The sequence below is a fragment of the Indicator indicator genome, chromosome 11, assembly GCF_027791375.1.
Source record: "Indicator indicator isolate 239-I01 chromosome 11, UM_Iind_1.1, whole genome shotgun sequence".
Taxonomy (NCBI): domain Eukaryota; kingdom Metazoa; phylum Chordata; class Aves; order Piciformes; family Indicatoridae; genus Indicator; species Indicator indicator.
In genome coordinates, this window is record NC_072020.1 from 23360418 (window position 1) to 23504596 (window position 144179).

Consider the following 144179-nt stretch of genomic DNA (forward strand, 5'->3'; position numbering starts at 1 on the left):
CATCAAAAGTTGGCAGTGTGTTTGGAAATAGCTCATTGATCTCATCTCATAATTTTGGGACCAATACAATGTTTATTCCTAGGTTATGCATCTATACTGTCAAGCATGTGTGGATCTCAGACTATTCCCAAGACTTAACTTTCCCATAATTCATACCACAAATCCATAAACTAATACCAAAGCATTATTTTAGCATGAGTGCCAGGAGGTGGGAAAACTCTTACTGTACTCAGAAACACTGATTATACTCCCTGGCTTTGTATGGGCCAAGCTTTTGTTCAGGCAGTCTGCCTGGCCTGCACCCAGCCAAAATCAATCGTAGTGGAGGTTCATCAGCTAGTACTCAGAGGGTGTTTTTCCTTCTAACAGTGTAGATTGTTTAAAACCAAGATGCAAGTGGGCTATATACAAAAGTATAGATGGAAAATTTGTGGGACATGTGGCTTAGGGTGCGCATGTGTGCAGTCAAACCCACTTTGCAGTTTGTAGTCTAGACATGGCCTTATGGCTTGGATTTGGAAACACCAAACCTCACAAAGATGAAAGTAGTGTTTAATACCCTAAGGCAGATGGGTTGGAATGTGGAGAAAACCTAATAATGCAGGTTACTTTAAAGTCTGCAGTATGACTGTGGTCAATCCCGCTTTTTTAGATGGGGAGGGGGAAATTTAATCTCATCAAAATTTGGCAGGTACAATTCAAGATAAATAGTTTGAACCTCTGGTGGCTGTGGTTTGGAAGCAAAATTAAGCTTCCAATAAATTTCTGTAAATTTTCTTTCTGTATGTTCTGCTAAACACAACTTCTCTCTTGGAGGCAGCTTTAATAATACAGTGCTTTTCCTCCTGAAAATTCCCAGCAGTCTTTGCAAATGACATTTGTTCCAGATCACCCAAATGTGATTAAACTGCATGGGGAGCAACAACCATACAGAGAGACACAACACATACCTTGGACCATGGAAGTTTTGGCTAAAAACACTACCTTGAAAATCTATCACTGCTAAAAGCAGAGTGCTTTTTATTTTATCTACATGAAACAGACAGGAATATGAATTTTTCAGTTGATTGTAAACTTTTACCAGTCTACTAAGTGCCTAGGAAGGTAGAATCAGTGAAATTATTTGATTGGGACTGGAATAATAATAGTCAGGGTGTCTTAAAACTAATGTTAGGCTTTCCTTGCCAGATATATCTGGATATTAGTTCCAGCTCCCTATGTTTTGCATGCAGATGAGGTAGTTGTTGGGTACAAAGCCTTAATGAGGCTGCAGACAAAAGCAAAAGCACTTTCCTACAAGAGGGTGAAGAACTGAGTGTTGCTATTAATCATTTGCAGACTGGTATGCTCTGTTAAAAATAGAAAATACTAAGCATAGCAGTAATTCAGAAAGAAGTACTGTGTACAAGCAATCAATGGAAGTAATAATATTAAGTTCATGTGTATGTTAAGATCATGAGCTTTGTCACTACAGTGGAAATAAAATGGAGGATACAATGAATGCTCATTTTGTTAGCTTACAAAACTTTCGTATAGCATTATATTTTGGCATTAGGCACGTGCAAAGATCCAAAAATGCTCAATACAAGTTAGAACTCAAATGTCTCCTTCTCCAGAAGAAAGAACATTCCCAGAGTTCAAGAGAAATTGTGCACAAGTGAGGCAGGACCTAGCTTGCTGAGGAGTAGCTCCACCATCCATTGAAATGCTGTTAGTTAAGACTTGAAAAGTATTGGCTTAGTGAGTGGTATTAGAAATATTAAATCAAATTGAAACTGCATTTTTGTACATTGAGACAAAGGTATCAACAAAATTGCAACGCATTTCACCAGAAGAAACAGATTGCACTGATTCTTGTTTTATGTACTCCATGCTACCTCACTCCTGCCAAAGGGCCAGTATATCCAAGCATTTTTAATAAATTATCAATAAAAGACTTATGGACAAAGCACAACTCATATGGTACAGATAAGATACGTGTATATGAAACATTTTTAATTGTACATTTTCTTTTCCCCTTTCTAATTGTAAACTATAACCTACATGCTTTCCTCCTTTTCTTTTTCTATGAGCTTTTGGAACAATTCTCTTAAAACTGGACCTTTTTAATTTGAAAAGAAAGTACTGATAACAATTTATGTTCTTCTTTGGAATCTATTGTTCAGTAAAATTGTATTTTCTTTTCCACACACAGTCTACTGGCCAAGTTGTGTGTTGTTCTGCGCCACGGGCTGTAAAGTCTTGTAGACAGTATTTCTTTGTTTCCAGGTTAACTGTTTAGAAAAACAGAAGGAAAATACTCTATTTTTAAGTTTATAGAATGCAAATTTTTCTTGTTTCTGAGATTGTATTTGCAGGACATTTTGGCTGAAGTCTTTAAAAGAGCCAGAGAAAACCAGCTGTCCAGTCCGTTCATGGAGATGGTTTAGTTTCTACCAGCTTTACATTCATCTGAAAAAGAGCCACTAAAACAAGGCACTATTTTTACTGCAGCCTTCGACTCTGAGGCTACAGAAGCCATAAAAAAATGGGTAAAATATTAATTCTAAAGGCTACATACAGGGCAAAATATTTAAATGTTATTTGTTACTCTTTTTTGAAAATGAAGAGATTCAATTTTACTGCATTTCCCAAAGCTTTTTTTAATATTGGAAGGCGATGGGAGATGGTGAGATGATTATATACAATACATATCGAGGTACTGTACTCCATAGCCTCTATGCTATGAGCTTAAACCTGCATGTTATGAAGCTAAAAAATGTGTTTCAGAAAGGTACTAAAATGTGAAGGAAGCCTTTGGCAGATGCAGGATCCATTTCTTCTGCTAATTTGGACATTGCTGATGTAAAGAATTTATATCTTACCTGTAGTCTGATGGTTTGGGCTTTCATTTTTTTTCGGCCACAAAAATATTTCTCCTCTATAATACTACATGGTACTTTCCCTTTTAAAGGTACAGGCACATTAGGTTTCAGTAATCTCTAAGCTGTCTTATTTCTCTCCCATTTATCACTGTTCTGTCTCTCAGACAGCTAGGAAGCTACTCAGCTGAACACAAAGGAGTTATTTTTGTCTCTAAGAATATGGTATGAGGCTCGCTATACACAGAGTAAAAAACATCGAGGCATTCATGACAAAAATCTAATTTAAGAACAGTGCTGTCAAATTCTCAGCAGTATAAAAGTGAAGAAAACCTTAATAAAAACAGTTATATGTGCCCCTGTCTTTTACAGGTTGGAAAAGACCTTCAGTATCATCAAGTCCAACCATTAGCCCTTCTCTGCAAAGTCCACCACTAAGCCATATCCCCAAGCACCACATCTACATGGCTTTTAAACACATCAGGGGTAGTGACTCAACCATCTCCCTGGCAGCCTGTTTCAATGCCTGACAACATTTTCAGCAAAAAAAGTTTTCCTAATGTCCAACCTAAATATCCCATTGTAGAGGTTCCCCCTAGTTCCTACTGACTCAGCAGATACAGTTTGGCACCTTGTGCAACTGAGAATCAGACCATTGACTTAAGAACCAGCTTTAGACTTGTAATTTTGAAAAAGTATTGAAAGTGTTGGCTTAAATACCAAGAACTTACGAAGCTTTTTGTACAGACAGTACCATAACCTTATTGCCATGACCTCTTTCAGTTTAACCAACAGACACATAATGAACGACAACACTACAGGAACCACAGATTCTAATTTTATTTTCTTTTCATGTCTTCCTGTCTTATTATTCTGCTCGTAGAGAATTTGAAGTAATATTGTATACTTTTGTAAACACAGAACCAGATTCCACTCAAACACACACCTATAACCCTATTCAGTAAAAAACTTTAAATTCTCATCTGGCTTTCTGTGAAGTTTTTTTCAGCCTGTCACGTTTCCTTTCCCTATTGTTACTACAGACTCCATGGGGTACTATAAATGAAGAATCACCAGAATTCTCCATTGTAAGATCTTCCTTTTGTGCTGGCTTTTGTCCTGGCAGGAGATAAACCATCTTCTTCACTTTGTCTGGGACACAGATGGGTATGGGCAACATTCTTCCACTGTTGAATCATTAATCAAAACGATCTATTTTTCCACTTTTTAGTGGCCTCTTTTTGTCAAAATTTTGTTGTTGAGTAGACTGTTGAATATTTTCTATTTATATAAACCTGACCTTTTCCTAAAGCAGCTTGAATTGATTAGTTTAGTGTCAATATTCTCTAAACTATGCAGTTTTTCTACTCTTTTAATAAAATATGGACACTTGAGAGCTTCCTGCCTCTGTGGCTCATTGAAAGACAAAAATGGGCAAAATGTAACCCAGCAATAAAGACCATCATTTACCATGATTTTTTCCAGATATGGCATTTTGGTAGAATTTAAAATTTGTCTTTGAGCACTCAAGTACTGAAAAAAAACATAAAATTGTGAGTTTTGAAAATCCATTGTTGGTATCTGTGAAATAGATGCAGAACCATTCCTCATGATTTCAGGCATCTCCTAAAGGGTATGTTGTGGGACCCCATCTGGTGGATAAATATAGTTAAAGCAAATATTTATATTTGCAAACAAGTTTGGGGTGGGGTTTGGTTTTTTTTTTTTTTTTTTGGTTCTATGATGTTCATATTTGCTCCGATATCTGACAGTTTCCCCAGCCTTATCTAGTTTCTTACTAAAGGAAGAAGTATTATTCTGATGCTAATCCTTCACAAGCATGGCCTCTAAGTAACCCAGACCATGAAAGACCTTTGTGCTTGAAGTACTGAAATGTAGCTAATGTTGAATGTTGATGACACCCGTGGCTGCATTTCTCCATTAGCATTAAAATGAATGTGCTTCTGGACTATTTGGGAGGCTTTTATTCAAACCTCAGTGCATACGAATAGGTTGCTTTTGAGTGAGTTCAAAGTAGAAGATATACTCGGAAAGCACACCTCATGCTCTCCAGCCACAGGACGAGGCTAGAAATACCTTTAAGGAAACCTTCCTGAAATATGTGGTTGTGGATGTTAGGCTCTCAGTGCTAACTCTTTCATGCCACAAATCCTTTCTCGTTCGACTGCCCTACTTACTAACTTAGCTATCATTCATCACTTGAACCTACCTGCAGAGCAGGGACAACCTAGATGGCATTTGTGTATGTTGCACATTTGCTTAAAAAAATGCATTTTGTCTGCTACTTTTCTGTTTCTCATGAAGCAAATAAATAGATAGTGTCTTAAAAAAATATTAAAAGAGAATTGAATCTATGTATAATTATAGCTGATGTGCAGAAAATTTATAGACCTTTTTTGAGTTTATCCTCAGTAAAACCTCACACAATCATCCCCGTTCTATTCCAACAAAATTAGTTTTATAGTCTGGACTTTCCTACATCCTAAATGTAAAACTCAGGCAGTGTGTTAGGAACAATTATCAGAATCACTGTATCTCTAATGAGCTATGATACATTGCTGTAAGCTGGTTTCTAGGTTAAACTTGGCTGTAAATTTGTAAGCACACACAGCCATGTAGAACTTTCACCTTATATGATACTATATATATATACACTATATATTATACTATATCTATATATATATATAAAATATATAAGCTGTATGTTTAAAACAAAGGGGCCACAAATTGTTGCAATTCAGAGAATATCAGTATTCCTGTAAAGAAAGAATATCACATACTGAAAATGTTTTCACTAGACACAATTTTTACTCTTATGAGGCCAAGATTGTCTTAACATCAAACTTAACTATTCCAGCTTTGCATTCACTTTTAAGATCAGTATTTCCTGTCAGACTGATGCTTGCATTTAAATAGAGCTTTTGATTTTATTTTAAGAATATAAGAAAGACTTTACTGGGTCACACCATTGGTATATCCAGCCCAATTTTCTGTCTTCAGGAGTGGCAGCAGGAGAGCCTACTAACAGAGAATAATCAGCTTAGGTGTTTTCAGAGTCCACTGACTTCCCATGTTACATCATTGTTGCATTAGGGATGTGGAGATACATCCCTACCTAGTGGTGATATTTCCCAGCTGTCTGTCTAATCCCTTTTTGAACCTTTTGACACTCATGTGATGACAAGTGCCAGCAGAAAATGAATGTAGTAAAACAAGAAAGAGAAATAAAATCTTGGTGTGATGCACAAGTGACATACAATGCAATCACTCACCACTCACTGTCTGATGCCCAACCAGTGATCTGCTTCTCCCAGCCATCTCCCCCAGTTTATATACTGAGCATAACATTCTATGGTATAGAGTATCCATTTGGCTTAGTTCAGGTCAGCTGTCCTGGCTGTGTCCCCCCCAGCTTCTTGTGCACCTGCTTGCCGGCAGATTATGCAAAACTGAAAAATCCTTAGCTTAGGATAAGCGCTGCTTTGCAACACCAGTATGCTACTGGCATTATTCTCACACTAAATCCAAAACAGAGCACTGTACCGGCTACTAGGAAGAAAACTTACTCTATCCCAACCAAAACCAGAATATGTGTTTAAAGAAATGCTTTGTTTTATCTCTTTCAAGCTGATGATCTATTACTTTTATTAAGTTTTCATATTGCAGGATATAGTCAACGTAAGTTCTGCCTCTACCTTATTCACTATTTTTATGACTTTACAACCCTTCATCACTTTTCTTCACAGCCTTCCCTTTTTCACTGCTGGAGACTCAAAACCTCATAAGATTCAATCCCTTATTTGTTTAAGTTGCCCTTAGAGTAACATGTTTTCACACACCAAGACGCTGCCAAGACTTTAAAAAAAAGTTGAGAACTTCTTAGCAAATTCTGGAATCCTACTGCCTTCCAGCTGAAAAGAAAACTGAAGGCTTCCATAGTCTCAGTCTGATAGTTCTAGTAAGACAGCTTACTTACTGCTTATTTCTAAAGTTTAAAATAAAATTTAAAAAATCTGGAGGATATGGTTTGCTTTTTCTCCTTACTAATTTTAATCTGCTATTTGATATAAAATGATATATAACATCAAATTTTGGAGTACCTTATTTTTGCTGCAGCAGGTTAATACACTTAGCTGTGCTTCAGTAACACACTTTCCTCTAATGTGCCATTTGGTTATTCCTTTAATGCATTTGTCTACCTACAGCTCCTTTAATTATGTTAGGCTCCTCTGGAATGTCTTTAAAGTTTTCCTCAAAGACTCTGAATCATATATATTCATTGCTTTCTCTGACATTCAGTATTTCTCCTGCTTTAGCTACTTACACTGAATATTGGTTTTGAAAACTTTCCTTATCACTCTCATTTGAGAGGTATTTTATCCACCTCATATGTTAGACGTTTAATTTTGCATTAGTAACAAGTATTACATACAAGTACAGAAGCTTAAGGCCACAGGTAGCTATCTTCTTTTCTCCCAGAAGGAAAATACAAGTATTGTGCTGACTGTTACTGATTTATAGAACACAAAGGCCTCATTCATCCTCATTTCAAGGTCATCGCTATGTGATCTTCTTTGAACAACTTACAGATAAGCATCAAGAACTGCTCCTGAATAACAATTACTAAACTGTCAAGGCAGTAATAGTATGATTGAAGAGAGCACCCTCTAAATGTAACATGTACTAAGGAATGTGCAGAAAACTTCCATGCCTTACAGTTGTGATAAAATGGGACATGTCATTTTTAATGTAACGGTGAACTGGATTCCTGATTGGAATCAAGTCTTAAATGAATGGCTTATTTAGCCAAGAACAGAAGGGTTTTGACATTTTTAATAAAGCAGACTGATGTGCAGAAAGCCCAGAGAATATAATATCTTTCTTTGGCTCCTTTGTTCCTCTGTGGGAGGCCACTGTATAGCATTCAAGGAAATTCCATGATGCTGCTGAGTTTTATGAGTAGATTGACAGGATGCAGTTTGGCACAATTGTCTATTACAAATAGCAGGGGTGGCAAAGATCCAAACTGACCTATACTTGTAGAATAATTTGAGTAATTATTCAGGGATCATAGTGCAAACACATTTAGTCCTTTACTTCAATGTGGAGTTCAAAATTCTGCAAAAACCTCATAGCATCCAAAAAAATCATGAGTTCCCTGCTGCACACGCTGAGTAATAGTGTGGTGAGGTACCACATCAGACTGAGACAAGAAGATACACACAACAAGGTTCTAAAGAGTGATAAACTGAGTCTGTTTAATTCCTTGATACATTTCATAGAAGTAGGACACATATGTGAAAACTGGATGGTAAAGATTCCCATGCCCGGTACAACCAGGAATGTCATGTATACCAATTAAGCAAACAGAAACAAGAAAATAGTTTGTATGTATTTTTGAGGTGCATAGAACTCACAATGGAACAGGTTTCCAGTCTGAGTGCCAGATAAGCACAGCCAGAAAGGATAATTGATTGGTTTTATGCACCATTGCACAGTGTCTAAAGGCATTCATAAATATGGTTGATTGCATTTTGAATATTGCCAAAATGAATACAATCCCCTCACTGTTGAAAGAGATCATAACATTTTTATTGACAATTGAGACCTTTGAATAATACGTAGTGCCATCACATCTTTTATATAAAATTAAGACTCATTTATGTCAAAAATAAAAAACAGATTGCACAATCCGCATAGTTAGGATTTTGTCAGCATTTTTCAATTAAAATTGCTAATTTGTATAAATTATGCCTTTGTCATATAATTATGAAAACACATTCTCACAGAATGGACATGGGACTCAGTTCAACTTCCAGTCTGCATGTCTTTTATGTTCTTATAGTCAGCTAAATGCCTTCTCAAAATTAGATACAAAGGAAATTCTTATAGGACAAGAGGTAATGGTTTAAAACTGAAAAAGTGTAGATTTAGATATTAGGAAGAAATTGTTCACTGTGAGGGTGGTGAAGTATGGAACAGGTTGTCTAGAGAAGTTTTGGAGGCTCCAAGCCTGAAAGTATTCAAGGACAGGCTGGATGGGGCCTTGACTGACCTGATCTAGTGGAAGGTGTCCCTGCCCATGGCAGGGAGTTTGAAAATAGAGGATCTTTAAGGTTCCTTCCAACCCAAACCATTCTATGATTCTTTGTGAGGCTGAGAGAATAAAATAATATTCCCATTTAAATATTGTCTCAAAAGTCTGTATTAAATACAGAGACGTCTTTCAAGAAGACAGATTCACTTTGACAAAGCACAGGCTGAGGAAGAATATGTTCTGTCTCTGAAAAACATTCACTTTTTAGCCAAAATTTGGAAAAAGTTATTTCAGAATTTCAGGAGCATGGAAGCAATCACTATATTCTGTGAGTGTCCCAGTCCAGCAATCATAGAATCATAGACTGGGTTGAGTTGGAAGGGACCTCTAAAGCAATCAGTGCATTATAGAAGTGTCACATTGTGGTGTTGTCAGAAGGGCTGCAAAGGCATATCCACACGGGCTGTTCTGCAAGGGCCATGAGGCCTGACTTCCTTGCTGAGGTGACAAGATGCTTTGAGATGATGGAACACCATTTTGAAATGTTACCATGGGACACCTCAGATACCAGGTCCAAATATTCATTTGTAGCATTTTTTAATTTCTGTGAGAATTTCCCAGAAGTGCTCTCTACCTTTGTTGAAGCTATTTCCAAAACACTAATTAAGATTTTGGGGTTTTGGGGACAGTATGGGAGAAGATCAGAGAAAATTGTTCAGGATATGCTGTTTAATTTTAGTGCATACATTGTAAGCCAAAGCTGTTTATGTATGTGGTTAGCACGGTAATAGAGAGGTGAAAAAAAAAGCACACACACCAAAAAAAAACCCAAAAAACCAGCCCCCCCAAAAAACAAAAAACCAACCAGAAAGCCAGTTGCAATCAATGGCAGTTTAGCTTGTTCATATTTGTGGTGGGGTATTTTTTGCTAGTGATTTTTTAGGATAAAACAGTATTTAACTACAATCCTGTCTACCAAAAAGTTAAATATTTGGCACTGCTTGCTAGTAACCTAGCATTAGTGTTAAAAACAGTAAGATTTACTGGCAGCTATTAATGTTCTAATAATGGGTGTATTAGACTGCTCTGAGAGTTAAGATGGGGCTGTATAAAAAGGTTGCAGATACATATCCAGCTCTGACCAATGCACTGTCAGACACAGGAAATCTTGATGAAAACTATCCCAGTGCAGACTGGGCAATATTTTATTCATGGCCCTAGAGAATTCACCTCAAATACTGTGTTCCACCTCAAATACTGGGTTCAGTTTCGGGTCCCTCACTACAGGAGGGACTGGAGCATGTCCAAAGAAGGGCAACAAAGATGGTGAGGGGTCTACAGCATGAATGAGGAGCTGCAGGAGGAACTGGGATTGTTTAGCCTGGAAAAGGAGGCTGAGGTGAGACTTTCTCACTGTCTGCAACTGCCTGAAAGGCGATGGTAGCAAAGCAAGGGGTCAGTTTCTTTTCCCAAATAACAAGTGACAGGCCAAGAAGAAGCAGTCTCAAATTGTCCCAGGGCAGGTTTAGATTGGATACCGGAAAAATTTCTTCATGGAAAGGGTTGTCAAGCACTGGAACAGGCTGCCCAGAGAAGGGGTTGAGTCAGCTTCCCTGGAGGTATTAAGACTGTAGATGCGGTGCTTAGGGACATCATTTAGTGGTGGACTTAGCAGCTCTAGGTTAACAGTTGGACTCAATGATCTTAGAGGTCTTTTCCAACATAAACAATTCTAAGACAATATTTTAATCAAGGCATTTACATATATAAAGTATACTTTCAGAAAATGTTTTTTCTGTCTTTCAAGCTGAAACCAGAGAATAGATTTTAAAGCTATTCAGATGTCTACAATTATGAGCAAGTGCCTAATGTCACTTTCTAAAATACACAGCATGAATCAGTTTTCTTAGTCAATCTAATTGTTCAATATTAATTGCACATACACATTGTCATGGAAAGTTATTCCTACTTATCAATAAGCAAACACAGAACAGGGGCCTCCTTGTATCAATAACCATCAACCAACAGCAAATCTCCTGTTTCCTCAAGGCAAACAATCAGATAGCTTTGACACCTACAGCTACTGGAAACATCTGTCTAAGAAGGAATCAAACTAGTGGGATCCTGGAGAACTATAAATACAGTAAATGGATTGAAAATACTACAGCTGGTGCTCAGAGATTGTACCGTTATGAAGTACTACTCTTTGCTAATAAAAATCTAGAACTCACCAGAAGTTAGCTTACTGTGGATTTGGAGCAATTATCAACTATATAAAGAAGAGGTGAAAGATGTATTATGGATTAAAGCCATGTTTGTACAGCAGACTATATGGAAGCAGAATAGCTCTTTAAAATGAGAATTCCTTTGAAGGCATTAGGGTTAGGGCATAAATAATGTCAATACCTATCTATGTACACACCATGGCTCTACATATCATTGCAAGATGATACTATGAGAAATGAGAGAATGGACATAAGAAAACTTTAATGTAAAATTATTAAACTGTTCCTACAAGACAGTGAAATCACCATGGCTACCAAGTCAATCACAACTATGTAGTTGGTGAGAATCCTGCACTTCTCTCTTGCAGTGCTCTTCAAGCACCTTCTCCAGCCCATCATCATCCAATGCTATATGCTCCCTTGCTCTCAGATATTAATATGAAACAGAATCAGAAAACAGCTGTGAAGCATAATCATGCTATTTTCATTGCACTGTTAATTGACAATAACGCAAATTTATGAATGCAATTATATAAACATACAAGAAAAATACTGGACAGATCTAGGTCTGTTTCAGGCCTGTTTCTGTATGGGACATTACTGTAATGGTGGCTTTTGCCAACTACACAGATTCAAGAGACAACTAAGAATTAATCCATCAACTGCCTTTGATACACTGCTACAATGTCCAGGTGCCGTTTGATCTTAACTCTTTTACTAGCTTTAGCTACTTTTTAACATCTTTAGCTTAGATACAGTACTGAGTACATGGTAATAATTGGAGAATAAAAATAGTGTGTAAGTAATTAATTCTCACAGCTTAGGTAGATAAAGGTTTGATAGACTAAACAGAAGAAATACCAAATCAGATGAGTCAGGGTTTTTCCTGGGGCAGGAGGAGTGATGAAACAATTTCAATGACAGTTAGCAAATAAATGAAATTTATTCCTTATTTGGATTAAGATGCATGTATGCGGAAAAAAGTAATTTTAACAGTTGTGATACTGTGATTCCATTACTTTTCCCTTGAAGAAAAGCACGTGGAAGTTCTCACATGTATACTCAAACTCCTCTTCAGACTTCAGCTTTATTTTATATTTGCATATGATCATTTGCATGTATTTCACATTACAATATGAATTCACCACAGGACATGCATTTGCCATGTTATATCTTGATGGCATTAACTGAACAATCAAGTTATTACACTTTCTGTTGTTGTTACTGAGAATGCCTGTGCTCTCTGAACATGTTTCCCAAAACCCTCATGGTTCCACAGGTAGTGTTTAGGGCCAGCAACAGATACACACCATCCAATACCCAAGATAATTATTTTAGAACTTTTTTGTTTTGCATCTCTACATGGAACAGTCTTGCACCATGTAAAAATAGCCTCATTGCCAATATTTTAAGAAGACAGAATACCAGAAGTTTATATCTGGAAATTACCTTGGCAGCCATCAAAATCAAAATATTACTGGAAATAATTTGTTGAGGTTATGAAATCAGCCCAGTGACAAAGAATCCTCTTGATTAATAGCCACACTGCTATCAGGCATCAGTAAGAACAGCATTGACTTCTACATGTAGAAAGCTCTGCAGACATTATTCTTTTAAAAACAGTGATTACTTAAAGGCTAAGGTGGTCAGTTTTGTTAGGAAGCGGTATTAAAAGTCTTACATAGTATATGAAAACATGCTATGTTTTATAAAAACTCTAACCATTCAAGTTGATCACTAGCTTCAAATCAGATACATTCTCCCCAAATCCTGCTCCTGAACTTGTTAGGGTCACTGGGAAGTTGTCAGTGCCATCAGCAAGATTAATAGCATGAGTGAGAGAAGTGATTCAAATACCTGAATGCTTTACACAGGGTGGAGTATTTGAAACATCTGCACAGGGCTTGCAGCTACTGGACCTACGAGAGACCTGCACTCTGCTGAAGCAATAGCTGGAATGCAGGTGGGATATCCTACTGATCTTTCCTCAGGCATCTGATAAACACTGATAAAATATTTCCGGTAACAAGACAAAAAAAGGAAATAAGCATTTATCTACAGCATTTTGCATTCACTTCACACCTTCCCAAGTGAAATTTATTTACAACCTCAAAAGCAAGTTAATTGTACAAGTTTCTATCTAGTGTTAGTAATAACGCAGGCAACTAAAAATTTGTCCCAGATAATTCTCTTTTTTGTTGATAGATGTTCTGTAAGTATGCAGAACTGTACAAACGTGTCAGATGGAAAATAATTCTGTAGTATGATCTGCTTGCTTTGGTGAGGTTGCTTTAGATAACCTCCAGAGATCACTTCCAACATGAATTAATTGAATCTATAAAAAAAAGATGCAGTTTTAAAAAACATTCTCAATGAAAAAGCCACAAAGCACAGTACCTTTGATAAGTATTTGATTACAGAAAATAGTAAAGGAAAGAACTGTGCAGGCACCATACTGTAGTGGTGTATATTGCATCCATATCCATATAAGGGGTCAGTGTTATCTTAGTGTTTTGTTTTTCATTATTATTTTTTTTTTTTACAGTACATAAATATGCTTTAAAAAGACAGGCCTTGTCAGGGAGGTGAACTGAAAAATGTTACACTAAATCAGAGGCCAGTAAGACTACAGAGGTAAGACTAGTATGTAAGTAGTTTAAATTATATGTATGAAAATGAAAATAGATTTTACTTACAATACTTGGGACATTGCATGAAACAAAAATCTTACTATGATAACAGAGAACTGGAGACTTTCAAAGCTGTAATTTTTAGAAATTAAACAGGACTTGAGAAACAGAAATTGAATATAAGCCCTGACAAATAAAGAATGTAGTTTTAAAATCATAGGCAAAGAACTGAGTTTTGAAGATGATAAACTTCAGTGATTAAAAATGTTGTGTATTAGACATTCATTTTAGCATGTTGCATCTTTCACAGCTGTTGATCAGGTTAAGTTACAAACAGCCATTGGGCTATCAGGGTTTCAGTAAAGACCTATTGTATTGGGAAGGTTTTATTTAAAAAAAAAAATAGAATGATTTAGCCCATACCTAATTGTTGTCCAAGTGTCACTTGCTAGACTGTGATAAAACTCTTCCCACCATATTTTCCCCAGAGAGGATGGAGAATGTGGGAGACTGAACTAGAAAGCATCCAAGTCCATATACTAGTCCATATGCTATGCTGCATAAAGACAGGTGTGGCCAGCAGGTCAAGAGAAGCGATTCTTCCCCTTTCTCTGCTCTTGTGAGAACCCCACCTCAAAAACTGTGTCCAGTTCTGATGTCCCCATCACAAGAACGCAGAGCTGTTGGAGCGAGTCCAGAGGAGGGCCACAAAGATCATCCAAGGGCTGGAATAATTTTGCTATAAGAATAGGCTGAGGGAGCTGGGGTTGTTCAGCCTAGAGAAGAGAAGACTCTGGGGGTCCTTCCAACACCTGAAGGAATCCTACAGGAAGGCTGTCGCTGTTGTGGCAGACAGAGCGACATGTACACACTTGTAGTTTAAACAGAGTAGAGCCTTTATTGCTTTTAACAACACATATTTATGTTTTCTATGCTATTGTGGCTACTTCTAATTGGTTAACAAGTTGTTTTTAATATTCTTATTGGTTATTGCCACATTGCTATGGTCATAGCTATTTATGTCAAACTACACAAAGGTAAGATTCAAACTCTTTATCTCACAGTTTCCCAGGCGCTCTCCATCCTTGCAAACTATCTCTATCTCTTCTGCTCTGGGACTTTCCAAGTCTTTATGGATGCACAGTAATCTGTCCAAGGTTAATTACTTCTTAGGCAAGAGACCCATAGTCTCACAGTAGTTTCCCACAGAAGGTTGGAGAGGGACTTTTCATAAGGGTACCTAGCGATAGGACAAGGGGGAATTAAGATGAGTGAGAGTAGGTTTAAGACTGGATCTTAGGAAGTTCTTCAGTATGAGGGTGGTGGGACTCTGGAACAGGCTGCCTATGGAGGTCGTGGATGCCATCTCCCTAGGGGTGTTCAAGGTTGGATGAAGCCTTGAGCAGCTGAGTCTAGTTGAAAGACATCCCTGCCCATGGCAGAGAGGTTGGAGTAGATGATCTCTATGGCCCCTTCTAACTTATGCCATTCTATGATTCTGTGATATACAGGGGCTCAGCAAGGTATTGTGTCCTAGCATCTTTGTCCATAAAAACAGGGGATCTGTGCTTTCCCCTGGTTTTCTGTTATCACAGACTTTAAGATCATTTTGTCTTGTTGCAACTGTGTATCTTCATATAAGCAAATTGGTTTTAGTGCAGAAGTATAATGAGAACTTTTCAAAAAAGCACATATAGCAAGTAAGTCATTATTCTGAATATCCCAAAGAACAAGTGATCATTTATTCATTCATGCACAGCAATCCAGGAATGGGATTAAGTAAGTGATAGGTTACATATTTTGGAAAGGGACAACATCTAGTCAGTGTAAAATATGGTGATAGTTCAGTGTGAAGACAAAAATATTAATTTTCTGCCTGAGTTTCTTTAAACTTTGTGGAGATTGTGTCAACTTGCTGACACAGAAATAAAAAGAAAACAACTTTATTGAATTTTAAACAGTTTCTATTTAGGCATCCAGGCTGAGTTTGTAGCTACCGGTTATTAATAGACACAAGCACCTCAAAACCCCAAAACATACCAAAACAAACCTCAATCTACTTTTATATCACACACCTGTGGTGGAATGCAACACAGTATCTTCTACAGGTTCCTTCTCCATACTTTACTGAATTTGCTTGTCATATCATTTTAATTGGACTGGTTGATAAGACAATTTTATTATTAAAGTTGACCTTTTTTGATATCTTGCTTTTCACAATTCTGAAGTGGTAACTTTATCTTGATTGAAAAGACTGAACTTGGATGTAAAATAAAAAAAAAAAAAAAGTTTCTGTGTACCAGTTTCTTTTCTCTGGTACATTTTCTCTTTTTATCATGGAATACGCTAGATAGTTTTCAGAAGCTAAAATAAGTGATTAAAGACATTTCCGTTGTCAGTTTTATACTTTTAAGATGTCTTCTCTTTCTTATTTGAGGTTTCTATTTGTTTAATGTTACTTAGCTGAAATGGAAGCCACCCATTTTTTTCCATGAAAATTAGATATTTGCAATATAATACTTGTCCTGTAGTTCCATTCCTCCATCATACACATTACATCTAGTTTCAGTGGTCTGAACAAGCAAAGGCATGCACATAATTAATTCCATGAGGGACAGCTTATTCATATATTCACACACACAACTCTTGCTCTTTGTGTATCAGTTGCACATAATTTGCAATGACTATTTTCTGCTAAATTGAATACTCTGTGTAAATTAAGTTCTAAATAAAGCTCCAAGATACCAGACGCATTTTTATGGTAGCTTGATCAAACATTTTCTATTGTCCTACACAAACATAAGTGCACATGCAGACACACACTGGAAATGGCTTTATTTTTCAGCTTGTGCTATGCAGTAAAATGGTTATAAAAGTAACACAGCAACAGTCGTTTGCACATGTGGATGTCATAAACATTTTGTGGTATTTTACAGCCAAGCTCAATCAAGCACACTGTGGTGGCAATGGGCCTGTTCCAGAAGCAGGCATGGGAGACGTTTTCTCAAGCACCAAGGTGATTTGCAAGTTACCAATGACTAACGCACACGGTGTCGATTAGTTGTAAAGCCAAGTCACACGTTTTTTTCTTTATCAGTGACATATATGCATTCAGGCACATAGGACTTGTGCTTAAAAAAATCCCCAAAACCAAACAACAAACAAAACCCAACCACACCTACACATGAATGTAGGGTTGCTTTATTTTTAAAAAGCAGGTGCCGCCCAATTTCCCTCAGCCGTCGTCGTCTCAGGGTTTCCCTGAGGACACCCAGCCCCCTTCTTCCTGAGCACCAGCTCTCCGAGAAAGCGACCCTCGCTTGCCATCGACCTCCTTCCCCTACGGGAAGCCCTGCCTTGATGGCTGCCCAGGTTCGGGCTGCCCTGCCGCGGCTCGGGCTCCCGCTTCGGTGTTCGCGTGGCACCGCCGTTTCTAAATGGGCGCTAGGACTGCGCTGTCCCCGCCAGACCAGGCCACCCTCTGCCATCCCCGCAGCTCGCGCTCCTTGCCCGCGGCCGCCTAGGACCAGGACCCTAAAATGGCGGCGGCCTCCAGCACCGGTGGACAGGTGAGCGGAGCGGCGGCCTTTTCCTTCACCCCGCCCCGGCGCTCCGCCAGCTCCCGCACTGCTCCGCCGGCGCCCGCCAGCGCTCTGCACCGCGGCCGCCCCTTGCGCGGCCCCTCGCAGCTCGGCCGCCCCCGCAGCGCCCCCGGCCCAGCCCCACAGGCGGGCGGCGCCGGCCTCTCCCCCCTCTCTCTGCCCGGCTCGGGTGCGGAGAAGGAGGGGGGGAAGTTCGGCACTGCGAACCGAGTGAAGGCGTGCTGAGGTCCTCCCGCGGCGGCGGCAGGAGGAGCTAACGTCCCCCGCTCGCCCCAGCAGCGCGGGTCTGCCCCGCTCCTTCGAGAGAACCGGCCGCAGCCCCTGCGGGACAGCCTCCCCTTCAGCTCTCAGGGTAGGGGGAGGATGAAATCTCAGATCATGGAGTTTGAGAAACACAGGTCTTGGGGCACAGTGTTCTTGACTGTCGAGCTCAAAATCTGGGCTCTCTGTTCACTGCAGTGGATGTGCATTCCCCATTGGCATGGCAGGCAGCCGTATGCTTTCTGCATTTCCAGGGACAGATGTCCACACACTTGGGGTTGTTGCCCATCTGCTTTGCTCCAGATAGCACTTCTTGTGCCATCTGCAGATTTTTTTTCTGTGTAGAAAGAAAAATATGGCCATTTGTCCCAGGTTTGGCTGGGACCAAATGGCTGTTGGCTGTATCAAGCTCCTGGGCAAATGGCCACCCACCCAATATCACTTATGAAGAACAAGAGGTTCATGCACCCTGCAACTCCCACAGGCTCCTCTCTTCATCCATTTGTAAAGAGTCACAAGTCCAACGCGTTTGCAAGTGTGCCCACAGTTACTTTATGTGTATTAAGTGTGCCCAGAACATGCTGGAGTGGTTGTGCAACCAGTACAGGCCACTCCAGACAGGCGTGCCAGTGCTTCCAAGCCATTTTCTATGTGCAAAGTTACATCAGTTTTGTGTTTTAAATAGCAGTGATCTTAATAATGCTGAGCATAGTAACTTATGCATTAAAAGCATTTTTTTTCATGATAGACATTTCTTATCAATCACTAGTAAGTGAGATCTATAATGATGTTACTGGAAGTAATGTACTCTGCAAATCAAAAGTGTGTCTACATTTTTCAACATTAAATATGCAAGCAGAAATATCTGGGTGTATAATTTTAAAATGTGTGCATGGAGTAAAATTATATAAAGTTGCAGCTCTCTTGCACTGGGCTGGCTGACCTGAGTGAGAAGCCCATTCTCCCAAAAACACACTTTACTTTTTCACTTCGTGCCTATGAATTATGATTCTCCACAAGAAAAGTAGTGTAACATAATTTTTGAAGTACTTTTATCAGTTTAAAAGAGAGACTGCTAATTTAACATCTCTGTATCTGTCTTAAGACTCTGTTACAGTTTGCAAGGTTCTGTGATGCATAGAAATTGTTGTGTATACTCATTTGGACACTTGAATATACAAATGTCAAAATGTAATGAACTTATAATTATGCAGCATATGTCCTGTTTACTGTCAGGCAATAGAAAACCAGCTGAAGATCTGTGGCTTTAAGAGGAATGTGGATGTCTTTGTGCTGTATCTGGCTGGACAGTAAGTAAAATGTGTTTCTTGGTTTGGCTATTAGTAAAAGTAGAGCACACAGTAAATGGTAACATTTTGTAGAGCTTTGTACTGAATACTTTCTGAATGTCATTTTTATGTGAAAGATCAGTAAATCATATTTATATGTAGCCCATACACGTTGTCAAAAAAGAAATGGTGCAGATACATTCAGCTAACAGCTTCAGCCCTAGATGTGCAGTCCTGCTCCAGCAACCCAGAATGGTTCCAGGATCTGTAAGTTCACAGAGTTGTGCATGAACTGCTACCATAGGAGCAGAGGAGTGAGGCTAATGGACCGACCTGCCTAACTGGCTTGTAAGGCTAGGTGGAAAGAGTATCAAGGTGGTAAATCAAAAAACATAGGATCTGCCCAGTCTTAAGAACTGCCAAATTTTTGACCTCCCTGAAGAAATCTCTTATTTTTCACAGTAAAACTCACTGGTAGCACCTTTGAAATGACCTGTATCTCTGCTATTAAGAACTGAAGGGAGGGCACGGCAACATGGAGTACAAGAACACTTGATTGAGTCTGGCAGTACTGATCACAAAGCTGATCTCTGAGAGCTTCATGAAGCAGCTTAAGATGTAGGGCAGATGAGGAGAAGAAACCATGCTAAGTGAAGGAAGGCAAAGCTGTCATGAACCTGTGGGTGATCTAGGCTGATAGAGGTGTATGTTGTAGGATGAACATGCTGAGAGGCTACCATAGAAAGATGGTATGTGACAGGGCATACTTCAAAGTTTTTGGAAAGCATACTTTGAATTTCTGGCCAGGGCATAATTCCAAGTGTTACATACCTGTCTGCAGCCTCACAACTGCATTTACTGTTTGTACAGCTGATATCACATATAAAGATCTAGTGTAGTTGAATACCTCCAGGGACAAGATTTTCAATGTCTTTAGGTCCTATGGATGCAAAAAACAGAGAAGGTGTCAGAGGATTTCACTCTTGTCTGTCCTGGTTTTAGTGGAAATCAGATGGTCTTGAAAATCTGTGTGCCCACTCAGATCCCTAAATTCCATAGCACATCTCCTAATTTACACCAAGAAAACATTCAACCCTTTGTGAAAAGGACATGTAAACCATATAGTCACTGTCAAAATTATGAATATGTGTATTTTAAAAGTAAGAAAACATTCATAAAATCTAAGGGAGAAATTTAAATAATGAGAAAGTTGCAAGATGTGTAAGTATATTTTCTAAACTATACAGGAAAATCACCATGGGTATGTGAAAAAGAATTAGGATTATATATACAGTCTTAGCAAACACATTTTCTGATTTTTAAATACTCAGATGTGTGCCCTCACTGGCTTTGAAGTATTCTTTTTTGGTTGGGAATAAAAAGAAATGTTCAGATGGCAGATACAGGAGTGATATGTCTTTTCATGAAACCATGTTGAGAAAGATGATGCAAGCTGGCTTCTTTGATGACTGGAGAGAAGTGAATTCCTTTTATTCTATACAAGTTTATATAAGCCTTCAAACTTAGCCAGTCTCAGTATCAGATCATGCCTCCTTAACTGTTGGTTTGACATAATTTTCTGCTGGTTCAAAAAGGAAAATGAAAAAAAATTGAAGTCAATCAAATAAGAGGGAATGAGTTTATATTCTTAAACCACTACTGTTGAAGGGATGTGGAAAAAAGTGTACTTTTGGACGCTGAAAGCTGTCATCCTGGGAAAACTGATTAACTTAGCAGTAGGTAGGAAAAGAGTGCTGCAGGCCAAGGAGGATCGGTTCGTAAGAGACAAGCTAAGTCTAGAAGGCATACAGACAGGGCCAAGCTCTTTTAAAATGTTAGAGGAATTAAGCTCTACCTGGGGCAAATTAAATGCTTTAATACCAGAAAGAAAAAAACCCCACAAAACCAAAAAAACAACAGATCAAGGCTTGGAGATAATCAAGATGAGGTTACTACAGAGGGAGTAGAGCCAGTTAAAATGTAAATCTGTAAGCTAGGTATAGAATGGCAGTGACAAAGAACATGAGGGAAATTTTGGCTTTGCTCTCTGAAATACAGTTCAAGGGTAAACAGGTAGAACTCTACAGAGCAATTGGATAGTAGCTCTGTAAGAGCTCTGTAAGAGCTCTCAGTGTCCTGTCAACATTCATCTGCTTGTGCTTGCTACTTGTAGTGATACATTTACTGGTTACTTGTGCCAACAGATGCAAAAATATGTACTTGCAGGGCTTGATTTTATGGATTATTTGAGAAAGCCAAAAGCCAAGTTTAACAAAGTAGCAGCATGGGATAATCTAGATGATTTTCAGAAATGTAGAAGAATAAAAGGACAGCACCTCAGCTTTGTAGGGTTTGTTCTTAACAGACTTTCTTTTCAAATACAAGATCAGAAAAGGTGCCCACTCAACCCCTTTGTCTGTATTTGTGTCTGTCAAAGGAAAACAAAGACTAGTCTTCACAGCTGGAAGACAAGCAGATCATTTTAGGCTGATAGTGTGAGGTTAATTTTTATCAATCCTTTTAGTTCTTTCTGAAATTCTAGTGGAAATCAAGAACGTTTATTTCAAGCAATGAAAAATAAGGAGGAACAATTAGTGAAAATTACTTGGCAGCTCACTGATACTCTCTGGTTAGCAGGTAATTTGCTATCTGTAGTACAGTGGAAAGCTCAAAGTGCTAGACACACAATTAAACAAAAAATTCACCAGCACTTAGGAGATGGTTCCAGCTTTAGTGGGTGTGCACTTTGATTTAAAACAAGACTGCTAATGAATATGAGTAAATACTAAGTTTGTGTGAGGACAGGAGAGAAGAGGGATGGAAAAGTGGACAAAAAATGCACACTATGCACTAATACGAAAAATCATAAGAAATGTACATTGATGTCTGACTTCTGTTGGCTTCTCTGGCACTGTGGCTGGGCAATACATGCTGCACCTTCAAAGCAATTTTCTCTCTTAAGTTTATTTCTGTTGCCAGGATGCCAAACTTCTCTTCCTGTATTCTGAGCAGGGTTTCTACAAACTGCACAGTACATATGGGACTCATACTCCCTGGGAAAATAAGTGCTGTTGTGGGGGAAAAAAAAAATCAATTTATTGGTTTATTCTCATTTCTTTACCACCTGCTGCTTTGTTCCACTTTTGGGTGTGTAGAATGCTTACACTGCCACTGTCTTAATGTTTTTTTTGCATCTTTCTCTGCTGTGATTTTTCAGTGCTTATATAATATTACTGAAAAAAATAATTTATAAAGTGATTATGCACCATTAATGTTAAGATATTTGTTACTCTTTTCTTTTTTTCCTTCCACCAGAGAATTAAGAAGTGTCCCAAGTCTATCACAGTTTCGTAGGTTAAGGTATTTGTGGATTAACAATAATAAGGTAATAAGGAATTCCTTTAAAGAGCAGAACAGTGCATCTATACTCCCTGATTATTATTCCATAATTTTTCTAACATAAGGTATTATGTAATTGTCAAGCTAATAAATTGGTTTTTATTTCCAGATGAATTTAACTGACTTAAATATGACAGTTTTGAAGAAACAGTATTTTGGTTTACATTATACAGTGTAAGCAGATATCTTTTCCTTTAGATTCACATCACATTTATAAATCCTGTATAGTTAAGAAACAGGTTTTGTGCTAATACCTTAACAATAAAAATAAAGGATGAATATATTTAGAACTGAGTTATTGGCAAAATTGCCTGATAGCATACTGACAGCTGAAGTCTGGGATTGTGGTTTCCATTATAACTCACAGCAAGTGTGCCCTGCCCACCAGAGTGGACAGCTCTTGGAATGGACCAAGCAGTGATATAGCTGTAAGGCTGTGATACAGCTATAAGGTATTCTTATGCCAACTTCTGGGCTTCTGTTATAGTTTAATGTTTCAGGAAAGAACTGGACTGCAGGAAATGTGTAGCTTGTGGGTTTACTCCCTTGCAAACATGCATAGTTTATTTCCTTGTAGGCTAGTGGTTGAGGCGAGACTCCCTTTTGCCTTCCTACACAAGAGTGTTGTAGAACTCATTAACAGTGCTTCTCGCTGTGCACAGGAAATACAACTGCAATGCTAGGGCTGATGGGGTACCTTCTGCCTCTCTGCAGGCCGTTGTGTTCAAGTTATGAGAGATTTCCAGGTGAATCATTAGAGTCTGACAGCGGGTCACATGAATTTCTCTCATTTTCAGTGCACTGCGTGGTCATAAATCAGTTGCACAAACCATGTGCCTTACTTTCTGCATCTGTGCAAATCCCCATTGTCATGTTTATTATATCCTGTAGGGGTTTTAGACAATGCTCTGTCAAAATCTCCAGACACAACAGTTTCCAGCCAAGTCTAAGCACATTGTATCTTACACAAAACTATTTGACAGAACTGTCTGATTTAGAAATCTCCAAATACATAGCCAACCATTATTAAACATTTGAATTCACTCCAAACCTTCACCATTAGCCTTCACTGATAATGGGAAAGTAAAAAAAGTAATAGACCCCAGAAATTTCTAACATGCTTTAAAATAACTTCTTGTACAGTCATTTATATGACTTTCACAATGGGCCCAGGTTCTTAAAACAACAGAATTATTTGCTCAGGTAAATAAGTAGCTCTGAGAGCAGCAGAAAAAAAAATAAATTTACATTCCATGTCACTTTGGAGCACGTGTATGTGCTGCCCCAGGCTAACATCAATTATAAAACATCTTAAGTCCTCTTAATTGGAAGACCTATGCTTATCCAACTATTTTAAAAAAGAGTAAAAATGTGGCTGCATTAAAAGGTTGAATTAAAATCACAGGTATAGTAAGGCTTTCTCTTGTGTTTCTAAAGGTCACTAAAGAAAAAGAAGAAATGGCCTGATAGACTAAACAGAACTGATCTTGCTAACCATAAAAGATAAATAAATCTGCTTTTTGCAGAGATCTCACTCTCCTACCTAAGAAGTAACAAAGACTGTTCTTCTCTTGTTCTGTATAACATTTATGGAAATGTAATTTTTTATATAACCTGTGTGGAAAAGCCACTCAGTAGCTTTCAAGGAGGAGTACCAGCTAAATGTTGTAATAGGAGGAGCGTATTTTCCTGAACTCACATCAAAGATATTTTTTCCCTTAATTTAAAAATGCATTGCAATAATTTTATCACAAAAAAGTAAATTTCAGATGGTCCTTAAACCCCTAAATTTGTTAGGTAGAGAGAAATGTCTCTATATACAGTATGTGTGAGCTTCAAACTACACAAGATACAATAATGATTTTGAAGAATAGGATTTTTTAATGTGTGGAATATTGCTATTTTCTCTGAACCAGGTTGTCCTGAGGTGAAGCAAGACTCATGATATTATTTTGAAATTTCTTTTCTTAGAGGATTTCAGAGCACTTTAGGAATGGAAAAACCTGTCTTATTCTTCTTTAAACTTTCATGGACTGTTAATACACAGAGCAAAGCACATATGTTTTAAAATCCATGGCACAATTCAAGGACTGAAATCATTCCCCCACTAACAAACAACTCTGCATCACAGAAATTAAAGTAGTGTCAGGAATAAAATTCTGTTTGTTGGGTTTGCATTTAAACTCTAGGGTAAGTACTTAGGTATCATTAGTACTCCCAGTTCTCAACAACTGTAATGGTCAGCTTGGTATCCCATACCACAGACACTACCTTGCACTGAAATCAGGTGAGATCAGATTTCATAGGGACTGAAGATAGCTGTTTATTGGGAAATGCCTCCATACAGCATTTTTTTTTCTGTAATTGTAATTGATTCTGTAAATCTGATTAAATGTCGTTTTGGAAATTTAGGACAAATATGTGCTCTGTGGACCTGCTGGTGAAGAAATAATTTAAAAACTAGGTGCTGTTTTCATTCCAAGGATGTATTTCAGAAATATTCTTAAATCAACAGAGAATTATTAGATCCTACAAGGGTGTTCTCACTATTAAAAATATTTCAAATGTGAATAGGAGAAAAAACCTGAATCAGACCAGTAATTCAGTAAAATCTGTTTCCAAATACAAATTTGTAGCTCAAATAATTAGGGTAAGGCTGTACTACTTGTATTTGATGTGTAATTAATATTTCTAATGAAGGTTCTGCTGTCAAGGAATCCTTACACCAGAAGTCTTAAATATAAGAAACTACCTGTAGTTAAAGTTTTCAGGAGGCTGGTTTATGCTTTTCCAGAGTTAGACTCATATATGACAGTTTTCCTAACTCTAATTTCAGATTCAAGATTTAACTTTTTTGAGCAAGAACTACTGTTTGACTGAACTCTATCTCCACAATAATGAACTGACAGATATCTCAGGTACCAGTCTTCCTTACTTAGAATGCTGAGCAGAGGTTGTACTTCCTTTTCTGTGTATGTGTACTCAAGTTTATAAATGTGGGCAACAGCAAGTAACTTAGTGGCTGAGAAGTTGGAAGGAGGGAAGGGAAGAAGGGAGGAAGGGAAGGAAGGAAGGAGAGAGGGAGGGAAGCATAAGGGAGGAAAGGAAGAAGGGAGGAAAGCTGTGTAGTACCAAAAGGCATAGATGTATAACTAGAATGTCAAATTCTGTGTGCAGCATGGCAAAGTAATTGTCTAATACAGGCAGTCAGGTATGGTGAGAATAATTAATTATATTTCATTTTATTTCAGGTGCTCTGAAACACTTATGTGTATTACAGATTCTGTTGCTTCACAACAACCAGTTAATATCACTTGACAGAACAACGAAGGAACTGAAAGGAATTAAAAGCTTGCAGACTCTAAGTAATACCTTATTTTTGTTTTGCAAAACAGCAAGCAGTAGTTTTTTTAATGTTTCTTATCAGGATGTTTCTTGTCTGTTTCCGCATCATTTGCCCAATGGCTTTTGAAGCTAATTATCCATTTCAACTAAATCTGACAGAAGAAAGAGATCTTTAAGACATGAAAATTCCACAGAGAGTACCTCAACTAAGAAACAAACTGCCAAGTGATTTCAGAAGTTAACTCTTTCTGCTGACTAGCCAGTCTCTTGGATGAGTATCTTGGAGGCAGTCAAAGCAGCTTACTGCTGCTTTTTTGTAGGAACATGGGAGTGCAGTGAGGTTGTTGTAGAGCTGGAGTTGAGAAATAGGTGTTACTGATATTGAAGGTGGGAGTGATAGGTTATAGAACCCAAATTCCTGCCTCATTAATTCTGTTCCTCATAGAACTTACTTTCTGCATGTTTTTTTTGGCAGGCTGTGGATCACTTAGAGTCTAAGAATAGCTATAGTTTAGACATTATAACAATATCTGCTAAGTAGCATACTTTTTGATATGCTGCCTGGAAATGGAAGTAGCATGGGCTCTGAAGTTTCAAATTAAATTATACAAGACAGAGTTAGCACCAATAAGTTACAATGTAAGAACTAGCCTCCAGGGAAAGTAGGAGTATATGCTATTAACCTCTTGAAGGTGAGAAATGTAAGCAGTCTTTTTCCATAGTTCCTAAAGCAATGCCATGATAGGTCATGACAAACACTCAGTACTTAGAGAAAACAATTAATGGAGGTGAATATAATCGACCCTCTTTATCCATTCAGAAAACCAAATGTCTGATTGCAAGAAGGGAAAATATGACTAGAAAAGTACACTTCTAGCTGAACTTAACATTGGGCCAAAACTATAAACCAAATCAAGTGATTAGGAAGACAACATGCCACCCAATGATTGAATTTTTTTTCATTTTATGCAAGATTGATAAACTGGTCCATTTAAGAATGGAGTTGTCTGTAGTGATTAGGCAAAGCCCAGACAGAAGTCTTGTGTATGAGTGGTGCAAGTCATTTAAATTGGATTTTATAGCCCTACAAATTAACATAAGGAGCTTTGGCAGACACAAGGAGTTTGTTGTACTCGTTGCAACCTTCTGAAAGAAATAAAGATAAATAGGAGGTAGTTAAAATGCTGCTGAGTTATTATGCATGGCAGTCACAAAGACATAGTGAAAACTTGGTGCACATTGGACTGGCCACCACCATTGAAATGCAAGTGTTTTAAGAGAACTGTCAAGCAATGCATAGAATATACCAGTCTACCATGAGGGGAAAAAAAATGAATTGTTCTTTAGTTCAAAGATAGGAGAGTAAATGCTAAAGAGTGGAAGAAACCTTAAGTTTACAGTCACTCCTTTTGGGCCTTTTCAGTCATGAAAACATTGTCAATGTGTTTGTTTTAAATGAGTGCTCAAATTAACAGAACTCTATATGCTGTCATATTTGAAGTAAATTACAGCAGTAAATGAACAGAACAAATTTTCAGAGTCTTATCCTATATATCATATCGTATTACTATATCATTTAGATGCCTCCTTGTCATATCAGGAAATGTGAAATGGGTGTAGAGTTCGCCCTGTGTAACTTTGAAAAGGGCTGTGCCTATAACTCACCTTTATAAAACACTAATTGTTTTGGGAAAGGGGGAGTTCGCCTTGTTGTGAGGTAGAGCTGGTTTTTGTAGGGCTGGATAGTGCCATTTAATTAAAAAAACCCCAAAACCTCTTCCTAGCCTGTGATAGCTGGATGCATGCTAACATTTGATTACTTTGTAGCTCTTGGGGACATTAGAACCATTAAAGTGGGGCAGTCTAAGGCACTGTTATTGTTCACTTCAGAAGCAGCAGTCAGCTGCCAAAATGTTGCATTTTTCTTCCTTAAGTCTCTCTTCTGAGTTTTAGCCACTGCCCTGCAGTGGATTTGTAGCCCAACACTGATCTACGTCAGGCATTTAGGGAAAACATGCAGCTTCTGGATTTACTGTCTGGTTGCTCACAACTGTGGCCTTTTGGGAGATATAGAAGGTTTCTTTATGGGCTCACCTTGTGCTTACATCTCCCTGTTGGAATCCAAGTTTTTTTGTTATGTACTCTGTAAATTGCCTCACCTGATTTATTATCTGCAGCTGATAACATCTTGCTGCTACACCTCAAAAAACTCTTTTTGTTCTTCACTGTGTTTATGCCACAGTAGTTACTGTCTGCCCCATGTGGGATAGGCACACTATTTTCCTGTACTCCAAATAGAGAAAACAGACAAAACTGTGGAGGAAGAAAACATTATCCCTAATTTGTAGAAATAAAATTGCATGACCTTGACAAGAAAATAGACAGCAGAACCAAGAATTGATTCCAGGTGTTCTGTAAATAGGACCATCTTGATCTGTACAATGGTGGGATTTATTGTAAGGATGAGCAGTAGGAAAATTCATATACTCTAAAATAAATCTGCAAATCAGTGTCGATGAAGAGGGATGTGCTCCAAGTAGCATCCAGCTTCAGAAGTACTTAGTACAAACCCTGAGTTGTGGCTTGGGAAAAAAAAAAAGAACCTCTCTTGAATCTTCATTCCTTTCCACTACTAAATGTACCTGCTTTTAGAGATATTTATGAAGCTTTTTTTCTCTTTGGAATGCTATCACATATCTTCTTGACTCAAGAACAGACTTATCAGATTTAGAGCTAAAATGTTTTCTGATTAACACTTTCTGGAAAAAATAGCTATAGACTGCTTTGATAAAAATGGAACTTTCTTTTGCTGCCACCTTGTGGGCCTCTTCTTCTAAGTACACAGAATTTTATAAATTTGTTAAATTAAAATATTTTAAGTTTTCCTCTGTGTAGGAAATACCAAATGCCCGTTTCAGCCTTATTGCACCCTCAAAATAACTGCTAAAACCCATCAAGCACCCAGCCCTCTTTGGCAGTCATGCTTAACTTTGAAGAACATAAAATGGTATCTTGTAGTTTACAAATCTGTGTGGAATATATGAAACTATTTTCTTCTTCCACTCTCTCTTACTTGCTTCTGTAATACAATCTTTTCCTCCTTGACTACTAAAGCTTAGAAGAGGACTCTTTATGCTAGAGTGATTATTAGCCACAGCCTTTCCTCAAAAAGAGAAAACAAGACCAGTGTAGACCTTGGCAGAAGTTGTCAAAATTATTAATTTAAGATTTCTTTTTCTGTGTGCTGATCTGAAGGTAGCATCCTTCTGATTATTTTTACTGTCTCAGAAGAACAGCATTTGTGTAAGGAGGATTGATACCTGCCTGTCTTGCAAAAGTTTAGTTTTTCAGGTAATGTGAACCTGAACATAAGTATTTTAGTCAAGTTGCTAATAGGCTTTCAGAGCTTAGTACCTCAAGCTTCAGTGAAGGATAGTGGGACTGAGGTTCTCTGGAACGTAAGTCCTTTTAAACATTTTATTCTCAAAGTTTCTTGGGTTTTCAAACTCATCATCCATCAAAATATCAGAAGATTTGGTATTTGCATTTTATATTGTGCCTATGGGATAAAAACTTCATATCAGCTGTGATAAAGCCTTAGGTGTTCTGAAGCTCTTCAAGCTTTAGTAATCCTTTTTCCTTGTGTCTTATCTTTAAGTTGTGCCACCTAAAGTATTACTATTATTTAAAATAAATACCTAAAAAAATACAAACATAAGAAAATAAAAAAATATCTCTATCAAAAGTCTATATCTCTTGAAAAAATAGAAAAAAAAAAACATTTCAAAAGATTGGCATGCACAAGGGCACCTGGGCTCTGCAGTGAAGCCAGTTCTTGCCGTCCTTGCATAGGTGAGTAATTCTGCATGGGTAAAGAGACTCTGTTTTGTTTGCCCAGCATAAAAGCAATTTAAATTTGATAATATGTTGTACAGAATCTTTGGCTACTAGTGATCTTTCATTTTCTTACCTTGCTAAATTAGTTGTGTTTCTTTTGCTGGGTTTATTTTTTGTGCTGTTGTTTGGGTTTATTGTATATGTTTTGCAGACCTATTCCATAACCCTCTGGCACAAGACACAGGCTACCGGCTTCATGTGATATACTTCCTTCCTTCAGTACAGCTCCTTGACAGGAAGTGTAAGGATTGATTTCTCTTCTTACAAAGCATGAACAGTTGCCTTTGATTTTAATCCATTTGGAAATAGAAGTGAATTAATCTTGCCTGTTCTTTTACATGCATCTTTTGAATAACAAAAGATGTAATGAACAGATAGCCCCTTTTCCCTCCAAGATTTATTAAGCAAATAGAGTTTGCATGGCATAAACAGTTTATTGTGCCAAATACTTTTGTTTTCTATCTTTGTCTTTTAAAGTTGTGTATGGCTAACTTGTATCTTGGTGTATATATTTTTAGGTAAGACAGGTAAAAAACCTGTACTTAGAAATGTCTGCCTAAATTTGTGCATTCAAACTGATGTATTCACAGGAGTGAGTATGCTTACTGAGATACAAAAAATAGCCTCAGCTATCTACATGTTTCTGTACAGTATAAATATGTATATGTACGTTTCTAGTTGAGGTACATCCTGTCCAAGCTCTCTAATATAAATCTTCATAAATCATTGAGAGATCTCTCACAGCTTGTCTAGTGTAAATTCTACAGAAAAAACCCAAAACCAACCCCCAGCTGTCCTAAGAATGACCAGGTGATTAATCACTCAGTCCATAAATGTGCCATAGTGGACCCAGGAAATCAGCTTAGGTGATTTTTGTCTCTGGTGTTTGGAGAGCTATGTGATTGGCAGGGGACTGGAAATTACTTGGAAGCACTGAACTGTTGATTCCTGCCCCAGCGCTGCCATATAAGAAAGTAACATGGAAGAACAATGTCGTCTTGAAAACCTGCTCCCAGCCCCTAGGAGAATGCAGGACTTGAGGAAGGCTGCCACAGAACATCTTCAGTTGCTGCCAGACTTCAGTTTTGTCCTGAATGAAAGCTGGTGGATGTGCCACAGCACGTGTCAGGAGTTGATGAGGAACTGCTGGATCTGACTGCACGGACATTTCCCTACACACTCATTTTCACTGGCACCTCCAGTCTCTTGGATACTTGGTCTTATGTTACACCTGTGCTTAGCACGTCTGCCAGACTGTTACTAATGATTCTTTTTGACTAGGGAGTGATGACTGAAGCTTAATGTGCTGGAAAATATGTGTTGCATTTACAGCTCTAGAAACACTTCCATGAACCTTCCTGGACTTAATCTCCTAAATACAGTTACGCTGTAATCAGTCCTGGATTAAGGCTTGAGGCATTAATTTGTATCAGGCTGTACCCTGGACTTTTTATTTGTTGAACTATTTCTCGAATATTACAAAGCTTCTTCACCATCTGTGGAACATTACCACAGCATAGCCCTGGCTGCCTCCTTTACTCAAGACATGTGCTCACACTTCTGTTACCTCCAGGCACGACTACTGCACTTCCTTTCTAATTGGTCCCCTAGACACCATGGCTTAAAAACTTCCGTAAATTCAAATGCTTCTGCCAGAGTTACTTGGTCTACGCCTTTAGCTCACTTCTATTCCACAGCCAAAGTACTAGATTAGTATGCAGTTCATGTCATTGAAATCAACAGCCTCTATTTGATTTACTAGTCTGAAACTCTCTGTTTGAAATTTAAAGCTTTTTTTTTTTTAATTAAAGTGCAAAGCAGAAAAATCTAAGGTTTTTATTTTCTCTATAACTGAGCAATGGGAATTGAACTGGCCTTGAACAAAGACTTGGTCTTGCTTGTCACAGAGAAACAAGCAAATCGTTACTGACTTCTGCAGTAGATCTGATTTAAGCATTATGAAAAGTCTTACTTTCTAGTTTTTTGGTCTAAAACTTCTGATCCTACTGCAACCACAAGATAAAAAAAAAATATTATTGAGAGCTTCACCCTAAAGCCTTAGAAAGTATCACTCCCATGTTCACATTTTGAATTGTTGTGAATTTATGCAGATTTACATCGCTATTGTTACAAAACTCAGCACACAAAGTGACTCATGTTCTGCATGCAGATAGATAACAGCAGTCTTTTCAGGAGGTAGGAAAAAAATACTTTGTATATCCCTTTTAACAGCAGTTACACAAAGAGAAAGGGAGTCAGCGTTTCATCAGTATGACTCTGAAAGGTCTCGTATTGTGCAGTCGATAGCTTTTGGAAAGAGAATAAATTCGCCCATGAGTACTGCAGTGGGATCTAGCAAATGGACTCAACCAACCAGAAAATTGATGATGCCCTCAGGTAACTGATAAAAATTTACTTGTTTTAGTAGTAAGTATAAATATGTCAGGAACTCAACCAAACTGCTTCATAAATGAGTATAAATACATCAGGAACTCAACCAAATTGCTTCATAGATTACTACTAGTAGCAGCTACATGCAACATATGAATCTTTCTGCTGAGAATATTGTGGCAAATAATAGTTAAAGGATTGTGTTTAAAAATACCAAGATAGCTGAACAAACTGATCTTTTTTTCCAATGTATGTCTTGTGAATGTCAAGTTTTACTTTTAGTTCAATTAAAAACATCTCAGTAGACCTCTAGGCTCTAAGACAGTGATAAGCATCATAGAGTTTTGATGCCCTCTAGTGCCTTTATAATTTCTGACAGAAAGCATTGCCTTCAAAGTAGTGTTTCAAACTTTACATAGCTTGCCTAATTTTGTAAGCAGATTCCTTTTAATGCTTTAGAAGCTAAAGCTATTTTAATGAGGTCTTAAAATACTATATAAAGTAATTTTTAGAGTTCTTAAAAATTCAGATCTGGAAGACAGCAGGATTCTGGCACAAGAAAGCAGATGAATACCACCTGGAACCTTATGATTTCTACCATTGCCAATCTAGACCAAACTTTGAAATCCATACAATCTCATCTGCTTTTTTTGATGTTTTAAAGATAAGAAAATCAATATTGTGTATAGATCACTGAAATGGTAGCATTTTAAATAGTAGTGTAGATAAAGTTTGGAACAGTAATAACTGAATTAATATTTTTTTAAATGTATATATCAAAATAGTAAGGGTGAAATCAGTGTATTTAACAACTTAAAAGGCTTTGAAAAAATCATAATTTAATCATATTGAGGAAAATAAAGCATATCTTAATCCTATTTAATAATTTATTTGTTTTACTGATAATTATCAAAGTAGGCATACAATTGTCTTTATCTCTACCATGCACTCATTCACCTGTGTAGGCAGTGACATCATTTTCAGTGAAAGAAAGAAGGAAAAAAAAACCCATGGAAATGTAAGTCTATGGGAAATGGAATACAAGAACTACATAAACTTAGAAAAGAAAACCCCAACAGATATTTTTTCCACAGTCATTTAAGAAAAGATGATCTTGAACATTTTAAATCATCTGCTAGTTGATAGTTTATTTAGGGTCAACTAATCAAAATGCTGTACAGCCATGAATGTCTTAATTTGAACTTTTGTTACAGATTGTAAATTTGGAAATCAGACAAATAAGTAAGTATTTTTTTTTACTTTTTTTTTAATCTCTGAAGCATTTCATTTCCTCTTCTCATGCCTAAAAAAATACCTTAACCAGAGAAAATGTCAAGTAAAAACGAGCTTTTGACAAATGTCCTGTTCTTTTGTGTTTAACATAGTTTCAACTCTGTGCCATTCTGGTGGGAGAACCTACCTGCTGCTATCTGAAGTTTAATATGGAAAGCTATTCCCCACATTTGGAAATTGGCATATGCATATGCTATTTATTTGTAAGATCAAATGCTGATCACTAGAAAAAACATGCTTTAAGTATTAGAGAATCAGAATGGCTGTTCTGTTTTATGACCAAACAACTTGCTCCTGACTGGCTGTTCAAAAAGACATATTCTCTGGAAGCTATTATTGACTTACAGAATGAAACATTTTTAGTCTGAATTTCATGTTATTTTTATTCTGTTTGATTTCAGAGTCATAGAAATAAATGTAAAACTTAGCTCTGTTATCTCTGTGTCCACAGTGAGGCACTATAAAGGTTGCATTTTAATGTGATGACATTTTTAATGCTGTTTTTATAAATTTCCCAACTTCAGATATCAGGCTTATTTGTACTTTCTGGTTTTACCTATGAATCAAGCAATCAAGCTAATTTATGTTTAAAAATGAATTATTTCCTGCTTTCAGTGGTTTTAGCTGTCCTCACTGATGCAGTGGATGCACAATTTCCATTTTATTTATGCAGATGCTTGGACTTTGCAAGGTACCTGAGCACGTGACAAAGTGTGTTATCCTTGCTGTGTTATCCTTGCATCGTTTATCTTGGGTATTGGTTGCTACAGATACATCTTTATGAAATAAATTATATTGTAGCAGAATTAAAAGGATTTTTCTCTAACATGGAGATCAGCTCTTCACTGAAATGTTGTGTGTCTGCCACTTTTGTCTCCCAGACTGCAGCTGGGGTGGGATGTGTGAACAACACAAGCTCACAGATTCTGCATTTGGAGCTTGGAGAAGGGCTGTTTGCCTGGTGAAATGAATGTGCATTCACATAAAATTAGTGTTATGATTCCCATTGCAGCAGAGCATTAAAAGTATACAACAATTATAATTTGGGGGGTGGGGGGGTTGAGGGTTGGGGAAAGGGGGGAAAGCTGTGAAAACAAGATTTTAAAGTCTACCATAAATGTATTTTAAATAATTTTAGCATAATTTTTCCTTAATATCCTGTGATTCTGACCTTTCCCCACTTTGTTTTGCTTTATTTCATAAAAGAAAGAAACCCTCCAAAATTTAAAACTGTTCAAACCCTCACTGTTAGGGTCATTGTGACTTCTAACTTCACTTTCTACATGTGGTAAATTAGCTCTAAAGTAGCTCAGAAACATTCAGATAATGCACATTTCTTTGTTCCTTTTGCAGAGTACCATTTGAGAACCTTGAAGATGCTGTTTCAGCAAGGGCAATGAGAAGATCTCTAATGGAATTTTCCACTGTTGACTGGAACACAGTAGGCACCTGTCAAGAACGACATCGTGAAAGGAAAGCAGCACCCCATGAGAGGCTGACTGTCCAATTCAGATGAGTGCTTTCTTCCTTAGGAAAAAAATGATTCCTCTCTCTAGAGTGGGGTAAGCCTCTTAACTAAGTTATTATCTCGGTAAAACACGTGCACTAAAACATGCATCTCATTAAATGAACTTCCAGCAAAATGAGAATTAGTGTAATGTTCCTTTTATCATCAGATATGTAATACGGAGAATGAAGACATTACAAAACCAAATGAGAAATAGTGGCAATGTTACAATTAAAGTTGCTTGAATCTAATTATTAACAGAACTTTGTTACCAGAAATTATTAAAGCTAAACTACAAGCTAATTTATAAAACAAACAAAGGATAAAGGATTTCTTAATTTCTGCTGGAGAATTACCAGTGACTTGTCTTCCTCTATCAAAACAGAGACAAGAAAGCAATGCCTGAGGTTTTCCCATTTCTGAGAGGGATTAAAGTTTCTATCTGCTAATTTGTGTTGCATGAATGCACTGAAAACTCTTAGTTTTATGAGGATACTCATTTGGTCTCAATGCAGTGGAACCATAAGCTCTCAATCATGCTGAGACCTAGCTAGTGTCTGTGGCTGCTGGTACTCTCCAGGATGCAGGCCTCTCTAACTGGTCCTTCTGGAGAGACAGGACTTGCCATACAACATGCACTGCCTCAACCAAGACTGCTGACTGCCTTGAACACTGTTTCATAACCATGTGGGTCATACAGTGCTGTAGAACTTGACACTTGCAGCTTCTAAAGCATCGTACCACTAAGGAAGCTAGAGGGACATGTGCATATAGATGGAAAATCTCTCTCATCCTCCTTCCTCCTTTCTGCCAAAGACTTAAAAGTCAATGCTATCTGGTGTTATCAGCTTTTAACAAAGCTCATAGACATAGTCTATGATGTAATCATTTCATAGGAGCCATTTCACAGTCCCAGAAACTGTAGATTTTACACAGAAAGAGTTGAACTTATAAACTTTTCACTGAAAGCAGACTGCACTTGGAACCTGGGGCTAAACTAAACTAGTAAGCAATGCCATTTCAGAGTAAATTTAACTCAAGATTCTGGATCAAATTAGAGGCACAATATTTCTGGCCTGGGATATATTTCTGCTCTTGTCTTCTTTTGATTAAAATAGAAAAATTCAAGTGAAAAATTGCCTCAGTTTTCTGCTTAGAGAATGCTGCAACACCATCTTTCAACATAAAAGAATTTTATTACAGAATCTTTGTAAACAACTAATTAAACATTTTCCCCACAGAATAGAGATTTTAAATAAAAATAATACATTTTATAAGTGTTAAAGAATTTTAACATGACTTCTTGTAACCTTTTTGAGTGCATAGATGTGCTCAGAGAAGAGAGGGAGTTGATTTATGCATATAGAATCTTTGATGGTGAAAAGTCCATCAAAACCTCTTAGATGTTTTGTCTCTCCCACTGTGGCACGTAAGTACCCCAGGAAAATACAGATTAAATGAACTCCCCCCTATCATGGCATCCAGTAGCTTTTCTTTGTAATGTTTGCTACCTGTTCACATTTGTACTTCGTAAATGTTGGGTGCTGTCCAACAAGCCCCAAGTCAGTAGAACCACCAGCTGTGAACATGTCCACTTTAAAGGCAACACTTTCCATATCCTCATCCATCTGAGCTTTGTCAATAGGTTTGAGTCTGTTTTTGAGCCATTACTGAAAGAGTAATGTTGGCTATTTATATACAAAGAAATAGTCAAATCACAGAGGTAATTTCAAATTTTGCTGAGAATTCCCTTTAGTTAGAAGATGAAAAACTTTGAACACCTACCTGCATCAAAAATCTGCACACACAACATGTAGTTCACTAGAACAGTTGCTCAGGTAGTTTCAGAAGCTTTTATATATTCTTAATTCAATCAGATTTCCCAGGGTGAAGAGAGAGTCAATATTAAAAAGCACTTAGCATAAAAGCAAGTTTGGGAGCAAGAGCTATGATGCAGCAGGTCAGGCAGATTCACAGTTGCTATGTTCTGGTGTCTAGCAAAACAGCTGGAGAAGAAGTGAGACTTCCACTTTTCCTAGTGGAGAGGAGAAAAGTGTTTTGAATCACACAGCCATGAAGGTGCAAGAGTGTGTCTGTTGGCTTTGCTGTCTTGTCACTTAAAACCTTGCTTAAGGAATCAGTAAATTGCACATGAATTTTCATTCTATTCTAAGTTTCTTGTAGGTAATGTCCTGAGATGTTTCTTCCAATACATGGTTATGCAAGATTTACTCATTACCCAACGTTATTGTAGGAACTACCAACCTAGATCTTCCAACAGGAGAGCTGTCACCAGCTCAAGCTGAGGAAGGCAGCTCTGGATCCCCAGTGTGAACCAGGACCCTAACTTGGATTGCAATTGCTCTCTTCGGAGACATGCTGCAAAGACAGGGACATGTAGTAGCCTATCCTTATGACTTTGAAGCCTTTTCAGGTTAGAACGAGAACAAATGCAAGTCCATGATCTGCACCAACCATCCCATGCTTCAGACCCATTTCCAACCTTCATACTTTTTGCCTAGTGCTTGGGTTTTCCTTTACCATGAGAAAAGCATTGGCTGGCAGAACAAAAGCAGGGTTTGTGCTGTGGATCTTACTGCACCTCTGAACTCCTGAATTGTTTCTCCTAAAGGGTGAGCATTTTCAGAGGCACCCTGAAGAGCAATGCAGCCCCTATGTGCCCCAAACACCCTATGCAGAACACAGAACCAGCAGCACTTCTGCACTCCAAGGGTGGATGGTGACTACATCATGACCCATCTCTAAGTTCCAGGCATGTATCTTTTGCTTGCCAATTGCTGTGAAATGAAACGCACACACCTGAGCTACAGGAGGCCCATGGATGTCAAATGAGACCACCACCATGTCCCCAGAGGTGTTACAAATGCAGTGAACAGAACTGCCACGCAGCTCCCTTCTTGTAAAAAACTTCCCTTTATTCCTCAACATTTGCTAATCCTTGAGGTGAACACACAGGAACATTCCCTGCACAGGTGTATTTATGTATCCTCACTCTTTACAGTTTTCATCATTTTAAACAAAAACATTCAATATATTAAATAGTACAAAATTAATAGTATTTTTCCCGCTGAGGATTGTCCTTATTCCTCTAAGTAGGACACTGCCATGTTCAATACACCACTTATTCATCCAGCAGCTAGAGAATTTCAGCTCTTTCCCTCCTTATGCAGCAAGTGGTGCTTTTGGTTGTGGCATTCCCTTTGGTTTCATGAGATAGTAGCAAATCTGAGTGAACACAGCACAGTTAAGGGAAGCTATTTTCTATCTATGGTTTTAATTGGAGGCCTAAGTGAAAGCCATGTGTAAACCTCAAATTCACACAAGGTTTCCCATCTAATTTGTTGTGACCAGGTTCAGCATGAACAATATTAAGCAGTACTTATGTTTATGAAATAATTCATAAGCAATATAGTGTTCTCTGCATCTTTACCTGGAAGAGGAGACTTAGAAAGCATTATTCTCCTCACTCAAAATATTCTAAGTAATTCTGCTCTTCCCTTCACTAGACTTTCACAAACTTGGAATATTTTTGACCATACTAATGGTAACATAATTCTGCTGAGACACACATTTTACAGTCAGCTTGAGACAACTGAAACAGCTGTACCATTGAATAAAACTGCCACAAAATAGACACTATTGTTATGCACCCATGAGTCAAAAACATTTACAGCAATGTCATGACAAGTTCAGAATTCGGATGAGTACCTTCAGACACTTAACTGCTACTGAATTCCTTCAGATAAAGCTTCCTAAAATGGTGTAAAAAAGCAATTTGCCAGTTCACTTCCCAATGCTTTTAGTCCCTTCCTACCCTCTTCTTACTCCTCAGAATCTTGAACTTTTTGAAGAGCAATGTCATCTAAGCCAGTCTCACTTCCCTGTGGACTCTCAGGGTTCACAGATAGTGCTTCCATCTCTTTGGTACATTCAGGTTCTTCCTTTTGGTCAGTAGCATGATTTGGGTCCACTTCTTTGGTCGCATCTGGACCAGGATCTGACTGTTCTTCCCCTGTAGAACCACCCTCTGCTATTTGTGCCTCTTCTAAACAAAAGAGAAATCACATAATCAGTAAACACTGAACTCATCTGCAAGCAGACATTTTTGCTATTGAAGAGTTTTAAAAAACCCGAGGAAACCTTGCATCAGTTGCAGAAGCTTCACCAAAAAAGACTCAAGACAGGAGTTCTAAGTTGGTGTAAGATCACTTTGAAACTAACCCTAGACAAAGCCCTCATTGACTTATCTTCAGCCTGCTTATTATTGAACTTGACCTAACACCTCCAATGAAAGGTGGAGTACCAGGACACTTCTGCATCACTTTGGTGAAAGTGTTGGATTTTGGAACAGTGCAGTGTAGCTCAGAATGCTTTAGCTGGAGAAACTTGGGTACCCCAATATTAAAACACCCTAGACAAAAGTACACAGCATTTGGAACTGGAAGACCAGAATTCCAACCCACACAGGTGTGCTACTATGTTACAAAAAATTTTTCTTTCAGCCTCTGCTGTGACCTGTTACTATTGTTCCTTGTGGTGCAGTTAAGGCAGCATTAGTTTCATCAAGTAAATTATAACTCCTAACCTTTCTTTTGCCTTTTTTCTTGTTTCCTTTTTTCTTTGGCAGCTTCTAGTTCTTGTTTCTCATGAATTTCCTTTAGGGTCTTGCAGACTCTTTTGTGGGTAAACCAGTGTATTTTCTGGCAGTTCTGGTCGCAGTACATCACCTGAAAGTTACCAGAGCTATCAACCGATCTTCTAAAACAAATACACAATATTACTGCATTTATTAATGTGCCAAGTTAAATCTTTCTACATAAGCATTTACTGGTATTTTAAAGTTATCTGTAAGGTCACATGGAGTGATTCTAACATATAAAAATATCTATAAAAACCAGTTTGTTAACTCTGAACATACAGAAATTTTACTCTCATTTTTAAAGACAGACACTTGGAAATCCAAGGGCTCCTACTTGAATTTCAGGCATCTCTCCCAGAAGCAATCAGTTTGCATATTTTTGGTGTAGACATGCATGCATTCCTCCTGAGTCTACACAGCAAATAGTGAACCATTCAAAATCCTCAGCATCTCAGTGGCACTGTATTTTGTGATTCATTAGAGCAAATTTATGTATTCTTACCATTTTACATACTGAACATCTTTTGTCTGCTCCTTTTCCTCCACAAGTAGTACAGAATTCAGCATCCACAAAACCCACTTGGCCAGTAATAGCTTGTGTAAGTACAGAAAAAGCTGTAGGATCAGAACCCTGTAAGGTATGACAAGGAGCAGCAATGAGATTTAAAACCAACTCTGTCATGAAGAGGGACTTGCAAGAGCAAAACAAAACAACCAATGCAAGATTCCAACCAGCCAGATGCAGTCTCACTGCAGATGACATAGCAGCAAGAACATAACTAAATCAGAGGTTTGAAATTAGAGAAGAATAGATTTAGATGAGATGTTAGGAAGGTTGCTCAGAGGGGTGGCTGGGGCCCCACATCCCTGGAGATATTCAAGGTGAGGCTTGACAGGTCTCTGGGCAACTTATTTAGTTGAGGATGCCCCTGCTTACTGCAGAGGGGGTTGAACTAGACCTTTAGAGGTCCCTTCCAACCCAGGTGATTCTATGATTCTAAATCATAGAACTTCAACTAACATGCACAACTTAACACTCAGAGAGATCAGTTTTTGTATATGAAATTGACTTTGTCCTTTAGATTCTGTAGAAGGGAGGATAAAAATTACCATTTTTCTACTCTGCAGATTATTAATAATGCTATTAATGAACTCAGTGTTCTTTACACACTGTCACCTGCTTGTAGATCATATGCAGCAGGTTACTGCAGATTAGTCTCTGGGCTGGCACACAGATATGTATTTTATATGTACTACATCACACATACATACACACACATATATATATGTATATGTTATCGTGCCCAGTGTACTCAGATGCTACAGAACTCATAATCTTCAGAACAATTATTTGTATACAGTTATTTAGATATTATTTGCAGTACTTCTCCCATGCACTATAAGCAGCAAGATTTAGTATATTTTACTGGTAATCAGGAATTAAGACTATTCTTTTGGGCAATGATGTAACCATCAGAGAGAAAAACCACCAAGTTGCTCCAGCTCTAAGTAAATCTTTAAACTGTTGGACTGCCATGGATATGCATGCCCCTAACTACTATGACTATACTGAGATGCTCAGCCTGAATCCAAGTAACTGTGCATGCCAAAGGTCAAAGGCTTCCAGAGAAATAAGAATTTATGGCATCTCTTCCTTTCCTTTCTTCATAATCCATAGAAATCCAATGTAACAAACAGTATTTCTTTAATGGCAGAAAAGACTGCAAGCTCTTCTAAGAAAAAAAGGGACAGAAAGGAAAATGTTTGCTCTAAAGCAAGTCATAATGCATCATGATGGCTTATGTTTTCACACTGAGTTTATTTTTCTGGGTTAGACAAACAGTAGGGATTGCATTAAGCCTCAGGACCTTTTAGTTGACTTGGAGCCACCTGAAATGGAGACTATTTTTAATTCATTCAGCATAATCCAAACATGTCACAAAACTGTTCCGCTTCCCCTACGTTAATGCATACAACCAGCTCTCAGAGACCAGGAAGAATATTCTTAAAAAAGAACAGTAACTCCTATGTAAGATTTATGATGAAGTAATTAATAGTACTATAATGAAGAGAGTGTCAGCAAAGGCACATGAAGAAAAATGAAATTAGTTTCTTTACTTGTAACTTTGATTTCTTAATTTAGATATACAATGCTCTACATTACATCATCTTGTCTCACCCTGTGATTAAAGTGGCTCCACAGAATGTTTTTTTCTTTTCAACCCTCATGTGTTACTAACTTTTCATGTGCACTAGAAATCATGAATGCATTAAACCTAGGAAATGATTCCATCTTAAATTGAATTTAGGCATTGTGAAGAGTCCAAAATGAGTTTCATCTGTGTCTGAATCTAAATTTGTAGAAGCGAATTGGCAAAGAAAAACTGAACAGACATCCCAGAGTAGGGGAAAAAAGAAAGCTCTGACACAGAAACAAATTGTTTGAATTTTCTTTAAAAGCTGTGATATTTAAGGGTTCATTATGGGCACAGGAAAAAACTACTCGAGTATTTCTGAATATCTGCCCGCAATAAAGTAAAATAAAATGCCACTTTGCCACAGAGTTCAGGGACATCAGAAACTTTTGCTTAATGTAATACACTGCAGAAACTAAGAAACAGAAAGATGGCTTAGTTTAAAGTGAATTTCCCCTGCAAGTTGTTTAGAAAGTATTTTGTTGATAGGAGAAACTTACTATTTCAACAGGGGCAATACTTCTGACGAGCTGCTGCAACAATGTAGCTTCACAGTAAGGGAACTTTCGGATGCTTTCTCGAATTAGCTTCTCTTGGTATACAGGAAAGCCATCTTTCTCTCTCCCCTTTAAGAGACTAGAATATCAAAAACTAAATTAAAATAAATCACATAGTAAATGTTCAAGAACAAATATACAGCATGCTGGACTCTCTTCTGAAGACTGTCCTCTTTCAAATTATACAGAAGAATTATAATTCAAAATAATTAGCCAACTTCATACACAAAAGTGTGAAAAAGCAAAGGAAAACATTTTTATTCTATCGTAGCATCATTTTGAAATACAAAATTACTAAATGTATGCACTGAAACTGCTACTTACTAATTCAAGCACACAGAGAAAATAATCATCTGCAGGCTGACTAGTATCTACATCAGACTGTGGCAGCAAAATGCTTTGTTGTGCATGAAAATGAGCATTGTAAAACTGAACACTGAAGAATACATGATGCTTTACACATTCTGCTTTACTTATGCTTAATAACATGTTATAGTCCTGATGTCTCTATCTGGTTAGCTCCCACTTTTTTACTCTGGATCACTGATTTCAGTAAGTGAAAGCTGACTTCAAAATTTGTTTTCAGTGCAGAAATCCACAAATGCCTATGGGCAAAGTGATCCTTCTAAAAGCCAGGCCACTTTGGTACTTAAGTTTTTCAACTCAGTAGATTCTAAAGATATAAGTGATTTAAGCGTCCAAGTCTCGTTCAGAGCCAGTGGGATTTGCAGTTCTTAGATGCCTAAGTGTTTTTGAACAAAATGTCTCACCCTGCTTGACTGCTGGAGAGCAAAATGTCAAGAGAGATGTTCCTAGATGATCCATACTGGACACACTCTCTTCAAGCTTATTACTCCTATTTTAATACAACACATGTTGCTTTTTGCTGCTCTTTGATTGCCAAGCTCTAACCAGTTCCACCAGGGAGCTGAAGCTCTAGGAATGTTTCCTTTGTACCCCAGGAAAGGACGATGTCACTTCAGACAGAAAAAAGGGCATCAGTGCCACCCTAAAGTGCCTGCCTCTGGGATTATTTCAACATTTACTTGGCATAGCTTTTATCCAAGACAATCCAATCTATTACTACTACAGTTGTCTTCTTCTGCCCTCTGTAAGATGGTTCAGACCACTCTGTAGAAACACTTACCTCTTGATCAATCCATCTAGTTTATCCTCTCGCTCTTTTAAAAATGTAATGCACTTCTGGAAGATGCAGCTGATGTAGTGCATTTTCAAAGCAAGGACTTCATTCATATCTTTCTGTTTCATACATTTCTCACAAATGAGATCCAGAACCCTGTAACATTTCTGCAGTGCTTCCACTTCAGCCAACAGAGGGTTCTCTTTTACCAGCAACACAATCTATGAGAAAGATTGAAGAAAATGTAACCCAATCAGGAATTGATGTTTTTAAACTTGTGCATTAAAGGTTGCACAGCTCATTGTAGCTGGATTTCAGGGGTGTTTTCTCTGTTTCCATCTTACAGAGCCTTCCCCTCCTTTTTCAGTCATTATTTAGTATTATTTGGTAGACTGTAATTCACAGTTCTCATAAAAGAGGTATTTACAACTATGACTGATATTAAAAATAGTAAGGATTTTGTTCAGAACAAGAACCTGAAGAAGCAAAACCATTTCAAATGAAACAGTTACAGAAGCCACCACACGCTGTCCTGAAATCTCTTTCCCTTTGAACATCTAAAATAAACTAGACTTGTCTGACTTAAGCAGTTTTGAGGGACACATCAACTTCACCTAATCCTGGAGTACCTCAGGCAGACTAGTCAAGCACTGAACTAACCATTTTAAGAAGAAACTTTATACTCTACCTACTAAATCAGCTGCATTACAGCTTGTATGCACCACAAATACCTGGTTGGCAACTTGACAAACTCCTGCCATTGAATGGCAAGCCCAAGGAACTTGTCTTTGAATTTAAGTGTATTAATTTATCTGAACTATACTGGAGAAGCAAACCATAAAAGACATTTTCTCCAGCAAATACTAGTAAGTAAACGTCTCTTGCACATACTTTTAGAAACAGCAGCAGCAGTGGATGCTACTATGGTGAACCAGTGCTGAAGGTTAAGAAGATACATGCCGAGACAAGCATTGAGAGAACACTGAGGTTTTGTTAAGATACGAAATTCTTTTATGTCTCCAAGTGGAGTTAGGAAAAAAAGAAAGCCAAAAAAGAGAGCTACTTATGGTTATTGATGTTAAAAATAAGAATCTCTCCACTTAAAAGGTGTTAGCTCAAGATTCCGGTTTATATAAATGCTGAAATAGCTTCATTTTTTTCATCATGTCTAAATATTGAGCCTGATTCTTTCTAATTTTCAAAAGCATCTGAAATAGTGGATAATGCTCTTAGTCTTAGATGGACTCTCAGAAAAGCTGAGAGCTTTCTGACCTAAAGAAACAATTCCCATGCAGAAAAAAAAAATCACAACTTAAGTATTACTCCACCTTTACAGGATGCATGTTAGTAGTAGTAATAATTTTATGTAGCGGTCCGGCTAATTTCACTGGCAGTTTTGGTTCTTTATCTAAGCCTTGTGGTTTAGTGTAGTAGTCCAGCCTTTCACGTGGAAAAAAGTTGTTGATGACAGTCACGCAGTCATGTTGACCTAAGAGAGAGAATTAGGAAAAAAAAGCAAACCAAGAATGAAACAAAATAATAATAAAACCACCAAACCCCACTAAACAAAAAGTCAAACAAAAAACCCCAACCTAAATCTAATATAAGTAATATAGATGAGAATTACCCACAAAGGACCTTAGCCAGATACGCTTTGTACTGGTAATAGGCAATTCTTGCCATTCTTTTGTTTGTAAATTTTATGTTCAGTCAAAACTGTCTAAAGACTTTCAGCAGGGAATGACTTAATGGAATTTCATTTTAAGCCCACTCCCACATACTCTTTCCCTGGTAAGACAAAACTAGGAAACAGGTATTTATCTCCAAAGATACACTGTACTAGTAAGTCTCACACTGGTGTAAAGATTTTTCAAGAGAAGTTCTCTCCACTTTGTAATTTCAAAAATTAGTAATATTTGCCTTGACACTTACAAGTTTTCAAACCTGAAACAGACAGTAGTGTGTTAACCTAAAGTGGGAGAAATTACAAGAACAGAACATGCCTAAAATTTACCAAAAAAAAAGAAAAAAAAAGAAAAAAAAGAAAAAAAAAGAAAAAAAAAGAAAAAGGACTGTGATAAAAGTAATAGTATGAGAAAAGTTACACCCCCTTCTGGTTTTCTACATCTGACAATATGATGGATTACTTGGCTAAAGGGAAAGTAAAATTTAGTTCAAGACCACATTCTTTAAATTGATGGATTTATCTTGGCACTAATCCTATTAATCAATAGCAGAAGACACAGCCAACCAAAACCCAGCACTTTTAAACTCTCCACTGTTTTAGCAGAGACTGTTCCGAGCTAATAGAGCACAGCCTAAGACAAATGACAAGGGAAGAAGTATCCTCACTTCCCACACAGACAGATGAATTCATGTTTATTGGATAGAGAATAAAAAAAGAACAGGAACAGATTCCAATGTTCAGACTCACAGAGTAACATATCTCAGTATGCCTGAAAATATTTATTCTCTCTTGGTGAAATGCTGAGATTTCAAACAAGAATTCTCCAATGTTGGAGATAACATTTTCCCATTCACTAATAATTCAGCATCACATTGGAAAAGAGTCTCCAAATCCAAAGTATGATTAATAAGAGTGGACTTCTCTGACATATTAAGTGAATAGTTAAGGTTTTGCTGCTTGAACCTCAAGTGAGCAACAGCAATCTTTAACTCTTTAAAAGAATTGGATAGGATTGAAATTGAAACTCACTATTCAAGGAAGTAACTCTAAATGGCAAGGTAGGCTCTTGAATCCAGAACACCTTGCAAGGGAGTTCTCAAACACTTAAAGAATATGAGAAGGTTGTGTTGAAGTAAAAGTACAGGTCTTCATTTTTGGGTTTTGGGAAGGTCATCTGGACAGCAATATCTGAATCATTTAAATTATCCCACTTTTCTCCTTGCCAGAAATAGATAAGAAGTAGCATATTTCGGAACATTAATCCAGGAATCTCCCAGCAGTGTCAAAATGGGTAAAGAAGGAAAAAAAGTTTGGGAAAAAAAAGAGACAGGAAAAAGAAACATAACAACAGAAAAAGGCCTTGTTGCATGTTTTACCCAGCATCACCCAGCATACTGGAATGGCAAATCTTTCACTGTGTTCTAGTCAAGCTCAGGCTGGTAAGTACTGATTGCCTCAGAACTGGTTCTGAGACCTCCAGTTCTCTGAAATGCAGAGGGAGAAGGCCCGGAGGTGACTCATTGCGAGCACACAGTGTGCTAGCAGCAAATTTAGATGAGAGCTCCTGACTCCTAGCACTATGTTCTTTACTTCCCACAAAGGCAGCTCCAAGCATGCACTTTGTACTGCACTTCAGACACCTCTAACGTTACCAGCTTCCTCTTGCTATCTGAAAAGTGATGACATTGCAAAAACCTGCAGCCTTGGAGAAGAGCAGCATCTGCTCTTGCCAGTAAGATCAATTGTGCTTTTATGAAATAAAGCATGAGAACAGAATATGAATTGACTCTCTTACAGGATGAGATGTGGAAAAAAGCTGAACTGCATCAGTTCAGAGCAGGTCATCCAATAGCATTTTTCCAATTAAAAAAATCAGAATCTAACTTTTTACTTCTTTAGGAATTTAAGAAATGATAATAGACTTTCACCTTACCCACAAAAGCTGCCATCTGAGCTGCTGTCCTCCCCACAGAGTTGACAACATCAGTCTCTGCTCCAGCCTCTAACATCATCCAGGTGATTTCTTTGTTTCCTGAATTTGGGGGTAAAACATGGGGAATAAGAGAGAAGAAACCACAGCTTCTAATTCGTTATGCTGCAGAGAAACAAAGAGCAAATTTCTTAAAGACCAGGAACAATACTGTGGGAAATGAATGTTCTTAATGTCATTATTTTAAGAATCGATTAAGAGAAAGGCATGGTGCTGCCTCCTAATTTATGGATCCAAAGGGTCAAACCGAAGTAAAACCTAAATTGAGGCTGGGTATAAATCTGCTCTCTGTAATTCTCCCCATGGAGCTTATGGGAGTCATATGCATGCAACTACACCAGGGATCAGTCCCTCTGGATAGCAGTATAGAAGCAAATTCTACTAATCTGGTTTGACAGTTCAACATTTGCTATTCTAAGAAGAAAAACAAACCCAGTACTATTATGAAGCAGGAGCATAGAGAAGAGAACAGATTGTTCCTTTCTCCACAGCAGGAACTGGGTGTTCAGACTGGGCTAAATACCAAGTAAAATGAAGCTGAAATTTGATGGGAAGATTAGATGATTTAATTGGTGCCCTTCAGAGACTAATAAGGACACTTGTCACCACTCACGCTGGTTCTGCTTTCAGAGGTATTCTTACTTTGTCAGGTTTTGTGCATATACTAAGTACAGAAAAGTGAATATAAAAAAAAGGAGTGGTGGATGGAAATTACTGTTTCTGATTTAAAAACAAAAGCATTGCGTCAGCAGTGCTTGTGTACCTTTTGCACTCACAGATAACAGACCGATAAGTCAACATTCAGAAGCATTCACACCCAGGATGACAGGTAAAAAGCTTAGCTGTTAGAAAATGGTAAAAATCCAGCATTTCCCATGAAGCTGCAGTGATTTAACAACCTCTAGAAGTTTGTTTCCATCAATTTGCTGAGCTCAGCTCAATGTCACAGAAGACCGAAATTTCCCAGATCTTTTTAGCAAGGTTTTAGCAGAAAAAAAAAATCTGATGATCCACTTAAGGTTCATAGACACACACATGCCTTTCTTTTTTTCATACTTATGATAAAAGAACATAGAGTTTAAACTCTACCTGGGAGGATGCAAGCAGCCTAGTAAAGAAGATACTCAATCTAATATTCCTGAACCTAATCTTTTCCCCTGAAGGAAGAATGCTTTTTTATGTAGTGTCTTCTTCTCACTCAAGGAAAATTATTCTTTCTTTCATCAGGGCAAAAGAACAGCAAAATGAAAGCTGCAAACCAACACCTGAGACAGAAGATATATACAGTTATAATGAAAAAGAAGAGTGGGAAAATCGTTGTAAGAAACCACACTTTTAAAACCTACAAAATAATTTTTTAAAAACCCACAAAATAATTGCAAAAATAATGTGGGAGACAGGCAAAATTTGAAAACTGGATTGATTTAACAAGTCTCAAATACTACTAAAAGCTACTGATTTGTAGTCCTGAAACAGGCAGTTGGTTGTAGCATATTTTTGAGTGCACAGCATAATTAAATGGAATGTATGGCACTGCACAAGAAAACTGTCACAGGAGACTGAATTTTGAGATCTGTAACAACCAGGACAAAGTCCAGACAGGCTACATGCCTCAAAACACTGAACAAAATCAATTCTCATACAAAAAAGATGCCAAGCCTGAACAGTAATTCCACTGTCCTGATGATTCTACTGGCCTCAGTGTATCCACATGGTTCAGAGAAGTAACAGTAAAGCTGAATAATAAAAATACATCAATGTTTTTCTCTAAATTATTGTTTTATAGCAAATTGTGCCCACCAATGTCATAAAAACATCAGTGAGCTAAGTTTAGTGCATAGTTACCTGAAAGCCCAGCAAACATCAAGGCAGTATAGCCGTGCTCATGTTCATTGCAGTTAACATCAGCTCCGTGTCGCAAGAGCAGCCTGCACATGTCTGCCTTCCCTTTGTACGCTGCGTGCATTAGAGGGGTCATGCCATGCTAGCAAAGAAAGAGGACAGAAGCAGCATATAAAAAAAAAATTAGTTATATCTTCATACCATTGATAACTTGCACATACACATTCAGTGTAACTACCAAAGCCTTGCGTAGTATTTAAGTTAGCAACAACAAAAAAACTCATGAAATCTTCATAAAGCAAAATGGTTACCAATATGCAGCAGAATTTACATTTCCATGTCACTTTTCTGATTGTGCTGTGCCATATATTTGAAAACAGACCAGTGCTGAATAATTGAAAACCATTTATCACCAATTTGTCATTGGTTCTTGTACAAAACATTAAGGTTAAAGACAATTAATGCAGGAAAAGCTTGGTCTGGAGAATTTGTTAGGTTCCTGCGTTATTTCCTTTCTTTCCTGCCTTGCATGCTAAGCAACAGGGAAATTACACATGCAAACTTGGGCAAACCCTAGTGGAAACTTTCAGAAGTAAGATGACCTGTTAGTGCAGGCTCTCTGCCTCTCCAAGGGCAGGGAAAAGCGCATTTCTGTGTGAGAAAATTGCATGACATTCAATTTTTAGAATTTGATACACTTTTTCCAATATGCTGTTTATTTCCATTTAACACCTAGTCAGGATTCAAGTTATCTGACAAGACATAGTAATTGCCTAAGAACATTTCTCCAACACCGAATAGAAGGGAATGTGCTTTAGCTTGTCCCTGAAGTAAATGGTATTCTTTTTTTCCTTTTGCAGGTTAAGGCAACACTCATATACATGATTACTGCAGCTCTGTAACTGCATGGTAATGTGATACTCTGAAATACTGTAATTGTCAGTTTGAGCCTTAATATATTGTTTCAATTTATGATAGAAAAAATAATTAAGTTAAATCTATCAATATAATAAAACTCCTAAAGATAAGGAAAACTGGGAAAGTTAAAATAATAGTAACAGTTTTAAGCATTTTATTTTCATTACTCCCCAGCCTAACTGAAAATAATTTAAAATGATTACTTGGAGAATAAATCTTATGAAGAGTTAACTGAAGGAGTTGGGGCTGTTTAGCTTGGAGAAGGATAAGGGGAGACTTCATTGCTCTCTACAACTATCTGAGAGAATGTTGTGGAGAGGGTGTCTTCTCACAGGTAATTACTGATAGAACAAGAGGAATGGCCTCAAACTGCAGAAAGGTAGGTTTAGACTGGACATTAGGAAAAACTTTTTCACAGCAAGAGTGGTCAGGCATTGGAATGGGCTGCCCAGGGAGGTGGTTGAGTCACCATCCCTGGACATATTTAAAAGTCATTTAGATGTGGTACTTGGGAATATGGTTTTGGGGGTGAACTTTGTGGAGTAGAGTTAATGGTTGGACTTGATCTTTTCCAGCCTGAATGATTCTGTGATCGTATTTTGGAAACCCAAGATATGCCGGTAAACCGGAACATAAATTCCCACTAAAGGAAGACCTGAAGAGAGAGCTTCAAAAACATCAAACAAATTTGTGATTGTTTCAGCTAGGTTTTATTTGTGGTTCTATAAAGGCAAGTAAAGGCTTTGTATCCTAATATATAAAGTTATGTTGTATTTTTTGTTGACAGTAACTTTTAAGGGCCAGTCCCAGTCTGGAATCGGTCAGAGATCTGCCTCCTTTAGCAGGGCATTAAAGTTCCACTGTACAGGTATATGAACCCAGTAAGGTCTTTGACTGGAGAAGGAATTTTAAGAAAACAATGACTTTAAGTATTTTGAATGCTTCAATTAAAAAGTCTAAAGATTATAGGACAAAAGAAAAGATTTGTGTATTTTTGTCACTGTCTCCTCCTTGGAGAGGGGAGAACCAAGCCTTTGATTGAATTTTGGAAGTGCCAGGCTGTGCTGTGCATCAAAAAAAAATCATACCAAGCAGAAAACATGATCATATTTATTAGAAAATTGGACTTAATGTCACACTAATGTCAGCCTTCCACATTCACAGCAAATAGAAAAGGGACAGGAAAAACTTGGGGTTCTGTATTACGTCTCTATACAGAAGCTGAACAGACTGTAAATATTTTTCACAGGCTGAACACCAAAGCCAGGTCCAGCAATGGTCTGCTTTCTGGCAGGTGACAATACAACTTACTTAAAAGACTAAACTAGCAATTTATTAACTATACAGGTGAAACATTACTTATTGTTCCAGTATGGAACATAGGGTGTAGAATCCATTTTCTAGCAGCTACTATGTAACATTCTTCTGACCAAAAATCCAGTCTTTTAACCTCAATCCCTAGGACAAAAATGAGCATGTTCTTGTTTACTATGCAGGACTGTTACACGGTTTATAGGGAGCAAAATTAACATCTCCTGCCTAAGTGTTCTCTGTGACTGTGCAAGAAGTAGAGGTTGTGGTGCTTTTGGAAATTGCTTGCCACTGACCAACAAGGAGTTCCAGGCATAATGGAGTTATGCCTCATAGCACAGCCAACCCAGCCATTACTCACCACCCTTCCCATGCCTGAAACTGAAAACATACCAGAAGCAGACAGAGGGATGGGATTCCAAGAGCTAAGGTGCCCCAATGCTGCCATGGTGAGAGAGTCAGTTGAGGAAACATAATAATACTAGGGGGTCAGTGGGCTGAATCAGCCAACAAGGGAAGGAAAGGATGCGTGGGGATGCAGGAGGGGCAGATGAGTACCAGAACAGGGAGGGGTTGGACGCCACTGCATGAAGTAGGGGAAGAAAAAAGCAGGGCAGTCTATGTCTCTTTAGCACCTGGAAGAGGTGTGCTTCCGCAGGATGAATAAAAAGAGATTTATAAAGATAATCCAAAAAAGCAACCTTGTGTCTTCTAGGAACTATGGAGGAAGTTTTCAACAACACTATTTCTCAATCTCTGTTGACCAGAGGAACTGGGAGTGTGGGGTGGCCAGGGTACAAGAGCCAAGACAAGAAAAATAAGATACAATACACAGACCATGTCACATTCAGTAGCCTGTTCATATTTGGCAGAAATGTGACTACATTGTGAGCACTAAAACACCCATGCTGACTGTGCAAGCACACAGGCATGATACACATACTTTTTAAAGTCATTGTTTTGTGGATAACATGCTGCAGGTTTGCTACTGAAGCAGCCATACAGACTTGAGTTAAGAGAAAAGAAGAATCCAAGGGGGTCCAACATTCCTAGTGTTTTACAGTTGTCATGCTCACTTCACCCATTTTCTCAACTGTGGGAACTTGGACAAGATGTGGCACACATAGGCTAAAACACACTGGAGCTGCGACCTCAGGTATTGGGATATACTACAACATTGCATGTGTGAATGCCAGCTACTTAAATAGAGTGGGAAAGGGGAAGAGCTGTAAAAACCCCAGCTAAAGTGCTGTGGACACTTGCATACTGACAATGCTAAAGCATCTCCCCCTCTCCCAGCTCGTTTTGCAAGAAGGAATACAGCCCTCATTAACATGGCAAGAGTGCCTCATACTATTCTTTACATTCAGGCAGCTACACCAGTTCTATTCATCCAGAAAATTACAAACTAAACACAGACTGAAGATTTGCCTTTTATTTGAGACAATATTTGGGAAGCTATTAAAAAAGAAACAAGTTATGCAAAAAGAGCAGGTGCCACAAGGAACACTGGTTGACGTATGACTTCAAAATCAGCTCCTGGATAAAAAGGAAGAACACTACTGAATTCAGACTAACTCATCACAACTGGTTCAGGTAGGTGTTTGGAATTAGACTGTAAAAATGTCTCTGACTTTCAACAGAAATGGTACTAGTCTAGAAATAAATGGCTTAAGTTTTCATTGGATGAAAACCTTTAGAAATTTCACCTTTAAAGCATTTGAGTAGGTTTGCCCTTACCTATCTTAAACTTACAGGAAGCATGATTTTGAAGGAAGTCAATAGTTACATGCATGAATAATTTTATCTACAGCCAAGTATGAGCTAATTAGAATATAAAATACTGTTCAGTGAATGTTGATCACAGCATAGTTCTCCTCCTTTACTCCTTTTCTCTCATCCTGTTAAGCTGTTGGTTTCACATATGTAACACATGAACAGAAAGATCATCAGAGGAATATCATCTGCAGTGATGAAAAGTTAAAGTCCACATCAGTCAGCAACCTGAATTGAAAACAGATTATTCTTAATAGCTGTTGAATTTCCTTTGGATTGTGTAATTTGAAATAGTATGTAAAAACCATCAAAGGCACTACTTTTTCCTCAGTGAAGGTCAAGGATCTGGGCATTTTCTGCTAGCACAGGAAATTCACCCTGGAAGAGCAAGACATTAACTGAAGAATCCTTCACTGAACATAATCAGTATGTGTAGAACTACACATATCTCCTACACTAATAAGCAGGCTGCTGCTCTAATTCCTCCAAAGTATTCTATTCTGTAATTAGCACAGAAGTGGACTGGTTCTGAAAGACGTATTTTATTACAGAAGTGAACAGCTGAATTACCCAACAAGAGATAAAAGTAATGCTGCTAATGCCAAATATAGTTCTGTATATAAGAAGATTATAAATTACTTCAAAATTAAATTCAGAGAAAGTGTGAAGCCTTTTTTCAGGACAAGCCTCTCTGCTCGATCTGCAGAAAACAGTGGATTGTAGTACTACAGTGCTCCTCTGCAACTGTAACTACCAATGAGACTGGAGGAAACTTCCACAGCTAGAAAATCCATGTGCTTTCTCCAGACTGCCTTTCCATAATAATCTGCACGATCTTAGCCACACCCTGCAAATGGATGGAGTTAAAGTCAGCAAACTGCCAACATGGAGTCACAACACTACTTACTACTCTCCTTTCCCAGGGGAAAGAAAAATCCTGAATGCTTTCTTCCATACTACATTTCCAAATTAGCAATGACTCCAGTTAAAATATGACCAAAAAAAAAAAAAAAAAAAGACTAAGCAGTGTGCTTGTGAAATACATGTGTTTATTTTGTCCATCTATTTGTCCCAATACTGTGGGATACCTAAGCTTAAATTCCCTTTAAAATTGCCAGAGTCAAATTTAAGTTTTGTGAAAGTCTTTGTTTTCATAAAGACAGCAATTAAGCCAAAATACCTTTCCTTTCTTCAACTACCTAAATCCATAAAGAAACATTAAAAAAAAAAAAAGATTTGGTGAGAAAAGATGCTGGGGTAAAAACAGGATTGTATCTGCTGGGTATCTAAAAAGTCTTGGGCATCTGTGAAACTGATTTGAATATGTGGATTTTATTCTGTTTTCAAGTGATCTGCTGCTCCCAGTAGAGCACTGCAGACAGGCAGAGGTGAAGGGTGAGTGAGTCTTGGCACATGGCCAGGAGAAGCAAATGGACTTAGAAAAGCTTTTTTAATTTTTTTTTTAATACATATAACAGCAGAAGCAATGCTGAAATACTGTGTCAAGCTCATGCCCATATCTTTAAGGAAGAAACTGGAACAACTGGAAGGGATTCAGGAAAAAGCCAAATTAGAGTTCAGTTGCTCAAGAAACATAACTTTAAGCAAGATACTTAAAAAGTCAATGCATTTGGAAGATGTCAAAATGTGATTTGGTTCTTGTCTAAAAGTACCTAAAGACTGATGACTGTAAGTAGTTTCTAACCTAGAAGGAAGCACATCTAAGCAGTTAGAATATATGGTCAAATAAAAAATTAAAGGGACATCTTATGTGTTTATTTCTTAAGGTCAGGAAGTGCAGAATTTAAGTCTAGTTCTGGATGTTATGGATTGTCCAGCTTGTGGAAATGACTAAATTGTGACTGCAAGTTGGCTGTACCACAAACAGAAGAGAAAATTACATTAAACCTGTTCTCATTCTCTGGATTCTCACTTTTATGAAGAAAATTATTTCTTTTTCTTCACTAGTTCAGCAACTGCACTAAAATAAAAGCTTTTGAAGTCCATACAATAAAGTACACTTAAAAATGTGCTTCCTTTCTCCACAAACTTCCTCCTATCTTCAGATAGTACCTAAGGATTTTATCTTCTACTTGTCTATCACATTTGCCTCTTGCAAAACAAAGTGTGTTTTCTGCTTCTGACCTGGCTGCTCCCTCTCCGAGTATGTTTATAGTTCTGCAAAGGCAAGGCTTTGGCTGATGAGATGCAAGCATGAGACAGAGACAAGTAGTCTTTACCCAAGCTACCTGCTGCCGTTTAAGCAGGGGGACTACAGCTTGGTGGAGGTGACATGTGTCTTGCTGAGAGTTTATCTTACCTTACACCAAAGTTCATGCTAGAACTTGGAGAGATAAAACAAACTGTGCGGTACTTTAAGTAGCATTAATCTTTAAACTTAAAAAAAAAGTAAATTAAGAGCTGTTCAATATAAATTAAGAACTGTTCAAAGGTTCACTATTCACCTGCAGACTGGAAATATCTTCAGAATAACTCTGATTTCCATGAGTCTGTGTGGCAATGTTATTAAATAACAAGAAGACTTCAGACCTAGTGTTTTCCTTGCTAAACCCAGCATAATGCTTGTACAGTTTCACTGTACCTCATCCAAGCAATTGACACGGACATTCTTGCTGCCCAGTAGCCTCCCAGCCTCCTCGGTGTTTCCTTTAGACAAAAAGACAAAACAAGACACAAAAAAGAAAAAAAGATGGGTGAGAAAGTGAACAAATTGACAATTAAGAGAGAAAAATATCAGTTCCATTCCTAATTAGAATTAAAATCTTTGTAGATTAATGCAGATAACCACCAATAAACTTAGTGAAGAGGCTTAGAAATGAGTAGTGTTCTGTTCTAGAAGCTAAAAGCCAAGAATTCACACCATCAAGAGAGCAGCTGAGAGCACACACTAGAAGTAAGCATCCATTTTTTGTAAGTAACTCATTCAAGAACAGGACACTAATGTGTCTGTTCATAACAGCACCAGAATAATTCTAAGTAAAACTATGTTGAGCATTTTAAAACATTCTGTACTTTGACCTATTTTGGAGCATCTCGAGTTTAAAAGAGCTATCTAAATCCTCACAAAAGGAAATTATTCAATTAGAAAGACTTTTCTGGTCTGAATAAAACATGCTTTATAATTTACTCACATCTTCTTTCCTGTTTAAATTTGAAATAAGCAACATTCCACTTCCCAGGTCCATGGAAATGGAAGGAATTTGCTTTAGGTAATATGGAGGTGGAAAGGACATGGACTGAAGTATCTTGATAATGGATATTTCTAAAAATTGCCAAATGCATAAGCAGACTAAGTCTGAAAAAAAAATCTGGCCAAGAAAAACCAGGCCATAACGTTGTATTTTTCTATTTGCTAAAAGAATCCTTCCAGTTAACCCACAGATCCTCATTTTAAAGACAGGCTTCAGGTTCACCTTCACTAAATCATGAGGTGCTCTTCTAGCAAATTTTCAGCAAAGTTTATCTTCCAACTGCAGTTTTGGATCATTCTATTTCAAGAAAATCCCCTTTACAAATACTAGAAATAATTTATTTTCACAAAGCTTTTGGTGTCACTTAACTATACTAAACAGGTTTCTTTACCCTTTAAAAAAATTTTTTTGGGGGAAAAAAGCCAGTCACTTTGAGTCACTTCACACACTTGGCAGACCAAATAAAATATACTGACTGACAGTCAGGGCACTGCCAACTAGCTTACTGCCCCGAACAGATATATATTCTAAATATGAGAAGCTTCTTTGGACCTGGAATAGTTTTCAGAAGACTATCTCAGCAAAAGAACAAACATCAGGAAGAGCAAGTCTTCAAGGGGTCATCTTCAGAGTAAACTTTCACACAAGTAAAGCATAGCAAAACTGCATATACAAGTTAAAATTCCTGTACAGTAAAACACTGAAGGATTTCTGAAAAAGACACTACACTGATGGAAGTCAGATGGCTAAAGCTTAAAGATGGCGGCAGGCTGTGCACAATGGTGCCGTGGTAGAAGGCTGAGGGACAACAAGAACTTGAAAGAAAAAGAAGCTTCAGAGTGGCAGCAAAACAGGTTGCCCAGAGACACTGTGCTGTCTTCATCCATGAGGTTTGCAAGGCCTGACAGGATAAAGCCCTGAGCAATCCTGTTTTACCTCGCAGATGACCTGCTTTGAGCAATAGCTTGGCCTAGAGAACTCCTGAGATCCTTTCCAAACCAAATTATCCCATGACCTTAATCATAAGTTAGACAGAGGTGTCTGATTAAAGTGAGTCAAACTGATTCTGACCCACAATAAACAGATTGCTGACTGCCCTATGCTTGTGTCTGACACATAGGAACGTTTTAAAGTAACTAAGAATGAAGCCTCGAAACTACAAATAAAATTCTATATGGGTTCAAATTGCCTCACAACTACATATAGATACGCATGGAGCACGTTTTCAGTTTACCTCTAACAAACCACACTCACAATTTTCAAATACTCTTTGGAGTATAACCGTTTAGACAAGGCTGTGAAATCTGTACTGGTGGACCACGAAACCCAACTGTTACAATAAGCGTTAAAGAAAGCCTCTGAGCTATAAACACATATACCACATGACAGGGGGAAACTGCAACACTTACATGAAATGCAAAATAAAACTCGAATGCTTAAGAGCTGCACAACACTCTGGACAAGATCAACTTCTGTTCATTTAAGAACACCTCGTCTGCAAGGACATCCTGCTCTGGCAGAAGCACTGTAACAGGCTAAAGAACTGGATTATCCCCAGGAAAACATTTTTTCTGCAGAGCACAGTAACGCAAGCCGTTAGATAAATGTCAATATATTTTTACTAATATGAATACGTGTAGCAATGCGTATCCCTCCACGCCTGGCAAGCAGTCCCCTTCGGGTGGCACAGGCCGGCCCCATACAGGGCCGCAGCGAGAGAAACGCACAGAGGAACATCCGCTTTCCCTTTAGGGGAAAGTGCTCGCGGCCGGGGCGGAGGCAACAGCGCAGCCAGTAACGGCCGCCAAAGCTCCTGCCGAAGGGCCGCAGCCTGCCCGTTGCCACCGGCCCGCCGAAGCTGCGACACAACACGGCCCAGATCGTGGCAGGCGAGGGCACAGTGCTGCGCACCCTCCGCCAAGAGCAGCGCCGGCGACAAGAAGGGTAAAGTGCAGAGGCCAGGCCTGCCGGGGCAGCACTACCGCCCACCGCCGCGGAGGGGCGAGGACCAGGCCGGGCTCACCTGCGGCGATCACTCCCAGTAAATCCTTCTCCTCCGGGCTCAGGTCACCTTTCCTTGGGGGAGCCATCACAGACCCCTACCTCCCGCAGACGGTAAGGTGAACTCGGAACGGTACCTTCCCACGAAACAAGCTCAGCCCGGTTGCGACGACAGCCCAGGCCTGAGAGTACCGCCCAGAAACCCCCTCCCCGCGGCGAGCCCGGCAGCACCCACGCCCACCCAGCTCCTCATGGCGACTTCCTCCCACTGCTCCGCCCTGCCGGGGCCGGGAGTGGGGTAAACCATTCCTGCCCAGGCGTGAGGCAATTGGGTGCCGGCTGTCCCGCTTCACCGACTTCTCAGCTCGGCGCTGCCGGAGAGAAAAAGGTTTTTTTTTCTCTGTTATGTTTACTTTGAAGCAAGGAAACGGATTTTGCTTTCATGTCCCTACTATTTTCTGATTTCCCTAAGGCTCCTCCTCCGTGCCCCCCCGGGGAGGTGCCGGGATTGGTGCGGCCGAGCGGAGGAGGCGGCCGCAGAGGCGCTCGTGTGTCAATGTGTCCGTCCTTCACTCCTCCATTGTTTGCCGCTGCCTTCGTCGCTGCTGCCGCGCCTGTCCTCCCCTCCCCGGACCGCGCAACCACCCGACAGGTGCGGCAAGCGAGCAGGCGGCTCTCACGACCTGGGCGCTTCGCCCCGCGGAGAGCGCGGTCGCTGCCGGGCGGGAACGGTGCCTCACCGCCGCAGTGGGGCTGCCCTGGCGGGCGGCGTCCGTGGGCTGCTGCGGGGCAGCACCGGGCGGGCGAGGCGCGCGGGGCCTTGTGCACGGCGGCCATCGCGAGTCCGGGCATGAGATGCCCGTGAAGGAAGCCAGCGCTTGGAAATACCTCCGTGCGCTGGTTTACGCTCCCCGGACACCCTCGCCTCCCCGACCGCTGCGAGGGCCGGAGCGCCTGAGCGTCAGCTGCGGGCGCGGGGAGTCCGGCTGAAGCCCCGAGGTTCCTGGAACCGGCGGCGGTGCGGGCTGGCGCCCAGGGCTGGTGGTGCCCCCGGCCGTGCTTCCGCGGGAGCTGCCTTGCCTTTTTTTGGCATCGGTTTGTGGGGTGGGTTTTTAGTAGGCAGGAAAAGATGTTTGTTCGGCTACAGCGGCCGAATAAAGCCCTGTTTGTGTCACGGCGTTGTGTCTCCAGGAGGAAGCAGACTTTGATGGATTGGGAAGGGAAATAGCGCATTTGGAGTATTGAGAGCGGTGCCTTTTGTTAGCGCCTTTCTAAAATTAAACCATCGGTGGAAAAATTATCTTTGTTACGGATCCAACTTTCCACTCCTCCAGCTGAAGCTCTGTAGGCACAGGGATGATCCTACAGATCCCCAGCAAGGAACGGAGGCAGAGATTTAACATCCTTGATTTCTGCATGTGCTTGCAGAGTCATAGTACTTGGTGCTGGCTTTTTACCTTCCTTTGTCTTGTTCTTCAATGTTTTGTGGTTTTGGTATCTTTTTTTAAGGAAGGTATTTTTTCCTGTAACTGATTTTTTTAAGGCATAGGTTTATTAGCAAACTGATTTCTTTTCTTTGGTTAGTACTCACAGATACTTATGGCTGTTGATGTGTTGGAATCGCTGTCTTTCGTACTAGCCTTATTCTCTAGTTTCACGTTTGTCAGTTTCATGATTGACTTCCAGGAATGGTGAAGTACTGTTTTTTTGCTTCCTGGTTAGTTGAAGATCACATTCCATGAATATCGTGTATCTTCAGAACGATTTGAGTACAAAACCAAATTGTGATATGATTTTATTTTAATAAAACAGCAAGGTCTGTCTGTTTTCCCGATTTTAAAAAAATTATGGAAGTACAGGGTTGTACCACCATATAGTTTTACTTGAGCCAACAAGTGTAAACTAGATAAATTGCTTTGGGCTTCAGATGATAACAAATTCCATTGTTTTTTTTTTTTTTTTCTGGGACACCAACAATGCCTTGAAGGAAATGCCCTCAAATGTTTTTTTTTTTTTTCTGATCCAGAAAGATACCCCTGTGTAGCACTAACAGATGTCTGTCACTGGCTTAACCATGAAGGCTGAAATTAGGGTTTAAGTGGCCTTTTGTTGGTTCACTGCGGGGTGTGAATTTTACCTGCTGTGAACAAATTTTCTGATATTATAATATGCTGATAATCTCTGTGGCACTATTTAATAACAAGAGGCTACTAGCTTCTTTACATATTCAGAAAACCCCTGTCAGGCGTTCAGTGTACAAAAGTATGCATATTGCATTCCTTTTTTTCATGTGAGAATGTCAGTACTGTCACTGCACCCTAGTTCACAGAGTGAACAGCCAAACACAATTTTTCCTTGGCAGCTTTACTGGAGCTCACTTGGTGACTAAGGCTGCAGGAGTGCTCTATCTGCAAGGGTAATAAAATACTTGAACACTAGTTAAAAATGTTTCTTACTCTTATCTATGAAAGTTTTCTCTATGACCTTCAGTCCTGTAGTACGTGGATGCTTCGCAGTCTTTGGTTTATTGCTGTGAGATTGTGATGAGGTAGTGCAGTGGTGGTGTCTCCATTTTATGTATGGAACTGAAGGATGGAGCCAGCAAGTGATTTTTCCAAAGAAGTGTAGGGAGCCTGTTTCAGGGCAGGGAATGTGAAAATGTAGGTTCTGTACCTTTATGTCTTGCCCTTTAATGCATTTTCTTTTAATCTACTGTATATATTTGTTTCACATAATTAAGTTGTGAGTATTGCTATATGGTAATTAGTAATTTAAGTTCGGGGTGTTAAGAGAGTGAGAAGGAAATGTTTACTTCACTGTGTCTCAATATATTGTTTAGATCTCAAATGATAAGTATTACATACAGAAAAAAAAATTCCCTGTTTGCTCTTCAGGTGATACCTCTTGTGCTTTTGATTTGTGAAGCAGGTATGGTTTTTCCCATGGGGCTTGCTGGTTCTAATGTGTAGGTGTGCTTGTGGGAATTTATGAGGGCTATTGTAATGGATGTGTAGGTGATCCTAAACACCTGATGTTTTTTGCAGTTGTTGAGAGCAAGAGTTGTGTGAGAAAAGGATTTCTTCAATTGAGTAACATTGACTTTTGGTGAGTGTAAAGATAAAATAAACTTTTTGGGTCAAGCTAGGGGAGAAGGTAGTGCCTTATGCCTTAGAGAGTGCACTATAAAACTCTGTCTTTGAATATGGAAGAGAGGAAAAGGAAATGCTGAACTGGTTTCAAGCTGTTTTCTCTCAAATGAGTAAGTAACCTTTACTTTATGTCTTAGAGGCTTGTTTGAATTATAGCCATGTACTCTGCTAATGGTAGTATGGGTCAAAGATCCTGTAGCTTCTTTCTGTGTCTGAGCTTGGCGTGATCCGAAGCTTGGTTTGATCCACTACATTTTAGCTAGAGAAAAGCAAGAGTAGGCCAAAGAAGTACTGATTTTCCTATGACTTACTCTCCTAGCTCCCATCTCTCTGGCTTATAGCTGAGGACTTCCTCAGCATAAAGTGGTGTCTTTGTATTTTGCTTTGTATTTGATAGTCTGTGGTGGGTTTTTTGACTTTATGTAAACATTGTGCCTACAGCATCCTGTGATTATAACTTTCACAGCTGCTCAAATTCCGCCCCCCTCCCCCCGCCGCCCTGCTTCTAACTTGTTTTTGAACCTGCTATTTCATGATTTCATTTGATTCCCCACCCTCAGCCTCCAGTTCCTGTTTTAGGAGACAATGGGGTGGGTTTTTTGTAGGCAGGAAAAGCGTGGATGTGCTGTCATGCCTCTACAGACCTGTGTTATCCTCTGTCACTGTCTCTTTGCCAGGCTGAAATCTTAGGTCTGTCTAGTGGTTCCTATATAAAAGCCATTTCGTGCGGTTCTCCAGTGTGTTTTGGTAAAATGAGCTTTTGTCAAATTCAAGAATTCTTATGTCAGTGTTGCACATAAGGCTGTAGGCTGTCACCTCTATCTGTCTTGCTGCCTGAGCCTACGGATGAAGTAATTCTGATCTCTGGTACATTAAATGCCACCTGTGAACAGCTGTCGGCAGCAACTCCTAAGATTGTGGATTTTATTTCTGATACTATATCTTTTATCATGTTATCCATTTTTGATTAAATATTAGTTCTCCCCTCAACACACCAGTATGTGCTTGTTAATTTAATATAGTAGTTATCCATTCAAAGATAACTAAAATACTCAAGAACCACTCAGAGGTAACACTGGTGCATGAAAGGAAAATTGACAGATCAAAGAAAATCTATTGCTTCTCCCTAAAGAGAAGTCGGTGGAAAGCAGTAATATTCCAACAAAGCCTGAAACCCCTTTTGAACTCCTTTTACAATACTTAATACTAGCTGCAGATCTTGCAAGAGACTGCAAAAGTCAAAATAAAAGCTATTCCAAAACAAAATGCAAAGTAAAGAGTGCAGTGACCAAGGGAATAGGTACAATGGTGTAGTGGTCATATGTATGGCACCAATGTGCTCCTCAAGATTTTTATATGCTGTAAAGCTGAGAGCAGAATGAAACACTAGACCTTCAGGGTTTAACAGCTTCAGTGTTCTATGAAGTGTGGTTGTATAGTGCAGGCACAATAAAGGGAAATCATGTGTTTGTGACATATGGTTGGTAAACCTTCCAGCTTGGATCACAGTTTTGCAGTGGGTTTGGGTAGGTACAAATGGCAGGTTGTGCAGATCGGATTCCAAGTGTAGGATGTGCTTGGTGCATGCTTCCTAGGTGAAGGGAAAGTAAGAGGTAAGCTGGCCATGAGTCCGTCCAGAAGCTGAAACCTGGGTAATGGCTGATACACGTGGTAAAAGCATTTTTTTTTTTTAAATGTTTTTTTCAGTCCTATTCCTACTCCATCTTTAGATGTGCTTTTATCACTAAGTATGTTTTTAGGTAGTAAAAACAATCCTCACATTTTCCATAAAAAAATTGAATAATCTTTTGCTAAGGTCTGACTTCTGGAGAAACCAAAATACATGAAAATATTTCCAGTAGTAATTCTTACTGTAGTAGGGACTTTATGAGAACTGTTGCTACGCATCTAAGAGCTTTTAAAATTAAAAATTCATTTTTTCCTGGCACAGAAACAGTAGAGTTTTTTGTAAAAATATTGAAGTTCACTGAGTACTTCATACATAGGCATGTTTTAGAGTCTTGTATGAGGAGTTGCTCAGCAAAATTGGAATTATTCTTAGGACAGATGGAGAAGTTTTGCATAGAGATTGCTTGCAGTTATCACAGACTCATAGTAGTGGACAAAGATTATTGCTTTTAGTCAGCCTGTAAGAGGGATGGATTACCTCTGGTGAGAATTAGACTTGGGTACAGATGGGTCAGGCAAGGAAAATGCTAGACATTGTCTGGGACAGGGAGGTTGGTCAGGGACACAGGAAGGAAGCATCTTCTGTGATGTCTTGAATCCCAGCGAGTTACACCCTTCTACAGCTCCTTCAACTATTGAAGGCAGAACAATTAAATATGGCTTTAGGGTTGTACTTCATTGTAGTAACTACTATTTGATGTGTTTTCCTTACATGTGTTTTCATGCAGAAAAAAATCTAAGCAATTCAACAGTTTGTAATTTGCAAGCATAAGTGATCCTTTAATTTTAGGTTTTCTCCAAAACTAAAATCCTCTACTTCTCTATAAATGTTTTAAGAGGGAAAGTTTGTTCTGTGCATTCAAGTTACATGTTAGCCATTTTTCTTCTGATAAGGCATAGGAGTGAAGTCTTAGGAACATGTTATTGAGCATTAAAAGATACAAGGCTTGTAATTTATTTTCACAACTATTGTGTGCCTCAAGTAATAGAAAATTAGAAAACCCAAGCATGTTACTTGTTGTAAATACTCAAGAAGTCAACCCTTTAAAAAGAAGAGGACATGGTAAGTTTCTTTTCAGTCTACAACCTAATCTGTATATGCTAATATTGTATGAATTTGGTTAGAGCCTTGTGGTGGTGGTGTGCTGTGTTTCTGCAGCTCTCTGAGGATAGTCCTGAGGCCTGTGCTCTGAAGTTTCATCTCTTTTCATCTGCTTTGCCTATATTATCTTAATGCATGATTTGGTGTAATACAGACTTCAGGATCACCAAACCATCAGCCAGTGCTGTGGAAGCTTGATGTTGTGCTGTTGAATCCCATATTCTGTCTCAGAGGCGTTTTTTCCCCATGTTGTGGTAAGAAGAGGTCCCAGTCAGCATCAGGGCCACCTGAATCCTTAAGGGGCTCTGCCCTTGAGATTCATCATCCTAGGTACATCAGTCGCAGCTACCTTGCTAGCACAGGGAAATGCCTACTTCTCCTGTGTTCAAGTACGTGCATGAGGTCTTTTGGCAGGTTTGGAGTTGGGCTGTCTGTTTTGCAGAACATTATTAGAAGACTTTTCCTTTACTTAGAGAAAGGAAAACATAATTTACTTTTTCAAAGGAGCCAAAGAAAGGGCTCTGTATTTTCAGTTGTATTCCTTTTAAAATGTTTACTGGTGTGTGCTGAGAAGTGCCTTCTTCCCAGTGTATCCTGCCCCTCGGTATGTTGATTTATTGGCATTGCTGTTGTGCTGCCATGATCTTTGGTTGTGATAGTGGACTGGTTTAGTGACCTACACTGCCAAATTATAAAGGCATCAGACTCTGAGGTCTTTCCTGTGATCAAGTTGTGTGATTCTTGAACTTTTGTCTGTAAGCAGTGGTCCTCACCTCCCTGAAGCTAAATGTGTTAAGCGAAAGCATCTCATGAATAGCCTGTTTGATGCTAGAGTTAGTTCAGTAGCTTGATGCCCTCCTGGAGCTGTTTGTTTCCTGGGTTATAGGAAGGCCTGATATGTTACCTGTTTTCCTTCCTCCTGCTTTGTCAGTTGGGGACCTTTTCAATCTGACCTGGTAGCTGCTGCAAAAGCAGTGTTAGTGTGGTGTGAGGAGACAAAACAAAAATCTTTTGAAGCTGAGGGAGAGCAAGGTGTCTATATTGGGTAAAAGGGCACTGTCTTCCTAATGCAGACTAAGATGTTCCCCATTTACCCTTTTCTACATCCTTGTTATTTTTTTTTTTGTAATCCCAATATAAATTACTCAGTTCTTGTTAACAACTATGCTATTGGATTACTGAATAGCTACCTTAAACAGCTGAGAACACTAAAATTATTAATAATGGTTCATATCAACATATTTTTAATTGGAGATACCAACTCTGGTTTTGCAGCATCAAGAATACAGGAAAAATGCCACCTATTGCAAAGCCCCTGATTGAGAGTGATATTGAGTAGATTATTCTTTAAAAAAAAAAGTTTAGATTGGCATTTCTGCTACCGTTTCATTTTCTCATATGCCAGATTTTCTAGCTCTTCAACCTTACAGAGTATATCAAGCCAGGCAGAGCAATATTTGAGATAAAAATGTGTTGTTCTGTGTGGGCTCCAACAGTCAGCTCATTGACTGAGAGTTTGGTTGAAGTGATTTACTTTTTTGGGGGTTCAGCATCAGTTCATTTCTTTAAATTAGAAAAAAAAATTTCTTCATTGTTTAAAACCAGTAGCTGCTTTTTTTGTCTATTGAAGAGCTTCTCTGTCTTTCAAACACACAGGTGGTGTAGCCCTGTATGGTATATGCCCCCCTTTTTTGCTAAAAGTTAATGTAGAATTCTTTTCTAGGTCCACATTCAAGAGCCCTAGGTTAGCTGGTATGTCATTATGAAGTCCCCAGAGAAACCAGCCAAGCCTTTCATTGTTTCCCAATGCAGAAAAAAAACCATCATAAACTTTCAGCTGTCGTGTTAGTATATCTTTTAAATTTGTCACATCTTTTATCCTCATAAGAAGGATTTTAGCGGTGTTATTACTCTCCTGTGTGTACATACATATGCATACACCAACAGATATGCATCCTGTGGAATCTTTATTAGTTTATCTACAGAAGTAGGTTGCTGGTATTGGTCTTTCCAGTGCATGAACAATGATGCCGTAAATAAACAAAAAAATAGATTTCCCTATTAATAGTGTCAAATGCCATTGTGCTGAGCTGACATTGATACAGCCCATACAACTGCAAAGCAGATGTCTGCTTTTTGTACTGAAGGAAGCCAGGCTGGCTGCCCTAGTGATTTTTTTTTTTTTTTTAAAGGTACTCAACATTTTCTACTTTGAATTCCGTAACTCCTGCAGTAATGCTTTGCTTCAGAAACTGGGTTGAGTGTGGGTGGGTTGTGGTGTGACACTGAGCCTGTGCTCTCAGTGTATTTGTGGTGTGCTGGATGTCGTAACTTCTCAGCCAACAATGGAAATTCTGTGAATCATTTCAGAAAAATAAACAAGCAGATCTACTGAATTAACTACAGAACTGAATAACATACCACTAGTAATTGTCCTGTTGTTAGTTTTGGGTGTGTAATTAAACTCTTAACTCTGGCTGAGATGTTTTTAGGTGCTACTGAGCTACAGACTTTAAAACACTTTGCCAATCTGCAGGTGAGAATTTCTGTTGTAGAAACTGATAGAGGGAGTTTAATCTAGTTGAAATATGTAAAAAATGCCTAAAGCTGAATCTGTGAAGCTGTCCACAAGAAACTCTCCTAAGATCTCACCCTAAGATGGGCAAGAGGAAGATTTTAGATAAACTGCTTTCTAGAAATGTTTATATTTCTCCATTGATGTTGAAAAGAGGGAAGGATCACAGGGTCAGGCTTAGGTGTCTGTTGTCATTGATTTTTAAACTTAGGTCAAATGTACCCCATTTTGGGGTTCTAAGAGTTAGCTGTATAGTCAAGAAGAGTGGATATTGGTTGTAGCTTAGCTGATTGCCTCTTGAAATGAGGTAGGGATCCTTACAATCAATGGCATCAATTAAATTGGTTTTGTTTTTTTTTTTTTTGCCTTGAACTGAGCTGATCAGCTTCATTTCCAGTGCATGGGCACGAAGCACTTCAGGAGCTGCTGCAGTGTGTAAATGCAACTGCCCCTGGCTGTGTTTTGCTTCCTCCATCATGGAGTGAGGTAAAATATTACATACCTGCTCTGGTCTACATCTGGGTGAAACGGTTGTGTCTTCCTCAATGAATTCTACCAGCTCTTTGTAGTGTGACTATGCTGTTAGCATATGATGCTAATACTGGAAAATAGATACAAATTAGTGAAGCAACAGGCTAATTATATTTTTTTCTAGTTTGGGTGATTTATACTGCTGCTTTATCTGACTTCCTTTCATGGCAATGTTTCTTAGTTCTGAGATTCTGGCCACCTGTGTATATAAATACATTTTAGAGAACTGAGTTTTCATCTGATTGCAAATTTGATCAAAATTGCTTATAAATACATCTTTGATGAGCAACACTGTTTGCATTCATAGTGTTCATAATAGCCATTGCTTGCAATGCTGTATTTATAGATAAAACTGAATTCTGGTTAATTTGATGGGCTTTAAAATCATCTGAATCTGGATTGCCAGCAAAGACATATTCTTGGCTTTATGCAATTATATTTTCAGGTAAGTGTTGTGTTCTTCTTAAAAGAAGCAACCTGAAGTCCTCATACAAAATTAGTAACAGAACATACTGACCCAGGTTTGTCATCTTGGGATTTTTTTTTTTTAACTTCTCCTCCTCACCTGGCCTTGACAGAATTGCCACTCAGCTCTCAGTGCTGTTGTCATAGTACTCCTAAGTGGAGTATGCTGTCATGGGTGAATAATGCTTGTCTTGTGCATTTGTGGATTTAAGAGACAGGCTTACTGGAAGTACAGAGTGAGAAGGAGCTACATGATGATTATGTTACTTGACCACAAAGCTTGACTTACTGGGAGAAATTTGCCTTTGGTCTAGAGTCTGGTGTATGAAAGCAGCCTGCAGAGTTGTGTTGGTGTCAAAAAGGTAAACCTAAACCAAACCAAACACTGCCCCCACCACCCCCCCAAAACAGGGAGAAAGAAGGAAAAGGTTGTGTTGTAAAAATGTAGGTAGATGGGAGCGCTACATTTCTTTCTTGTCATACTTAACAGCAATTTTCAGCTTAGAAGGTTGTACCATCACTGTGCTTAATATCCATAATAGACTCTCCCAGAAATCCACCTAAGAGCTTTCAGGCTTCTGCACAGAGGTGAAGAGATGCCATTCTGAAGTAAGACTGGTAGGATAGCAAGTCTATGCCTCTTCTCTGCATATTCAGTCTGCAATAGCTATTTTTCTCACTCACCCAGGATAATAACTGATTGTATAGGCACCCCATGGCATAAACTATTGGGTGGGTTTAGTTGTTTTTTTCCCTTCAACACCTAACTCATGTATATGAATCAGTGTCTGCTGGTGTAGAATTGCCTTGGCTTGGTCTGAGGGGACTGGTATCCATCACTGCCTGGAAAGGAACAGTTAGCAGGTTGAAGCAATCCTAGCATTGACTTCTTTCATCCCACATTCCAAGACTTTGTTCACCAAAACTAATGTGTTCTGTCAAAACATTCAGCCTGCTCTGAACAGGAGGAGACATCTTCAGGGAACACAGGACTGCTTTTGGGTTGCAGGGAGATAGAAGTCAGTTATGGCCTCCCTTTCCATCCAAGTGAATGCTGCTAACAGCATAATCAGTATTAGCTGGTATTTTCTTGGAATAGCTGGCGTGGTGCAAAGCCTTGTGCCTTTCCACTACTGGCTCTTTGTGCCATCTCTTTTTAGTCAGGAATACCAAAATTCAAGTGTCTGGAAGCTGATTCACTTTCCTATCATGTGTTAACTTGGCAAACTCCTTTCCCTTGCACATGCTTTGAAGAAATAATTAGGGAGTTCTAAGTTAAAACTTGCTTTTCTGCTTACAGCAGTTGTCGTTCCATTATAGCCAAGGCCTTCACTGCTTTGCAAGTGTGTAGGAAGTGCTGGCTATTAATACATCCCTCCTCAGATTACTGTTCTTAGTTCATGAAATAATAAACTGTTAGCAATGGAGGGTCATTGCCTTCTGGAGAATGCACACTTAATTTTTTAAATTTATTTTTGTTGTTGTTGGTTTTAATTATTATCTTTAAGCTTAACCCTTGTAATTTTGAAGACAGTTCATGGGTTTTGAGAAGCTGCAGCGTTGTATCCTGGAGACACTGGTGATCTCTGGTTTTGCTGCTGCTGCTCAGGGCTTTGAGGTAGCAAGAAAATGGCAGCAGGACCTCTTTGGATTTTGTTGTTGTGGTATTTGAATTGTATGAATAGGGTCAATAATGTAAAAACTTTCAGTGGGCTGATAGCTTAAAAAAGGAGAAGCGGAGTAAGCTTTGCACAGAGGGGTGGTGCACTACATGATAAAACTGCTCTTCCTGCACTGCCCTTCAGTACTGAGCTGTTTTGTTGCCTTTGACAGACTTCACTGCTAAAAAATGGTGGGTTTTGGTTTTTTTTAACACATTTTCTGTCAAATACTTGCATTTATTGAAGCCCTGGTTCATGGGACAGTATAAAGTATGTCCATTAATGATTCCTTCCAGGTGTACTGTGAGCAGTGGCTGGTACAGCTGTCTCTGCCAAACATTAACGAAGGATTGAACTAAACTGCAACAGTACCTTTAAAACATGTTTTTTGCAGAATTTCAGGTATACCATTTTCCTTTAGCAATGTCATCCCTTACAGTGATTGCTGAGATGGTTTTATTTTTCAGGATAAACAATGCATCCAATGTCCTTCTGAATTCAGGAATCCTGTTCTAACATATGCAGTCCATAGAAATCGGTGTCTTGTATAAAAGAAAAACCTTGCAGTTTTTGAAAGAGTCTTCTGCTTATTTTCTAAGCTTACCTGACTGATCTCTGCTGATCCTTTTTATCCCCTTCTTCTTCTAAGAGGTTTTCCTGCTGGCAAAGCAGGCAAGCTTGGAGTTGGATGACTAGCCATCAGCTTAAAATGAATGTTAATTGGGCATGAACCGATCTGTAGCAGTACACCCTATCCATTATCTCAGGGTACTCCAGTTAGGTTGTTGTGCTTCTAAGAGAGCTCTCAACAGTGAGGAAGCCTCATACTGATACACTGTCCTTGAAGAATTGTATCTAATTCCTCCTCTTAGTTGCTCAAAGAAGCCTTTTTATCAAAAGATGACTTTTAATGTGTGTCAATCTAAGTGTATGGTTTTATTTTCTTGACTTGTATTTTCACCTGTCAATGATTAGGGTTTTTTTTCTTCTATTTTTTCTTGTTTCCACTGACTGCCATGAGTCATGCGTTTTCCATATGGCTGCTGATTACAAGACAAATCTGTTGCCCCAGTGGTTCACTTTACAGTGCTCTTGACCTTATGAAGTGCATCTGGAGTGCTTTGGTCATGAGAGGTTTCTGTCTTGTTTTTATCATCTTATTCAGCTGAGCTGCCTCCATAGAAATTCATGGTTAGTGACCTAAAAAAGACCTGCTCTTCTGAAATGCACACAGTGAGCTGGGTCTCTAATGCAGTGTGTGATTGTACATTAATTGGTAGCAGTAGGGATTTCGACTGTTTTTCAAGAAACATCTTCCTATGCATCCCAGTTTAGCAATTAGGTGATTGAAATTTATGGTACAAATTTTGAGTTTTTATTTTCTCATTTTTTGTGTGGGTTTACTAAGTTTTCAGCTGGATAACTACTCACAGGTTACACAATTCTTGGCTGGAGAGTCTTGCATGAGCACAATTTTTTATTTTTTTATTGATGTGTGGTAAGTTTAATTTTCTTCTGGTATTTGTTTGTACTTGCAAAATGAAACAAATCCCACGTATTTGATCTCTTTGTTTTCTCTCTCCCACTAGGCATACTAATAAAGGACAAGTACTTCTATTGGAGTGGACACTTACTCTTTATTGTAGAAAAATGCTGTTCTGTAATTAAAAAAAAAAAGAAAGAAATGAGAATTAAGTGCCTTAAGAGCTTCTGGAAGGCTCTTCAGGGAAAGACAGGGTGTTCAGTATGTTAAAAGCTTGCTATGACACTGGCTTAAGATACTATACGTGATACCCACTGATGACTAGGGCATGCTTCCAAGTATGAAATCACAGGTTGGGATCTAATTGCTTCATGTACTGGAATGTCATCAGCAAAATGTATCCATTACAGAATATTCATTTTTCAGCAGTAAGCATGTGGATTACCAATATCCTTTTTTTTCATGTAAATATTAAAACATGAGGTTGATTGTATTTACCCTGCACATGCTTAAGTGACTCCTTAGTTGTGGCACAGTGCCATTGAGGTTATTAGTGCAGTAAAATCAGTGAGGAGATTTTAATGTGGTGAGAGCTTGGCTCTGGCTTTGCTGTTTGGAATCAGTGGGACCTTTGGGATAAAGGTTTCAAACATTGTAATGCTGTTGGTGGCCTCTGTCAGCGAAACTACCAGTTGCCAGTTCTGCCCTTCCTGCTGGTTTCTAGCATGGTTGAAGTTACAAACCTCCAGGTTATTAGTCACTTCTTAAAAAACACAAAAACCAAAGAACCCACAGCTGTTTTAGGAATGGAAGGCAAGAGCTGAAAAATGATGATGAAATAGCATAAATTAATCTGTGGAAAGAGAACACAGTGTGTCTCAGTAAGTGCAGGGGCTTGGTCTTGTCATCTCCCAAGGTGCAGAATGAAAGAGAGAGGAGAGGTGGCTTCTTAGCATTGTTTTGGTCATATTCACAGCACTTGAGACTGAGGGAAGCAGCAAATAGAGCTTCTCATTTCCTTACTTTTCACCAGTATCAAAGTAAGCTTTAGCAGCAGGTAGCATCACTGCTGCTCTTCACATTGCAGGCTAAATCATCGTTCTGTCTTGGATATGCAAATAAAGCACTTTCCCTTCATGCTGACCAAACCTGGGAAATGTCAGCAGCTGAGGTGGCTCTCATAGCGTTAGAGGGTGTGAAAACTGTTGAAGCAGAAGATGCTTCACAGCTGTCACGGCAGCAAATGCAGCAACGGCTCAGGCTGCGTGACCAACGTGCATTGCAGCTGCTTGCCTCTTGCTGTGCCCAGGTGCTGGGAAGTGCCTGTGGAATGGCAGAGCTATGAGAGGCCTTGCAAGGACTCAGTGTCTGGGTAGAAAGTGGGAAGCCCAAGAAGGAAATGGCAGTAACTAGCGGTTGCATTGCATCCACTCTATCCTGTTGTTACCTTACATTGCTGTGTTTCTCTGTACTTGTAGTGATTTATGAGTTTTCCACCAACAGATTCTGTTAGCTCGTAATCTAGCTGCCTGGTGCCTTCCCAGGGAGCAGACAGCTGCAGGCTATGTGCTGATATGCTACTTCTCCAGCAGAATTGCAAGGGCAGCTCTTCCTCCATGCTGTTGGAGTATGGGAATTTGCTTTTAACATAACAGTTGGGCTTGCTGCTGAAGGAAGAGGAGAACTCTCTTTAGGTTTTCGTGCTAAGCCTGGAACTGCAACAGCGAGAGGATGAAAATGCCTATTGTTACTAACAATAAGGGATGAAAAAGGCCCAGTAAAGTCTTTTAATGTCCTGGATATTCCACTTTTTTTGCGGGAGAAAAAGATAGACCTCGGGGTTGGACTAGGTGATCTCTCGAGGTCCTTTCTAGCCCCTAACATTCTGTGGTTCTGTGGTATGTGGGTTGGAGTTTTTCCTTCATAGAAACTCTTCCCAACTGTGCTTTTATTTTATTTGACTTTGTGATGAGTGCTCCTGTCTTGCATGATGTCTGAGCAAGAGAAGGAGAAGGAAATTATTCCTGCCAAGCATCTGTTCCTGTGAAAGCTGGTGGTGGTGCTCTGGCAGCTCTCTTCAGCACCCCATCAAATGCCATTGGGGTGAGTCCCCTCAGTAGCACCAGCATCCAGTGGAGCAGTGCCACTGGAGCCCACTGGTGGGTTGCCACCTGCCCCCATGGGCTTCCTCACTTGTTAAAGTGCTTTGTGTAAACAGAGCCATAAGATCTTGGTAGGAAGTTTTATTAAACACTTGTTCTTCTTTTGATGTTGCCTGGCATTGATTTTTCTCTCTAACTAGGGCAGTGAAGTTTCACCACTCTGAAGCAACTCTTTTTGAATTCATCATGAGCATGTTAATGTTTAAGAATCTGAAATGATTCTGAGATTTTGGTTGAAAGAAATGTATAAAATGATGCTTAGAATAACAGCTTGGATAAAGGTTTTCAGTATTTTTATATTTATTTTTTATTTTCAGTTCAAATAGTATGTTTCCAGAACAAACATTACCAGTATTTTAGCTTGGTGGAAACTTCAGCCTTGTTAAGGCTTTAAATAATTTAGGAGTTAATCATAATAAGAATTTCCCTGTGGTATGGATAAAAGACTGCATTTTTCTAACTTGTTAAGCAAGTTAAAACTTGCTGAAGGTCTGAAGTAACTTTTACTTCACCTGTTGCTGGTTTTGTGAGTTGATTTTATTAATTAATGTTGGGTTTATTAATTAAATCTGTTATGGTTTTTATTGTGTGAGAAGAATTGGTCAGTTGTAGAAACTGATTATCATATATGTCTAGATATCTACAACTTTAGATGTCCCTCAGTTTTATTTTAACTGTTTAGCATGTAAATGAGAAGCAGTTGTAGAGGAAGCTTAAGTTGTGGACTTCAAAGACTTTCAGAAGAATGTACAAACTCAACTTATGCATTTTTAAACTATGAATCTGTTTTGTAGAAGCCTGTTTACAAGAACGGGAGTGGAATTTGGGAAGATGTTTTTAAGTCATTCATTTTTTAATTTTTTTTCTGATGAATTTTGTAGCTGCAAGTTAGGTAGCATCAGGCTTAGACTTTTTGATCTTTGTGTGGAAAATGAGCCTGTTCTGGAGTGTAGTAGCTATTCTCTGGTATCTCCTGATTGAGGCAGCCCAGCCCAGCCTCTGATTTACCTGCTTTAATAATGAGTACTTGTGTATGGAATTTGAACACATGAGTTTTTTCATAGAGGTTTTCTGGATCCTAAGGGGAAAATCAAGAATAAAGCATCTGTTGCTGAGCCTGTCTTATCTTCTCAAGCATTGGAGCAGGCTGCCCAGGGAAGTTGTGGAGTCACCATCTGTGGAGGTATTTAAAAGATGCCTAGATGTGGTGCTAATGGACGTGGTTTAGTTGCAGTGGCCCTAGCAGTAGTGGTGGGATTGCAAGCCTCTAGGTGAGTGGTAGCACTTGATGATCTCAAAGGTCTCTTCCAGCCTCATCAGTTCTATGGTTCTTTGATTCTGTAGAAGAGTTTGTGAAAGGAGTGTGATAAGGAGCTATCATTTCCACTTTTCTTGCTCTCTTTCCTGGTGGCAATTTGTATGAATCCTGGAGGATGTTGAGCTACAAGATACAAGTTTGACTGGTGGTTTAAGTTTTTTCTTTTTCCAATTACTTCATTCCTACATGTACCCACCCTTAAGATGTTTACTCCTCTGAAAGCATTATGACTTCTGTAGCTGGCATTTCACAATTTGCCTTTGGCTTTGACCTACCCATGTCCTGTAACTTTCAAATTGGACAATATAAGTAATAGTTTAAAGTACTTCATGATTTCAAGGCTTTATAGCTATGTAACACCTGAGAGGCAGATTGCACTGCAGTGCAATCAAATGTGCTGTGCAAGTTTATGTGCTGCTGCCCCAAATGTACAACTTTCAGCCACCACCTGTGTGCTGTTTTATGTTCTTGATTAAAAAACGTTTTTTTGTATTGCACCTGTTGTGGCATCAGCAGCACTTCAAAATCTCATCTGCAGTACCTGGTGTCATTGTAGTACATATACATGGCCTGTTCTATAGATCCCTGGGTGGGTTTTGCTCAGGCTCATGCTGCAGTTTGGTGAAAGTGCTTGTGCTGTCCTTGGGACAGTGCTTGAGGGGAGTGCCTTAGAAAGTGAGAGTCAGGCTCCAGCAGATAAGTGCAGTGTATTTAAATCTAAATATAGAAGAAGGCAGATCTTGTGTTATTCAGTAGTCTTTTCTGTTGCACTGAACCTGTAGTCATTATATCTGCTACAAGCTGTGAGTCCTATCTTAACTGCTTTTTTTTTTTTTTTTTTAGTAAAAAATACTCTTGTTCCCAGCTGTCTTAAAGGGCATATTTTGTATTCTCATGGAGAATAAAATCTGGTAGTCAAGCTTCAGGTTGTCCAACTCTCCTTGCAGTTTAAAAAGACTGCACCAAAGGAAAGGAGAAGTCTAGTGCTAGAAATTTACCATATAAATTTATATCTCTTATAGCAACTGGGAAACCATACCAGTATGAAGGTCAGAGGTGAAGGTCAGGTGTCATTAATTTCATTGCCTCTCAGGCTTCTGTATGTTCATTATCAATCCCAGCCCAGCGGCATGTTTGTGCTCAGAAAGAGGACAAGTGGATTAATTCTTACCTGCTGTGTAGTTTGCATGACACTTTCTTTCCAAACCTCATGGACTGCTCCTGCAGTCTGTTGAAATTAACCTTTTTAGACCCAGAACAAAGTGTAAAGTATTAGGGTCAAGCATAAAAACAATCAAAAATACCTGGGTGAATATTATGTAATCAGTCAAATACTGGAAGTCAAAAGGACAAATCGGATAAGTATCTGGAGACTGGGCTGTTACTTATCCTGAGGACTGCTAGATTAACTGCCTAATTAACTTGTAAGGTACCTCCTGTTCCTCTGCCACCAGACAGCTAAGTGAAGGAAGGAGACTGTTGAGCTATAGTGCTTTAAAAGATCCCTTGACATCATGGTTTGCCATTTTTAAGTCTCTTTGCAGATGCACAAATATTTTCTTTTTTCTTCAGAAGGCTATTTAGTGTTGCAGTTGTTTCAAAATGCTCCTTAGTCTCTTAAAACCATTAACTTTAAATCTCAGTGATTAATGTGAACCTCTCATTTTAACTGCTTGTGTTATCTTTGTATTTTTAATGACTCTCAGAAAGAAAAAGCAGTCTTGACTCTGAACTTTAGTGGCTATTTCCAGTGCATGTGGGTGGTTTTTGACTGTGGAAAAGTGGTAGACCTAGACTAAAAAGCAGTAGCTTGCCAAGTTAAACATTTGAAATGCTGCAAAAGTGGTTAACTCATGATGCTGGAACTAGAAGAGGTAGTCTAGTGAATGGGAGCATGTTGCTTATCTGGAGGATTAACAGAGTTATTAAATGAACTTCCAAGGGTAGATAGATCATTACTTGGATTGTAACTTGTAATCGATGTCACTGTTTTGGTCACAGAGCATGAGTTTCTTTTCAGTCATGGAAGGAGGAAGTGTTGGCAAACATGTACTTTTAAACTAGACCTGCAGAGACCACAAGGAAGAAATACAAGTGTCCTGGTTTTGCTGGGACAGAATCATAGGCCAGCCATAGGCTGCAGGCCATCAGCAGTTTGGAGTCAACCAGAGCAGCTGATCTGAATTGGTCACAGGCGTCTGCCATACCAGGAAGATTCAGTCATATGCCTCCAAGCATCCCCACGAGCTGCATGGGTAGCAGTGCTGTACGCCTGCCCCCACAGCAAGGGCAGAGGGTGCATCACCTACCTGGCTGGATCTGAACCTTCAGGGCTTTTTTACAGGGTTTTTGAGAGAAGCACAGCTCATCAAAGTTATTTGAGGATTGTAGCACTCTTCATCTTTAAGATAATGTTATTCTTTGAGTATACATCAAGAACTTTGTTTCACATGTTGGGATTTTACCATATTTAATGCTTATTTTGCCTTTGGCTTAACTTGTCTGTAAATACCATAGTAAAAATATATTTTTCTCCCTTTTTTTTTTCCTCCAGAAATTTTATGAATAAGAATCAGAAGCCGGTACTAACAGGCCAGCGGTTCAAAACTAGGAAGAGGGGTAGGTTACATTATATTTTTTTAACTTTATTTTCCTCTTTGTTGAAATGACTAGAAACAGGGCTGGTGGAATGACTGAAAATTCAGTAAGATTAAGGGGTTTGTCCCCTTCTTCAGCTGTGTTAAGAATGCAGATGTTATTTTTAACTAAGATCTCTGAATTTCATTGTTTTTGTGATGGATCTTAGGGCTTTCTCTAAAACTTGCATTTATTAGCTATTAAGTCTTGTGTAAGCCTCAGTTGAAAAAATAGATTCTAAGGGAGTTTATAGTATATTTACATATGTGAAAAAAAAACCCTCAGTTTAGATGTTTATTTCTGTTTCAGCTCAGAAAGCAAAATGTGAGCTCTTGTCGGAAGGCTGTGTAAAGAAAATTACCTGGTCTCTTTGGTTATAATTTTTGCTTTTATTTCTTCGACTCAAATCAGTAATGAACCTTTCACATCTAAAAAGCAATTCTCTCACCTTACTCTCCGTAAGATGCTCAGTCATTGGCCCTGCTTTTTGTGGCAACAGAGGTCAGAAATACTTATTTCTGCTCTGATGCCCGTGGCAGGGGGGTTGGAACTAGATGATCCTTGTGGTCCCTTCCAACCCTGACTGATTCTATGATTCTGTTACTGTAGTTTTATTTTTATTATTGTTAAAATAAACCAGTCCCGGTTGCGTATGTCCCGTTTCACTCACTGTGATACTGATTTTCTGTAAACATGACCAACACCGTCTTCCTTTCTGTATCATACTGCATCAATTTTAAAAGGTGCCCATTATCCTGATCATCCAGGTGTTCCTGTTCAGTGAGCATCATCCTAACATGCTTGCTCATTGTACTCAGTTTGTCATGGTTTAGGTGTCTAAGGTGAATGTCCAACAGAGAGCAAAAATATATAATGATTTGTACGTTTGTTTTCAGGGCAAAAAGAAAATTCTGGTTTCTGTGCTTAGGGGTTTTTTTGTTTGTTTGTTTGTTTTGGCTGTTGAAATAACAGATTATTATAGCACACAGCTGGGGCTCCTGTCTGTCACATAACAGACTTTTTCCATCTTGACTTTCCTGTTTCTGATCAAAAACTAGCACTTGTTAAAAATAAGAGCATTTTTTCAGTGTGGATGAGAAAACTGAAAAGAATTGGTAACCCTTCTCAGAAAATTGCAAATTCTGGCATGAGTCTGAAGAACTGCATGAGTGTCTTAAGATCTAGGATGGTCACGAAGCTTGGATGAAAATTGCAAAATAATTTTTCACTCATGTTAAAAAAAGTGCCAACTTTCCCTTGCACACATCACTTCTTCAGGTCATTTGACTGATGCAGTCTCTTAAATGGAAAATGTATGATGCACATACAATGTTTATAGCTATAACTAATTAAAAAACCCCTATATTGTTTGTAATTAAGAGTCATGATGTTCAGTCATGATGTTCCACTAATTAGTGGGATTAACTTTCTACCAGCATGGTCCAGAACAGGGCATTTCATTTTGCTACCATAGAAAATACATTTGTGGGCCTTCTGCTGAGGAGTTCAGATTAAGGAGAGGGATATAAATGTGCTTTGTGATTTCTTTAGAAGCAAAAGAAAGGAAATAAGTATCTGGGAACATGATGAAATTGAAAAGCTGTGTATAGCTCTGATATTGTATGCAGCACATCTGCAAGCTACACCTGCCTCTGCTAGCCTGTGATTGAAACTCTGCTTGTTTAGTAATTGTGTACTTGACAGCTCAACATGCTGTCATCACTTCTTGATGATGGCTTCTTACTCACCCTGTGGTACTACATCAGCATATTCCTCTTCAGTACGTTAGCTTGGTAGGAAAATGTTTCAATAAAATTATAAATAATTTTCTTGTGCAATGAGTTCACCTCTTCTTCCTGTGTAAATTTTTAGATTGTGCTAGTCAAGAAAATAAAAGGGTACTCCAGAGGAGAGGAGGACTTCTGGGGCAGGAAAAGAATCTCTTTAAAATGGCGAAGAAATATTAATCACAGCATTTGTGTTTGTACTGAGCACTGTGTACCCATGACACTGAGCATAAAATACCTTTCAGTTTAGACATGAACATCTTAAATTTTTAGACAAAAGGCATTAGGAAAAGTACAACAGGATTATTTTTAAAAGTCTTCTCTTAAGACAGAACTCTTTCTTACTGGTTAATGAGTTATCAAGCTTTTTTTTTTTTGTGTGTGTGTGTATATATATATAAAATTTTTTTACTGTAAAAATAATACATACATATTCAATGACCCAAAGTAGAATAAATTTACTTGTTCATGAGTGGAGATGGGCTACTTATATGCAAATAAGGCCACCTGAAATACACTTAACAGAAGGTATTATGCTTACTTCAGGAAAAGTCATCTTTGTTGGTTTGCTTGTTTTGAGTTACTTGAGTACCTCAGATTGGAAGACAACTGCAAGTATTTGGTAACTAATGTGGCAGCTTAGATGTGATCCCAGAAGTGTGCTTCTCTGCAGGCATTTCTCCAGAGCAAAGGCAGAGTCTTCAGTTTCCCCACTCAACCCTCTCTGGTTTGTCCACCACAAGCATGCCTTACAGATACGAGAGATGGTTACTTAAATAGCAGACTCCACATCTTCATCACATCTCAGCTGAAAGCCTGACTATTGCCAAGATCTGGGTTGGAATAAAAGCCTGGGAAGAAGTTACTTGCAATCCAGGAAAGGAGCATATGAAGTAGCTTATTAGATGAAGAGATCATAGTAGGGGAGAAGCTAGATTGGCACTGTGGCTGTGTGCATCACTTCAGGATGAGCTGGGTTTGGAAGCAGGTGTTTTCATGAGTGTATATCCATGTGTGTATCCATGGAACTGAGTAATCCTCAGCTTTGGTCCGAGGAGGTCATATACAGGGAGTGGAACAGCAAGACCTGTGGAGATGAGTAATAAAGTCAACAAGCCATTAAAAGCTAGGTGTAGCAGGGGATTTCTGGAAAATAAAGGAATATTTCATTTTTCTAGTGCTTCTGAGAGCTTGACAGCCAGCCCTGGAACTGCTGTTGGCTGTTTGCTGCCAGACTTCTTTGAAGGACCGGTTGACTACTTCCCTGAGCTTTGCAGTGGCCTGGAACACTGAGTGGAAGGGAATACTTTGTGCCTTCCAGATAGAGTTGTTACAGGGGAAGGGGATGCATTGGAAGAGGGGGAGAATGTGCAGGGTGATACACTGAAAATGGTAGCATGAGTGCACCCCAGGTACATCCTGAGGAGCAGCAAGAGAAAAACTTAACTATATTAGAAATAATGAAGTCAGTATAAGTGGGCATTGTGTGTGAAATATTAAATTGTCATAATTGTGTCTGGAGGAAAGAGATTGGGGGAAGAAAGGTTATCAGAAACCAGGGTCTTTGGGTTAGTGACTGCGGATTAAAAAACTGCACTATGAGTTGTAGGGAAAGGAAACCTTCAGCGAGAGGCTGTGTTGTAAAGTCCACAGCCTCTTCTCCTAAGAAGTCTGCAAGAGTTGTAGCTGGCACATTTCAGTCTGCTTTGGAACATGTTTAAACAAGAATTTTACCAATCCTCATTCATCCAAGTAACTTAAAGTTTCTGGATTTATCCTGTGGATATGACATGTGGAGGTTTTTTTAGAACTTACATCAACATTTGTGGCAGCCTGCTACAACAAACCAGTTTTGCTTTTTGAGTGCCACAGAACAGCTTGCAGTTTTGTTTCTGAAGTTCAGTTACTTTGACAGTAACAAGCATTTATATAAACACCCTTAAATAAAGCCAGGACTTGTTTTGTTAAGAAGCTTCAAGTGCCTGTGGTAAGCTGTTAACAGCTTGCAAGAAGCAGCAGCAGGAGGTATGGGTAAATCTACCTAGCTTTATCTGGAGGTTGCAGTTATGTCTGTTGTGGCTAATGGCCTTGACAAAGGGTTGTTGTCTGGGGGCCTTAATCAAGTTGCCTTAATCGAGTTCAACCAGGGACAGCTGTAGAACACGCAATGTGAGTGCTGCATTTCTGTGTTCCTAAGGCTGCTTAGATTTGTGAGTATGGAAGCTGAATTCTTGGTTACGCTGTCTTGGCTGGTCCTAAATGCTTGCACAAAACCTATTTTTGTTAATACTTTGATCTCCTCTTTTTCTGAAGGTTTGTCTTTTTGATAACATTGTAGATATATGACCATAGCTCTTTAAAGAAAAGCAAGACAGGAAAAATGGTGTTCCTACAGTAAAATTATGTACATATAACTGACATTCCCATTGCTCTGCTCTCAGATCTAGCAATGCATAATGATAACACACATTTGATAATATCTTCAGCAAGACAAATGAGAGTATGAAATTTGAGTATGAAAAGTTGCTTTTCCTCCTCTTGATTTAGTTATTCCCAAATGTTTGTGTGTGTTTTGGTTTGGGGGAAATGAAAAGGAGAGGGCAGCAAGGGTAAACACTGCGAAATCTCCAGAGGCCATAAAAGCCAAATAAACTTCTGATGTGTTGACCAGAATGGGAAGAATATGTTTAGATGCTGTGATCATTTCAGTTGCTGACTGATAAGAGATTTTAACAGGAAGTTTTAGAACTGACTCTCTTTCCTTTATTTCTGTTGCAGATGAAAAGGAGAAATTTGAACCCACAGTTTTCAGGGATACAATTGTCCAAGGCCTCAATGAAGCTGGGAATGATCTGGAGGCTATAGCCAAGTTTCTGGATGCAACAGGCTCACGCCTTGATTATCGCCGCTATGCTGACACACTCTTTGATATTTTGGTAGCTGGCAGCATGCTAGGTAACCTGCAGTGTACCTGAGACAGAATTTTAATGATCAGCCTTGCTTCTTTTGGGATGCTGTATTCCTTTACAAAGTAGAGATTATAAACTGTATTGCAGTTTCACTTAACTAGATGCTTCCTGCATCTGTATTGTTGATTGTAGTGGAGCAGTACCTAGGGACTGGATTCTCTGAGACATTATGCAAATACCACAAAAAAAAAAGGATAGTTCTCTGAGAATCTTTCAGTCTGAGCTGAAACAGCATAAAATTGCAAGAGCAAAGAAAGTGAGACATGACCTAGGGAAAACAGTATATAAATATTTTTATTACCATAAAAAAGTGTAATACAGCACACCAGAATATTAGCTCTCGCAAAGCTTGCTTTGTAGATGCTGTGACAAAGACTAGCTAAGAGAAGTGAAGGATAATGAGGAGTGCTTTGTGGATATTCATAGACTGTCTCCCAGGTATCAATGGCAGCTTGGGCAAAAACATACCTTTCACTTTCCTCCCAGTTTTGAGTTAGTTGGCTCTGTTTACTGGTCACATTGGTTTGATTTCTGTTTCCTTCCCCTTGGTATGTAAGAAATAATGATGTCTTTGTAAAACATGAGGGAATGCGGGAAACAACAGCAAGTGAAAATACCTTGGGAAAAAAGCTCTGAACAAAATAAGCAAGGAGAAAACTTCTGCAGCAGTGTTTTGAACATTTACATGGGCTTGGTAGGCATTACAGGGGTTAGGACGATGTTCCAAGTCCTCAGATTAGTAGCACAGTGATAACAGTTTTCCCTTTAGAAAGGGTTTAGGGTATTGTAGTGTTTAAAGTAGTAGTTAAAATATGCTAGCTCCAATCCATACTTATTTGATCACACTGAGTGCTCTCCAAACCAGCTGAGATTTCATAGTGTGAATGGAATCTCCCAGTCCTGTGAGGTGTGTGCCATCTAAGGTGCAGCAAATTGACCAGCTGTGCCTTCTGTCAGGTTCCACAGCCTTGCAAAGCTGGGTCTCTCTCCATTTCCTCCCCCTCCCTCCCCTGACAGCTCTTACCCTTTCCTTTTGCCTCAGTGATAGGAACATGAGACTTACTAGAATTACTAAATTTGATAGAATATTCTCTAATGAGAGAAATTTTCTTGCTGTTTTCTTGGTTTGTTTGCTTTCTTTAGCTCCTGGAGGCACACGCATTGATGACAATGACAAGACCAAGATGACCAACCACTGTGTATTTTTTGCAGATGAAGATCATGATGCCATCCGAAATTATGCTCAGGTCAGTGAAGGCATCGTTATTTTTCATTTGTTTATGAAGAGGGATTAGAGTGGAACTTCTGCAGACTGTCTAGGCAGGCAGTAGGCTAGTTACAGGGTAATTGAAAATCCATTTAACAGGTAATCTGCCCTAACCTATAATTTTTAGGTGAGGAAATAGGATGTCTAAGGTAATCAGCTGACAATGCTTTCTTTTACAGAAAGCAGTCTTGCTTATTTCAGTCTGCTGTTGGTTCAGTATATTTTTGGACACTATGCTATTATTTTTGTGGACCTTTTCTGTATGCAGCCTGGAAAGACTTGTATGAACATGTTTTTAGAAACACATGAAGTATATGGATGACAAAAATTAGGAAGTTCACGCCTCCAACCGCTAGTTGTATAACTTGTTAGAAACTGAGCATGTATTCCAAGAGCTTTCATTTTTTTCTGTGTATATAATACAGAATTCATTTTTGTAGAAGTAAGGCTTGCGTAAATAACCCAATGCAAATTAACACAGATAAAAAGCAATGAAGCCTAAAACATTATTGAGGAAAAGCTAATGTTCTGTAACTTTTTAATGGAAGATAATAATTATATGAGAAAATACAGTAAGAATTCTTTTCAAGGTTCAAAGCCACCATGAAGTTCTGGATACCAGTGTTGCATAAAAATGCAATACCACTGAAAGCCCCATTGGCCAAAAGTCTATTGTTACTTAACTGACATATTAATCTTTTTAAATTGGGGTTTTGGAGACCATCAGTGAAAGCATAAAAACCACTGTCCCTGCTAAAGTGTTGTAGGTAAGTTGCCGAAAAGGTGCGTGGTCGGTTTAAGAGGTGCTGGGATCAGAATCTTCATTGGTAATAAAAGTCTGCTAAATAGCAGAAAGCTTCTTGAAAAGCACAGTTTTTAATAATCCGAGGTGAAATAGACATATTTCTGGAAAGGGAGCTAATATATCTTGTATATCAGCTTTACCATCTCTTAAAAACAGGATATTCTGCTTCAGGAAAATCTCTGTTGTTGGTAGACATTGATTCTGTCTTCTTGAATTTTAATATTTTAATGGGTTGATTAAAAAAAAAAATGGCAGCAGCAGTCCTACAAGGAGAAATTTAAAGTAAAAGATTGCATGTTGGAAAATGGAAGGAAAGGCTTCAGGATTTGAAGCGATGAAATTTTCAGTATAGTCTCTGCATTTCAAACCAAAAACCACCAAAATAAGTCAACGTTTTGTAGTTGATGCCTGAAGAGATGTATCCTTTTATATAGATATAGCCTTGTTTTTTTCATGCCTAATGAGAAATAGAGCTCTTACTGTATTACAGAAAAGTGGAGTTAGGTTAAAATAGTGTTGTAAAGCTTCCTTATCTTCTAGATAATTTCTTATTGTGACTCCCAAATGAACCAGGAGTGTGGCTGGGTTTTGTTGTTTTAGTTATGGAAACAATACAAAGAGTGAAAACCCTGGGCAGGGGGAGGAAGGCAAACAAACAAAAACCCCACAAAGAAACCTCAAACCAAACAACCCACCACCCCAATAGAAAGCCAAACAAACCACCCCACAAAACCAAACTAAAGCTCACTTTGATTTTTTTTTTTTCCTTTCTCTTTCCAGAGTAGTTGCCTGTGAAGTGTCCTTCTGTCATGTACAGGGACTAAAAAAACACTCAAAATGTTGTTGGGATGTGTGAACAAGATGCATTTTCATCTTGCACCTTATTTTATCAGAATTCTGTATCTCTCCACCTCTTAGTATGGCCACAGCTTGATTTTTCACTGCTACCATTTGAGGGTGTTTGGATGCATTTTATGTTCTTTGGAAAATGAATTAAAACTTTCTGAGCTTAATTACTAACCTCCCCATCATCCAACCTGACAATAATATCATTTATTCCCCATATAAACCTTTTTACCCCTGCCAGGGCTTTTGTGCCCTTCGCTCAATAGGGAGACCAGTGATTTACTTAGTTTCGTATCTCTCCCTTTATTCATCTGAATGCACCTTCTACCTGTGCTGCTTCTGCTTTCATAATCTGTGGTTGCATAATGGAAAACAAATGGTGAAACCTGGAGACAAGTGTCTCTAAGATCATACTTGTTGTAAAAGCTTTGTCAAATGTTCTTCATCTTTCTCTGGCAGTAGTGTGTTTTGATGTAAGTATTCACATTAGTGGATTTGACAGTGATCCTGCATCTACTTAAGATGCCCATCAGTGCTACCTGACTGCCTCATTCCATCAGCTTACCCCTGACAACTTCCCCAGAGAGCTGCATTACCAGGGGAAGGTGCAGAGTTAACCTCTTCCTTCTCCTCCTCCTTTTCTGCTTTTGGTCTGTGGATAGGATGAAAAGTAGAGTAGGAATAAAATTTTGATAAACATATAAAAGATGACTCTTAAACTGCAGCAGATTCTATGGTTCAAACATTGCTCTAGGATGCAAGAATTGCAAACACTTGTATTTTTCCATGTGTGAAGAAGCTCACAGAAAAGGATCTTTCGTGGTCTGTGGATGACACAGTGCAAATAACTGCAGAAATAGCATTCTGCTGGATGCTTATTTCCTGGAAACAATGTCTAAAGGAAAACTCTGCAGTGGAATATTAGTCAGCAGTGCTTCCTGCTTTCCTGCTGAATAGATAATAAAAAGAAAAAGTTGTGTAATTATGGATTAAGTCAAAGATACTCCTTATGGATTCCAGTCCATAGTAGCAGTCCCATTTTCCTTTGCCTCTTTAATGAAAAAGACTGGCTGTAGTTGTTCCATTTTTTGAAGCTAATCTGTGTTTATCTTTAGGTCTTCAATAAACTTATCAGGAGATACAAATATCTGGAGAAAGCATTTGAAGACGAAATCAAAAAGGTAATGTTGGTGGCAGTCTTCTTCTGAGCATTCATATTATTTTTCTCGGTGTCTAATATAATTGTGTAAGTACAAATATGGTCCTGTTAGGTATTTTGTTTAGCCCTACTGGGAAAGTGGATGGAATCTACAGGTAGCAGCTTTAGTCTGCAAATTTAGCTCTGTGGGAATACTACTGGCAGCTGTTGATGTGGAGTAATTCTGAATTAATGCTTCCTTCCATTGCTTTGTCCAAACTCACCTTCTTATCCCAGGCTATTTTTGTGCAGTACTTCAGTGTGCTTTGAGGTGTAGTTGTTGATGAGAAGTGGTGTTGCTGTCCTACCAATAGAACAGTTCCTGTGTTTTTTCCATTGAAAAAATGCAAATCTGCTGCGCAGAATGTCACTTGATGTATGAACATTAAAGTACTCCTGCATTGTGGAATGAATCCTCACCACAGGATTTTTGTATTTGAGGGTACAGTTACATGCAGGAGAAAGTTGACACCACTGGCACAGTGCTCAGGATTTGTGTGTTAGACTGTAGTAGTTATTTGTGGATACTGTTTTGTGTTGTGATGCTGAATTCTAAGGAGACAGGAGAAACCTGGGTAGAAATTATTTTAAAAACAAAATACGGGTTTCTTTTGTCTCTTTTGTGTTCCTAGCAACAGATGTAAATATCTTTTTCTAGTGGCCTGAATAATAAACCCTGTGCTGTGCTGTAAGTTGACAGGCATGCTGATAATGGCAAAAGCTGTCCTGTGCGTTTGTTAAAAGTATATTTCTGTATTATTTAAACACTCAAAAGATTGCTGCAAAGGTCAAGTGAGGGTAAGTCTGGAGCATGATGCCTTGCTACCATCTCTTGTGGCTGAATAAATTTGGCTCTGATTTATATGTCCTTGCTCATATAGGAAATTATTTTTGCGCTTGTAGCCAGCATGCCTATTAACTGCTGCTGATTGCTCAATACATCATTCTAAAGACCTAAATTTACCTCTATTCCCACACAAAGATAATGTTCTTGCTGTTAATTACTATAATCATTGACATGAGAAGCGCTGACTCATAGCATTCAAGTTTCAGAGAGTGTTCAGCATATTAAGCAAATGCCGTGTCAATTCAAGCCACCTCCTCTCTCTCTGGAACTTGCTTGGCTTTCAAACCTCTGTTTCTTGGAATTCACTTTGCGCAGTTAGTGCCAAGATTAGACTGTGGTTAAATAGTAATTTAGCTCTTCAGCTGAGGAACCAGGTGCTTCTAATATAAAGTTTGGCTATATGCTAGCTCGAGAGAAAGCAGTAGTTTCAGGTACAGTGTGACTGGAGTCATGCTATTAATATAAATCTATTGAAAGCATTCTAGCTTTTGTAGCGTGGGTTAGGGTGGGCTTGTTCACCTTGTACACTGGAAATACCAATTTTATATAAATGCTTTTTGTATGGTTTCCAGTACCAGCTTACATCTTGTATGACAAATCATGAGATTACGTTTGCATAGTGGTCCTAGGCTGAGAGGAAATTTTTCCATTTGCCTTTGTATAGCTACCCTTGGCACTGATGTGAATCTGGATGTGGCTCCTAGGGACCTGGCCTTTTGATGTAGGTGCTGGGTGTACTCTCTTCCTCAGTTAATGCAGTTTGTCTGAGAATTAGAAACTAGGAAGGTGTTCGGGCAGGTTATGGGGCCCACATATCACACCTGCACTGTCATTGCCTTCAGACCCTTGATAGATGTTTTTTTGCTTACCTCTCCCCTGCTTGTATGAACCACCCAAGCGACTATCTTCTCACCACTCAGGCTGCTGGGTTTAAACTGCTTTAATCCCGGTGTGTGGTATCAAGTATGAAAGCAGCTTCTCGTAAAGAGTCCAGAAGATTGATATTTTAGCATTTCAGAAGGTGTTTCTGCAAGATTTAGTAGTTCAAAGACTACCGCGGTTAGCAGAGAGAGATGGTTCTACCTCTCTACTCCACTCTGGTTAGACCCCACCTGGAGTATTGCGTTCAAATCGGAGGCTGTCAGAACAAGACAGACGATGTGTTGGAGCAGGTCCAGAGGAGGGCCATGGAGATGACTTGGGGCTGGGGCATCTCGTCCCCTTGAAGGACAGGCTAAGAATTTGGGGGTGTTTATTTAGCTTTGATAAGAGGAGGTTCTGGGGAGACCGTATAGCAGCCTTCCAGCACTTTAAAGGGGACCTACAGGAAAAATGAGGAGGGACACTTTATCAGGGAGTGTAGTGATTGGGTAATGATTACAGACTGAAAGAGGATAGATTTAGATTAGATACTAGGAAGAAATATTTTACTGTGAGGGTAGGGAAACACTAGAGAAAGGTTGTAAATGACCAGACTGGAAGGGGCTTTGAGCAACCTGATTTAATGGAAGGTCTGGAAGAGGGGGGGTTGACCTGACCAGGTTGGTCCATTTCAACCCAACCCATTCTATCCTAGCGCTGCTTTCTCCGTTGCTGACGGCTCAGTGCTGTCTACTGATGTGACAAACTGTCAGATACTAGAGCGACAGGTCACCTCAAATAATGAAGATACAAAAAGACACCACACTCCTTGTGTGGACAGGATGCCTTAATTTTCATTTTTTAAGGTTTCCAGATTGCAAGAGGAGGAGCAGAAGCACTTGGGTTTTATCGTATGCTTTTTAATGTTATATGCCTGCTTTTGCTTGTATGTATCTTTTATGCCCAGAATTTGTACCTAAAAGACTTTTTAAAGACAAAAATAGCATGGAACAGCACATTAGGTCTGGTCTTTTGCTTATTAGGCATTCTGAACTCCTACTTAAATAGGTGGGAGTTCTCATAGCTATGATAGCAATACAAAATTGTGAGCCAGAACTGTGCATTTAATGCCTGGAATCAGTCTGTAACAAAAGCAGTAATGTCAGTGCTTGGCTAACAGCAGGGAAGCATCAGCTTGGAGAACTTTCTGTGGGTGGTTTAGTACTATTCAGAAGTGACTTGGACATTTTGTGACTTCCCTGCTGAGGTTTGTAAAATTGATGGTAAAAGAAGAGTTCTTAAAGTAATCAGCAATAAAAATCTGAAACAACAGCTTTGAACTGAACATTTTGTTCTTTTTGATGGCTCTAAGTGGGTTTATTAAAGGTTTTGATTTTTCCTATCACCCGGTCTCCCCTTAAATTAAACTGCTTCACAATTACTTCAAAGTATAGAGTAACATACATGTCGTTTTCTGCTGTACAAGGGTAAGTTTATTTGAGCTGCTTTCTAGAAGTATTAGTAAAACACAAATTATGCTAGTAGCACTAACTAGTGAGAGATAAGTGGAAGACAAGGTTCCTGCTCAAAATATACTGCAGTTCAAGAACACCATAATTCAGATGCATGTTTCAAAAGACTGGGAAGATAAGGCTGTGAACTTGAGCGACATGATTTCAGACCTTCCAAAACATTTGAAGAAATACAGATTTCTCAAAGCTAGGGTTGATAGGTATTTGGATTTCCTTCTCTTAGGAGTGGAGGTCACAGCTCAGAAGTGTGTCAGAACTGGTCTTTCATGTTAGAGTAGGCAGTGGGGTTGGAACTAGATGATCCTTGAGGTCCCTTCCAATCCTGACAGTTGTATGATTCTATATGGCAACAGAAGAAGTAGTTAAGTAGACTACACAGAAATCTAAAGCTGCCTTCTTTGGTAACAGTCTCAGTACTTACAGTGAAGAGCAGAAGGTCTAATGCAGACTTTTTTTCTTGTGGAGACCTCATTTTGGTGCTGCATTGTAGATAAAGCTTGTATAGAGAAAACTTTAAATCCACTGGCCTCTGTTTTACATGAGGCTTATGTTGAAATTCTGTGAAAATGTTTTCAGTCTTCCTATTAAATGTGGCCTTGGAGTTCCTTGACCTGCAGTATTCTATATACACCAGTTAATTGCTGCATTCGGAAATGCAGCACACCACTTGTTTGTCATCCACATCTATAGAAATAATAATTCCATTCATCTGCATCCCAAATTTGTGTACGTTTTTTGTTGTGAGACACAGATTGTTGAAGTAGTTCCATTCTTTTCTTATGAGGCAAGTCTGAGAGATTTGAGTCTGCTTAGCCTGGAGAAGATTGAGGCTCTTACTAGTGCTTATCAATAATATCTGAAGGCTGGGCCTCAAGAGAATGGGGCCAGACTCTTTTCAGCGGGGCCTGGCAACAGGCACAATCTGCACCACAGGAAGTTCCATCTGAACAGGAGGAAAACCTTTTTTACTTTGAGGGGAAAAAAATTAATTAAGAGAAGTACTTTATTGGAAAGGCTGCTCAGAGAGGTTGTGGAGTCTTCCTCTTCTGAAACCTGCCTGGACAGGATCCTGTGCAACCTGCTTTAGGTGAACCTGCTCTAGCAGGGGGGTTGGATGATAGTCAGAGGTCCCTTCCAACCTCTCCCATTCTGTGATTCTGTGACTGTGTTGCAACCATTTGGCTGAAGCCCACTAAAAAAACCCAAACGACTTGTCTGTGGTTGAATCATTCAGTCCTGTGTAAACTGTAATTTAAAGCTGGTGTTACTATGAAAGTGCTACCTTATGAACAAGTTTTTTCCTGTTCTGCTCACTGATACAGAGCAGAGCTTTTCATAAAACACTGCCTGACTTTTAATCACCTACTTTGTTAGTTACCTCACTTTTTAGAATGTCACTACATTCTGAAAGCTTTAGTTAGTGACAAGCTGCTTAGCTATCCTGCAGGAGAGCTCTCACTGTCTTTGGTAAAAAGCACAAGCACAGCAATGTGGGATATTCAGCCCCCTTGCTGGGGTAGGATTTGGTAGTTAAGAAATACCCTCAATTTGGAAACTGGATGGGAATTTTCTGTCAGGATGAGCTGTTTGGCTTTGATTGCATCTGTTGCTCATTTGGAGAAGGAAAAAGGGTGTCATGACTGCAGAAGGTAGCTGAATAAAGTGTTGGTATTTGAAGAAGGAAATGGGAATTCTTTTCTAACTCCAGAAATGGATGTCTTCAGTCTTTTTTTTTCCTTTTTTTTGTGATGAGAGTCAATTTGCTGAAAGACTTCTTTGCAGTGAATGAAGCTGCCTTTTGCTGTCTAATCTTCTTTTTTCTTATCACCCATGTTGTGGTTGCTAACAACATGTTAAGAAAACATTATTTTTTATATATATATACACATATATATACTGTTAACAGTAATGCTATTGACAAAATCTCATTTTTCTTTTGTCCTTCCTGATGGAAAGGCAGAGAGATGTAATATACTTCCTCGATATGCTTTGAAATAATTCATTTTGACATACGGAATTAAGTTGTTAAAAATAGACTTCATTGCCATTTTTAGACTTCTAAGAGGTAAATGTGTTCAGATCTTTAATTGCCATTTTTTAGGCTTCTCTGTTCAAATCTTCTAGCACTTAAAATGGTGGGATTTGTAATTTTTTTTCTCAATCTATTTGTTTTCTCTTGTAATTAGCAGTGAAAATGGCAAGGTCTTCAAGCAGCTTTTTTTCCTGGTTTGCCCTTAGTTAGCTTTATCAAGAATGTGAGAACTTGAAATATATTTCTTATTTTAGCCAATAGAAAATCTATTGTAATTGTGTTGTTTCCTTCTGGAAAGGGAACACTGGAACTCATCCTTTTATTATTTGCATGAGTAATAGTTTTTATAAGCTAGAAAATGAACTGCAACTCTATGGAGCTTTAGTCTGAAGATGTGAATGGGCAGCCTCTTGTCAGCCTGTTGAGATCAGCAAGTCTGTGATCCAGTAATTCCTCTGGGTCTCAGGCCTTTAACAAGCACTTCTATTTTCATGTGTATATTTAGAGAAAACTGGCCTTGTCTCCCTAAGTAAGGCCATATTCCATGTGCTTGTATCCTTAAGAGAAGTGAAAATCCAAGTGATCAGCGATATGGCACTGCCTTGCTTCAGGACAGATTTTTACATGACTAATTTGCTATTAATTAGTGGGACTTCTTGAGAAATAAGAAATTAAACTGTCAGCTAATATTTGTCTCTACCTGTTATCCTTGCCTATGGCTCAGTTTCTTTTTTAATTTTTTTTTTCTCCCTTGTCTGACCCACAGCTACTGTTGTTTCTTAAAGCCTTTACTGAGACAGAACAGACAAAGCTGGCCATGCTTTCTGGCATCCTGTTAGCTAATGGGACTCTTCCTGCCACAATTTTAACAAGCCTCTTCACTGACAATATAGTCAAAGAAGGTAACTTTCTGTATTTTCTTATATGAGCTTTAATAGGAGATGTATTGCAATACATTTTTGGCAACCTGTAAGTGTACAACAAAAATCAGTATTCCAAAGCAGAAGCGTTATACAGACAGCAATGGCTGACGTACTTTGTGAAATCTAATAAAAGGGCAGTCAAAAATGGGAAAAAGCAACAAAAAGGAAACACAAAACATTTATGGTTTTTGGAAGTTGTGTGTGCAAAAACTTGTAGAATACATCTGTTATTGTGATGCTATAAAAGTGTGAAGTATAACATCCATTCCTGAGGCATATCTACTAACAGTTTTTAAGGCACTACCAGTGTCTTTTGCATGTTATTGTGCAGTGGGACAGAAAGCCCCTGCAGGCCAACAGGATAGTATAGAAAGCTAAAAAAGTCAAGCTCTCATTTTACCTTCACGCCAGCAGTGATCATTGATTGATACAATTTCCCGGTAACTTGTATTTACCATATGATGAGTAGCTTGTTTCATGTTTAGGGATAGAACATCTTTCTGAGATTAGGGTGTTTAGGGAGCTTTTATTAGCTATTTATTCAGAAGCATCTATCTTGGAGTCCTGGTTTTCCAGATATTTGCTCAATAATGTCTTTCTCTGCCACTTACTATCTGCCTGGAATAATTGCAAATTCAGTTTTCATGATGTCTTTTTGTTATTAGTTAAAATGTATTCTCCCTTTTTAATAACAACAACAAAAAAAATTAACTTCATTCTCATTTGCAGCATGCTAACCATTACATCTTTTTTTTTTTTGTAAACACTTCAGAAAGAAAAGGCACAGCTGCAGCATTGCTCTGTCATCACCCACAGCTTTTGGAATTAGAATTAAACTAGGAGAAAATTAATACAAAAACATTAATCCATGTCTTCATCTGATTGCCTGCAATGTTTTTAAATCAAAGCCTGTTCCTGGTTATGGGAAGAGACATCTGAAAGCTCAGATTTTTAAAATTCAAGTAATTTGTTCTATTTAAATTTAATATTTTGGCAATACAATTGTTATTTGCAAGTTCTAGAACAAACAATTTGTATTATGAACTTATTTTTCTAGGAATCCTAAGCTTTTATCAGAAACTTACATATACTTGAAATTTTTGGTTTATATATAATAAAAATGTACTTCTGTCAGCATTTAAGGAAAAGATTATTCAATCAGTTTTCTGGAACAGGTCTTTTATGGAAGAATAATTAAAGATGCAAAGATAATTGAAAAAACAGAAAAGAGCAAGGCTTAAAATTGGCAGATCATAGAAGAATAAGGTGGATACTTTCTTTGATTTGCAAAGTAGTGCTGCAGGCAGGTGAGGTTAAAATAGACAAGGAAATATGAGCTGAGGGAGTTACTGATCAACATGGGAATTGCAACAAGAATTGGAAGTGAGCTAAGGGCAGATTGTGTGGACAGATGTGTCAAGGTGGAGGGAAAATACCTAGTTCATTTTAGGATTACCCTTTTTCACTGTTGTCATTACTTTTACTGTGATGTAGAGATGGAAAAATACCTTTGGGTGATGGCTGATGTACTTCTAGCAGAGAGAACAGTCTATGGAGCAGTGGAACCTCAGCAGGGTTAAGTGTGCCCTTGTCACTCATTCTGAAAAAAAACAGTGCAAATGCAAAGAGCAGCTAATGGGATTAATCAGTGAAATGAGTGGTTGAAGTTACTTTCTGCAAATAGGGAAGAGGAAAAAATAGGAAAAGAGAAGAGCTATTTAAAGGAAAAGACAGTGACAGCTCATGAATAGAGTATAAGAACTGGCCAATGAAAATTTGGGCTGTAGAGGTAAGTTTGAAATCATGTAGGTGGTGAAGCCCTAGAACAACCTCCCTCTAATAACAGTACTGGCATAAAACTTGTTTTGTTTTAAGCTAAAACTTGCAAAAGTATTTAGGACATGAGTATTAGGGCAGTGCTTGGTGACAGAGACCATTCTTTTCAGTTTCGGTATTGAACACATAAGCACGTGTTGAATGTGCTAAGCTCTGCTTTCAGGTTCAGAAATTCCAGGTGGAAGTTATTCTTAGGTCCCCTGTTGGTTGACCAGCCTTTGTCAGTCTTGACAAGGCAGCCTGCAGTATTGAAGATTACTGCAAATTTCACAGGGAACCTGCTAGACAACGTGTAAAATAAGCCCAAAGCAGCATTTGTAGGTCTCTCTTGACGTGACATTGTGCATCCGTGGTTCCATAGAGTTCCTTCTTTAAGGATCATGCCTTATGACTAAGCTTTTGTAATAGAGTTGTCGAAACTTTCATAACAGTCAAGATGTGTAATAAAAATGTTAATGAAATTTACACAGCTCTGGGAGTAATTTTTTCAGTTCTGGTCTGATGACTCATTTAGTCACTGCATCCTAGAAATAAAAAGAATGGATATCTATCTATGAAGGAGCTAAGAACGATGAGCCTACTTCCCACCAATAAGTCCCATCTAACTGTAAGAGCTTCAGGATTGTTTGGAGGTGAAAATTGACTGGCTGTAATAGTGTGTCATTATCATGACCCTCAATAGCACTGTAAATGTTGATAGGAGTGTGGTATGGAGAAATGTAATTGGCCTGCAGGGGACCTTCCACAAGCTGGGTCTCCATCTTGGAGACCTTACAGCTTCCTTCAGCTCCCTGCACTTGGCACTTGCAGCCAAGAAGCCGGAGCAGAGCTGTGGTGGTGCTGCTCTAGGAACGCATGGTGGAGGGAAATAGGAGGTGTGGGGGCTTATGGTGTCTTAGCTTCCCTGGGAAAGCTACAGCTAGTCAAGGTACAATTTGATTTAATGCACAAAGTTGTGCCTTGAGGAAGGAATTTTTCCACTTAAAGCTGGTATTTGTTCCTGGTCCGACTATCTACTAAATGCCTTCTGGGAGGGTGGGGTACAATCTTGAAGTTGCAAAGTTATTTAACTGTATTCTAGGACTCTCAAAAGCTCTTTGAAGATTTTTTTTTTTTTTTTTTTTTAGTTCTTATTCCTGAGTGGCCTTTATTATATTGTGCCTTCATTTCCTACCTGATGTAACATGCAATTTTTCCTTTTACATTGAACTTGCTCTGTAAATTGGGGAAGTAAGAAAAAAATAATTGCAAGGAAAATCTGTGAACAATTGAATGGAGATGGGCAACACAGAATGAAAGGATTTTCAAACAATCTAGCATACTTCAGAAGATTAGAACTGCACTAAAGGAAAAGAGCATTTCAGCTCTACCTAGTTGGTCCCATTGTCATAAATGTATTTAAATTCCATATTCCTCTAGTCATTTTGTCACCTTGTAATTCTCATAACCATCTCTAATTCACATTGAAAATTACTGAAGCATGTTTTGTGTTTTTCCTCAAAAAGGGATTGCAGCCTCTTTTGCTGTAAAGCTTTTTAAAGCATGGATGGCAGAGAAAGATGCCAATTCTGTTACCTCTGCTTTAAGAAAAGCCAACCTCGATAAGAGATTGCTAGTAAGTACAATCTGTTTTCAATAATCCTTACCTCTCCTTGGGAAAGAAAAGGAAATAAAATGCAGATGGTTTGGTTTAAGTACATTAACTCCTCCTCATGCTTTCTGAGCATTTTTAAAATATTTTGAATCACAGCAATATTGTTATGACTGTAGCACTGATAGAGGTTCAACAGTATGAAATACCACATGTTCTTTTATATTCTGTCTTTCCTTTTCCTGGAGTTAAATGCTCTCTGAAACACTGGATATGTGGAGCTTGGGAATTAATGAAATGGGTTGGGCTTTTTTCTAACTACACTAACAGAACACACCACCAGCAACTGTGCATGAGAACTTTTATTTTTTCTTAATATGTTTTACTTTGTAAATAAAATATAAAGGGTTCTGATTAGAATTTCCAAAGCAACAGTGTTTAAACAGTATAGTGAAAGCACAGTAAGCTGATTTTCTGCAGCAGTAGCCATCTGGGTAGCATGAACGGTCCTGCAGTGATGACAGCAAGACCCAATAGGAGCAATGCAGGAAGCCTTTCAGCCTTTGGACACGAAACCTGTGTTCTGGGTTTGTAGCAATGGTCGAAGGTATTTAGATTATACATGACTGTGCAGCAATGTCATGTGCCTTCCTTTCCCAGTGTCTTTCTGAAGATCAATAGCATGCTTTAATCCTCAAAAAGATTTCTGCTGTGATAATCCAATCAAATGTTCTACATCCTGTGCAGCACTGCCTGGAGAATTTCAGCTGTATTTCCTGTTTCTACCTCAATAATTTATGATTAAGCAAGCATCTTTCAAAAGTAAAGCAGCCTCCCACACCCCTTTATTTCGTATTTGGCTTTAAAAGTCCAAGTCGTAAATAAGTTGCCATAAAGCTGGGAAATTACCCTATTTATTGGGGGGGGGGGAGCAAACTGCATCTTATTTCTATTTCAGACTTGACTTACAAACTTTCAGCTGTTGCCTCATTATGCTGCTATATTAAACAACTATAAAATATCAGATGATGTTGTCTAGCACAGATGCCTTCATGAAGGTCTCCTCTTAATCTCATTTTCAGTAAGCAAACAGATTGAGGGTCTCTCACATCTTTGTTTGAAGAAAAAGAAAAACTCTGCTCTCCATCCACACAAATCACGGGTAGACACCAGCTACTGGATGGGAAGCAAATGCTGTTGAATCTTTGCCAAGACTGGGCTTTTGCTGCAGCAATTTTAAAGAACAATTTTAGCTTTCCCAAGTAACTGGACTTCAATAAATCACACTGCAGGAGTTAATGTTAACAGCGCATAGTGGATTTTGTGATTTTTGTTAAATGATGCATTAGTGGTAGTCATTGCTCAGCTGAGTAGTGACATCGGGCCAGGATGCCTGGGCAACTTAGGTTGGACAGACTGGCAGGGCATGGTAATTGTGCTTTATGTATAATGGCTTTGCTGTCTAGCCCTTTGGACTTTCTTTACAACTCTTGGAGTCTCAAAAAGGTACAGTTCATGAGGACTGTTTAGCTCAACATCTGAAGCTGATGGCTGTACAAGTACATGCACATTCTGTGGAGTGAGTGTTAGGGTTTTTTGCATAACTGGCCATCATTTTTCCCCTCTGCTCTAATGAAACACAACAATATGAAGAAAGTGCTGACTTTTCCAGTGCTGAGACAAGCATTGACTTTAAGTGCAGTACCAGGTGATTCCCACTGTTCATTGTTAAAAGAATGTTCTTTCCATTCTGTCAAGAGCCATAGTTGGTTATTTCTGTAACAAAGAGCATTCCTTTCTTTTCAGGAACTGTTTCCAGCCAACCGGCAGAATGTGGACCATTTTGCCAAGTATTTTACTGAAGCAGGTCTAAAAGAGCTCTCAGATTTCCTTAGGGTTCAGCAGTCACTGGGGACTCGTAAAGAACTTCAAAAAGAGCTACAAGAACGTCTGTCTCAGGAATGCCCAATCAAAGAGGTAAAGAGTGGGGTTTTCACAATTTTTACTTATGTAATAATAGTCCAAGACTTACATTGACAGTGGGTACAGAGGAACAGATAGGAGCACCTCAGAGATTTAATCTGCTTTTCTTTATTCATCAGTTCACTCCTAAAGCAACTAAACATTCTCTGGATTTGCAAGTCCAACTGACAGTGTGGTTTGGGATTTTTTTTTGATCTGTTACACTTGATGAGAAAGTATTTCCATTAACTGCCTTAACTATTTGGTTGAAGAGGAAGGGCAAAACATGTAGTCAAGTAATAGTAATCTTGCTAAACAGAAACATGCTAAATGCTTCCTTTTTGTTATTTTTGTTCTAATTTGTTTTTCCTTTTTTGTGTTATTTGTAAATGACCACAATTTGGTTAATCAGCATTGTTTCTGGTTGATTTGAGACATTGCTTAAGACAGCAGTTTGTTTCCTGCTCCAGGTAGTCCTTTATGTAAAGGAGGAAATGAAAAGAAATGAGCTGCCAGAGCCAGCAGTGATCGGTCTGCTGTGGACCTGTGTCATGAATGCTGTGGAATGGAACAAGAAAGAAGAGCTGGTTGCAGAGCAAGCCCTCAAACATCTAAAGGTGTGTGCATGGGTGAAGAGGGGAAGGGCTGCTATGAATTAACAGAACGCATTCTAGTTTTTACCTGTTTAAATCCAGGAGATTTAGTTTGGAGGGATGACACTGAGCACATCAAGCATGGTGTGTAGTCCCTTCTCCTTTAGTCAAATGAATGCAAAACTGAGATAGTTCAGATTATGAATGCCCTGAGGCATACAGTGCAGAGAAACATGGCAACCAGAGGTGGTCACAGTCCGCGTTCTTCTGCATTGTGCTTTCTCAGTGTGCCAGATCCCGAGAGGCTTCTTGCTTTGGAGACAATTCTAAGCAAATGTCATGCTTAGACCTGACTAGTAAGCCTACAGGAACTGCCTTTGCAATGTCTTTGCCAGAAGCAAAGCTTTGAGAACATGGTGAGGTGGCACCTGTGCTGGCTTTGCACAGAGCTGGTTAGATCCAGGCAGAACTGGAATCTGTGAAATGGCTGTTGCTGATGTTGACTGAGAGATGGATACTCAGCAACTTGTCAGCTAGCAAGCCAGGTGCTGGCCCTGAGAGCGTGTGTTGTATAGTGTGGTTATACTCTGATCCAGGTACTGTTCTAGTGGATGAGAGAATGGAATGCATAGGAAGACAGACTGTATTTTGCTAAGTGATGACAGATTGCAGTGTCACCATTACGTGTTGGTACAAAACCTCTGACGACCTTGGAGTGGGGGGAAAAAAACCCCAAACCCTAAAAACAGTGCAGAGACATCAGAGTGCTGTGGGCACCATTCCTTACTGAAGCCTGACGGAATCGTGTGGTGCAAGATGCCTGAACTGAGAACAGAGGTGGAGTGGCTTTTTGGCAGAAATAGTCCTTCTAAGCTGGTAAACCATGAGCAAACAAATACTCCCTCATAGCCAGTGCTGCAAGGATTTGCCTTAGGGCAGAAGCAATCTGTACTTTATGGCAAAATGGATTTTAAGCTTGATCTGAATTCCTTTCTTCTTCATGTTACATGCCTCTGCATACTTGGAGTTCCCACGCTGGTTTAGCTTTTACTACTGTTGTCCTTTCATCTCAATTTGGTTTCCCAATCAGTCATTCTAGTCTCTTGGGATCTTGTGTAGTCTTTGATGGTAAAATTGAATGCCTTGAAGTCTTCTCAAGTGACCCAAACAGCAGTAGAAAGATGAGATAGTTTCCAGAAGGAGGAGACACATTGAATTTCTTATTCTTTCAATGTAAGAACTGACCATATCTATCTGAGTGGGAACAGAGTATCCATTGAGATTTATTGTCCAGTCCTGCAGGGCAAATTAACAAACACTTTGTGGAATATTTGAACATTGGGAAGAGAGGCTTTGTATAAATATTGCTGGCTGGTTGCTTAGTCCTGTTCATCTTACCAACCCAAGCTATCAGTTGTGGGTGTAACCCCACTACATTAGGTAAAGCATCTTGCCTATGGAACATACCAAATGGTGGGATTTATTCTTGTGTGATTGAACCTGACACAGGTCCCAAAGCTTGGACACTGGGTACCAGTCTCTTTAATTTGTTAGATTTTTTTTTTTGGTAAGCTGTGTACACAGAAGCCCTGAAAAGATGTATCAAGGCACAGAATACTGACCTAGTTTACAGTTCCTAACAAGCCTTACTGGGTGCAAGTCTTCCTACTGGAGGTGATGGGCAGCCATGAGACAGTGCACTCAGGCAGTGCAGTGAATGTTGTATGTGCCATCTGTATAGCTGGAGGTGATAGGACGAGCTATTGAACATTGAATCTTGCAGGATAAGCTTCTCAGTGTCCCAGTAACCTCACTATGACCCTGGGCTTAGCCCCTAGGCCTCCTCCAGTGCAGATAAGAGACGTTCTGTGTGGGTGGTGGAAATCCTTCAGACAACTGGCCCTGCAGGCCAGACTGTGATGTGAGCCTCATGGCACTGCAACTGCTGACCTGCTGCTACCTAACCTGAGGCAAATGGAAAATAAGGCCACTTAGCTCAGCCAGCAATGGGAGGAAGCTAGTTTTATGGTTCCTTAGTCAGACACCAGTTAAACGTAATTTTGTCTGTGCCAGCGGAGCAGTGAGAGAAGAATGTGAATGGAGTCAATCAGATGTGGCAAAATGAAGGATTTTAATTATAAATTACTTCATGCAGACAGCAGCACTTCACAAAACTGTGGATGGGTGTGGGTTCTGCTTAGGCTGTTAAATAAATTGCAGGGTATATTGCCCTGCCTCCCTGCATCTTGCTTCCTAAGTACTGGCTGGATGCTTCAAGGGCTAAAAGGAGAGAAGAGGAAGTATTGCTACCCTAAACCTGCAGGTTGTTTCTAAACATATGGCTATACCTGCCAGAAGAGGAAAAAACTCATCCTCTGGTGACTGTATCTAGTGACTATTTGTCATAGTTATTTTGTAAGGGGTTTTGTCCTCAGGTAGTCTGCCTGCTTGGCTTCTCTTGTTACTGTGTGATTTCTTGGATTTCTCTTTCTTTAATAGCTGTTAACGATTTTGCAAAAGATGTTCTGGACCAACTTTTTCAAATTTCAGTTGATTGTCATGTGTTTTAATATTTTTCCATGGATCAAGTTGAAAAAACCCTCAGGTGTTAGCCTCTTATGGAGAATGCCTGAAGTATATATACTTTGGAACTGCTGGTTCCAAAGTGCTGCTGGTGATGGGTGGTTTTTTTTTACCTGACCACATTCATTGCCAGCCCTGGTTGCACAGACCAGAACTCTAATCCCAAGACATTGCAAATCCAGCTGGAAAATGCCAAACTGAGAGTGTTAGTGCAAACGATGAAGAAAGGCTGAGCTGAGCAGTACAAGAACCTTACAATATATTTGACTGAGGCCTCTGAAGGGTCAAGGGTAGTTTCTCTTCCCTTCAGCTCTGAAAAATGCTCTTAATATTGCTTTAAAATTAAAAATGCAATCTTAGTTGGACTTGTCAGTGGCTAAGAGGAAAGGAAATTGGAGAGATAGAGTTGTAAATGCTGTAGCTTTTAAGGAAGGAGTGAACAAGATATATGGTCCTTTAACATAGTTTTTATTGTTAAAGTCTGAAATAAGAGGAAAAGATTACATAACACAAAAGGTTGTGTTTTATCTTTTATTTTATTAATAAATTCCATGAAAAGAAAGTGGAACGTACTGCTGTTGTCTAGTCGGAATAACTTTGGCAGTTACTGCTGTGCTTTGAAAACATTGCTGGTTACCAGAGCAAAGGTTGTCCTGATACTCTGGTGGCCATAATGATCAAAAATGACAACTTCACCACCAGTTAATCTGAAATTTAATTCAGTTTCCTGGGACTTCTGAAGCCTCTACAAAACTAGAAATTTGCATTTTCATACGCTTCATCCGTGGATGTTTTATGCTACAAACATCAGTAAAGCATCACTCCTGAATCAGCAGCATGCCACCTTGTGAAATGTTTGAATAGCAGTGCTCCAAGATGTAGACTTCATAAATTGATCTTACAAAGTTCAGTATCTACAAGTGGTTCTGAATTTGTGCTCACAGAATGCAGCACATCTTACAAAAGCTCACAGATATTTATGTGTATGCGTTTAAGTAAATGTAATTGTCAGGTAAATCTAAGGTTTCAGGGATGAAATTCACAATGCATACATTTGAAAAAGTTATCTATTTCTGTTTTCAGCATACTGACATGTATTTTATTTTTTTACCTTTTTTTCCTTTCAGCAATATGCCCCCCTGCTTGCTGTGTTCAGCACTCAAGGCCAGTCAGAGCTGATTCTTCTCCAGAAGGTGCAGGAGTACTGTTATGACAACATTCACTTCATGAAAGCCTTTCAGAAGATAGTGGTACTCTTTTACAAAGGTAAAAAGATTTATCTGTTGTGGTATAGTGTGTGTGGATTCTCTGTGCCAACCAGTTACCTACCGTGTAATAGGAAACAGATGTTCTCTGGGTACTGCATATGAGATGGCTGTGTTGCAGTTGAGCTCTGAAACAGCATGTGCTTTGATAGTTCAAAGGGGCATGTGGCAGCAGGAAAAGCCAAAACAAGTCCTTCTCTCTCTCTGTTGTGTTTATCCTGTAGTCAAGAAGCATGAACAGGATCCAAATACTGTCCACAGTCTGTTCAAGTGCAGTTTAGTTTTTGTGGAAAACCATTTCTAGGAAGACACTCATATAAATTCCTGGCAGATCTAAAAAGTAGATTATATCTTGGTTTTTAAGAAACCCTCTTAGCAGGAAGACTTTGCAGGGTTAGGGTTTTGGGGGTTTTTGTTTGGCTAGGTTTTTCATTTGTTTTGTTCCTCCCTTCCTGCCAGAAGGAGTTTTCCTTACCCTTCTTTCCCTTTTCCTTTCCCTACCAATTTCTTGAAGGTGCCATAGTTTGAGAGATTTAATTTTTATAGTGAAGTTGACTTCCTCACCAGTTTATTCTGATCAGGTTGTCATAGAGACTAATGATCTTACACTGCATTTGATGGTTGGGTGCCAAATAGTTTGTTCTGACATTCTTACTATAAATAGTTGAAGGAGAAAAATCAGCAGGAGTAGAAAGCCAGTATCAATCTTTGTTCACCTTGTTGTGCCCAGGTACATGGTACATGCTCAAGGGAAACAAGTTCAGACTGTTAAAAATCATTTAATGGCTTTTCAAAAGGCTGAAGTAAGTAAATCACATGGATTTATTTTCATCCTTGTGTCCGTATAGCTTGGTCTCAATGATCATACGAAAAAGCAGTACACTTTTGTCCCTCTGCCCTCAAAATCTGCGATTTGTAAACACTATTAATGACTGAGGAAAGATTTTAAACTGCAGTCTGCAGCAAGCACTTTATTCAATTTTCTTTGGACAGGAAAGTTGGCTTTGGACATGGGGAATGAGTGCCGTAACTGCTGTGCACTCAGACCACAACTGATGGTTAAACCAGAAATAGTCTTGTGTAGGATGCCCTTCAGAATATTTGTAAATTCATTACTGGTTTAGCCTGCAAGAGCAGCCCTGACACTTCAAAGTATTTTTTTTTAATGAAATAGATTACTAAATTGTATGTAGCACTTAACATGCTCCAAGAAGTTCCCATCTACTCTGCTCACCCTATATCCTCTTGTTCTGACTCTGGAGATGTACTCAGGCAGACAGGTTAGCAAGGCTGAGAAGACTTTAGCCTCAGTACTACAGGTGCCACAGTATTGTTTAGGATTTGCATGTCTAGAAGACTGTTTGGAGCTGCCATCTGGCCTGTCAGTGGAAGCTGTGAGTTCAGTGTCCAGTATGTTCAGTACTCACCATGCCCGTATTCCTGGCTGGAATATCTGGGGCAGGTGTGCCAAAGAGCTTGCCTCTCTGCCATCCTGGCCCTGTTTAGGCTGAAGCTGGATCTGGCTCTGCTCTGTTTGGCAGATTTGCTGCTGTCTACTACCAGCTGTTTGCCTGACTTGACAGCCATGAGCTGTAGGGTCCTTCTGAGCACTGGTCACAGTGAGGAAATCATCAGCTGCATGTTTAAAGCAGCTTTGCAGTCACAGTGGCCATTAGGTGAGAACATGGTACTGTCTTCACCACAGAGAAGACTCTGAAGATTCTGGGAACTCTAGTCCTCTGCCGTGTTTCAGTGCTGGTAGATCTCTCCCTGTCCTTCTCTGCGGTTCGTAACTATTGACTAGAAACAAGCCACTGAGTCTTCTGTTTCCTCATAGTCAAGGAAAACAACCCCCCAGAAGCTATTACTGGCTTTGTCAGTGGTGAGGGAGCAGCAGACTCCTGTGGTTCCTGTGCTTTAAATGCAACCTCTATAGAAGCTGGAAGGATTTCAGGGTACCTAATGAACTTTTTCTGGTTACAGATAAAGCTATCTGAAGTAGCTCAGGATGGGCAGACAGGAGTGCAGTTATCTATTAGCACGAATGTGGACACTTAACTGCTTATTACTCATTATGAGGGAGTGCTTCCTGGGCATGAAGACAGTGGTGATAGTCAACAAATGCCACTCATGCTTTGACAAATTTAGTCCTATGACAACTCTCAGCAGCATGTCCAACATCTTGCATTTAAATCCTTCCCTTATTTCTATCATAAAGTAGCCCTTGGATTACTTTCCTGGGAATTACTTTGGAATACCTAAACACATGAACAGGAATGGTGGGGCTCATTAGCACTTAGGTGGTCTAGAAAGCCTGTGTTGTTGGTTTTTTTGTTTATTCTACTTTTCCCCCAGTGAAGGCCCAAGCTCTGTTTTCCTTTATATGGTAGCATCTTCTTACCAGTTTTGTAGTCAGTTAAAACTTGTTGATATTTGGGCCAATCCCAGGCACAAATCCAGGCTGGGTGCAGAGTGGGTTTAGAGTAGCTCTGAAGAAAGAGACTTGGGTATGTTGATTGAGAAGCTCAGCATGATTCACAGAATCATAGAATTGTCAGGACGATTCTATGATATTATTATTATTATATATTTGTGTTCCTGGTACACTATAGAGAAAAAGCTGACCACTTCTGTACTGATCCTTGGCTATAATGTTACTTTTCTGGTTGTCACTTAAAGCAAGTACAGCTGTAAATCTGTGAGCTGCATTTTGACCAAAAATGTAAAAGCTAGTTGCAGAATAATAATTACTGAGTTCTGCTAGTGACTCCTAACAGGCTTGCTAGCCTCCTTGCCTAGTTGTGCTTGCACCGTATATTGATTTTCCATGTTTTCCATGTTGCATTTTGTCCCTTAACTCTAAGTAAAATAAGCATTGTTGTTGTTGGATTACATGTTATATAATATATTCATTTGCAGAATCTCCTTTCTTTTAGTTTCTGTCCAACCTGGAAATCTCAAATGTGACATCTGGATGCTGTTGAAATTAATAACCATTCTTTTCAGGAGGATCAGAATTTCACCCTTTAAACAGCAGGCACAAAGCCTCTGTGTACTTGTGCATTAGAATTCTAGACAACATTTACAAAATGCTGAGGGGAAAAAAAAATACCACAAGTACATGTGAAATAGTGCTCTGGTTTGGAGCTGCATAATTTGGCCACAGAGATACTCTTCTGCTGTGCAAAAATGTTGTAACTAAGCTATGCAGACTGTCTTCTCAAATGCTGCAAGAATCCTGTGCTTATGAGAACTGAATCTTCTAGTTCCACTAGATACCCAGGTTTTGTTTTTACAATGGAACACAATTATCTTTAACTAGCTTCATTATTCAAGTACTTTCTTTTGGTACTGGATGCAGATTTTTCCCAGCAAAACCCGTGAAGTCTGTGTAACTGTACTGTGGGTGACATTCCTTGTATTGAAAGGACCCTTGCCTTAAGGCTTTGTCCTCCCAGCTGAGTTAGCTGCAATAGAGTTGAATTTTGCAGGTAGATTGAGTGTGGTGACAGCTGAGAGGGTGTGCTTTTCCCTGGACTGCCGGTGGCTATGCCGTTTGAGTTGAAAGCAGAAATTCATTAGAAGCAGGTGATTTATTACAAACAACCTCAAGTAAATTTCCAGTGAGCCCTGCAGTAAAGACAGCGGGCTCTTCAGTTTCTGCAGCTTCTCCCTTTCACGAGGGACGTTGCTGGAGGCACTGGCCATAGGTAGTGTGAGTGGCAGTTGGCTGCCCCTGCAGCAAAGCCAGCTCTCTCAGGCTGGCATCACCTGGGACTGCAGTGAAAATGCTGTGCACACGCTCACAGACCACAGCATTCAGCTTCAGCCATTAAAACATATCTATAATCAGCTTCAATGAGGAATAACTATCTATATACAAAATGAATCATTCTCTTCCTCCTCCTGTCGCCCCCACAGTGTTCCCACTCCTTCAAAGCAACCTAGAGGTTATAATTAACTGCACCCTGTCCTACATGATTGTTCAATTGAGCATCTCTGTGCTGACAGGAGATTTATCTTCTCTTGTGAGCACTAGAGGCATGAATATATTGCAAATAATATTGCTCAGAAATGAAAGGAGTTGGCAGTTATCCTTTTTGTAGTTGAATGCATTTTGTTCTTCTCTGTTAGTGTAGGAGGATTATTGCTATGGAGTTATATAGGCAAATTTTTCATCTTTCTGACTTGAGAACATTTTCATCTCCAAGTCACACGGTGAGATTGCATGCTGCTGTTATCATGTTTGGAGGTTTGGGGAGGGAAAGAGAAGTTGCCTCTTCCTCTTTAGCAAAAAACCCATTAAGCTTTCAGTCAGAAAAATAAATCCTATTACTCTTGGACTGAGATGTGCCTAGTTAGAGATGCGTTCTTGTACAGGATCATAGTACAGACTGTAATACAGCAGTGATCTTCTGCAGCTTCTTGTATATACAGCAGCTTCATGTCCACAATGCCTAAGAGCTAGTTTGAGTCTCAGGAGGGATGTTGCTCTACTCTTTGTTTTGTTTATATTCCATGAAATCTCTTGTGATTTTCTCTGCCTAAGAATCATAATGTGTGTCACTGCATGACTAATTCTGCAGGTGTAGTTGTGTGAACTTCAAGACTCTGTGGTAAACATAAGCTTTGTCTGTGCAGGGGTTAAACTGCAGTTTCATGAGAGTCCACATGAAATATCCTGGTTCATTAAATGTTGAAATGGCTTTGAGCTGTTGCTGAAGACTCCTGAAAAGTATTTAATGCGACAGGTTTGAAGCCTCTTCCTTAGCTCTGGTGTTTTGGTTGCATTGGAGAAAGAGTTTGCTGTGATGTGTTGTGATTTCAGCAAGCTGGGACTTTCAGGTGCCATTCACTAAGCACAGCTTTCATAGCTATTGGAAAAAAAGCACCCAGCAGCAGCACAGTCCTGTTTTCTCTGCATTTTTAGCTTACTGCCAGGTGCAGTGAGCTGAAGGAGAGGTTTTATTTTGGAAAAGTGTCTAAGGTAGCTTTCAGCCACATGCACTCACTGAATTTTTCAGGATGACTTTCATAGTCAGTTACTGTTGAATGTCTTGGGATAGTTTTGATTAAGTTCAGATGTATCCGTGATTGCTTCCATCTGTTAGTTATTCAAAAGCATATGTGAAATGTGTCTACTTTGTCTTGTTTCATCAGATATTTTGGGGTTGTGGTGTCATTTATCTCAGTTTGCCTTCTTCCCTTCCCTGCCACATCTGTTACAATCTTTAGGCTGAATCAGAAGGTGACAGTCAGGGTCAGTGGCGAATGCAAAATGGGTAGGATGCAACTAAGGACTTCAAGGAAGGCAGTGAAGAGCTCAACATAAATGTGTTGATTTTGCAGAGCAAGAGAGGGTGGTTTGTTCACAGGCAAAATGAATGGAAATTTTAATGGGATGTAGAAAGCTGTCTTTATTCCTTTTATAGAACAAATACAGTTTGGGATTTTTTTTGTTTGGTTTTGGGGTTGGATTTTTTTGTGTGCGTGTGTGTCATTGCCTCTTGCGTTACATAACTGCCAAAATGTGATTATGGATCCCAGATTTTGCTTCCATTGCCATCAATTATACAGTTATTTGACTTGGCTGGATTGCAGGAGCTTTGTTCCTGGGGCTAGAGGTCTGTTGCTAGACCTAAATTTGTATCTGTCAGAAATAAGTGTCCTTGCTGTTTGTTAAGGTTTCTTTATTCTGGAGCTCACTGACAGCTGTTTTATTCTTGACACTTGACATCAAAATGTCAGCTGTGCTGTCCATCTGAGTCAGTCCCTTAAATGGGTGGTCTGAATAGTGACCTTAAAACTCATTAGTCAAGAACAATAAAAAAAAGCTTTAGGGAAAAATGACTGCAGAAAGTCCCCACTGTCCATCTCTTAACTGCTCAATTAGGAGGTGTTTCTCATTACAGATTTCTAGACCCATGCATGGTTCTGTGATGCAACAGGAAAAAAAGCATGGTATTTCTTCTTGTGGTAACTTCTAAGATGTTTTTTGATATATCATATAAGATGTTGGGATAAAAAGATGATGAAGAGAGAATTCTCCTTTACAGAAGCACAATATTTGGTACTTTAATCCTAATACATCACACATTTTATCACATCTGGAATCTCTTCTATGCACTAGGTATGCTGTAGTTGTAGCCTAATACAGTTCATGCAAAGCTTGTTCCTGTCTGATCGTATTAAGTTATTTTATGCTTCCTTTAAAAAACAAAACCAAAAAAACCCAAACATTTCTTCTTTCATGTTCAAAATCTTCTAGGCTCTAAAAAAGAATGTATTTTTTACAAACACTGATTTGTATTTCAGCTGATGTTCTGAGTGAAGAAGCTATCCTCAAGTGGTATAAAGAAGCTCATGTCGCTAAAGGCAAAAGTGTTTTTCTTGACCAGATGAAGAAATTTGTGGAGTGGCTGCAAAATGCTGAAGAAGGTACGTGTTCATTTAAAGAACCATGGTAGTCTCTTTGCAAATCAAATGTCTTCTTTCAGATTTTAGCTGCACCAGGCATAAAGTATACAGACTTTGAATAGAAAACAGCAGGCATGACTCCTCCAGATAGTTTACAGCCATGCCTGAGCCTAAACCAGAATTTCTGCTTTTTAATGCTTGTGGTGTGTCCTTATGAAGCCCTTAAGCCATCAGGTACCACTTCCTTGTAGACAAATTCTTGAAGCTCCTGCAGAGAGGAATGCTGCACTGCTGACAGCATGAAGTACTGTGGTGTTAGCATGAGTGACCTAACAGTTTCCTGTATCAGTGTCTTTTCTGCTGTTATCTGTGCTGGGGATCTGAACACAGCATAAACCTGCCTGTGCCACTGCAGCTGAAACTGCTTGTAGCTGAGTGCTCAGGCTAAGATATGTGGTCTATATTTACTGCTCTAACAGAGCTCCTGGGGAGGGGAACTGGTTTCTTCAGTCCATAACATTTTTTCTCATGTTCTGTATAGGAAGTTACTTTTGTTTGTACTGAATAGGTAAGTTGTCTTTTTTTGCCTTGAAAAGCAATTCCAAGTCAGTTGAAAAGATCAAACCATATGTTAATAGATAGAGATATAATTACTAAAGCTCATTTGCCTCCATTTAATGTAAAATTGATTTTAGAAATTTGGAGAGAAAAATGTAGTAAAGTGTAGGGGCAGATAAGACTTTTGCAGCAGCTCACACGTGCAGGTAGCAGTATAAAATGGTAGCTCCTTTCACACTTGAGCCTTTGGACTTGCACTCTTGGTCTAATTAAGCATTTTTCCTTTTTCAAGTCTTCTGCTTGCATGGCTTTCTGTTCCTCTTTAGTTTTATCATTTCCTGCATGTCCCCTCTGCCAGATGTCCTTAATTACGAAGTCCAGTACAAACGGAGACAAAGTGTTGCTGTAAGAACATGCAGACAATGTTTGCTCTGGGGAATCTATCTAATGTGTAATACTTGTTGGCAGCAAGCCCTTTGCTGCCAGGTGAACATAGACAGGAATACAGTATGATGCAAAGTAGAGCTTTTGTTAACATCTCCCCCAATGTGTATTCCTATTTCTAAATTATCTCTCCTGCTTCTACTTCTAAATCACTTATATCTGATGCTACACAAATCATAAATAATTTCCCTTGTGCAGATTTTATACCTGCTCTAGGATAACACCACATATGTCTTTCTAGATAGGCTGGAAGATGATGATGATGATTTGTATTTGCAGAACAAATAGTTTAAAGGCTGCTTCCTGGATGATGGCAGTACAACCTGCTCATGGAGATTAGAAGAGTAAGCAGATAATGCCCACCCTTTATTAAACTCAGCTCAGCTACACATTGCATGGCTCTGCAGATGAGGACCAGAATTAAAACACTAGTGACAGATCTGTGAATGAAGAGATCCACCATGGAGGGTAACCAGAGTAGATCTTGGTCTTTTGAAGCTGTGTGTTTCTTTCTGGCTTGCTCTGCTTAATCTGCCAACCTTTTCTAGGAATGACTGGGTGTGATGAAAGTTTTCATTTGAGTTTTGGAAGGACATCTTGTTATTTTTATAGAATTACATCACTGTCCATGTGCCACACTCATGAAGTGTTTTACTTTCTTCTCTTCTAGAGTCGGAGTCTGAAGGGGAGGAGAACTGAGACAGTTAAACAAAGCACAGTCTCAATCTAGGTTAATGCCAAATGCGCTTGGGAATGCCCTACTGTTCAAGCAAAGAGGCTTTACTTCAGTGTCATACAGAAAACTATAGGCTAGGCTTTCCTTTTGTTTAGAAGAATAAAGGTTTTTAATGGAGCCCTGAGGCATTAGATGCTTTACTTGGGACTCTACCTCTGGCTCATTGTACACTAACTTAGGCAAAGACATTCAGCAAGGAGCCATATAGAAAAAAAAGTGAAGTACTTATGGACTCCTTTTTATTAACAGTCTTTTTCAGGTACTATGGTATATGAACACTCCAATTTCTGTTTCTAGAACTGTTTGGTCTGTGTTTGTAGCTCAATATTGGCTTGTGTATGTGATTTGACACCACCACATTTTTTTGAATAAATGGCTTTTGTATCTTAGTTTCATTCTGTTAGAGTGTTTTCTAAATTCAGTGGCATAGTTTAAGCCCACCCAGCCCACAACACTTCTGCCTCTCTCTAGTGGGATTGGGAAGAGAAAATACAACAAAAGGGTTGAGACAAAGGACAGAGAGGGCTCAGTCTCACCAATTATGGTCATGGGCAAAAGACAGATTCAGCTTGGGGAGACAATTTAAACAACACAACCACCACCAATTTACCATCTGAATAAGAGCAGGACAGGGATAAATACAATTGGGTCTTAAAAAACAAACCCTCCTCTCCCTTCTTCCTGGGCTCAGCTTCCTTCCCAGTCTCCCTACCTCACAGCAGTGCAAGGGGGCAGAGAAGGGGAGTTGTTGTCAGTCTGTCATCCTGTGTTGTTTCTGCAGCTCCTTCCTAATCAGAAGTCACAGTTGTTCTCTCCTGCAGTGTGGTGTCCCTCCCATGGGAGGCAGTCTTCCACAAACTTCTCTTCCATGGGGTGCAATCCTATCAGTGATAGATTACTCCAGTGTGAGCTTCCATTAAGAGTCACATCCTTCTTCAAGAGCAGGTCCCTGCTCCAGCATGACGTCCTCCATGGGCCACAGACAGGAATCTGCTCTACCCTTGCCCTCTGTGGCCTGCAGGGTCTCAGCCTGACATTTCACTATAGGCCATAATGGAACTGCTGTTCCCTCACTGACCTGTCCACATGGTCCCACTTCTCTCCAAAACAGAACCTGGGCTAGTGGAAGGTGTCCCTGCCTATGGCAGAGGGGTTGGAACTAGATAATCTTCATGCTCTCTTCCAACCCAAACCATTGTAGGAATCTATGATCATAAAGAAGTCATGATATGTGGAATCTGAAATTTACATGTGAAATTTGAAATACATGAAATCTATAAACTTCTCAAGTCTGCTTCCTTTATCTTCCCCTTGTGCCTTGATGTGATGCCATTTATAATTCTGTTGCCTGGGACCTGGTTTGGGCGTTGCATACCTGGAGCTGCTCTGCAGGTTTGTACATGCATGCAAGTACCGAAACAAGCCCAGAGCTAGAGGTCTGACATTGTGGGAATGCTCATCGGGCACCTGGGGTCAGAATTCCTGGAATCCTGGGTTGTGCCTTCTGGATGCAAATTCAACACTGTCTCCTGACTTGCACTATTTTTCACACAGCAGTTGATCAGGTAGCAGCTGCTGCCCTTTTATTTCTCACAAGTCCAGTTACTTTGGAAGTGGTCTTCTTCTACCCTATTCCCCACCAACTTTCTGTCCACACCTCTGACCATGCTGGTGGCCCAGAATGACTAGGGCAGCAGGTCAGTGTGCTGATACATCCCCCTGCTCAGAGTGTGCTACTCTTAAGTACTGCATCATTCCCTTCAAACAGTTAAATCCACACGAAGAAAAAGAGTGATGGAATTTGTAAGGTTTAGAAGGGATGGGCTTATATCCTTATGGCAGAAAAGCCTGAAAGAGCACAATTAACTAATCAAGTTGGCTATTTTGTCATTAGAAACCAATAAGCTAGCAAATAATACAGATTTTTCTACAGGAAAATCACCTTTTTGTATAAACCACAGCTCACAGGTTGTAAATGCCTTGTCTCTGGCTGTATCTGGCTTTGATGGAAACAGCAAAGAGCAAGTGGCAATCAAGTGCTATTGAATGCCAGCATTTATTTTTGTAACAGCTATTGATCTTTGGAGGGGGAAATATGTCATATAAAGATCTCCAGTAACTCTGAGGAGACTGTAAGATAGTCACTTTAAAAACGCAAGAGTGAGGCATTAGCTGTATGCCTTTTATTGCTGTCTTTGATATCACACAAAATACATTTGCCAGCCCCAACTGCCCTGGGACCACCTCTTCACAAACTGCTATTGGAATTACTGAGATGTTACAGGTATGGCACCACTATTGCTTAAAAGGTTTTAAATTCAAAACTGCAGTTTTCTAAGGTACTGATAAATATTCAGTTGGGTGTAGCTAAAACTACTTCTCTGTATAATGTAGAACTCTGATTTCAAAAGGTGCTGACCTAGAGTAAGACACAGAGGACAGCACAAAGTGCAGCTGCGGTGGGACTGACAGTCACAGGACGGGAGGCTGGCTGCGGGCTGGCTGAGCCATCTGCTGGAGAGAAAAAGCAGCAGCGCTGAGTGCTTTGTGGCAAAACGCAAGTCTTGGATGCCTGCTGCATCACTGCCCTCAGCGTGTCGCCGTTATTGAGAACCAAAACAAGCATACTCAAGTATCTCTTTCCCCCTCAAACCCACGGTTTTTTATTATAGAGGGGGGAAAAGGTAAATCTTTAGGGTTGGCATCTTCCTGTTCTCTACTAGGCTTTTGGTTTTGTGCTATGATATTTGGGAAAAAAATAATTCCTGCTCCTTACCAACCACACAGGCCTTTAGAGCTTCATGTAAATGGAAACAACTCTGGGGAGGGGAAGTTATGCCAACACCTGCAGAAGACACAATTCAGGCAGGCAAGCACCCCCAGGCTGTGCACGTAACCTATATTTGGCCATTGGCACAGAGCTGCTGCCCCGGTGTCCCAGACAACCTACTCACTTGCTCTTTTTTCCTGGCAGAAATCTGACTGCCACAGCACAACAGTGGCTGCAGTTTCCTCCCACGGAGGCATGGTAGCTCCCATCACCCCACACACTAGCAGGGGTTTCAGATGCTTGGCTCCTTCTGGCCTTCTCCTTTCCACATTAACCAGATTAACTGTCCGCAAGAAGAAAGCTCCAAGCTTGTAAGGGACTGCAGGAGCTTCAAGCAGGAGCTGTGCAAGTTGGAGCCTCACCTCACCACTGCTCCCTGCTGTCCCAGGGCATCAGGAGCCATGCTGGGAGACCAGCATCCTTAGATCCAGACAAGGAGAATGAACAGTGCATGCTCATTTTCCCCCTGCCTCTCCTATAAGGAGTGCTAGAGAGCAAGGCACTTGTCAGTCTTGGTGATCACTGAGCAGGACCCCATAGATGGCTGAGTTTTGCAGTACATGTCCCCTACCCACTGGAGAGGCACTGCTGGACTGTATATGGCAAGATCAACCACCTTCTCCAGGTCAGCATGAGGAAAGAGGCTGGAACTGCTAAAATGACACAGCTGCACACCGACAGGTAACATTCTGGTACTTGGAGCTGTCACTCCCATGGCTGCTGGCTGCCAGAAACTCACTTACCTCAGTCCAAGTTCAACATCAACAACTGCCACCACATCCTACACTCATCACTTCCACTTCTGCTGATGGCGTTACAAGACCCAAATGCCTGCCTCCATACAGTCTAGCACGCTTCATCCTATGAGACTACAGGGAAACTGTAAGCTGCTCCAGATCTTGACTAGCAGAAATAAATGCATCCATCAACACCAAACTTCTCTGATTTAGGAAAGGAATAAAAGGGAGAAAAAAAAAAAACCCAGTCATTTGTTAGTTCTGGGTCATAGCCTATATCATGGCAACTTCATCATGCTAAGATGCATTTGTGTTGCAGCCTCTTCCAGCACATCAGTTGCCTGAGAATTTTCTGTTCACTTAATGAAGTTTAGAAACACTGCTGACAGGCCTCTCTAATTCTCCACGTATCATTGCTAGTTATTGCTGGGATATTTGCCTAACACTGACAGCTACAAATTATGCCAGAAGGAATAACAAAACAGCATTGTGAATGTATCCAAGGATATGACCAAAGCAAGGTTTGTAGGCAGACCTATGTTATTAGACCCACTAGTCTAGCTGGGAAAAATCAATAAGCTTTCAAGTACATTGTCCTCCTCCAAGGCTGAAATAGAAGCAGCAGCCTTGAAAAAATAAAACCAATTGATAACTAATGTAGTTAGGTTTGACTCAGTCAGATGACCTGAGAGAAAATAGATGGTATCAGTGATACTAAAAGATACTCCGAAAAGGGAAGTGGGCAGGCTGATAGTTTATTGTTTGTGGAATAAATAGGACATGGCAGTAGAAGAAATACTTAGAAGACACCAGATTCTCTCTGTGTTATTGTGTTGATTACCTAAAGAAGTTCAAACATAGGAGATTCAGACTCTTCCACCTTTGCTCGAGGGTCAAAGACAGGACTACAGTAGCTGGGGGAAAAAAAATGGTATTTACCATACGGCTGGATGCCCATCGCTGCATCAAGTCCCTCCCTTTCTGTCCCTACAATCCAAGCCCTTGGGATAAAGCCAATGTAAAGACATCTTCTGAAAGAGCCTGGGGATGAAACCATACTTCCACTAAATTTCTCATGTCAAGTGAAGACAGCATGTCAAGAAGCAGAGCATGGACAGACCTGAAAGATCCCACTTTTCCCATCTTTTGAAAACAGATATTTTTCTGTGGTTTCATCAAGACAGTAGGATTCTGGGGTTAACAGACACCATGTCATACTCTTGCTATCAAAGTCTTCATATCTCCTGTATTTTGGTTTGAGCTTAAGTCATTAGTGAATCCAAAAACCTCTCTCTGAATGTCTTAAGCTGTTTCAGAAGAAAATCTCTGATTAGAAATCGGCCTTATTGGTATCTCTTCCCATACCCAAATGAGAACATTCCGAATTTTCTCTCCCTTCACAAAACACACACAGTTCAATAAATCCAACAAGGAAACACCACCTGCTCCCAGACAGATCACCTCTCACCTGCTGCAATATCTCACCTTCCTCTTGCACTTTGGCACAGGTTTCCAAAAAGACTGGGAAAACATTTTACCACTCTAGGCTCAGCTTCTGTAACTGCAATGAGAGCCATCTGTCCTCCTGGCTGCCAAAGAACCTGTGCAGCAGCACCTCCTGCACCCCTTTGCTTTGGGGAAGAAAGGGGGATCCTTCCTTCCCTTCCCTAGGGTCTGAGGCAGGGACTAAGGACCATTGCTTCAGATTCACCCTGGTCCCCCTCCAGCCTGCACAGCCTCCCTGCTGGGCTCAGGGGAAGCAGAGCACATGAACCACCATCTGCTGGCACAGTTCCTCTGACTCTCAGGGGAATCTGCATCAAGTGCTAAAACAATCACAGTGGCCAGATTTATAGGGATGCAATCTCCAGAGATCCCAAATAGGCCTTGTTAGGTGTAATAGCAGCATCTGGAAACAGTGCCAACAGAGGGACAGAAGTCCCAGTCCTGAGAGAAGTACAGAATAAAAAAAAACAGGACAGAAAAGGAATTCAGGATAACTGCATGAGGCAAGGTCACGCACTTGCACCAAACAGCACATATATACTGCTCTTAGTTTCATCCAGGTCCCTGTCACCAATGAGCAGAGACTGCCTTTTCTCAATATTTTTGCCTTTTATTCCAGCCTTCAACTGCATTTCATGCATAATCACACTCAGTTTCCTTTATACCATTTCTTAGTTTGATTTGTGTGAGCTTTAAACAATTTTATAACAACTAGCTATAGTTTAGTGATTTATGTAGCCTCTATGCCATTATATTGATGTTATTATTATAATTTAGTGGCTGTTACAGCAGCTGTAATTACTTTAAAGAAACCTTCCTGAAACAGCAGCTAATGGTGCTCCTTTATCTGAAGAATTCTCCGGGCAAAACACAGCTCAAATAATACAGACACACATCTGGATGGTTTATTTAAATTTAAGCACTACAATCCTCCCTTCAAGAACTGAAAAATCCCCAATAGTCACTTGTTCATGCTCTGCCTGTGTGCAAACTCACCTTTATATATAAACTTGAGCAGAATAGATGAAATACAAGAACCAGATGCAGGCAAGAAGAATCACCATACATAAATCAAAGATATGAATATATCTACCAAAGAAGTCCTAAAGTAACTGGTTCTCATGAGCCTCAGCTCCAAATGGTTTCCACAGGGTTGGGAAAGGTCTGAAAGCTCTCAGTTGATACATGGACAACTGACTGAAGAGGAACACATGGTGGTGCTGATGTCACAAAGTAACCCTGATTTTTCCACGTGAAAAAGGCGCAGAGGAAAAGTGTGGTCTTCTTGGGAATACCAATCTGCAAGGAGGAAGGGAAAAGGACAATTCCTTCCCATATCAAGGGAAGAATCCATTAGGAACAACTTTAATAGTATAGATGGGAATCTAAAAGTAAACTAAAAGCACAAAAGCCTTCTACAAACTTAAATAAGAAAGTGACAGCAAAGCAACAACCTTCCAGCTGAAGTCCTGCAACGGTGGGAGGGTCTGAACTGTGCTGTAGATGACATTTCAGTTTCTGTAATTCAATTCATGCTACCTCTTCTCACAAGAAGTCACTTAAAGTATCAGGAACCCAGAGATATTCTAGAATTCCCAATGGTTCTTACTCTACCTCCTAAAATGAAAACACTGGAAATAGTTACTCCCCCAAGATGCAGGAATCAGAACTAGAAACTATTTCAAAGTTTTGAGAAGGTATTTCAAGAAAGTGTGATTATGTTACTGACCCACCTCTCACCAGCCCTCTGCAGCATGCAAAAATGTATTCTTCTTCACAGGCAAACAATAAACACCCCAAACTGAAATCACCCAACTCAGTAAAATAATATTAAACAGATCTGATAAAGCCCTGTGGAAAAAAAAAAAAAACAAACCAAAACCAAACCTAAATCAACAATTGAATAAAAAGATCAAATGTCCTCTACAGAGGTGCAGACGACATTTGGTTAGTGCAAAGCATGTGCCTTTGACACAGGAGTGTCAAATAAGAGGAAACGTACTTAAAAAGAAACTGTCTCAGTAGCTTCTGCAGATAAGGATTTCCCCAGTGTTTGGTCTAAACTCTGTACTTTTGAGGGATCTCCTACTTTTTTTTTTTTTTTTCCTGTTAGGCCCATGGCCTTTCTTTCCTTTGGTTCACAGGTGGAATACACACTCTGCTCTGACATCAAGTCACCTGGAAATACTGCATGCGTTCTGACAGCAGAGACTTAAGGGGATGAAGTGTTGGAGTCTCAGCCTCAATACAGATACAGCAATGAGAAACAGATGAAAGAGACCTGAGTCCACTCCTACTCCAGCATTGAGACTGGAAACAAAGACTGTCCTGCTGCTGAAAAGGACAGAGCCATAAAGCCTACCTGATTTTTGTTAGCCTGCTTCTATCATAATATTGCTTGTAAAACCTGATAGCACTCATAATATCTATTACCACTTATGCCAGCAATCCCAGTGAATGGCTGCAAAGAAGCCCTGCAGTGCACTCACAGGTGATCAGTGCTCCAGATCTGTCTGCTCCTAGCACAACTGATTGCTTGCTCTACCTAAATTACATGAAGAAGTATTTCCTGGGGAAAAGCAGCCTCCAAGAGCACTTCATTTCGAGTGCATCTTATTCATTCAAGGCTGGATCCTTTTAAAAGGCAGGTTCATACTTTAAATGGTTTCCTCCTGCTGAAGCAGCTTTGTTTTTCAGCAGCATCCCAGTTATTGCTTTGTAAGCTGCTATGTCTTCTTTGTGGCATCTACAAGGCAAGCAGCACCAAGAATACTGCAAGCTGCCGTGACTTGGGATTCTCCAGGGAAATCAAGTCTCACTGCACTTTCAGAAGAAAAGCCACACCTATGGTGATAGGCTGGTAGCTTACAGCACTGACATCTCTCACTCATATACAGAAGGTGGAAATAAAACACAAGACTGTGCCAAAAATGCTTTCCAGCACATTCTGGGGAGTTAACAAGTTAAAAATAACTTCAAAATCTATCATAATTTAAAATTCTCTGCAGAATTAAGTTTAGATTTACCCTTTACATTTGCTTGGATTTTTGTGTACTTTTCTGTAAAGCAGACTCACTGCAAATTTTCTCTCATTTTGGGATTCTTTACTCATTAATTTTCTTGAAAAATAATTTAGAGAATAGAATGACATAAAATCTACCTGCATCCTTTCTTCATCCATAACCGTTTGCTGCTCTTACTCTCTTGCACAAGGGTTCTTAGCCCATGCAAAAGTACATAATTAAGTGGAAACTGTATTAGCACACTGGCAGAATACTCTTCATGTAAACAGTGAAGAAAAAAGAACTGCACAGAAAAAAAATCAACAAACTGAAAGTTGTATCTGAACAATTTACATCAAAGCATTTTTGACTGATGGCTGCCTTAACCAGCATCAACCAGAAACATGGAACACCACAGCTTCAAAAGGGCAAACCCTAAACTGGGAATGGAGCCTGCAAAGCCAGACAAGAGAGAGCAGCAACTCTTGGAAGAAACTGGTGAAAGAGAAGTCTCTATGTTTAGCCTGTATCTGAGGCTAAACTATAGCAATTGCTCCATCACCCCATGGCTCCTCCCCAGCAGAGAAAGGGGATAGGGAAAAGGAGAGAAAAGCCTCAGGTTGAAACAAAAATGGATTTAATAAAACAGCCAAACTGATACCAGTGCCAATATGAAGTATAAAAAGTTAATCTCAGCCCCACAAAGGTACAGTGGTCACATTAAAGGGGAAAGCAGTCCTCCAGAGCAGGGGAAGGAAATATATCAGCAATAACCCTAGCAGGAGGCTCCTCTCTTCTCAGCAAGCTTCCCCTTTTATACTGAGCATGATGTTTATGGTCTGGGATACACCTGTGACCAACTATGGTCTGCAGCTCTGGCTGCCTCAAATTGCTACTGGCCTGCAGCCCATGGCTGGCCTGTGATTCTGGCCCAGCTAAACCAGGACAATAAGCCATGACTTACCACCTTTATCTTTCTTTTGGGGAAAAGGTTACAAGCAAATTCAAATGACAGAAAATTCCTGAGTGCTTAAGGGATTAATTACTTATTGCAGATATCAGTGTCTGAGTGTCAGCTTGTACAATGTCCCTGATGCAGATGTTTGGGCACTCAAAGCAGAAAGCACTGGTAGTAGACTCAAACTGCTAATCTATCGGATAAAATAGGAAGCTAATTTTAAATGTGTAAGCCTATATATTGCTTAGCTTACATAAAGCCAGAAATGCACTCCCCATAAAGTTCTGCTGTAGAGGAGCTGGACATACAAGCTCAAGAGCAAAACAGGAATATACATGTGACATTAGGGTTTTGCTCTCAAACTCTGGATATCACCTGACAGTCCAACTAACAAACAAGGTTTGCTTCTTGAATTTCATAGTGAAAGGTACTTCTTCACTGTCAGTGTCATCTACTTGCAAGAAGACTACTGGAAAACAACAAGCTCTACCCATAGATGAACACATCCCTGAGCACTCGTCATTGCTTTACATTTTTATGTAAGGGCCTGATACTCTTTTGGTGAAAAGATGAAGCAATGAAACTGTTTCCCAGCTTGCCCACAGATGGTGGTGATGACGCAGCAGAAGTGGCTGGCAGCAGCAGGCTGTTTTCCTAACAGGAAAGAGTCATAGTTTTTTTCTGTATGCTCCTCACACACATTCAAAAGTGCTGCATTCACATTGCTAGCAGCTCATGGCTGCAGGTCTCCTTGCAAGAAAAGAAGTGAGGTTGTTTTAGTAATGAGAGGTTTTAAAGAAAGACAAATTGCTGACCCAGCTGCTTCAAAATGTAGGTTAGGTGTCTAAACTGCTCTGGCTCCTGACCAAATAATATAGAAATGAGGATGGAACTGTGGTTTTTTTAACCTAGGAAAAGAAGGCTGGGGGGCAGATCTGACTTCCACTCTCCAAAAGGAGTTAGAGTGAAAACAGAGGCAAACTCTCCTCAGAGGGACACAGCAAAAGTAAAGACAATGACCACAAGTTGCAACAAGGTTAATCCTGATAATAGAAAAGTTTTCACAGTGAGAGTACTCAAGCACTGGAGGTCTTGGCCCTCCGTCCTCAGAGATGTTCAATACTTGACTGAAGACCCTCCTGAGCAAACACTACTATGGTTTAGCCCTGCTTTGAGGAGAAAGTTGGATTAGATGATGTGCAGGGGTTCCTTCCAACCTGTGTTCTCCATGGTTCCACGAAACACAGAACACAACTTGTCACACAGCTACACAGTTGACACACAGAGCATGAACAATGACACAGACAACAGACCTGGTGACAAGCACTCAGCTACGCAGCTTACATCAAAACCTTGGTGCTTGAGCTTCCTTTGTCATGCACATATTCTCCATCCTCTACTGCTCTACATACCTGTAAACACTTTAGGTTTCTGCTTCTTAGCATATGATGCCTGATTACTTCAGGATTTATTGGAACTCTCTCAGGGAATCACCTGTGAAAGTGTTCAGCAGATGGCATCCTCTTTCTCTTCAGGCTAAAAACAATTCCACCTGAATCTGATAAAGAAGAAATCTTTGGGATGTGATGGTAATGAGAACCTGCAGCAGAGGTAACACCAATAAAACTGCAGTTAATCTGAAAACTATTTATTCTCCTGCTGCTCACATCCCACCGTTAGTCCACAGGCATTACCATGTCCTGTTAATCACAGAGTTATTGTCTTAACATACATTCAGTGTTGAAGTTTGCTGATTTTATTTCAGACCTGAAAAACAGATGTGACAGTGGAGCAAGAGCCAGCACACTGCACTGATACAGTTCCCATGAGGACAGGGTATGATAACACTGTTCGAGAGGCTACCTTCCCAGCAGTTATCCACCTATTGAGAGCCACACAAATGCCTTGATTGTAACAGCACAAACAAGTTGGGATTTGGCTGCAGGAAATATTAGACCACTTGGCTGCCTGGATCTAGAATTCATCCTTTTTCCTCTTCTAAACTGAACTAAAACAAATCCCAAATCCTGGTCTTGAACAGAAGGATTGGACTTTGGCTCAAGCCTTTTATGTGCTACTACTCAAAATATAATTATACTGCTATTTTCAGCCTCCAGTTATTTATTTAATATATTAGATGAAACAAACTCCTTATCCTAATCCTCATCAGCTTAATTTAAAATTAATTTTAAATGTGCCTGAAAGCAATTCTGACAGTAAAGATCTTCAGAAAATCCCACGGAATCACAGAACATATCTGGTTGGAAGAGACATCAAAGATCATCCAGTCCAACCCTTGGCCCAACACTGAAGGGTCAAGACTAAACCTTGACCCTAAGCACCAGGTCCACATGCTGCCTGGATGCCCCCAGGGATGGTGACTCCACCACTGCTCTGGTCAGACCATTCCAATTCCTAATATCCAGCTGAACCTCCCCTGATGCAGCTTGTGACCATTTCCTCTAGTCCTCTTTCACTATTTATAGACCTCTTTTACTACTTTTAGAAGCTGACTTCTGAAATACACTTTCCCTTTAAAGTCAGTGTCCTTCTCTGGGTTCTGCTAGTTTTCTTCCCGATATACCTGTCTATAAACATTAGATGGACAAACTTCACCAAGTCTATCCTTTGTCTGGCAAATCCTGTTCATGGGATGGTTCACAAGATGTGGACATAAACTGAATGAACAAGCAGTCATGCTATTGTTGCACTCCAATGTTCTTTTCACCCACTGCATAGTAGATCCAGAAGGGATTATAAAGAACGGCTTAAAAAGCAAGGCTGGATATCCAGCCACTCCATCCTGAACAACAGCTTCACACTTGCCTGTAGCTGCTTTAGCTTGAAAAGAGTCTCTCTTCTAGGTAGTATTCTAACAGCAATTTAACTTTCCAGGCTTAATCCAAGCAATTTCTTAAAGGTTTCTTAAAGAACACATCAGCACCTCTCCTTCCAGAAGCATGAAGAACAAACCATTATTTCATCAGTAGTCATTCAAAACCACTCGCTAGATTTATTAAACTGAATCTATTACCATGTCTGTGCTTTTGGAGGAGCCAATTTCTGACCTAGTTGTGGGTTGCTCTAGCCACTGCACTTAAAATGGTCTATTGTCTTGTCTTAATTTCCCTGTCTCAATCAACAACGCTCCGCATCACTAAAAAATGAATAAATAAAAATTCCATACCATCTTGTCCATTTTTTTTTTCCTCTGCAGAGAAGAACCTCTGACCCAGACAACACAGACAAGTTTACTCTCTCTGTCAGAATCACCTCTCTTGTGTCTGGCTTGTAACGATCATTGACATGAAATACCACCACACCTTGTGTGCCCACCTATAGGGCAGCAAAGGTCCACACAACAGCTATACCTCACCACAAAGTTACTCAGTGTCTGGAGCCAGAAAGGGCTTCTTTAAGGTCAGGGTTGGAATGGCACCAGTGCAACAGCACTGCTGGGAAACTGATTTTGTTCCAGCAAGTGGAGAGAACTTCATCACTGCACACAAACACCATGGCACAGCCAATTCATTACTAAAAAATAACTGGGGTATGTCCACAGGATATTTGCACTGAGTCCAGCTTTAAAATAAATAAGCAAATCAATCTCAATTATTACTGCAGATAGTATTTTAAGTGTATGTTTCATTGACTCAATACACTCTACCTGCAGTGTTACTGATAGCTAAAGTGACTAATTGACATGACTGAATGACTGACGTGGTTCAGGTGACCAAGACGACTCAGATTCCCTTTTCAGCAACGCAAGAAAAGGCTGGACACTGGAACCTACTTTCCATGGAGAGATACATCTGATCATACACATATTATAAACAGCATTTGACTGCACAGACTTTGTGACCATAACACAGATCCTACAGCCAGAATCAATCTTCAGACACACTTATGGCGCAAGCACAGGAACACACTTTAATGGTAAACTAAGGCAGGACAAATCCTTTATTTACTCCAAGTTAAGCTAGCTGTAACCCTGTCCCTCTGTGCATATACATTATTCACCTCCATCCTAACATCTAAAAATGTCAATTGTATACAATAAATACTCTGAAAACAACACAGGCAGACAGCAGATGCTTGGCTTGTTTTTAAGAGCGGAGGCAATACACTTTAAAAACAATCCCCCAGGACCTTTTTGCATGCATAAAACATGACATTCCCTAATGCTGCACTATCATAGCAACAAGTACAAAAGTGATTTTAACACTGTCAATTTGCAGTTTTCCTGTAGTGTCTTAAAGGAAGAAAAAAGACCGATGCTAGACTTTAAAAGAAATACCAAGACAAACGCAGCCACAGAAGAAAGATGTACTCCAAATTTCTTTAAAATCCTAATGGAGTTAGCATTGGTTTTAACACACCTGATTGTCTTGCAGCGGAGTTCATACAATTTAGATTCACAATGTTTATTTTTCCTACTATCATAAGTATTTGGCTTATACATTTAAGAAGAAGTAGTAAAATTAAAGTCTAATTTTAATAATTACAAGTACAGATATTGCATGTAGCACTACTGCTCCTGGGCTCCTGGGAACACCTGGCTTTTTTTTTTAACCCTGTTTCTCCCCTCCTCAGAGTTGATGTGCATGAGAGACTTTATACAAACAGCAAGGAAAGAAAAATGACCTTACAAGACAAAGAGTGAAATGAACTACTTAAACTGCTGTTAACAGCTCATTGTAAACCTGGGAAAAATAAAGTGATAAAAATCAATTTCTGCAAATAATACTTCACTTACAATGTTTTAGACACCCTATAATAGTAGAGAGTAAAAAAACAAAAAGTTACACTGTCTTTTAATACAATAGTATATATTTAAAAGAGCCTAAAGATATATATGAGCCTTCAGATTTCAAATCTGTGCCCTAGAAATGATGCAGACTTTTAGATTTCTGGCACATAATAAACAAATATAAAGCAGCAGCAATAATGTGGGGTCACAAAGAGCAGAGCTTTGCCTACAAGCTGAGTTTGCAGAGTGTTTCAGTAGAAGGCCCCATGCAGAAAATCTCCTAAAAACAGCTCAGCCGCTGTGAGTTTCACAGGGAAATGAGGGGTAAACTACCCAAATGACTCCAATTTGAAGCTCTTCTAACTAGTAAGAAACATGTCAGGGGCAAGCCCCAGTAACGCTTGAGTTTTCACTGCCCCCTCTCCTTGCAGGAGCATTTCCCTGTACACGTTTGTACCGTCTGTCGGTGCACGTCAGCAGCATTACAAGTGCCCAGTGTACTCTCCTCCTGTCACAGTTTCCCATGAAAGAACAACTAATTCAGGCTGTTCATAGCTCCTCCCGTTGTTAGGAGTGCCATTGAAAGGCATGAAAGAAGGGCAGGAGAACAAAGACTGTGCAAGGAAGCGGGAAAAAATCATCAGAAAAAGTGAGGGAAGAAAAGGAAAAGGCACATTCTGCCCTTGGTTATGTCTGGCAGCTCTGCATTCATGCAACGGATGGGAGTGCAGGATTTGTGCCCTAGAGAGGCAAAGGATGAGCAGACAAACATGTGAGATCCTCACTTGGACCAGCTATTTAAATAGTCATAAAAAACTCTCAACCCAAAACAACAAATAAACACTATGCTTTCCCTGCAGAGAAGGAAAGATTTCTCTCCAACTGCAAGAGAGTATTTTTATAACTAAAATTTTGTAATTATTAATTTTAAAAAAAATCACACCAATTTAGTTCTAACCAGAACACAAGCTAAATTCTGCAGCCCAGTGTGGAATAGGAGCACAGATATTCACCTGACCACTACCAGAAATTACAGCAGTCTGGGCAGCTGAATGCTGTAACAGCAAAAGTATTACTCTAAATCCAAACCATATTATACCAATATCTCTTGTGACCAGAGCTGTGGGGAAGGGGTGAAGAGGAATGCAGGGGTGGGAGAACTAGACCCCCAATTACATTCATCATAGCTCCGTTTACTTAATTTGAGCCCTTGATTATTTATACCAGACAAACTAGTGTAAACCCCAGAGCTTATGGTTAGAAGCTGCTACAAAGCAAATTGTATTAGACATGGTTAGATGCCTACCTGAAGAAGTAAACCTGTAATAGGTACTTCCTGCTCACAAAAGGCTGTAGGAGCTGGATCTCTTAATAAGAAACACCAGCATTAATTAAGAAAGTGGAGGTATACCCTTTAATAATTAATACAGAAAAACAGATCTTATATTAAGGTGGCAAACAGATGATAATATTAATAATTCAGCACTATAACCAAAGGAACAATAGCACAGTAACTTTAGAGGTGAGTATTTGTAACAAAATCCCACAAAAACATTTGATACACTGATGGCTTCTTGTGTTCAGGGAAGTGCATATGCTCAAAGTACTCTTTCCTACAGAGTGGGCATCAGTTAGTTTCTGAAACCAGTCTTTACAACAAAATTAAATGCAGCTAGTGAAATTGTACTGAAGAAAGTGACTTTATACCAGGCTTATGCTTTGCCAGACTTCTGCCCAAGAGATCAGAAACATGTCCAATAAAGGTAGTAGCTCCAGTCAGTAAATCTGCATTCCCGATACACCAAATTAGCCACAACATCATCAGTTTAATTAGCAAGGGAAAAAAAAAAAAAACCACACAACAGATTTTTCACTCATCCTGTTGCCTCACAAAGCTCCAGCAGCAGGGATAGCCTCTGTCTGTCAAGTTTAGAAACAAAGAGAAAGCTTCAGCAGCTGTTGAGCATTCAGCTTTAATTTGTGGTCACAAATACTCGAGAATTTTAATTTGTTGCCTGGCTAGCAGCTGAGAGGTAGATATACACAAGTGAAAAAAACTCAGGAGTTTTTATTACATAATGGGGGGGGCGGGGGGAAAGGTGTATTGTATTTACTTGCAGAACTCTGGCAAAATATCAGAGAGCATAGAAAAAAAGTAGTTGAAAAAAAAATTAAAAAACCCTGAGAGACAGAGTAGGAAAGACAAAGCCTGCTGCTCTTCAGCCTCTTTCTGTCTCACTGCTGGCAAGCATTATTAGCCTGCTGTAGCTTCCCATAGCAGACGGCAGCCAGCCAAATTACATAAAACAAAACACTTTCAGAATTTCCTTCTTAAATTGTTTTGATGACAAGTTCCTATTGAAAATTGTTGTGAATGCATCAGAATGTGGATACAGCTTCCTCTACTTACTGACCATCGCAAGTTCCCTGGCACCAAACCCTGCTGAAGGAAAGCTATGGTGCTACATACCCTTAGAAACATCCCAAGGAGGAATGTGTCTCTGTTATCTCTTCGTGAAGCCCAGCAAAAAGTAAGCATCTTGGACACTGATCCTGCAACACACGTACAGGCTGAAGGAGCTGGCAGTTATTAGATCTGTTGCATTTATTATAATACATCATACAGCAGATTCCAGCCCATGGCAACACCCATCAAGACAATTAAAATCAGTAACAGGAACTTAGTACTGACTAGCAGGAAATTATTGAGAGATGAAGGATTTTGTTTCACTACCTGTAAGTATAAATATTTAAACCTCAAACTAAGGAAATATACAGACAGAAGTATGTAACGAGGTGCAGTGAAAACGTGACAACAGAAAGTCTGAAAAGTAAATATACAGATAAATCCCAGGTAAAACTCTAACAGTACTCTATTTTACTGCCTTAGAAAACTAAAACCTTGTATGCTTCCGTTTGATTACACAGGGGACCTGGACACCGATTATAGACAATACCATCACAGCAGGGACTGGGAGGACGTCTTGTGCCCTAAACAAAAAAATGACCAGGGAGACGCCAAATCGCCTCCAGCCACCCCTATGTAAGGCCCCAGTAAGCTTCCCCTTCCCCAGCTCATCCCACAGTTTGAGCACAAAGCCAAGAGTCGCCCCTCGGCCGCCTCCAGCACCTGTGGATGTGGCCCTGGAGCAGTTGAGCCCACAGCGGGAGCGCCCGGGCCGGTGTCCTGGGCCTGGGCACGGCAGCAGACAGCTCTCAGCAGCCTGGCCACCCTCTGCCGCCTGGGGGATGGGTGAAGCCTCGCCGACCTGCGTAACAATAGACTAGAAGAAAGGGGTGCGACGCCAACACCCCCTACCTCAGTCGAGCACCGCCAGGAGGCCGGGGTGAGGCACAGCCGCCGATATCCTCCGCCAATAGGCGCCACGCCCGGCGGGCAGAGCCGCTGCCAGCCCTCCCAGACCCTTCGCGCCTCCTCATTGCATAGTTTTACCTTTGCGCCCCGGAGCGGCCAATCAGCGGATGTAACGCGCGCCGCTCACCTGCTGCGGCCGCGCCCGCTCGCTGGCGGCCGGCTGGGGGCGGAGCGGAGCGGAGGCCTCCTGCTAAGCGGTTCGGCGGCGGCGGTGGTGTTAACAGCGGTGTCGCGATGGTGTGCGGGGGCTTCGCCTGCTCCAAGAATTGCCTCTGCGCCCTCAACTTGCTGTACACGGTGCGTGGCTGCTTCGCTAAGGGGAGGTGGGGGTGGGGGTAGGGGTAGGGGTCTGGGCTGCTCTTTTTTGGTATTCCTCGATCTGCGGGGTCCGCCGCCAGATGAGGAGGGGAGGTTGCGGGTCTCGCTCCGGCCTGAGGCGGCCTTCTCTTGGCAGGCTGCTGTTTGAGGGGCCGGGGAATTAGGAGCTGGGTCTGCCGCTCTGTCGTGGCCTGCGCCTGGGTAGGGAAGGTGGCACCGGTGAGGCTAAGCTTTGTCACCGCGGGGACGTGGCTCCCTAGGATCAAAATCCTGGGCGGTTCGTCAGAAGGCGGCACGGCGAACGCTTCTCGCCCTGGGGGATACGGACAGATGTCTTCTCTCCTGTGTCCCCGCCGTCGGGCTGGGGAGGGGCAGTGGTGGGAGTAGACTTGGCCCGCAGGTGCCCTTTTTGCGTGTCTGGAAAGGTCGCAGCCCCAGCCCACGCGTGAATGAGGAAGGGTTTATTTTGTTATTCCTCAACCAAGGAGCAGCGCCAGAATAAGAGCGGTTCAGACAGACAAGTACCGTGTCAGTGTATTGGGTCCTACGAGACCCGAAGACCGCAGCACACAAGGAGAGTTGGGGGGAGGGGATGGGGGGGTGTGTGTGTGCTGGAGAGACCCTCAGAACCCCTGGAGAGCAGACTTCCCTGCTCTTCTCTGGGATGGACCAGCGAGTTAGGAAGTCTTGGTGCTTCAGGGTCGTGGGAACATGTGTGAGGTGGAGAAAAAAAAAAAGAGTGCCACACTGAAATAGCTGACTTGCTGTGGAGTCCAGGCAGGTGCATGCTTTTGTTTGAGCAAGTTGTAGGACCTACTGCCAACCCAGAACGATAAAATTGCCAATTGTGCCATAGCTGTGAGGTTTTCTTCACATTACCTATTTTGAAATGGCACAGAAATTGCAAGAAGCAGGCACATAGTGGCTTCCTCTCACAGCACTTCTGGAGAGATACTGTGTCCTCTGATGTTTTGTGTTAACAACCGTGGTAGGGGCTGTCTTTGGACAGACTGAAATTGGGGTCAGCCAGTGCTCGCAGGCAGTTGTATTAGTGCTTTTCTGAAAGCACTGCCTGCTCTCCACTGAAGGCAAGACAGGAGAACAAACAGGTCTAATGCGGGTTCATCAGAACAAACAGTTCTTCTAGCTGGAGGTTACTTGACCTGATGTTAATCACCAAAATGGAACATAAATGGTTGTAGAAGTGCCAGTGCTGAAGCCAGAGTTCACCGTTATTATGTTTTTTGTTGTATGAGCTGATCCTTGTTCCTGAATGGAAACTAATATAGGGGAGGCTGTGCTATGGGCTGTAGGGTAGCTGTTCCATCCTGCTTTCTCTTTTCAGTAAAGCAGAGGTTAATGCAGGGCTTCTGTTTGTTATTGTTGCTATTACTTCTTGAGTGAAGGAAGAGTAAGAGAAAAATGTATGTAACATAACGTGTGCAAAGCGTATTTTGATGTCGTGGACAGCAGGTGTTTTTGCTGAAGATGTCACTTGTGCTACAGCCACATATTAACAAGGTTTAAGGGGTCTGGTATGTCTTTAGGAGTATTTGGCCTCAGAGAGGGTGGGTTGATCTTTGGAACCTTTGTACTTCTGCTTATGATACCTGTACGATGCACCTATGACCTTAACCTTCCTCTGATGTCTCCTTGAGTAGAATTTACTTCGTGGGTGTCACTTTGCTATTTCATCTGACCTATACAGAGCATAGTTTTTGCTGAAGGGAAGGAATGATTTCTTTGAATTATACTAATTGGAATATCTAATTGTTACTGCTTGTGTTGCTTATTAGTTGTAGGCAAGTTATAAGACCAATGCTTTTAAATTCTGAGTTGCAGAAATAACATTAGATCAACTGATCTAGCCAAATGTGTGGGTTTCTCAGTTCCTTGATTGGACAGAAACCTGACAGTGCAAGACTTGGATTGCAGTAGCACAATGCATGACAGGCTTTTTTTTTTTTAACCCCAGCTGGAAAAAAAGGACATAAGAGGAAGAACTTAGTCATCATCTTTTAAAACAATGTTAATTTGCAATAATAATTGATGGGTAGGGTGTGAGAAGAGATGCAAGGTCAAATAAGTAACACCTCTTAAATGTTTTTCCAGCTAGCATTGATATGTCTATCACATGCGTGGAATGAATTAACTCTCAGAACTGTATTTTGGGGGTTACAGTTCATATCCAGTTTTTTGATTTTTTTTTTTTTTTAAACACTTCCAGGATAGGATATTGGAGATGGATATATGTGTGTGTGTGTGTATATATATATATTTTTTTAAATGCTGTCTTGTTTTTACTTTTTGCACTAGTATCCCAAGAATAATATATGTCCTGGCAGTAGTAAATCAGTTACTGGTTTAGCAGGTGGTACTTTGCTGAAGACTTTGGGTTCTTGTCTGGACTAAGTTAATGTCCTTGGGCCATGATTCTATTTTAAATTTGTTTTATGTGAGTAATTCTATCATCTGTGCTGAGTGTTGCTGACTCCAGTGTGCTTCCGTATGGGTATTGGATGAGTAGAGAAAAATAATTGAGGCTGTTGACTCAGTGTGTATATAGTGACGTGTATTGCTGAAATAAAATCTTACATGGAAGAACTGCTGGCGTACAAAACCTTTAAAATGCTGGGTTTGGATATCTGACCAATCTTGTCTTTATTTGTTCAATCATATTCACATTTCTCATTGAATGGCAAACCCATACAAACGGTTTAAATTCCTGTCTGCAGAATTCAACCTAATTCAAAGACGTGTATGTAATTCAAGGTTTCTAATGTTCCATGTATGAGAACCCTAGATGCTGTCTCCAGTAATATTTGCTCTCTTTAACCAGACAAGGATTTCCTCAGGTAGACAGTGTTCCTTGCAAGGAAGTCTTGAGTTGTGTTGAAGTGTAAACAGTTGATACCTTACTTCAAATCGGAAAGGAAAGGGAAATTCTGAAGTCCTAGCTAGTGATGAAAAAAGGAACTGGTAGCTGGACCACAAGATTAGATTTAAAAAAACCCAAACTCAGTCAGTTCATTTGGATGGTGTGTTCTGGTTTTGTCACCCAAGCAGCTACTCAGTTATTGCTGCAGCAGCAGACATGATCTGTTTGCTGCCAAAATGTAAATGCCAGTATGTAAACATTTTCCCTTTGTTTTGACAAGGAGGCTTTCAGTTTTTCTTACACCTAGAGTGGCTATCTGATTTAAAGTAAAAGCCCTGTGACAGAACCAGCACATTTATTGAGAAGCCCTTTGAATGCCCTGTAGTAGCCTTGTATCTTAAATCAGTAGTAGTGTTTTTTTCTGATGCTATTTTTGTGTTGAGTGAGATATGTGTGGAAGAAGGATCTCTGGGATCACCAAGCTTCTTGAAAATGTTTCAGAACTTCTTAATGAAAAAAACAAGGAAGCAAAAGCAAACATTTCAGTTGTTCCTGCTACACAGCAGAAAGCTTGCATTTCAAAAATCAAGGAGGATCAAATGGTTTAAATCTCAGCCATTTTAACATGAAAGAAGCTTGTAACATGGTCAAAACCGACCTGATCCTAAGTATCAGCTAATACCATGAAGAACTCTGAACTAGGCTGTCATACTGAAAGAACTGGCTGTCATGATAAGAGACAGGAATTCTGCCTCTCACTTACATTGCTTGTTCCACATCATGTGTCTCAAGGCTGTTCAGTAACCAGACTATGGATTGCTTCTCATTTAAATAACTCGCCTAAAGGTGGAAGATTCTGATTTCTGTTAGAAGCCCTTTGGAGATGCCCAGAGCTTTACTTGCTGTAAATGTAATACATTTAATGTAATGCCCTTTGCTTTCAAAGCTGAAGTAGTACTGTAAGGAGATGAAAGCTAATTGCAGGTTGGCTAGCTTGCAGCTGTGATGGAAATCAATTCAGCTTAGTCTTACCTTGCTAAAGATGCAGCACTATGTACAGCCTATTGCTTAAGGTGATGTTTTCAGATAAGTGCAGGCAACCAAAAGAATTGTATTCTAGATTCTCTATGGCTGTGCAGAAAGGGTTGGCCAAGTTGAAAGGAAGGTAAAAATCTCTATTTTCAAAATATATCCCATTTAAGGCCCCTTAAAGTGGAGTATGAACTTCGTGTGTGTGCCCTCTCTGGTTGTAGTTCCTGTTCCATATCCAGCCTGACAGCCATTCTGTATGTCCTTTGCTGGTACTGCTGTAAATGCCATATAGTCTCTACCCAGGAATGGTGTGGCTGTATTTTTTGACATTTAAGTTCTGAAATGCAGTTCTAACTCCTTTTTCAGCTGAGGCTGCAGGAAAACAGTGGGAACACTAAGTTCTGCATATGACTTCCTTCCTAGTGAGCAGTCCAAGCTAAATAAAATGCTGAAAAGTTGCTAGTTAGTCAAAACAGCTGATTTGCTTGTGGCTTGCTGTTGAATGAAGGAGGAGTTGGTTTTGATACCTGAGTTGTTTCTCAGTGGTGCTGTCTAGAAAAATCATTTGTTGGTACCTTGTTTTCATAATGTAGACTAGCATCATGTGGATCAGTTCACAAGGGTAAGTGTGAAGAGAGATATGTTTCTCCAGTACAGGAGTGAGGAAAACGAGCAGCTATATGCACAGGAGAACTTGGATTTAAAGGGTAGAACAAACTATAAGGTTGATTGGACTTTGTGTCTTTGCTGTTTTGGTATTGTTGTTGCTTTTGTTTGTTGTTATTTTTGTAGGAGAAGTAGTGTTTATGCAGCAGTGAACTCCCAACTACAGTAAAGGCTAGTGCTTTAATCATTTTAATAAGTTAACTGGAGAGCAGGACAAACAAGCTTGTGATGACTTTACCTCTGTGACAAAGAAATTTTCTTTATCTAGAAATTATTATTTCTGAAACATCACTCTGATTTTCAGACATGTGTAAAAAAAAAAAAAATATATATATATATATGTAATGGGAGTCAATTAAAGTGAAATCTGATGCATTCCACTGATCTTGAATTTACAGTTCCTAAAATGTTTTCTCTAGAGGTGCTGATATTGGGAATAACATTTTGTCTATTGGTAGTATGCTTGATTTTTTGTTGTTGTGGGGGTTTTGTTGTTGTTGTTTTGGTGTGTTTGGAGTTTTTTAGGTGATTTGGGTGGGTGGGTTGGCTGTCTGGTGTTTGTTTTTGTTGGGTTTTTTTGGTTCTGTAGAGAAAGCACTTGAATCTCATAGTGAGAATGAGTGATCTTCACTTAGGAACTGTGCTACCCATATGCTTGTTCCAGGGAAGCATTTACTTAATTTCAAGTTGATTATTTTATATAGTGGATTATGCTAAGCATGTGTGCCTTTTAAATAAGGTTGCTTGGGTTTGTGTTGATGGAGAAGGCAGTATTTAGTCTGTGAGGATATTAAATTGACAATGCTAGCTGTCCTGTCTGTATCTTCCCATGCACACATATCCCATGTCTCTGTGTTGCTTTTCAGTGGACAGTGCTTGGACAGTGTATGCTTGTAGTATCTCTCTGTAAGGCAAATAGCTCCAGATTGAAATTGTAATAAATTCTTTTATGCTTAATGCCTTTTGGCCTTCTATATCAACATGCATTAAGTGAAGAGAACCTTTTAAATCACTTCTCAGAACAAAGCTTGTACTTCTTTTTTGATGTTCAAGTACTCCTCAAAACTGTTCATTGCTTGTAAGAAGGTGTTTTGTTGATACGGGGTTGAGGAGCTGGTGGTATTCTCAATTTAATGAGCTAAGTGGTACAGAAGAGTCCTTGCTTAGTGCTAAATGTGTCCCTTATTGGTTTATGGTGTGAAGAGTAGCAAAATTTCCATGGTGGAAGAGCTGGCTGTGGTATATTCAAGTAGAGGTTGGAAGGGACTTCAGGGGCTCACTTGGCCAGGTTCCTGCTCAGAGCAGGATTTGCTAGCTGTGGCTTTGTCTGCTGAGCCTTGAAAACCTCTGAGAAGAAAGACTGTCATTTCTCTTGAATACAGTACTAAACCACCTTGCAAATATTTTATCTAACGTGCATGCTGAACCTCCCAAGCCATTATGTGTTGTTGCCTCTTGTTTTGTGGTTGGTTAACAATGACAAGTGTTTGCCTCCCTTGTTGTAAGGCACCCTCAGCTTTGGTTGCTGTTAGATTATCCATACATTGCCTCTTTGTTAAACAAAACAAACTCACCTCCCATCACCTGCTTCTCAAAGCTTCTTCAAAGCTCCAGGCCATGTTTTTGATTCTTTCCAGGTTCTCAAATTCCTTTTCAACCTGAGGGACTTGAAATAGGACACAGTATTTGAGCTACAGTCTCACCAGCATTGAGTTTCATGTGATTGCTCTCCTCTTGGCTTTTCCTGTTTGCAATGAGAGCAATCTCTTGGCTTCTATTCAACTTGACAACCAGTGTGATCCCCAGGTGTGTCTTGGTAAGACTGTTGTTCAGCCGGTCTGTTCACAGACTCCACTGTAGCACCCCAGGTGCAGAATTTTGCGCTTTTTCTGTTGGCTTATTCCTCAAGTTTATCAAAGTCCATTTGAGTTGAATCTCTATTTAGATAGTCAGTTGCTCTTCCTTGTGTGCTATCATCCACAAACTTTCTGAGAATTCATCCTATCTTATCACCCAAGTTGTTGATGAAGATACTGTATATTAGTGGCCCCAGTATCAGCCTTTGAGGTGCTTCTTTCTGCTCCCAGATGGATGCTGAGCCATTGATAGCTACCCTTTAAGATCAACACTCAGCCAGCTGTCATTCAGTCAGACAGACCAATTCTCCAACTCGTGCCTTCTCAGCTTACTAATGAGACTGTTGTGGGGAAACCAGATCAGTCCTAATCACTTCAAAGTGGACTGTGATTTCATGTATTTCTGGTAGATTGATCAAGCAGATATTTGAAGTGTTGGTAACCAAGGCTGCCTTTATGTAAGTAAACTCATGGAGGTAAAATGGAGTTTCACGCGGACTTCAGTCTTCCAAGGATGATGCTGTTTGCTTTGGGGGAGTTCTGGTGCTGTGAAATGTGGTTTCAGTAAAACAAAATGTGACATTCAGAAGCTCTGTAGAAAGTCCTTTCTCGTTTGTACAACAGAAATAGATTACTTTTTGATAAGTAAGTAAAGTGTTTAAGTTTAGAATATACATATTACTCATTGGAAAGTCGTTAGGGTCACTAAATTTATTTCAAGTACATTTTGTTATGAAGTTGTAGCAACCTTGCTTTTAGAAATCCCGGATCCAAATGCTTGTGTTTCAAAACACTGGAATAAGCTCAGTTGAGTAGTCACGTCTGGTGTCTAACTCTATGAGCTTTGTATTGTTTTATAGGTCTGTTTTTTTGCTCCCTCTCCCCCTTTCCCCCCCATAGTTTAGAATCATCGCATCTTGGCCCTGTGTTTTTGTTTTAAATAAACATAGTGATTAAGGACTTTTGTTTAAGAGAAACAAAGACAAATATGGATTAATCCTACAACTTCACTGGTATTGAACAATTCCTTTTGACTGTTACAGTCTGGTGTCACTTCATGTGGTAAGAGAGGTGTAGGTATGACAAATATCTTCCTTTCCTCTTGCAGACTATAAATTTCTTGTATAGATTACTGGCCCTTGGTAAAAATGCTTTTTGAGATGTGTGCCAGTGTGAACATACCAAAAAAGCAAGCCCACACACTTTTTTTTGATCTAGATGAGCATCACTAACTTGTTTTACTTGCTTTCTTGATGTTGTCTTAGATTTCCATGTTTCAGGCAGCCTTCTAGAAAATAGTTACACCAAAAAAAACCATACAGATGTACTTGGTGTTAAAACCAACAAAAATGTCATGATGTAGGGCAAATAGACTGAAATGCTAAGTTGGAAATTTCATCTACCTGTCCTTCTCTTCTGGAAGAGCATTAAAAGGTCATGAGATATGTCTTGTTTGAGTGGAAGCTGGTGAGCAAGTGTAGCTGCTTGCTCTGTATTTGTTGTCAAATAAAGCCAAGTAGACTGGACCAAGTGCTTACTCTTTTATTTGTTGGAGTGTTTTGTTTGTTTGTTTATTAATAATGATACAACTTCTGGGTATGTTTTGGTGAGGTCAGGGTTTTGGTAAGTTAAAACTTGGAGGTTGAATTGGTGTTAATTTAACACAGAATGGTTGATATGTTACCTGTAGGCCTGATTCAGACTAGGGTGTTAGGTATTGTGTACTGGACATCTGACTTGGCTTTGACTGCTGCTTCCCTCTTGCTGTACTGCATTACAGGTTTCTCTGCAGCTTTTCATGCTGGAATTTTTTTTGTTGTGTTTTTGGTATGGAAACAGGAAAGGCTGGAGCTTCCTGCCCCTGTAAACAATAAATTCCAGGGACAGATTCTGCCTGCCTTCCCTGAATATCATCTTTAAAAGGAAGGAAACAGCGTAAGAGTGTTTTGGGTATTGAAATAGCTCCATGGTGAAGTCAATCCTACTTTCTTGAAGAAACGTGCAGCAGAGACAGGGCACATTTTTATTATTTTACTACATGAAATCCTCAAGAAACAGATCTAAAAATATTTTTATGTGACCTTGTTAACTGTTGGTTTACATTGTCAGCTATGTAGGAGCTTCTCTAATGATTTCTTACTATTGTATTCCTCATTACAGTAAGCTTTTAGCAAAGGGCGTTTTTTAACCCGTTCAGAGCTGTGGAGCTATATATCCTATTTTCGTTAAATACACTGTCTCTGTTTCATAAAACATCTGGAAATTTCATTCTTTTTCCATTCTGTGAATTAAGGGCAATGATTAAGTTGTCAATTCTGTTATACTCTACATTTCAGTATCTCTGGTCATCACAGAGAATGCAACACAGCTTGACTTGTAGGTAGATTCAGTTGTAACAGCTGCACATTAACAGGGTTGAAGAATATGTGTGCCTGAAAACATCTGGAAATGAAGTTACCTCTGCAGTGAAAGGGAGGATTGGTTTGTTTAGCGTTGTGCTTCTCTTTACATTGGGAAGAAAAATTGTACCTTGCTAATAACTTTAAATAATGTATATGTGTGGGGATTTAGCAAATTCTTTTAATATGCAGCCTAACTTTTTTCTCTTCCCTCCAGCTGGTCAGCCTGCTGCTGATTGGAATTGCAGCATGGGGAATCGGTTTTGGCCTCATCTCTAGTTTCAGAGTTGTTGGAGTGGTCATCGCAGTAGGAATCTTCCTCTTCGTTATTGCCTTAGTCGGATTGATTGGTGCAGTGAAACATCATCAAGTATTGCTGTTCTTTGTATCCTTCTGATGTATTACATGGATTGCAGTTTGCTTCAAGCCATGTAAACAACCTGCTCTGTCAGCTGATAGTAATGTGGGAGGTGCTTCAGAAAAATTACAGAAATTCACAGTCTTATTTTGGTCAAGTGCAGTCTAAATTAAGCTTCCTTTCTGTTTAACTTTTATTCCAGCTTCCTTTTTCTGAAGACAGAAGTATTCTCATCTCTTCTTTCTAACAATCAAAATACTTTAATTTTTTTTGAGAGCTTTTTATGGTGGGTCACTGTATCATAGGTTCCTCTTACTGTGTGCTCAACCCTGTACCAAGCTAGAGTATGCGAACTATTAATGTTTAACAGGAGGGAAAGCTGATACTTCCAGATACCAAGCTGGCTGTAGCTGGAAAGGGAATGCAGTGTGGGTAATACAGGCTGTCAGGAAGCACTTTCTTTTCATACCTAATCTTTACTTGGGAACTCAGACAAGGAAAGAGCACAGACCTTCTCAGTGTGCTCTGCTGCCCCATTATGCTTGCTGACACTGTGTAAGCAGTCTGTGGTGCTATCTTACCTAACAAAATTGGTCTGTATGGAGGAGAAAAGAGAATCATCAGATAAAATTCCTATTTTTCTCTTTGGGGTCCTTGAATAAGTGGTGACTTCCACTTTACAAACACTTTAATTGTATAAGATAAATACCTGCCTCTGAACACAGAAGCCAAGTTCTGAGGTCAGTGACCAACACCAAAAGTGTTTGAGGCTGTGTTCCAGGAGCAATTTTTTTTTTTTTTTCCAATCTGGGCTAACATTTTCATTAGTAATTAATTACAGGACTGTGTCTTTGCAGGAAAAAAAATATTCAGAATATGCAATACTGAGAAAATTATTTTACTTATTGCTTTATTTATGGGCAGTATCTTGGAATGACAACATGAGTCCCTGAAGCTGGAAAAGGTGGCTGTGGGTTTTTCTCTCTCAAAGCTCCTTTTATTAACTTTTTTGCTCATGTTGTCTTGCTATGCAAGAAACACCTAGCCCAGAAATACCAGCTATGTATAGTAGTAGCCAAAAAGAGATAATATATGGTGATTTAGTTCTGGAGACATTATTTAGGTCATCTTTTCCACATGCAGTCAGAAAGTACTTCTACAGTTTTAAAGAATTTATTGTTACCCAATGAACTAAGGAATACCATTAGGCATGTATGTTATAAAAGCAAAATTAATGTCACTGTGTATCCTTAATTACCATTTTTAGTACATGATTATTCTTTTGCTAGTCTTTATTGTCCAGTTTTCTGTCTCCTGTGCCTGTTTGGCACTAAACAAGGAACAGCAGGTAAGAAATTTCCTGATTTCTTAGATAATCTATTTTATAATGGTATAAACTTAGAGTACACATGCACTTATTTTCATATATATGAAAGTGTGTACCATGTGAAGCATTTACACAGTCTTCCACAAAATGGGGAGAGCATATTTTAAGAAAGTCAACATTATCCTTTTAAATAAGGACCTGACCTTAGGCAGCGTTTGGTTGTGTTAGAAAGATACACATCTACCTTCTAAAATTACTTTCAGCTGTCTGTTTTGGTGTTGTTTCTGCCTCCTGTGTAGGTTTCAGGTTACAAATGTAGCAGAATATTATCTTGACTATATCATGTGCTCAGCAATTTCAGATAAGCTGGTGAAATCTTACAGTAATCATAATGTAAAGGCGATAAAGCCACTGACTTGTTCTTGCATAATGGAAAAGGTCACCACTACATTTGGAACAGAGGTAACCCTTAAACTGTGAAAGTAAAATCAGTTTCCATGGGGTATGAAGAATAAGAATCCAGCAAGGGTACAGGGACTAAATAATCACCTTCCTGCTTTGAACTGCACTTTAAAGTGTCAGCAGTCACAGTTAGACCAGTTGCGTGTCCCATTTACCAGTAGCCTTAATGGGTTTAGGAAAAAGACAGGAAGGAAATGAATTTTAACTGTGAATGTGATGCTGGTAGGAGCTGCTGTTCCTTTAGCTACACACACTGTTGGAACATTTAAGTCATACTTTAATATATTACCCTGTTGGACTTCAGGATCTGAAGGTTTTAGTTAGGAAATTATCAGCTTGGCTTAGTGCATTGGTTTCCAATAAAATGCAAAGCTGTTCAATTAATATGATGTCTATTTGCTTATTCCTTCTAGAGTCAACTTCTAGAGGTGGGATGGAATAACACTAACAGCGCAAGAACGGATATTGAGAGAAACCTGAATTGTTGTGGATTCAGAGCTTTTAATCCAAATGAAACCTGCTCCTCTGTAAGTTCTTCAGGCATGGGTTTGTTCAGATATGTACAACTCTTATCTACAACTACCTAAAGGGAGGTTGGAGGGAGGAGGGGAGCCAGCCTCTTCTGCTTGATGACAAGCAACAGGACTAGGTTACAAGCTGCACCAGGGGAGGTTTAGGCTGGATATTAGGAAATAATTCTTCACTGAAATGGTTCTCAAACATTGGAATGGTCTGCTCAGAGCAGTGGTGGAGTCACCATCCTTGGGAGTGTTCAAGCAGTATGTGGACCCAGTGCTTAGGGACATGGTTTAGTGTCAGCCCTTCAGTGCTGGGTCAAGGCTTGGACTGGATCATCTTTGATGTCTCTTCCAACCAGATGTATTCTGTGAACTGTTTTCATAGGTGCAGAAAGCAGAGATTTTTTTGAAAAGTGTGAGGTAGTTGTTACAGTGATACTAAGCTCTTTAGATAACTTACTGGATGTGTAATCACACATCACCTTGCAAAGGTTGTACTCTGTTGTTGTTTATATACTTTTTTTTTTTTTTTAATCTTGTAAAGATGCTAAAGTTTTCTCCATGGCTGGCAGTCTTTTGTAGAGCTAACTAGATTTTTTTTTTTTTTAAAATCAAAGAAGTGTCTGAGTGAAATTCTCTGTATCTGCTGCAGGATTGTTTTAGAAGTCACCAGTGTCAACCATGTGCACCAATAATAGAAGAATATTCTGGGATGGTGCTGAGATTTGTTGGAGGCATAGGACTCTTCTTCAGTTTCACAGAGGTGAGTAAGAGGTTAGAGAACTGAGTGCTTTTTTTCCCCTCTTCTAAGGCTTGATTTTGTGAAACTATTAATTTTAGGGTATTTATTACAGGAACTCTCAGTACTATCTTAGAAGTCAAATAATGAGGTCAAATTTTCTCAAGCTATCAGCTTGCTTAAGTCTGGCAGAAGGAGAACTTGTCTTTACTGTGGGAGTTGGTGCAACTTTGTTGTTTAGGCTACAAACCACAACCAGATACCACAAGAAAACGTGGTGCTGTAAACTTTTAAGCTTTGCAGGAACCTAGCTATTCTTCGTCCCCCCAAGTCTGGGGTTTGGGCATTTTTTTTTTTTTGTGCTTCCCGTAGTGTAAAGATACATAGTTTCATGATGAGTGAGCTGTATTTAAACATCAGGTTAGAAAGATCTTTGTGCTTTAGTATCCAGATGATACATACACTTGTTTTATTGATCAGTAGATAAAAATCCTCAGAGCAGGTCTCTCTTAACACCACAGCGGGGCATGTGAAAATACTCCTGTTGCTTAGTGCAGTTTTTAAGAAGGTTTGTAGGTATTACAGCAACGGAAGGGATACAGCAGCTTAAACAGGATCACTCTGACATCTGCCCTCAATTTCTTTACTAAAAATGTGAAGCTGCTGGAGGGAGAGAAGGAGGTGGTTGGAAGGAATGACAGAATTTGAAAGTATACTAGAAAAATAGCCTTAGAGTTAAATGGTAAGTGTAAAATGAAATAATTTGGAGGATTTTGTTTATCACTACACTAAAATCAGGTGCTTGAATATTTATCATTTGGGGAGGGGAAAGAATAATTCAATGCTAGGCATGGCTATAAAAATATTTTACATTGAAGACAGAAGTTTGGCCCTTTTTTTTGTGTTTTGTTTTGTGTTATGTGCTTTCCCTTCCCTCTGGTGCTAGGTATGAATTCTTTTCTGAGAGGGTTCTATTTTCTAATTGAGAGAGCTGGTGGGTGGTTGAGCAATTTTAGCAATAGTAAAATGCCCTAAGCTTAGGTACTGGATATTCATTGTCAGGATTTTATGTCTAAAACTGTTGGAAGATGCAGTGGAAGCTCTCTGAGTAATAATATCTTTGGGTTTTGTTTTCAGATTCTGGGAGTGTGGCTGACATACAGATACAGGAACCAAAAGGATCCTCGTGCAAACCCCAGTGCATTTCTTTGATAAGTTTAGAAAGGACTGAATCTTCTCTCTGCACCCTCTACTTCAAAATACTGGTTCTTCATAGTTGTGAAATCCATGTTACAGTAAGATACCAGTATACCCAAAAGAAAACTTAAATTTCCCAGAGCAATCTGTACTTTCTTTATTTAATATCCCAATTCTTTTCCTCCAAGAATCCGTCTTGAAGTAGACTGGTGCATTCAGTAGCTGGGCAGTCAGACTTTGCCTCTGAGCTGGTTGAATAACTCTGCTAAGACTTTGGTAATCAGTGTGATGAACTCTATACAGTGAGGTTTATAAGCACTATTGGCTTCTCAAAAAAACCCAAAACCCAAAAGTATTTCCTGCTGTATCCATTGATTACAGAAATTCCCAAGATTGCTCATTAAAATGCTGAAAACACACAATGGATGGTTGGACTGTATGATTCGATTAGGCTTTAGGATGAACTCCAGCCAACTTTTTGTCTCTGTAATGGTTTCCCACTTTCCTGTTAAGGTAAAAACTTAGTGCACATAAGTATATGTAAAGGACTACTGTAGTCTTCACCCCTCTCCTTCTCTGTTTGTTTTGGCTTTCTGGTAGCTTTAGAGTTTTGCTAGAGAATGAAAATAATTCTTTACTTCTAAATGAATATCTTCACTATGAGAACAATGAATGAAGAAAACCAGGAGAATGTAATCTGCAGCTGATTAACTTGAAACTTTTTTTCTTTGACTAAGTGAATGAAGTTTGGTATTTGCACAACGTCAGAATCAGTAGTGTTTTGTCATCTTTAATATAAGAAACTTGATGTCTGGGAAATTGTTGTACAGCTAATTTTTCAGATGGTGTAAAATCATTGTTATAATAACTTGGCAGTGTGTATTCTTCTGTCATGCAGTTCATGAAAGATAAAATGATGTGTAAAAAAAAAAAAAAAAGTTATGGTTTCCAGTAGTTTGTTTAGTTTTTGTTTGTTTGCTTGCTTTTAAAGGAAAAGGATTAAAGTTACAATGGTACATTATCCATGTAGTAAGTATTGTCTGAGGTGAAGGAAAGCATAGTCCCTCTCCCAGCTTGTAATAAAATTGATGCATCAGGTTGGAACATCAGATATCTAAACCACTCAAGGTACATAATGCTACATTTGGTTCTAATCACACTGAACTACAGACCTGCCCTGCACATTTTCTTCATTCGCTTGCTTCTGATAGGCAGCTGCTGTGGCCTGAATGCCAGCTCTTCAGGAGGAAAAAGAGAAGAGTATTAATGCCATCTGCCAAGGAGTGCAGCAGCTGAGCAAGGATGAAAAAAAGACAGGGCAGACAGAAGTGGGTTCTCACACAATCTTCCTTTACTAGGGAGATGTCTCCTTCCTCCTGCAAAGGAAGCAAAAAGTTGAAATACACACCCACTTTCAGACTTCCATTCGCCCAGTGCTCCTAAAGAGGGAATTCTTTCGAGGTTTTAAACACTTCAATCTGACCACAGAGGGACTTCAAGAACTTGCTAAGGACGGCTTCTCTCCAGGTGTAGCTGACTCTTCAGCATCTGCTGTCAGCGCCATCTCCTGGTGTTTGGTCTATGAATTGCTGCTGGTCTGTTGAGAAGTGTTGATGTCTGCTTCAAGCATGTACTTGTACATTCAGTGTAAGAGCCCACTCGTGTGCTGAAACGTTTTGAGAGCCTTCAGGCTATTACTGAAGTATAAAGTAAATGTATGCAGGTTTTTTCCACCCCCCCCCAAGTGCAGTCCTGTGTAAGCAACTAACCAGCCATTGTCAAGAGGACAGTGCTCATCTCCTGGCTGTCTCTAGAAACAGTAGATTTTCCTATTCTAGATGGGTTCCATATTTTGTACATTACTGTAACGAATTAAAGGAGGGCTTTTATGGAGAGGGTGTGTGAAGCTTATAATAATACCACATTGCTGCTTCAATTTGGACTTTTTTTTTTTTTCCCCTAATTGTTCTTAGTGCTTAGTTTTGGGTAGATCTGATTTCATGAGTATAGTAGATAGTATTGGAGTGTAAATGTGCATCACTGAGAAAATACTGAAAATGTTACTGAGAAACTTGTGTCTCATAATGTGAATTTGTTTTAGTAGTCAAAAGACAGATCAGTGGATCATATGGTTTGATTAATTTTTTTTCTATCCTATTAATACTACTTTGTCTCTTCAAGACTGTGATTTAAAACAAACAAACAAAAAATGCCCAAGCCAAACAACACAAACCTTGAAACTCACATCAGAGGTGTGTATTCACTTTCAGAACCCAACTCTAAGAGGGGCAATAAACCACATTATTGCCTTGGTTTTGAGGGGAAGAGAGCAGCCTCTCTCAGGGCAGGTCTGTCTCACAGCTTAGTGTACCTGAAATGTGCTATTCTGAGGTGGGAGCATTTTTTACAAATATGCCTACTCTTTGTCTTTGAAGTTTTCTTTGTTGTCTTTCCTCTTGAGAAAATAATTTGGATCATATAAAGTTGGGATTTTTTGGATTGGTTTCTAGAGAGGCATTATAATTTTTATTTGGCTGCTTGAGAATGAGACTTAATTGTAACCGTTATTTTCTAGAGGTCGTTATATATGTAAATAGTATCAACATAATGTGATTTAACTTGGAGCATTCTTAATGTGTCATTAGATACCTTTTGACCTTTGTTATGCTGAAGTACTTTCTTAGTCTGTTATGCTGAAAAATGTAGAAATCTGTCTTGACTTCCTTCAAGACCCCTATGCTTTGATCCCATACAAATAATTGGTTCTAAAATAAAATTGTTCTGCATCTGTACAAGAAAGTGAATTCAGATCTTAACTAGCATGCTAGTACTACTCTACAGCCTCTACCTCCTTTCATATGAAAATAAGTATTAAAAAAAAAAAAAGCTTGCATAACTTGAATTGGTACCTGTGAAAATGTACCTTTAAAACCTGTAGCTGCTAATGGAATAGGAATGTGTTGGAATTATTAGCTTGCATTACTATTTCTAGACCTAGTTTAAAGGTTGTCTGAATGCTAATTGGTTTCTGGAAACCTCATCCTGTGCACTTCAAGCTACTGAGCATAGATACTTCTGAAATTATGTCCTAGTTGCTCTGGCATCCCTCTGGGCTGGCCCTCTGCTCAGTGGTGTAACTATTTACTTTTTGTGGCTGACAGCTGATTCTAGAAAAAAATTCTGTCTCTGTTGCATTCTTTTTTTTTTTCCTGTCTTCTAGATACTGCAGTTAAAATCATGCCTTGGTGAGCTGTGAAGGAATACTCAGCTCCATATCTGGGGCCATTTCCAGGTGCCATTTCAGATCTTCTGTTTGGTAGGGTTCACATAGCTTGCCAAAGATGTGTTATGTGCCATGCTTCCACTTTTGCTGAGAAATTGCTCCTCTTACCTGTCCT

General features: G+C 39.5%; 4 protein-coding genes across 4 annotated transcripts; 3 read left to right on the plus strand and 1 right to left on the minus strand.

Moving 5' to 3' along the window:
- Positions 1 to 17313: 17313 nt before the first annotated feature.
- On the plus strand, positions 17314 to 34767 carry LRRC72 (leucine rich repeat containing 72). The gene is made up of 9 exons (XM_054384822.1): positions 17314 to 17594; positions 18852 to 18947; positions 22242 to 22344; positions 25162 to 25243; positions 25577 to 25690; positions 29719 to 29808; positions 31800 to 31964; positions 33173 to 33200; positions 34605 to 34767. Exons 1-9 carry the CDS (start codon positions 17314 to 17316, stop codon positions 34765 to 34767), a joined length of 1122 nt encoding a protein of 373 aa, XP_054240797.1.
- Positions 34768 to 37434: 2667 nt separating this feature from the next.
- ANKMY2 (ankyrin repeat and MYND domain containing 2) lies at positions 37435 to 58233 on the minus strand. The gene is made up of 10 exons (XM_054384883.1): positions 58071 to 58233; positions 55438 to 55502; positions 48834 to 48972; positions 46932 to 47030; positions 44640 to 44800; positions 43318 to 43532; positions 42114 to 42249; positions 39921 to 40049; positions 39365 to 39506; positions 37435 to 38824 (listed from the first exon to the last, which is right to left on the minus strand). The coding sequence occupies exons 1-10, from the start codon at positions 58135 to 58137 to the stop codon at positions 38601 to 38603; spliced, it is 1377 nt and encodes a 458-aa protein (XP_054240858.1). The 5' UTR covers positions 58138 to 58233; the 3' UTR covers positions 37435 to 38600.
- A 411-nt stretch (positions 58234 to 58644) lies between these two features.
- Positions 58645 to 110243, plus strand: BZW2 (basic leucine zipper and W2 domains 2). The gene is made up of 12 exons (XM_054385170.1): positions 58645 to 58700; positions 76738 to 76802; positions 81386 to 81562; positions 82720 to 82823; positions 85610 to 85675; positions 91731 to 91866; positions 95229 to 95338; positions 97121 to 97291; positions 97747 to 97893; positions 101580 to 101718; positions 108033 to 108155; positions 109807 to 110243. Exons 2-12 carry the CDS (start codon positions 76745 to 76747, stop codon positions 109833 to 109835), a joined length of 1260 nt encoding a protein of 419 aa, XP_054241145.1. The 5' UTR covers positions 58645 to 58700; positions 76738 to 76744; the 3' UTR covers positions 109836 to 110243.
- Positions 110244 to 127237: 16994 nt separating this feature from the next.
- TSPAN13 (tetraspanin 13) lies at positions 127238 to 141710 on the plus strand. Its single transcript, XM_054384807.1, has 6 exons — positions 127238 to 127328; positions 136398 to 136565; positions 137806 to 137886; positions 138741 to 138854; positions 139498 to 139608; positions 140722 to 141710. The coding sequence occupies exons 1-6, from the start codon at positions 127266 to 127268 to the stop codon at positions 140794 to 140796; spliced, it is 612 nt and encodes a 203-aa protein (XP_054240782.1). The 5' UTR covers positions 127238 to 127265; the 3' UTR covers positions 140797 to 141710.
- The last annotated feature ends 2469 nt before the right edge of the window (positions 141711 to 144179 follow it).

What these genes read in the sequence shown, in the direction of transcription:
- ANKMY2 (XM_054384883.1), bottom strand. Translation starts at nt 58,137, where the DNA reads ATGGCTCCCCCAAGGAAAGGTGACCTGAGCCCGGAGGAGAAGGATTTA. An exon ending in CTAGATGGATTGATCAAGAG is followed by an intron (nt 42,250 to 43,317) that starts GTAAGTGTTTCT and finishes TTGATATTCTAG; the next exon opens with TCTCTTAAAGGGGAGAGAGA. An exon ending in GTATTGCCCCTGTTGAAATA is followed by an intron (nt 40,050 to 42,113) that starts GTAAGTTTCTCC and finishes CATACCTTACAG; the next exon opens with GGTTCTGATCCTACAGCTTT.
- TSPAN13 (XM_054384807.1), top strand. Translation starts at nt 127,266, where the DNA reads ATGGTGTGCGGGGGCTTCGCCTGCTCCAAGAATTGCCTCTGCGCCCTC. An exon ending in CACTAAACAAGGAACAGCAG is followed by an intron (nt 137,887 to 138,740) that starts GTAAGAAATTTC and finishes TATTCCTTCTAG; the next exon opens with AGTCAACTTCTAGAGGTGGG. An exon ending in TCTTCTTCAGTTTCACAGAG is followed by an intron (nt 139,609 to 140,721) that starts GTGAGTAAGAGG and finishes TTTTGTTTTCAG; the next exon opens with ATTCTGGGAGTGTGGCTGAC.
- LRRC72 (XM_054384822.1), top strand. Translation starts at nt 17,314, where the DNA reads ATGGCGGCGGCCTCCAGCACCGGTGGACAGGTGAGCGGAGCGGCGGCC. An exon ending in ACTGCGAACCGAGTGAAGGC is followed by an intron (nt 17,595 to 18,851) that starts GTGCTGAGGTCC and finishes ATAATTATGCAG; the next exon opens with CATATGTCCTGTTTACTGTC. An exon ending in GTGCTGTATCTGGCTGGACA is followed by an intron (nt 18,948 to 22,241) that starts GTAAGTAAAATG and finishes TCCTTCCACCAG; the next exon opens with AGAATTAAGAAGTGTCCCAA.
- BZW2 (XM_054385170.1), top strand. Translation starts at nt 76,745, where the DNA reads ATGAATAAGAATCAGAAGCCGGTACTAACAGGCCAGCGGTTCAAAACT. An exon ending in ACCTCGATAAGAGATTGCTA is followed by an intron (nt 95,339 to 97,120) that starts GTAAGTACAATC and finishes CTTTCTTTTCAG; the next exon opens with GAACTGTTTCCAGCCAACCG. An exon ending in AGGAATGCCCAATCAAAGAG is followed by an intron (nt 97,292 to 97,746) that starts GTAAAGAGTGGG and finishes TTCCTGCTCCAG; the next exon opens with GTAGTCCTTTATGTAAAGGA.